At 48.9% G+C, this 114,788-nt stretch overlaps 2 protein-coding genes across 2 annotated transcripts; both read right to left on the bottom strand.

The window, feature by feature from the left end:
• Positions 1-12,008: 12,008 nt before the first annotated feature.
• On the bottom strand, positions 12,009-13,013 carry LOC125945693 (uncharacterized protein K02A2.6-like). Its single transcript, XM_049667935.1, has one exon. It carries the CDS (start codon positions 13,011-13,013, stop codon positions 12,009-12,011), a length of 1,005 nt encoding a protein of 334 aa, XP_049523892.1.
• Positions 13,014-56,491: 43,478 nt separating this feature from the next.
• LOC125945692 (uncharacterized) lies at positions 56,492-111,961 on the bottom strand. Its single transcript, XM_049667934.1, has 7 exons — positions 111,874-111,961; positions 95,720-95,902; positions 91,970-92,094; positions 88,295-88,455; positions 76,533-76,559; positions 71,272-71,366; positions 56,492-56,613 (listed from the first exon to the last, which is right to left on the bottom strand). The coding sequence occupies exons 1-7, from the start codon at positions 111,932-111,934 to the stop codon at positions 56,492-56,494; spliced, it is 774 nt and encodes a 257-aa protein (XP_049523891.1). The 5' UTR covers positions 111,935-111,961.
• Positions 111,962-114,788: the final 2,827 nt, after the last annotated feature.

Raw genomic sequence — 114,788 nt, 5'->3', positions numbered from 1 at the left:
TTCGTACCAGGCGCTCGTGTAGTGCTATATCCGACGGGACGGTCTTATTCATGCCCTCTCATCACTTTGTTACCCGAAAAGCGCTTCCTTTGCCCTTTGCAGCTCTTGACCTCGCCGCCGGTGTCAGCACGATGCCCATTTACAATCATCTTTCGTCGCCGCTATCACTGCTACGCCGTGAATGCCTTGGTTACGTCGAGACGGTTGATTCAACCCGAATTGTCTCCGCCCTCGACGAAATGCCTTCTACTGCCGCTCATGAACTGAGTGCCCTCTCCGTAGCCGACTCAGCATGGACAGATGTGTTCAGCCCATTCATCGCCGACGATCTGACACATTCGCAGCGATCTCAACTTCTCGCACTCCTTCAGCACCTCCACCATTCTTTCGACGTTGCGCAAACATCTCTTGGCCGTGCATCGACAGTCGAGCATCACATCGACACTGGCTCTCACTCACCGCTGCGACAAAGACCATATCGCGTGTCTGCTACGGAACGTCGCGTCATTGCAGAACAGGTCGATGACATGCTTCGTCGGGGCGTCATTCAACCTTCACAGAGCCCATGGGCCTCTCCCGTGGTACTCGTCACGAAGAAAGACGGTTCTATCGGCTTCTGTGTTGATTTTCGACGGTTGAACAAGATCACACTGAAAGACGTCTACCCATTACCACGCATCGATGATGCTCTGGACTGTTTGCAGGGAGCCGAGTTCTTTTCTTCGCTGGATTTGCGGTCAGGCTACTGGCAGGTTCCGATGGCAGAGGCCGATCGCCCGAAAACTGCCTTTGTTACACCAGACGGCTTGTATGAATTCACCGTCATGCCTTTCGGACTTTGCAACGCACCTGCTACGTTCGAAAGAGTGATGGATAATGTTCTGCGTGGCCTCAAATGGAAAATCTGTCTTTGCTATCTTGACGACATTATGGTGTTCGCCCCTGATTTCGCAACGCACCTGCTCCGCCTCCAGCACGTACTCACTTGCTTGACCAACGCCGGGTTGCAACTTAACCTGAAGAAATGTCGATTTGCTGTTCGTCAGCTCACAATTTTAGGCCATGTTGTGTCAAAGGAGGGCGTTCGCCCGGATCCCGAGAAGCTACGTGCTTTTACTGCGTTCCCAAAACCTACCACTATCAAAGATTTAATATTCAGCAGCGCCTGTACTCCGGCAGTGCAGCACAAACGAAACCAGCGCAGTCTCCAGTACGTGCCAGCGAACTCCAGCGACAACCAGCGCGTGTACAGCGCACACCAGTGCGCCCCAGCGTCATAGCAGTGAAACCAGCGTCTCGTCCAGTGTGACCCAGCTCTTATTCAGTGATCTCACCAGTGTCGCAGTGACTCCCAGTGACTCCGAGCGTGCGCCAGCGTCTCCAGTGCCACCCAGTGTCAAAAAACGCACTGGTTTCGCACTGGAAGGCACTGGAAGTCGCTGGTTTTTGCAATAGGGATATGCTATTCGCTACGCTATTTATCTGCTACCCACTGTAAGCCTCGTTATCCTCATCCGCAAATCTTCTCAAGTGTGGAAGGGGCGCAGGTGGGACTGAGCACTGGGAAAGATTTGATTGAATCATGTAAATTAACGTCCTAAGGCAGGACCGGGGCTACGACATATGCCGTAGGGGACAGCTCCAGATTAATTTCGACCACTTTGGGTTCTTTAACGTCCACCCAGAGCGCCCTATACGAACGTTATTGCACTTTTCCCCTATCAAAACTCGGCCTCCGCCGCCGGAGACCAAACCCGCGACCTCGCGCTCAGCAGCAACATGCCACAGCCACTACCCCACCACGGCGGGTCGCTTCGAAAGAGGGGGGGGGGGGGGGGGGGGGTATTTCAAGCCAACTGCATTCCCTTTTGTAGAAAAAAAATTGCCGCAGCTGCACTGGCGATCCGACAAACAATGTTCCTCCAGTTGGTCCCGTGCTTATAACGCTACCACTTTGCATTACGGCAAACCTAGCCCTCCCTCCCCTCCCCCTACCGCTTTATCGCTGTTCAATGTTCGACGAAGAACTGTCGGGCGATAGAGGCCGACTATTAACGGCCCACGCTTCTACGCAGGCATGGGTTACACTTTCGTCGGCTTCCTGGAGACCACCAGCTCACGCTACCTCCAGCGGCTATGGTGTTGTGCCTTCTTCCTGATGATCTTCTTCGTCACATTCGGAAGTGTGGTATGTGAACAGTTCGCGAGTCACCGTTATACTTTCCGATTGGCAGTGCGGCGTGGAAAAATAAAAGTTGTAGTTTCGCCCGAAGGGCGATGTGTTGACAAATATAGCAAAGTATAAGAATATTACATGAAGTAAAAGCTCGCGGTTTAGTGGTCAGTATCAGTTCCAGTAAACAATCGCTTCCTAAATAAACACGCGAGGTCTCACGCGCCCGAAGAGACATCAGAGTTCATTCGCAGACCGCGAGCACTCGCGATGATTATGCTGGCGTTATGAGAAGCACCGGCAGCGACTAGAGCACGTTCCTCGCGAATGTTCCATGGAGCCGCTACCTTTACCATTTGACTGTGCTGTGCCTCTGAAACTCAGCAGATCACGTGACTTCCCACAATGCGCGCACGGGAGACACCGCACATATATATGCACCCCCCTTCTCGGCTAACCATCAGTAGACAGAGCCCGGGGAAGCAAGGCTCGGGCCGAGTTGTGTGTTAACTAGTTTCCGGCTACCCCCTGGTGACCCGGCACCCAGATGAGCCGGTTTCTCGTGGCTCGCGTTCGTGCCTGCCATAGGATGGCGTGAGCTAGATGTGAAATTCCTCTCATGTAGTTCCTATCCCGAACATTTTAATGCTACCTGTAATTTCTGTGGCGGTCGGGCTGACCTGTACCACATGGTTTGGTCTGCCCAAGCAAACAGCAGCATAGAGCAAATTACGCAGCCGACGTGGGAGGGGTGGGAGGAGGCCTTGTCCAGCCAGGCTCTCGAGGCGCTCGAGAACCAGCAGAGCCTCGTGGAGTGGGCGCGGGTGGCAGCCCTGTCCAACGGAGTCCCGGAATAGGGACCCGCCCGACCCTCTCCAGCAATAACTGATACAACATATAACTTTAAATAATTGTTTTATTCATTTATTAGGCTAACCGTCAGATGCTCGCTCTTGCATCAGCAACAGATGACGTGACCTGCGTCACTCGGTACGTGGGTCATGCATGCGCCATGGCACCTGGCGTCACGTGGTATGTCGCGGCTGTTGCGATGACCGGAGCATGGCCTCGAGCAATAAAGCGAACACATAGACAAACGTTGTGCAGCCGTTGCTTTGTAAGACCATTCCTTCGACTGTGGTGTTTAGTGCATGACAATGGTTGCGCAGCGTGTCGGATAGCATGGGCATTCATACGCTTGACGCCCCACAAGTGCACCACAACATCGAAACGCTTTTGCAATGTTGCCACTGCTTGGCAGGGGTGCATGTCAGGACGACAACAATAACTACAAATACAACGACGACGACGTGGCTGTCCTCAGCGTGGGCACACAAATCTCACTCCACGGTGCGTTGTTCTTGCAAAGTTTTCTTTCGATCGACTATCTTGTTTCTATCTCTGTTGACCTGGTGATTTGACGTTCGTTGAATGACAAGTGAGTTCTCACACTTTTGCCAGTCTGCTTCTCAAGATGCCGAGCCCTTATCTTATGTTTAAGCACTGTAGAAACTGTTTCAGACATGCGAAAGCTCATTGTATTTCATATAGGGTGTTTTTTTTTAGCTGCACCAATTAAAAAAATTATAGCAAAGAGCGCAATTCTAACCCTTGAACTAGATAAGTTCAATAGGAGGTCATTACTTCTACGAGAAATCACAATGCATAATTGAAAAAATTAACATGAGTGCACTTATTAACCTTTTGATTATTTACTTTCCGACACATATTTCAATCTACGAACTGTAGCTGGTGAGTATGCAACGCAAATCGACTGGGAACAAATTCTGAGGTTGACACTGGTTTCGATCTATGTGCCGTCGAACTTGCTGTAAAGATGCAGTGTTGTTCCGCTTACTGTTTAAAAAAACGCTCTTTTAAGCATTGAAACATACGTATAACTGTAACGCCAATGCATTTCGTCGGACCCTTTGAAAATAATAGCTAGAAACTGATGTAGTTCCGAGAATTCTTTCCAAGCGGATAAGCCTTGTTAGCTCACTGGCTACAGCTCGTTAATATAGATATGTGCCGTAAATAATTGTTCAAACAATTAATTCGTGTGTAAAGGCGTTTATTGCACGCTAGCGTTAGGGCCGACCAGTTGGATCAGTTCAGGGAACCACTAGCGCGAGCGGCGTAGTCCGAGCAATGCGCTGGAGAGACTAACCCACTAGACAGCGCTGGTGAGGATGCCCCATGCGCCACTGTATCGTCCCTCTTCTTCGCTGCAATTACCCCGGGGATCAAAATGGAGCCGTCCGGTGACCTAGCAGCTCGTCACTATTAGTGGATCATAATACGGCTTGAGGCGCTCGATGTTGACAATGTCTCGTCCACGACGGCGCATGTCCGAAGACGGTTCAGCGGGCTGAATCACATACTGGACGGGTGATTCACGTTCGACGATGTGGTAGGTACCTTCATATCTGAGCAGTAACTTGCAAGGCAGACCAGGTGCAGCGGAAGAAACCGAGAGTCACTCAAGCGCCCCAGGAAGAAAGGTGGGCGCAGAAGTGGTGTCTCCGCGAGTGCTCTTCTGGCGCTCTTGGCCATTGGAGGTAAAGGGCCGGGCGAGGTCGCTGCACTCTTCGGCATGTCTCACCGTATCAGAAATGGGCGCACATCAAGATGCATCCGGCTGGTATGGTAACGTTGTGTCGATGGTGTGCAATGGGTGCCGATTGTGCAATAAGAAATATGGCGAAAAGCCAGTATTACTCTTAGCAGCGGTATTGTACGCGTAGGTTACGAAGGGCAGAATGGCGTCCCAGTTTGTGTGGTCGGAGGCGACGTATATAGCAAGCATGTCGCCGAGCGTACGGTTGAAGCGTTCCGTGAGTCCATTGCTTGAGGATGATACGCCGTTGTTGCGCGATGAACAACGTGGCACTCTTTGAGAATAGATTTAACTACTTCGGAGAGGAAGCCACGTCCGCGGTCACTGAGCAGCTCCTGGGGTGGCCCGAGACGTATGATGACTCGACGTAGCAGGAAGGACGCAGCATCGCGCGCTGTAGCTGCCGGAACCGCCCCAGTTACAACGTATCGCGTGAGTTGGCAAACTGCCACAATGGCCAAGTGGTTTCCAGCCAATGTCATTCGAAGGGGTCCGTAGAAATCGATGCCGACGTGCCCAAAGGGCCGGGTAGGGCAACGTAAAGGTTGCATACTGGCTGGCGAGAGGTGGGGTGAAGATTTCCGGCGCTGTCAATCGGGGCAAGAGCGTACAATCTTCTGAACGTAGCTGTCCATTTCTCGCCAGAAGTACCGCTGTTGAAGGCGCTGGTAAATCTTGAAAACGCCAGAGTGTGCGCACTGTGGATCGGCGTGGAAAGCTGCGCATATTTCGGAACGCAGGCTGCGAGGCACACTAACAACCATTGGCGGCCGTCGGCGCTGTAATTCCGTTGGTGAAGCCGGTCGCCGCGAATGGCGAGATGGTGAGCTTGACGGCCCAACGCGCGTGTGGTTGATCTAGTCGATGGATCAGCGAGCAAGCCTATTATCGAGGCAATCCAGCGGTCCTTGCGCTGCTTGGAAGCGATTGTGCGCAGCTCTATAGCAGACACAGTAAACAGAGATATAGTGCAACGGACATTGTTGTCGGGGCGTCTCCGTCCGAGGGCGTCTCCGTCCGAGTGCTGTCGTCCGCTGCGGTAGAGCACGCGGATATCGTAGTCTTGCAGGCGTAGTGACCAACGTGCAAGACAGCCGGACGGATCTTTCTATGACGACCGCCAACATAGTGCGTGGTCGTCCGTGACGACATCAAATGGTTGCCCATACAAATATGGCCGGAACTTCGTAAGAGCCCAGATGATCGCGAGACATTCTTTTTCTGACATGGTGTAATTACTTTCGGCTTTCGTAAGCGTTCGGCTTGCTTAAGCGACGACATACTCAAGGAACCCTTGTTTGCGCGGCGCGAGGAAAGCGCCGAGGCCAATACCGCTGGCATCTGTGTGTACCTCTGTAGGGGCCGTCGGGTCGTAGTGGCGCAAAATTGGCGGAGACGTAAGCAGATGACGAAGCTTTGTGAAGGCCTCGTCGCACTGGACGACCACGAAGTGAGGGGCTCGTTGCGTGACAGCAGTTTCGTCAGTGGGGAGATGATGGTGGCGAAAATGCGAGTGAAGCGTCGGATGTAAAAACACAGACCAACGAAACTGAGCAATTCTTTAACGGGCGACGACAGCCCGAAGTTTCTCTGGATCGGGGGGTATCTCATCCTTGGATACGACGTAATTGAGGATTGTCAGCTGCCGAGATGCAAATCAGCACTTCTTAAGGTTTAGTTGTAGGCCAGCATTCGATAAACACGTCAAAACACGCAGCGAGAACTACAACGTCGTCAAGATAGCACAAACACGTGTGCCATTTTAAGTCTCGCAGAACTATGTCCATTATACGCTCAAATGTCGCGGGCGCATTAGTCCAAAAGGCATGACGTTAAACTCGTGCAAGCCGTCGGGCGTGATAAAGGCTGTTTTCGGTTGATCGACTTCTTCCATAGGCACTTGCCAATACCCGGAGCGCAAATCCAGAGATGCAAAGAACTCGGCTCCTTGCAGGCAGTCAATTGCCTCGTCTATGCGTGGCAGGGAATAGACGTCCTAGCGAGTGATTTTGTTGAGCCGGCGATAATCGCCGTAATCTTTGTAACAAGTACGACAGGAGAAGCCCATGGACTTTTCGAGGGCCGAATTACTTCGCGCCGAAGCATGTCGTCGACTTGCTCGTTAATCACACGACGTTCACTAGTAGAAACGCGATACGGGCGTTGTCGCAATGGTGGGTGAAAGCCAGTGTCGATGTGGTGCGTTACAGTTGAAGTCCGACCCAGGGAAACTTGCCCCACGTCGAAAGACGAACGAAATTCTTCCAAGAGGGACAGCAGCTGGGAACGCTGGGCCGGTGTAAGGGTTCCAGCGATAGAAGAACCAAATACATCTCTGGACAATGCGTCAGATGTAGAAACAGCACTGAGCGTACGGTAGGTGGCGCAATTCGGGTAGTCGAGCGCGTCGATAGCTTGCACGTCGTCGATGGCTTCCACGGTACCAACACATTCTCCTCGGAGCAGCATGACAGGGTATGGGCACGGGTTGCAAACGAAACTTGTGCTAGTGCCCTTGATGATGTCCACGCTCGCAAAAGATAGCAACAGGCCCGTCCGTGCGAGGAAACGGCCAGACGGCGAAAGTAATGCAATGGCGTCCGAGAGGCCACTGCAGTGCATGGACACGATCATTGAGGCGTTGGGAGCAACCTGAGTGTCAGCTTCGACGATCAGTTTCCTGGAAAGCGGCGGAGTGTCAGTGGGCGTCAAATCTAGCAGCGGCGACAGTTCTATTTCGGACCGTGCGCAATCGATAACGGCATTGTTGCGCGAGAGAACATCCCACCCGAGGATGACATCGTGAGAGCAGGAGGCAATAAGGATGAATTCTATGGCGTATACAACGTCTTGAATGCCAACAGGAGCAGTGCAACACGCCAAGGGTCGAATATGCTGAGCACTGGCTTTGCGAAGGGATAGTCCGGAAAGGGGCGTCGTGACTTTCCGAAGTAAGCGGCAAAGTTTGGCGTCCATAGCACATACGGCTGCTTCTGTGTCCCCGAGTGCTGACGCGCGGACACCGTCGACAAACACTTCGATCACATTGGGCGGACTGCGATGAGGACTTGTGCACTTCGACGTTGTCGCAGCCCTTACCTCTTGGACTGCAACTGTTAGTTTTCCTCTTCTCGGGTGACGGGATGAGGCCGCATCGGCGATAACGAGAGATGGCGTGGAGATGGTAAACGGCGGGTGTTCGGCGGCGGGCGATATATCGGTGACACACCAGAAGGTGGGTCGCAATATGGACGGGTCGAACGGTTTGTCATGGATGGTGCTGTGCTGAGCAGCTGCACACGGTTACAGAAACGGGCCACGTCACCGACGTAGCCACATGCAAAGCATATAGGCCGGTTGTCAGATGTACGCCACCGGTTCGCTGTGGCTGGTTCCGTCCACGTGGGAGGACGCGCTGCATGGAGCGCCTGGTGATAGGACTGTGTGGGCGGCAGCACTTGTGGTCTAGCCACGACGTCGGCATAAGTGAGAGGCACACCTGGAGAGATTGGCTGGGGCCTCGTGACGACTTCAGCGTAGCTGAGCAGTGCTGGTGCCGGGGCCTGTTGGGGTGGTGCCATGACCTCGGCGTAGCTCAGTGGCGTAGGCGCATGACCATATTGGCATTGGTCTGGCAAGACCTCGGCGATTTTTTCTCGTTCGTGTGGCGGAGCGGAGGCATGAAAGTCGAATCGGCCTGTTGTACATGCAGCGGCTGAGCAAATGGTACCAAGGAGAGTTGGCGTGCTATTTCCTCCCGAATGACGCTTTCATTTCCGCAAGCAGTGCGGCCTGGTCGCAGGTGGTAGCCATGCCAGCAGTGTGTTCGTCACGGGATGAAGACCGATGAGTCAGCGAGCGATGCCTGCGTAGCTCCTCGTAACTTTGGCATAAAGTGACGATTGCTGTTACGAGTTGCGGATTCTTAACGAGCAGCATGTTGAAAGCGGCATCCTCTATTCATTTCATAACATTTCTGATTCTGTATGATTCCGACGTCGTCGCGTCTACTCGCTTACACAAGTCCACGACATCTTTGATGTAGCTAGTGAAGGACTCTCCCGGCTGTTGTGCTCGTTCCCGCAAGCGTGAATTATGCTCGTAACTTGCGCGCAGCAGGACGACCAAACACAGCTACTAATGATGTCTTGAACATGGACCATGCGGGAATTTCTGTCTCGTGGTTGTTGTACCAAACGCTTGCCACGCCAGCGAGGCAAAAGAGCACGTTACTCAGTTTCACGGCATCGTTCCATTTGTTGATAAGACTTACTCTCTCGTACGTGAACAACCAGTCCTCGACGTCATTGTCGTCTGTGCCGATGAAAACAAGAGGATCCTTGTGGCTAGGTAGACTAGAGCATGCGACGGAGGGTGCAGGAGGAGTATGCAGAGTCGTCTGCTGAGATGCGTCTTAAGACATTGTTAAAGGGAGGGTACGGGATTGAAGCTCCAGGATTCTTTAGAGCTTAGCATTATCCACCACTTGTAAAGGCGTTTATTGCACGCTAGCGTTAGGGCCGACCGTTGGATCAGTTCAGGGAACTCAGAGTGCGAGTGGCGTAGTCCGAGCAATGCGCCGGAAAGACTGACCCACTAGACAGCGCTGGTGAGGATGCCCCACTGTATCGCCCCTCTTCTTCGCTACATGTGTAATTATGTTAAATTCAGCATTTTCATTTCGCGTTGAAGCAATGGTCGCCTCATCGAGTAAGTTAGGTCGATGGCTAGAATTTCGCTGTCTGCTATAGACATTTTTTTTTATTTGATGAAGCTAAAAAAACACGTGCCATATCTAGTTGTTACAATGAAACAATGGCGTTTATTGACTCTGTACAGATCGCCAACCATGGTGGCTTCTTCCTGCCACGTCCCAACGCCGAATGCCTGGCTTCCGGCTCCGTGCGCCCCCGTGGGGATCCAACTGGTCTTTCAGTGGTGGCGCTAGCTTCCGTCACAACACTCCTTCCGTCCGAAGCTTGAGTTACGGTGAATACCGTTACACGGGTCGGCGCGTTCTGACAGACCGCCGAAGCACCGGTGTCTGGGAAACAGCTGGCGTGCCAGCAGAACTGGCACTTGCGTGGTCACTCGTTTCTGCTTGCCAAGGTAGCACGCTTGTCCGTGCGTCGCCTTCCAGAGTGGCAGAACGCCCTGTCATACCACGCACCGGAGTCTGGAAAACAGCTTCAGCGTCAGCAGGACTGGTCATTGCGTGGTCACTCGGTTCCACCGGCCTAGGTAGCATGCTCGTTTGTGCCTCACCCCCCAGAGTGGCATCACGCACTGGCGTCGTTGCTTCTCTTTCGTCTAAAAATGGCTGCAAAATTGGCACTTGTATTTGCTGCCCATTGTCGCTGCCTCTTCCCGATGTGGGCGACACCTCTGTGCCTTCGAGGTGGCGCCGCAGGTGGTCTGCATGTCGGTTCCACACTGTGTCATCTGCCAGCTGCACCTCAGTTGATGATGAGCTGGTGGCTCCTCCGACGACTGCTGGCACCCATCTGGGTCCTGGCCTGAAATTTCTTGCCCAGACAGTGTCGCCAACCAGGGGAACTGGTTCTCTTCTGGCTGCAGAATCGCTGCGCACCTTTTGCTGTAACTAGTCGCAATTGTACCTTGCTGGGCAAGTCTGGCTTCAGCAAATCTAACGCTGTCTTGAGCCGTCGACCCATCAATAGTTCTGCCGGGGAACGACCAGTGAGGGCATGGGGTGTGCTTCTGTACGCTAACAAAATTCTAGCAACTCGACACTCAAAATTTCCAGGCTGCGTCTTCTTAAGCTTGTCTTTTACAGTTTGTACCACCCTCTCAGCGGCCCCATTGGATGCGGGATGGTATGGTGGGATCAAAATAGAACGCACCCCATTACGAGCCAAGAACGACTTGTAGGTTGCACTTGTGAAGGCAGGTCCATTGTCACTCACTATGATGTCTGGTAATCCATGGCAAGCAAAGAGGTTGCGGAGGCATGCAATTGTCGACTCCGCCGACGGTGACGCCACTCGGACCACTTCCACCCATTTGGAGAATGCATCCACGAGTACTAAGAAGTACACACCTTGAAACGGCCCACCAAAATCAACGTGTAAACGAGACCACGCTCGCTCAGGGAACGGCCATGGCGCCTGCTGTATTGGCTTGGGAGCATTCCGATACACCTGGCAGACCTTGCACCTGCCCACCATCATAGCAATGTCCTCATCAATGCCTGGCCACCACACGTGACTACAGGCCACTAACTTCATTTTCTCAACTCCTGGATGGCTCTCATGCAAAAGGTCCAACACTGCCGCTCTTAGTGATACTGGGACAACCACCCGGCTCCCTCTTAGTACACAGCCCTCCATCACCGAGAATTCCTCTATTTGGTTTGCAAAAGGCCGCAACTCTTGCCCTGGTGGCAAGTGTTCTCCCGACCACATCGCCACACGCAAGGGAGCTAACACTGGGTCCTGATCGGTTGCAGACTCCACTACAGCTGCTGAGAAGGACACCTGGGTATGCCCCTTCCAACATGAACACATCCTGAATTCTGGAATCCTCCAGTGGAGCCCTAGCAAGCGGCAGTCGACTCAAAGCGTCTGCACTTCCCAATTTCGCTCCTGGCCTGTAGCATAATCTGTAGTTGTATCCAGTTCAATGTCAGAGCCCACAGCACTCTTGGCGAACTTTGAAGTGGTATGCGGCTCTCATGGCCGCACAGTCCCAGTAACGGTTTAGTGATCGGTGAAAATGTCAAAGGGTCTTCCCCACACAAATTGGTGGAACTTCAGCACACCGAACACCACTGCCAGCGGTTCCTTATCCAATTGGCTGTAGTTCTTTTCAGCTGCCGTTAATCGCCTTGATGCAAACGCCACAGGCTTCTCCTCTCCAGACGGCATCCGATGTGCCAGTACCGCTCCAATGCCATAGGGTTATGCGTCACAAGATAGTAATAGAGGTAACTTGGTGTTATAATAAACTAACACCTCTGCAGATGTCAGTAAATGCTTGCTTTGCGTAAATGCTTCTTCCTGTCTGGCTCCCCAGTGCCATGACATGTCTTTTTTGAGCAACACGTGCAATGCTTGCAGCACCGTTGATAAGTTCGGCAGAAATATTCGGTAAAAATTGAGGAGACCGAGGTAGCTCTGCAATTCCCGTGTGTCAGATGGGGCCGGTGCTCGTACGATGGCCTCGATCTTCTCAGGTGCTGGGTGCAGGCCGTGCTTATCGATGACATATCCCAGGTACTCCACGCTTGTTGTCTCGAACACACATTTTTGAAGCTTCAACCTTAACCCTGCGCCACTCAGTTCGCCTCAGCACTTCTCCCAAGTTGTTACGGTGGTCCTCTTCGGAGACCCCAGACACAAGTACGTCGTCGAAATACACGACAGTCCGGCGACAACCGCGAAGCAGACACTCCATTTCCCGCTGGAAAATTGCCGGTGCCGATGCCACTCCGAATGGCAGTCGGTTGTACTGAAAAAGTCCCTGCTGTGTGTTGATAGTCACCAATTTCTTCGACTCCTCATCCAACTCCACTTGCTGGTATGCATCCCGCAGATCCAACTTGGAGAACATCACGCCTCCCGCCAGCTGTGCCCAGATTTCTTCGACCCGTGGCACCGGGTACGTCTCGATATCTGCTTCCCGGTTTACCGTGACCTTGAAGTCCCCGCACAATCGAATTTTTCCGTCCTTCTTCAAAACTGGAACCAACGGTGCTGCCCATTCCGCGGTCCGCACTGGCCTGAGGATACCTTCTCGCTGCAACCGCTGTAGTTCCTGCGCCACCATGTCCTGCAGAGCAAATGGTACTGGTCTCGGCCTGAAGAAACGTGGTTTCACGTCCTCTGGCACTCTTATCTTGGCCATCACTCCTGCAAAGTTACCGAGACCTTCTGAAAACACATCAGGAAATCGGCTTATCAGGTCCTTCACGTTATCGACCGAGTGCACGTTCAGCAGACTGTCGAGCGGCATACCAAAAGCTTTCGCCCAGTTCCTTCCTGGCAGGGCTCGCGTACCGCTCTTGACGACGAACAATGGTAGTCGAGCGTGCTTTCCTCCGAATTTGGCCAGCACTGTCGCTTTCCCCACGACCGCGGATTGATGGCCGAAGTAACCTCTCAGCTTGAGATCTGAATTTTCTAGTACCATCCCTGGAAACAGCCTCGTGAACTCCGATTCGCCAATCACCGAGTAGACGGCCCCCGTATCAACTTCCATACGTAGCGACTAACCTTCCACGAGTACCGTGGCACAAATAGGGGGCACCTTCGGCTCCAGAATATTCACAGCGTCAGCCTGTGGGACAACGGTATTCGACGAACCGCCCTCTAGCGACCACAAATTGCCAACGTCTGACTCTTCAATTTCTTCATCGGATGCCGCGTCTACCGGTTCCACGACCTTCACCGCACGCCTAGGTTGATATCTGGCCGGTCCGACTCCTTGCCGTCCAACTTTATGTTCCGTGCCCTGCAGATTTGCTCCAGCTTCTCGTCCACTTGTGCATTTCTTTGCTGCATGGCCTCTCCTTTGACAACAAAAACACCGCAGATTCCGGAACCTGCACGACCGCTCGTGGTGCCGGCCGCCGCATCGATAACAATCACCGCCAACCTCGCCAGTTCTTGACACTTGGTTAATGGCCACTCCATCCACCTGGCCTGTCATTATTTTGGCACCCGAAACGGCGGCTTCCATGCTGGTCTTGATCGTGACAGCGCTGGTCATGATCTTGACAGCGCGTTCCAGTGTTAGCTCAGACTCTTCTAGCAGGCGGCATCTCATTGCATCATCCCGGATACCATGTACGATTCGGTCTCTCAGGTTGTTTTCCAATTCCCCGCCGAACGCACAACGGTCTGCAAACTTACGCAGCTCCGCAACGAAGTCCTGACCGCTTCGCCCTCCCTTTGTGTCCAGCTATGAAAATGGTACCGCTGTACTATCACAGACGGTTTCGGTGCGTGATGATTGGTAAGCAGCTGCAGACTTTCCGTGAGCGGAACATCACTTGGTCGTCGAGGTGCCAGTAATTGTTGCAGCAACGAGTACGTCGGTCTTCCACATGAACTCAAAAACACCGCACGCTGCTTGTCCTCCGAGACGCTGTTGGCGATGAAGTGTTGCTCCAGAACTTCCACGTACTCTTCCCATTCGTGTCCTTCCCCTGTAAATGGCTCCAACTTCGCCATCACGACCGGTCGCCTCTCACCGTCCGGGTCCAAACTAGAGCACTGCACGGGCTCGGGCTTACCCGAAAGCCCGAGCCCGCCCCGGCCCGTGGGCCGGGCCGGGCCGGGTAGAACAGTTTTTGCACGGGCTCGGGCCGGGCTCGGGCACGGCGTGTGCTTTTTGACCCGGGCCCGGGCCGGGCTCGGGTTTTTTGACGCGGGCCCGGGCCGGGCTCGGGCTTTCTGGTGGTGTGCATGTAACGTGCAGCGAGTTATTCTCGGGCGTCTCAACTCTGAAAAACATTATTTTTCGGTCTCGGGCCGGGTTCGGGCCGGTTTCGAGTCGGGCTCGGGCCGGGCTCGGGCCTAAGGTAAGGGGGTGGCGGGCCGGGCCGGGCGGGTAACGTAGATTATTTCCGGGCCTGGGCCGGGCCCGGGTCTCGCCATAAAAGTTTTGATCGGGTTCGGGCGGGCCGCCCAACGTAAAAACGAGCCCGCGCCGGGCCCGGGCTGAAAAATTCGGCCCGTGCAGTGCTCTAGTCCAAACTAGGTTATTCCTCGTCGCTAGTTGTTACAATGAAACAATGGCGTTTGTTGACTCGGTGCAGATCGCCAACCATGGCGGCTTCTTCCTGCCACGTCCCAACGCCGAATGCCGGCTTCCGGCTCTGTGCGCCCCCTGGGGATCCAACTGGTCTTTCAGTGGTGGCGCTAGCTTCTGTCACAACACTAATTTTGCTGAGAAAGCAAATTCAATTCCGGAGAACTCTCTAATTCGGCAAGAGCAGCATGACAAGCTTAAACAATTAGTACTGTATATGCTAGTACCACAACGCTCAACAAAGCGTGTGTTGCGAAATGTTTACGGTAGAAATTGACAAGAGACCATCCTTAACAAAATTATTTTCCAGGACTCGAGGAACCATGCTCGCAAGAGGCTTATCGATCTTCTTATACGCTATTTTACCTTTAAACGCATCCTTATGTTTTGTTTTGGGCAAAAAATAGTATCTACGGCTGGTAAACTTACATAACACAGGCAGGTACAGGCCTTTCTTTTACTTTGCCATGTGTTTGTACCGCTATGAAGCCTTTACCGATAACTATCTCTAGCATATTGAAAGACAATATGAATTACACGAACCCCTATAAATTCACTTGCTGTCTTTGCTTTTCAAAAATATCCCGTATGGGCTGCTTGTTTATTTATGAAATGTTTATTTACATACCAAACAAGTGGATTTGAAGTAAGCATGCAGGATGTGGGGAGGGGGGGGGGGGGGGGGGGGCTAGGCCAGCAGACACTACCGGGATCAGCAGACGGAGGATTTTCCTTTCATGAAACCGCCTTCTTTTAGCAGATTCCTGCGCACCACATTTTGTTTAATCCTTACGGTTTCGCACACTCACGGCGCTCTATTTCCGACGACCGCAGGCCTGCCTGGTCGGGGGTTTTCTCGGAAGCCTGGAGGACAACTACCCAGCACTGCGCAGGCGCGCAACACTGACTGCAGTGGTTGCGTGCGCGGGCTGCTTCGTTCTCGCGGTGCCCTTGACTTTTCAGGTACTAAACTCACGCGAGCTGCGTATCACAACATCCCGATTTATCACCCACCCTATCAGCGCGAGTGGTTTGCCGAAAAACAGGCGTGTGGGAGATGTCTGCTTGGGCATAAGCAAAAAAAAAACGCAGTTTCGCCCGAACGGAGCACCATCAATTGCGATAGCATATTATTAGACAGCTATACGCAATAAGAATACTATGATCTGAAGTGAAGGCCCGAAAACGACGACGGCCGAAGAGAGCACACAGACACATGGGGCGCCGGAGCGGCTTCGCGGCAAACTGTGGCCCTAGAGCGAGACAGTTTTTGACGTCCTCCGGTAGCGTGACGTTTCTTTCGGTGAATACAGTGCTCCCTGGGCCTTGTTTTTTCTTCTTTGGATGAGGATGGCCACGTAGGTTGGACAGGGTGCTCTGCCAGAGGAATTCGGCCTTCTGGTTAGCGAGACGGTTGAAATCCCAGAAGGCCCGCTTCGCTCTATTTTCTCGCAAGAAGCTGTGCAGTTGGACTTCTAGGTGAATTCGGTAGAGGCGAGCCTGCCTCGACCATTCGGACTTGAGGATTTTGCAAATGCGGCTTCCTAGACCGACGGAGGGGTTAAAACCTCCGAAAAGAAGCCTCACATCTTCAAGAAGGAGCTTACGCCGAATGCAGTAGGAGAGCGCGCGTGCTTTGCAAGTCGCGACGGCGATCAAAGAAACTGTGGCGCTTGGTTCAGAAGAGGCACATAGTGAAGAGCCCGATCTACAAGAAATATATGACGTTACGATGGATAGTTGGGCATGTTGGTTAGCATGATCTGAAGTGAAGGCGCGAAAACGATGACGGACACACACACAGGACGCACGTCGCCCGTCGTCCCTCTTCGCCCGTCGTCGTTTTCGCGCCTTCACTTCAGATCATGCTTAACCAACACGCCCAACTATTCATCCTAAGAATACTAGTTTTATCGGCTTTATAAACTTGTAAACATTCGCTTACTAATTAAATTAACAAGCATGGTTTGACGCGCGCACAAGAAGACATGAACACATCTCACTTGATGTTCGCGGACACTGGTTGTCAAAACGCTGGCGCGAGAAAGAGCGGCACAAGCAGTCACCGAATGGACCTTCCTGCCATCTCTCGCTTCAACGCGAACTAAGCGGCGAGAACACAGCGCAAGCAAAGCTATAAGCCCTCGGCGCGCCTAGAAACTGTAGCCATTGCAGATCGCTTCAAATATGGGGCCCGTGCGACCGCGCTCAGCCGCACCATACGCAGACGCCGCCAGAGTAGAGCCACTCCACTCTGCCCCCGGTGCCTTGCACGCGATGGAAGATTCCTGCCCGCCTTGCTCCTTTGCGCGCTAGAGACCGAGCCGCCATCCTTAACTCACCTTCGCACGCTTTCACTCGATGCCACAGCATACGGCGCGCGACCACGATGTTATCGCATTTTGGACTTTACGGAGCATCAAGGCGACGGTGACGGCGGAAATGTTCCTGGAAGTGTTCATATAAAAAATAAAATGTAGCAGTTTCGCCCGAAGGAAAAGCACACATACGGATAATGAAGTTCAGCCTTGCGCTCTAGCTCCTCACATGGTGTTCTATGGGCTGTTTTATCGGTGAGGAACGTATATAGCCTCGAACCACCCCACCGCGCCGCTCTCTTTCTCGCACTGGTACGTGCGGACGGCCGTTTTCCCAGCAGAAGCTTTGAACGCTAGAGGAACGAATCGGAGCTATGAAAACGCGCATGCCAACGTAGACGAGCAAGAGCATAGACCATTAAAAAATAAAGTGAAAGCTTTATATGACGTGCTCGGTTCAGCTGTGGCATACGTTTCAGTAAATCGGGACTTGCACAGCTTTTGAGCGATTGGCGATTCACTTGTTGTACTTTGTGAAATCACTTTATTGCCAAAAAGGGGTGATGGGGAGGCGGCGGGGGTATCATTGAAGGGCGTGACAGTTAGTCGATGAACAGTTCATCGTGATGTCACCGTATCATTTGGCTCCGCCACTATACAGTAGTACTGGGTCCCAACGAGTGTTTTGCTCAACGAGTTAAGCATTCAGTTATAGTCGGTTGCATTCATTTGTAAGCTCAATGCCTGCGGAATGTGCGCAAAGCTATATACAGGTTGCGCAAGACACTTCTTTTGTTGACAGGTAATCACAACACAGGTGAAATCAAGTGACAGTTTGCAGAAACTTCATTGTGCAAAACAACCGCCTCCTCGTGTATTCATACCCCCCCCCTCCCCATTAGATTTGCACTCATACATCTCTTCGCCCCGCCAGCTTTGAGGGACATTAGAAGGTAGATAATCTCAAGATAAAAACTTGTCGCTTAGGGATTTTACGGGACATATATACGCAGGTATATATATATATATATATATATATATATATATATATATATATATATATATATATATATATATATATATATATATATATATATATATATATATATACGGGACTTATATCGACACATATGGTTTGTTACAATTTGATTGGCATTGGTTTATGACTCTAATAAATATAATTGTGAGGATACTCATATGTTGATTTGTTGCGACAACATTATATGGTCACTCTAAGCGCATTTCTGCCGTGGTCGTCGCCGTGATGTTCCGTATAAAGTCCAAACAAGATAAAATTGTCGCCGCGCGCCGTATCCTGTATGTGCGAGCGAAAGCGTGATAGGGTTAACCCACGGTCACGGCTCAACCTCGCGCGTGCAAGGGAAGAAAGCGGGAAGGAAGCGCGCCGTCTTCCGTCGCGCGCAACGCTCCAGGGGGAGGGTAGGGAGGGAGGGGAGCATTCTACTCCGGGTGGCCCTGGTGGCCGCCCCGGCCGCTCTATCCTGAAAGCCATCTGCGATGGGGACACCGCCCGCAGTGCGGTCTGTTTTCGCTGATGCGAGACGCAGCAGGAGGGTCAATTCGCTCACTGCTCCTGCCTTGCTTTCTCACTCCAGCGTTTTGATAGCGAGTTTCCGCGGTCATCTAATTATATTTATTCATGCTTGCTTTCGAGCGCGTGACACAATGCTTGTTAACTTATTATGCTGTGTTTACAAATTTATGCTGCTGATAAAACTACTTTCTTTACTTCGTACAGCTGTCCGCTAACTTGGTATTGCAATCTATGCCTCGCCTTTCGGGCGAAACGGCTATCGAAACGACTATCTCGAATCCAGATTCGAGATAGTCATTCCCAAAGTGGGCGACTGAATACATGGCGTTTCAGTTACTTTTGTGCTTCAATTAATGCATAAAAAAACACTTTGCTAAAACTGTAGGGAAACAACAGTCCATTTTTGCCGCGAGTTTGACGGCGCACATCTCGAGAACCGCGCCATTCTCAAATTTGTTCGAAGCGTATAAGCCTTGCAAGGTCACCAGCTACAATTCGTGAACAGCAATAAGTGCCGCACACTAATTATTCAAGAAGTTACTTACTAGTGCATTTTCGGGTCAATTAGGATGTTTGTGTGTTTTGGTTTATTCTACACGTAATCTACGCCTCTTTGGACAATTCAGGTGAAGGACAATAATTACGCTATCTGTCGAAGGTAATCTTAAAAATTATGTAAAACTTCCAGATGATCCCCCGCTACAAGCACACTAGCGTTCTTGCTTAGCTGTTATGTGTTTGCAATGGTCTGAGCGTAATGGACATCAAACGTCGAGATAACGTTGTGTAATATTATTGCGATAGCAATGATATGGACACTCCAGGTTCATTTCTGCCGTCGCCGTTGCCGTGATGTTCTGTGTAAAGTGCAAGGGTGATAACATGGTCACCGCAAGCCGTATGCTGTATGTGCTAGTGAAAGCGTGCGAGGGTGAGCCGTCGATGGCGGCTCAATCTCACGCGCGCAAGGGAGGAAAGCCAGGAGAAAGCGTACCGTCTTCCGTCGCGCGCAAGGCACTGGGGGCAGGGAAGGGAGAGGGGGTGTTCTTCTTCCGCGGCTGCTACGTCTAGCGCAGCAGCGCGCGGGCCCTATCTTTAATGAAAGCAATCGGCGAGGAGTACAGAGTCTAGGTCCGCCGAGGGCTCGCGTTGTTAGGGAAGCAGCACGAAAGTTAATTCGCTCCCTGCTCCTGCCGCGCTTCCTCGCTCCAGCGTTTTGACTGCAAGTTTCCGCTGTCGCATTGAGCCGCCATCGACGGCTCACCCTCGCACGCTTTCACTAGCACATACAGCCTACGGCTTGCGGTGACCATGTTATCACCCTTGCACTTTACACAGAACATCACGGCGACGGCGACGACAGAAATGAACCTGGAGTGTCCATATAATTGTTTTCTTGTGAGGGCGTTACACCATGCTTGTTAAAGCTAATATTTACAAGTTTATACGGCCGATAATACTACTATCCTTACTTCGTATAGCCGTCTACTAATTTGCTATCTTAATTGATGCTTCGCCTTTCGGGTGAAACGCGACTTTTTTCACCGGATGCCGAATAACGCCGATAGTTTACCGTTGCTGTCATCTCTTGCACCATTGAGGTGCGATACCTCCAATGCCACTGGCTGCGCTCCCCATCACACCTGCGTTGTGACGCGCCTCGTAGCTTCAGGGCAACATGGGTGGCATTGGTAACTGCCCGGTTGCTGTTCCTTCTGCTCCGTGGATTAGTTTTGAAGAAAGACTCATGAACATGGATGAAAATAAATGAGCGGCTAAATTGCACAAGTATCTGGACCTGAAAACTTGGACGCATAATGGAGCAAGAGGTCAAGAAAGTTGGCAACCAAGTACAGGATAATCGAAACTGTAAATAGGCAACCAGGAATCATCAGAAAGAAAGTGAGAGAAATAGAGACAGCGAATGAGATGCGAAGAATGGAAACAAAAAGGACCATGGAGATTTGCAAGAATCAGAAGAAAGAAACTAGAAGGGAAAATCTGTTCGATAACACAAAGGGCAGTGCCTGGCTATTTGAGGTTCGAGCTGGTTGCCTAAGGACCAAAACATACCGCAGTAAATATTCGGAACTTACGCTTCCGCGTAAATGCGTATTAGTGGAAAAGGGTCTCAACAAGGTCGTTTGTGTTTAATCACAAAGCATTCGTGTTGGTTACGGAATGGTTGAGGTATCACGTTGCGGACATTGAGGCAACAGTCCAATTTGGTTGGAAAACAAGACATCAGGGGTTTCAGAACATGTTGTAGGGCTTCAATGGAATAGCATCGTCTTCTCACCGTACGCGCGAAATGCAAAATCTGTTTGGTGTTTGGCATCACATACATTAGTTTGTGCGTAGAACGGGCGCATCTTCCATCCTCATTTTTCACCCAAAGTAGATTTGTTATTAAAGTCGTAGTTTCGCTCGAAAGGCGGAACGTTGATAGCAATAGCAGATTATTAGACAATACAGAATCGACTGTATGAATTGCAGTAAACATTCGCTTGCTAATGAATCATCAAGCATGATGCCATGGGCACACAGGCAAACTTGACCAGGGGGGGGGGGCATTCTGTTAGAGTCTACCTAGTGCACTGTCCATTTCGGCCACTATCAATTGGCTGGAGCTGCATGAATGAAGAGGAGACAGGTACTCCCAGCCAATCTCCTTCTCGCTCGTACAGCTGCAGCCAATCAGCGCCAGCTGAAATGGACAGTCCACTAGGTAGACTCTTACGGAATGCCCCCACAGATCTCACTCCATTACCACGAGCACTCGCTTTCACAAACGCTTCCTCTCCCTTCAACGCGTGTCCGATACTTGAGATATTACGCGAACTCAGACACTAGGCGCGCGGGAAGACAGTGCAAGTAAAGCTACCAACCATCTCGGTTCGTGCAATTTTTGCACCCGCCGCACATTACCTCCAAGGTACGGCACGCGGCCCGTGTATGTATGTGCTCAGCTATGCGGAAAGCCATGTGCAGCCACGACCGGGGTAGAGGAGAAGACGCGCGCCCACCTGCGTGATTCACGTCTGTGCATCCCTAGCTGCTCGCTAAACTTTCTCACTATGTAGTCACTCGCTTATGTAGTCACTCACTTTCAGTCACTATGTAGTCACTCGCCTATATAGTCACTCACTTTCAGTCGATATGTAGTTGTCTATGTAATCACTCAATTTCAGTCCCTGTGTAGTCACTCACCTAAGTAGTCACTCAATTTTAGTCACTATGCAGTCACTCGCCTATGTAGTCATACGATGTCAGTCCCTATGTAGTCCCTCGCCTATGTAGTCACTCACTGTCATCACTATGTCATAGTCACTCGCCTATGTACACTCCGTTTCCTACATCAGGTACAACGCTGTGGTTGGCTAGAGATACTTCTTTCAGTGGCTGCGTTCGCACTTAGAAATAGTTTGGTGTTTTTTGACCGATATTTGTGAAAATGTTCTTGATATAAGCTCAGTACTGAATAAAAAGAATAATTAACCCTTAGATACCAACAAACCATGAACTCATACTGCTGCTAACACGTTGTTTTATATCACTTTGCTTTTGGTTGTTGTTTTTTTTTTATTTGCAGTCGGTCGCGGCAGCCTCACATGCATGCTAACGCGAGCAAACGCCACTGATGCGCAGCGAAGCATAGGCGGAACGCGCGGAGTGATAAATTTTGGTGACCGTACTTTTTGCGTAGCTTCCACAGCGTTGCACCTTATGTATGAAACGGAGTATAGTCACTCACTTTCAGTCCCTATGTAGACACTCACCTACGTAGTCACTCGCCTATGTAGTGACTCACTTTTTGTCACTACGTAGTCACAATGTCTCACCAATCCGCCACCAGTTCGCGAGCTATACGTGCAGCTTCCTCGTCTGCAGGGAGGCCTCTATTTGGTGGAGCTGTTGGATGGCATCATGTACGGAGACCTGATGCCATGGATGGGCATCGCCGAGCTTCTTGCCATTGCCTATGGATACGGTGAGGGCCTCGCACACAACGGTGAACGAGGTGTCCCTGTGACGTATGTAGTGACCTGGCGCTTTTTTGTTATTTTTAGACAGTCTTTTCTATAATGAAATCATACGAGACTGCAAAGCGATAGCGCTGAGTAGGAGGATGAAAAAAGCAAATGTTATTAACTTATGCTCCATGTGTCGTACTACAATTGTATTATGTTACATTCTTTATCAAGAAGCCTATTTTCATTTCACTAAAGGTCGAGGGCTCTCAAGGAAGAAGGTTATCTTTGTCCTTAACTGTTGAGGGTTGTCAAGGAGGAAGTTATTTTTATGTCACTAACTGTCGAGGGTTGTCAAGGAAGAAGGTTATTTTTAGGTCACTAACTGTCGACGGCTGTCAAAGTGCTCTGCTGTCAATTCTTACGTATAATGATCTCGGATCTTCGTCAAGTTATTCCCACATCCTTTAGTCCAGTGTCCTCCTTTTATCTGATGAAAGGAGATAACGTGAAATTTGAGCGTGAAATAAATGCTTTGGGACTCTTGCAAGAAAATGCGCTAAGAGGAATTTCCAACTTACCGAGTGCAGTGCGGGCGGCAACAGCGTCTGCCGCGACTACCGAACGCGGGTCAACGTTTGCGTGCGGAAAAAAAAGGTGCCGGAGACCGGTGGCCGACGGTCACATTCATAGGTCACTTACCAGGCAGTCATCCAAACAGGAGATTTGTTCGCTGGAAGATGGAGGCTTGAAGTGATTAGGAGTGGTTGAACAAGGAATGTCGCTGAAGCCAACTTTCCGTAAAGGCGATATGTTATCCTTGGCAGCGTTTATGTACGTGTAGCTCATTCTCCCCATCCTCAAAAGGGAAAGAGGAGGAGAATAACCTGGTGGCGCTGGGTACACGGTACAAGAGAGAAGTTCGCAGGAAGATGAAGTGACTAGCAGTGGTCGAACAAGGAATGCCGCTGCGAGAGAGAGAGAGTTGCAGAGACGAAAGGCAGGGAAGTTAACCAGACGCACATCCGGTTGGTTACCCTGCACTAGAGGCGAGAATAAAAACAGACGAAAAGTGAAAAAGAAAGCGGGGAGAGAGGGAGCCCAAGCAACTGCTTTCCTTAGCCGCGCTTGTGTATAAGCGTAATCACTCGGGGAGTAAGGCGGTCACTTTCACGGCGCTCCTCTGCTCTTCAGGCTGTGACCGGCTGCGCAACGACATAAGCTTCATGTTTGAGAAGCCTCCGCCACGCTTCCTCCCGTTCTGCTGGCGCTACTTGTGCCCACTCGTCCTCGCAGTGAGTGCCACAACGATGACTCGCGTTTCATCTCTACTCGTGTGTGTGTGTGTGTGTGTGTGTGTGTGTGTGTGTGTGTGGTGTGTGTGGTGTGTGTGTGTGTGTGTGTGTGTGTGTGTGTGTGTGTGTGTGTGTGTGTGTGTGTGTGTGTGTGTGCATGTGTTAGTTTTTTAAAGCCATGAAGCGTTTGTACCGCTATCTTGATCACTGCAAGCGTGAGCATTGCACTGTCGATCTTCGCCCTCGAGGCAACTAGTTCGCTGAAACGCGCGAAGCTCTACGCAAGAACTCGTCCCGCCGGGCCCCGTCATATGCGAACGAATGAAAATTAAATTCTCAAGTTTTACGGGCCAGAACGACAATCTGGCTGTGAGGCATGCCGTAATGGGGGCGTCAGATTAGTTTTTGACCACCCTAGTTCTTTAAGGCGCACCTAACTCTAACCGCAGACAGCGCACTTGATTTCTTGAACAAGTTATAGACTATGTTGCTGGGCTAGTTGGTTCATCGAATTATGAGTGCAAACATTACAGCGCCTTTCCCTTGTCTGTCTCACTGCCCGGTCTAAAGTTCGTGCTTATTATTCCGCGCGATAAAGTCTACCCCTTCGAGTAAACCATCTCAATGAGTACATTCGGGCTATGTGCCGCAAGATATTCTGTTAACATTAAACAGAAATACCCGGTTTAGCATATTGCACATATCCAGAACGGCTTATCAAATAAGACAGAAATTCAGCGGGAGATGCCGGCTCGAAGTGACTGCGGAGATCTAATTTACTCGGTTTTAGCTCTGTAAGTTATCTACTACCTCGCTACTGTGTTCCTGGGTTTGGATTGTAGTGCCGTAAACGGGGAGTTGCAGTGGTTAAGCGTACAGATTCGTTTTGGAGCAGGGTCTGTGGCCCGTTTTAACGTGCGTTAAGGGCTCCGTGTCGCAGAAAATCCGGTGTCGACTTCAGCGTCGGAGTGTTGCCCGGTAAAGAAAATCCCGAACCACCCCGACCGCGCAGTCCCTCCACAGACGCAAGGCGTTAGTGAACAAAATAGAATTTCTCAAAGTAATATCCGTCGGAATATCGTGAAGTACGACTTAACCACAAGCTGCAGACATGATAGCGTCGTATTGTAATTTGAACGTACGAAAAACAATTCTGTTACGAGGAAACTCAAACACAAACCCCTTTTACAGCATTTCTACCATACAACAGCGGCGCACCCGGGTAGATTACTTATAAAACACCATCCAGATGGCGCTCCCCTCCTCGGCAGGTCAAACTGGGACTTAGCCTTCCTAATGCGTTTTGAACACGCGCGTGCCTCGAGGCAACAGCAAAGAATTAATAAACAATAAAAAATTATATATCAAAATAATAAATTTTGATATAGGACGGCTTATATTACCCCTGGAAAAATGTCTTCCCAACTATGCATTTGTATTTAAAAGTAAAGCCGACTTTAAAGGGATCGGTGTAAGCTTGGTCTTTTTAAGCTGACTTTCCCACGTTGGTTGTTGTATCGAAGCTTGCTCATAAAGAAAAATGCGATGGGCATGGGGCCTGATAACACTATCGCGTTCCACTCTTAAAGGCGAAGCTTAAGCGTGCTCCAATTTTTCTTTTACGTTAATTCTAGTTGCACTTACTGCTCTGAAAAATAATAGACGTAACATACAAAGACAGGAAGATAAAGGCGCGAATTGGAGAATGAACGGGAGTACCTTGGAGATGAGCAGGCCACATAATGCATAGGGCATATAATATGTAAAACCATTAGTGTATTAAAGTTACAGGATGGTGCCAAGAGCCGGGAAGCGCAGTCGAGGCCGGCAGGTGGTCTGGTGAAATTAGGAAATCCGCAGACATAATATGGGATCGCCTGGAGCAAGACAGGGGTTAATGGTGGACGTTAGGGGGGATCTTCGTCCCGCAGTGGACATAAATATGATGATAGTAATCATAGAATGATTTGTCATGACAAAGGCAATCAAGTCACCTTGTCGAAGCTTTGCCTCCGGAGACACCTCCGCAGTGACCTATATAAGCTACCCTGAAAAAATTATACAGTGGAACCCTATTATATCGAATCTGAAGGGTATCTCGAAAAAGTTTGATATATAGGTAATTCGATATATAAAATAAAAATTTTATACAATTTTTCAAAGGTATTTTACTGCTGTTCGTTATACACAACAATTCTTTATATGCGGGGTTTGATATATGCGGGTTCGACGGTATAGCTGTCTTCGAGAAACTGAGTTCTGATCGTCTTGGACTGCTTCCGTATTTCTTGCTGACCAGGTGATCGGCCTCAACACGTTCACGCTGGGAGAGAGTCGCGACTTCCGCTACCAGCGTATGTTCCCGGAGTGGACCGGAATTGGACAGCTGATCATCTTGGCCGCCGTGATGGTAATCGTCGGATCGTTCGTCATCAGCACGCTGGCAAAGAACAAATACGTAAGCTTCCCTCTCTCCTCTCGACCGAGAGCGCGCGGGGGAGGGGGGGGGGCTTTTCGCGCGGGCGTCTATGGAAGATCTCACGAAAGCATGCGGTCTATACTGTGCGTAGATATGTGGTGGCGTATTAAAAATACAAGTGCGTGCTAAGCCTATTGATTTCTCACAGGTGACTATGGGCGCGATCTTGTACGCGTTCCAAAGTGGAACGGAGGCGGTCCGTTCCATCGAGCCGCACACGATTGGTCAAATTGAACCATGAGCCGCACACGATTGGTCAATTTGAACCATGACGATCAAATTGACCAATCGTGTGCGGCTCGATGGAACGGACCGCCTCCGTTCCATTTTGGAACGCGTACAATATCGCACCCTATGACTCAGTATAGATACATTCTCTTTCTACGTAATTGACATATTGTAGGCAAAGGATTGTTTTATTGCTTTGTTGAATTACTAAGTGTAATACATAAATGAAGATACAGACGTTAAAGCTGTTCTTGACTTACATATTGCATTTAGGCGGCACATGTAGTTTTGTGGGCGGTTATGAGGTTCATATAATGTGTACAGGTGGATGCAACTTGAAAGAACTTGGCTAGTTGGTTCATAGTTAACAATCACACGACTTTAATACGGGTGAAAAGACGCCAGACACTAGACAAAAAGAGCTGCATGTTATTTTGGTTGTTATGATGGTTTGCAAGTTGACTGCGATGTTTCTTGCCAGTTATGCGTGGTGCGGTTTGCGTATCTTCCTTGCTTGTTTACATGCACGCTGTCTGCTCCGGACAGGAAGAGAGCGGTGTGGATTAGAGAACAAACGGGGATAGACGATGTTCTAGTTGACATTAAGCGGAAGAAATTGAGCTGGGCAGGCCATGTAATGCGTAGGATGGATAACCGGTGGACCATTAGGGTTACAGAATGGATACCAAGAGAAGGGAAGCGCAGTCGAGGGCGGCAGAAAACCAGGTGGGATGATGAAGTTAGGAAATTCGCAGGCACAAGTTGGAGTACACTAGCGCAAGACAGGCGTAATTGGAGATCGCAGGGAGAGGCCTTCGTCCTGCAGTGAACATAAATATAGGCTGATGATGACGACGACAATGATGATGATGATTATGATGATGATGATGATGATGATGATGATGTCTGCTCCGACCGAACTCCAGTTGGCGCTTGTCCCGTGTCTGCCTTCTTGTGCACCGTGTTAAAGTGTGCTCTCGTGAAACCTCCAAGCCTCAAATAAATAGACTTCATCAAATCCTACGGGCCATACATGAAGAGTTGACACAAATATTCGTAAGTTCACGTGACGGTGTCCTATGCCACTGCTTCTGTGGAAATTCTGATGCTTCAAAGCTGCGCAGGGGAGACTGACGAAGCAAAACAACAACGTTCCGTTTCATTCGCCAGAGCAACGTGGCTTGAACAGACTCGCAGTGATCCTCCCATCGCGCACGACACAGCAACTGATTCGAGGTCGAACACCCAGCGTTTTTCGTTTGCTCTAGAAATTCTGTACAGGGGCGCTATGCAGGATGCCCCGAGTTTGGCGAAACTCGGGATCTTCACGAGCTCTGGCGACGCCCCAAGATGAAAGAACTAATGGTAACAAGACAAAGTTTGTCCGTCGGCACACCTCCAGTTTCATTGGTTTATCTAAATTCACTCTGGGTAGCCATCATCCCTTGGGCGTTGCCTTATGGGCGGTCGACAAACTGGGGCTCACGTGATCATACGGTCGGTGCATGGTCGTGCATTCTTTCACTTGTTTGTCGTTCCACCGAGTGCATTAGAGGCACAAGCAAGTTATCAAATGAATGCATTTAGTACAATGATATTAGTCACATTACCGTAGGGTATAGGTGTTTTAAAGTTTACAAATTGTACACTGAATGTGTATTAGACTAATTTGTAGTTTAATCGTTTCACGTTATACCACGAGGGCACGCTCGGCCTCCTCTTTTTTCCTCTGGATTGGATTGGCGCGGCTCGCTACGTGCTTGCGCTAGCATTTCCGAGCACAGATTGGTGTGCGCTCGGTTTTCGCACTGGGCTTTGAACAGATCGCTCGTTGCTCTTTCTCTTTCCTCTAGATTTAATTGGTGCGGCTCCCTACGTGCTTGCGCTCCCATTTCCGAGCACAGATTGGTGTGCGCCTGATCTTTACACTGGGCTTTCAACAGATCGCTCGTTGCTCGCGCTAAAGTAAGGCTTCGAGACGAAGGGAGCGTCTGCTAGCGCAGAAGTGGTTTGCCGCGCGCTTACCGTGTAAGCACTCAGGAATGTCGGAAAACACTCATGCAAGGATAAAAAAACTACGCTTTATTTTCTTTTACATTGTGGCGCACCTTCATACTGGCTAGCGCCGAGCGATGGCTTCTAACAATCGCAGGAAAGAGTCTTTATACTGGGTAGCCACAGCGATCCGTGGCTTCTAACAAACGCAAGAAAGGGTCTTTGCAGCGCACGTGGCCGTTGAGTGCCACCACAATCATCCCAGGTGGGACTCCAGCATCAGTGCAGTTACTCCGTACCCACTGCTGACGAGGTGGCGTTTCACTTTTTGACAATAACTTTCTATTTTTCGCATGTGAACGCCCGTGTTGGTTTCCACAAAGTGCACGCTGTGGTTAACTGTCTCCCAATGCAGATTGAGGCATAGCCCCGTTAGCATCTACTGAATTTGGGATACAGTTGTATGCGGCCAATTCGTCACTACGAATTATGGTCCCCGGTTGAACATTGGCTGCAATAATGGCGCCTGGCGTCGCCGCCTTTCGTCGGTCGACCTTGAAAAGTAGCAGCACCCCTCAGGTCGCGCAGACCATGCCGAAGACCTATGGGCCACCATCTTTAACACCACCATAGTTTTGGCGGCTCGGCGGAACGTTGTCGCCCGTCATTAGGCGGCCTCGATTGCACTTTTGCTCACCGCGAAGAAGGCACTCGTCAATTTTCGCTATCTTCCCGGGGCCACCGAGTGGAACTCGCGCCAGCAGCTCGTCCCTCGCGAACTTACGGGGATAGCTCCTCCAGTCGGCGATGGCGTGCTCCGATAGAGGAAACAAGTCTACGGTCTCTTTCAACATCCATATGTCTACGCTTTTGCTCCCGCAGTACGTGAGCCAAATCATTTGCCGCCTGGAGAGGTGGTCATTCGGACGGCCGAGGCGGTCCGTGTTGGCGCAGTAACTTCCTTCGCCTCTCTGCCCGTGCCGTGCAGCGGTACCGTGTACCTTCCAAAACTGATTTCGGCACCTGTGGCACCGGAAGGCAGCCCGGCGTCCATTCTGAGTCTTCCAATATAATGTGACTACTTCGCCTGCGCAGGTTGGCTGGTCCGGGTTGAACCCCAGGTTCTCGCAGGTGCTCCAGTACTCCGATGACGACGCCGGACATGGCCTGGGGCTGGGGCGCGGTGGACGAGCTTGCTTGAAACAGGAGAGAGCCGAAGCGATCACACGAACTATTCCTCCGCAGCCTAGTCACACCAGTCTACGCTGGGAAAGCATAATTTGCCCGCCACCCTATCTCCGCAGACGACGGCCTTCGCCTAACTCGTCACACAGCCAGCGCACTCACGTTTTGGAAAGGCAAAATTGACGCTGAAACTCTACGTCGGACATTTAGGTGAACGGGTCCAGATGGTCATATTGACGCTTACTGCCGCTGGATGCGATTACACAGGCTGCCGCCACCATGTTCCCGAGTTCAACTCGAGGGGGGTTTCGCGATGTACGAGTTTGGCCCGAGTTCGCGTGTCAATCAAAACCATACATCACGCCCCGCGCGAGGCATGTAACTCTTGTGCGCGCGCCCGCCACGGTTGGGCCACGCCCAACTTATTTTCCGGCAACAGCGACGGGGTGCGGAACTGAGAGGCATCAACAATCTTGACCGCCGACAGAAAATACGCACAGCGCACTGTCATCGGTGATGCACTGTAACTGAGAACCACTATCAAAAACAAAGCGGCGACTTTCGCTGGCTTATGCATCTATCTTCTTAGGCTGTGATGTCCCCACAACATGGTTCATTTTCTGCATTGTAGCGACGTAGCGCATAGCAAATAATTATCGGAATGACACTGTAGCTGCTTGCAAGGCGTCGATGCGCCGTGGTGGATGACGATGCTGAGCAGTGCGTAGTGTTTTCCAACGTAAAGGTATCGCAGCTGTTGTTTGAGATGGCTGCTTTGTCATCGGTGGTGTATCGGATCTGCAGTGTCGCAAACACGGTCAGCGCCGAGAAACGCTCGCTTTTTTAAACCCAGTGCGATGGCATTTCTTCATCACAAGCATGGCACACTAAATAGTTGCAACCCCTTCCTGCGTTCGAAGTTTAATTTCCTAACGGCACACAGGAGCCATCACCCGCCAAAATGCGATCGCTGCGCTGTCGTTACTATATCCATCTGCGATTGCTGTTAGCTCAGCAGCAGAGACAATCGGCAAGCACATTGGAGAGAACAACACACTCAAACTCTGCGTATACATGCGAACGGAGGCGCCTTCACTGGGCAAGCGATGGCAAGCGATGAATTGTGTCACTGGGCAGCGCGCTCTTCTTTGCAGTGCATCGCGGAGGCTTCCCGCTCGCAGATAAACGGGCGCATTTTCACTGTGCTGCGTCACTACGGACCCTAGAATACCGCACAGCCATTTTGCAGTGACAACCGTTGCTCCCGTCGTTTCTGTTGGTAAAGCGGCGGCCTTAATAGCCGCCTAAGTGAAGCACCTGCGGTGAACAACCATGCCGTAGCGCTGCGTTGCCATTCCCCTAATAGTCAGGAAATGGAAAGATCACTGTCATGACCGACTTTATCAATGATTAGAGTGCCTCGATGCGCGCGGGCATCAAGACACCCTATCAAGGATAGCACTGCAGTGCCCCTGGCGAGTGCTCATCGTATGAACTCCCTCGTGCGTGCGACCCTCTAAAATGTATCCGCTTGTAAGCTTTCGCCTCACTTTCGCCACTCGCGGCCAAAAAGAGCAAAATTTAATAATTCGCTCGATCTCTGTTTGTCATCAAACATTTATGGCATTCCAAACGAAAAACACATACTTCAAGAAATAAAGTGTTTCATATTTTATTTGTTGTATTTGAACGTAATCGATTGAGGGAAAGTGTAGGTGCAACAATGCACCACATGTGCCCTGTTCGCATTCGACGGAGGATAGAAAGATAATGCTCGAAAGAGGAGGCACGCCCTTTACGCGCCCTAGAAAGGCGTGGCAAGTGGCTCACGGTAAGTGTGCAGATAGACAGCGGTACAGTCACGGTATTGCTAAATGGTGATAATACGTTGATAACAATACGCGGCGCTGGCGCGTTTTGCTGCGCAGTCTTCTGTGCTTGAAGCACGGAATCACTGTGCCGCGCAGGGTGCGTTCATGTTGTCATACGCGGCTTTATCTCGACATTTCTTTTTGCCTGCTGTTCTTGCACGTTCCTTGCTATCTCCGTTCACTGACTGCCATCGCGCAAACTCGGGTGAAACTCGTGCGAACGAGAAACTCGGCGCATCCTGCATAGCACCCCAGGTCACTTTTGTAATGCTATCACTTGCGCGCGAACTCGAACTCAACAGGACGACTGTCTCACGGCACCAATGGCCTGTCACACGGTGATTCGACAAAACCTCGGCACCACAAATGCCTTACGTGGCAAGCGCTCGTGTCGACAAGACGCGCCGTATCGGCTGCAAAACCGATCGATCATCTCAGAAATGAAGTCTGAGAACAAAGGCCGCCTAGATAGCTGAGCTACGTTCACCTACAGTCACCGTTATTCGTGAAACGAGTTTCTGCCATCAGCAGCGAGTTTCGGCTACACTTTGCCAACGTTTCCATTCGCCCACCTCGCCTGCTTTATACCGCACCAAACCATCAGCGGCGAGCTCTGCGTCGATGGCTCCGAAGGAAGAACGAAGACTGCGTTAGGCGAGGAAGTTCTGCTTTCGCGCCGCCCTGCAGACTCGCTTAGCCGGCACTTTCAGGGCCGCAAGGAATTTGTTGTGCGCCTTCAAATCACTACAAAGGCTGCAGTAGTTCGCATTGCTGTTTGAAGCCCAAACATCAAATATAATCGGTAAATACGTGTCACGGGCAGCGTGTAGCTCTCACCAGCACTTCGATACAGCGAATCGTCGCAGTTTTCGGACACCGAGTCTCCAAACGGTACCAGACCTGCGTCCATGCTCCTGCAGAATTTTCCGAGCTTATGCTATCAGATATATGCAGTTCATGTGCAGTTAATTCGAGCTTACGCTATCGGTGCTGGCGTCATGCGAACCCGTGCTACTGAGGACGGTGTCGCTTGTTCGATTAGCTGGCCGCGGCTGCCACAGCTCGTGTACGGTATACACACGACCGCTCGCAAACAACTCTGCCCCTGTACGAATTTATTTTGTCTATAAGCAACCGGGAATCCTGTAGGCTGACTGACTGGCCTTTGGATACAAGGCGAATAATTCCAGGTGATCAAAATTTATCCTGCGTGAGCCATCCGCTGCGGTGTCTTTCACAAACCTCTTTCTTTCTTTCTTTTTTGTACGACAGCACTCCTCTTCTCCGGGCGCCCTCTCCTTTGGTGAAGGCTGTGGGTTCCGGCGGCGGTGACAGAGGATAGCAGTCGCCGTCTAGTAATGTTAAATTTTGAGAACTTTTGAAGCTGTGCAAAAAATACATATAAACAAGCAAGTTTGTGGGGTTTTTTTTTTCTTCATTTTATTTATTTGTTGTTGTTTTTTTTTTTTTTTTTGCTGCACAGAACTGCCAACCTCTCGGCTCACTACATTGCATTTTACACTAGGTTAAAGCAACACTGAAGCACTGACAGGAAATTTCTTGTGCCAATTTTAGTGCTTTTTTAGATAGTTGTCGAGTTACGGTACGAAGCTTTGATTAGTCAAAAGGGGAACGAATAATAATTACTAAACATTTCATGTGACCCGGTTCAAACCACGCACCAGGTACAGCGTGGCTTTGGAAGTCAAAATGAGCCCATTCTTGTAACCGAAAGTGGAAGTGGCGATCACGTGGTAGTGGTATCACAAAAAACTAGTTAGGGCTCCAGTCAGCCCAGTGCGGTGGTTGAAGGCTCTACAATTGCCATGTCGCCGAAAAGTTGCCATATTTTCAATTCCAATTGTGCGATTTTGTTGGAAAGGAAAGAGAAACCGTTTTCCCCCCTTGTCCAATCGAGTGCTGGTGGACTCAACTTTCGGCAGCACGCTCATAGTGTGTGCGTACGCTTCAGTGGTGCATTGTGCCATGACGCCACTGCCTCAGGTTTCGGTGACCTGAATAGTTTGCTTTTACACGTCCAAAGCCGGGCCGATGGAGATGCAACCACAGCGTTACTGTAAAAAATGTTACACAAAACGGATGAAAACGTTTTGTCACGTCAATTTTTATACTCAAAAAGTGATACTAATGTACCTTACACACAATATACATCAATGTACTCCGTTTTACTAGGTTCATTCGGACCCTTTGTTTATTTTCAGATTTTTGTACACAGGGAAAAAAACGTGGAAAGAACTCTTTTCTCCGAACTTTCTCTGTTCTTTAGTTTTTCTGCACCCTGAAATCTCTAGGCCTTAATTCCACGACGGCGTTTGCGCCGCTGGAGACAACCACGCACGCCGCATTAGATGCAGTTTCCCGGCTGTTCCCTCCTGGAATGCGAGTCCGGTTGCCACAGTATACCCGTACCAGCCAGAGATGGCTGCCAGGCACAGTGACGGCAACTAGTGGAGGACGTATGGATATAGTGAATATGCGGAACTTTGGAGACGGTGCCGCTGTGAATGCAGAACGCTACAGCAGCCACACCCTTTCCCTCGCTTAGTTTCCCGCGCGCCTTGAACGCCTTCTTGCGGCTGCTAGGAATCCATGGTGAATGCTTCCCCCTCTTTCGAAGCCTGCTTTCTGCGCGTCATCAAGCAGCGCTGTGCCAGGATTCCGCTAATATTGCGGTCCAGCAGCATGCGGTTCATTGTGCTGCCACAGTTGCAGCTTTCGGCAAGTCTCCCGAGGTCGGCGTTGTAGTCTCGGACGCTCTCCCTTCTCCTTGCTTGCGTGGAAAAAAAAATTCCAATATCTTGCTGCTATTTCATTAGCCTATACAGGCTGTAGTTATCCGCCAAATATCTAACGACATCGTCGCAAGTTAGACTGTTAACCCTCCGTGGTTACGTAGTGTCTTTGGTGGCGTAAGCCCGAGGTCGGCAATAATTACGCGCCCTTATGGTGTGCGTCATCATCATATCGCGGTTTTGGCACGTGAAACCCCCAAATTCATTTTTTAATTAGACTGTTAACCATGGCAGTTGGATGACATCCTTGCAGCACGCGTACGACAGGCACGCGCCCAACAGATACCAGGAAGCGGCAGCGTTTTGAGGCATCCGTTACTTATTTACCTCAAAGTAAATAAGCGGTACGTACTCGAACTCACCCCAATTCCGTCCAAATCTGGTGGGCGAGACGCCATGCCTTGGTGTAGTCAGCAAATGGCTACGCCCGAACTACACCCAGCCTAGACCCAGTAGTGCACCGCCATGACGCACTCGAGGAGCGCCGGTAGTAAAAGAACGTTTATTGTAGCTAAGTCACATGCTTTCGTTCCCTGAGGATTCTTGGACGCATATTGTGCAGTGCTTGCCGTGAAGCATGCCGCATTAGACGCGATACGGCAACACATACGACGAATGGGCTTATACGCATAGCCACCTATATTATACCGCTAGAGATGTGCTGGTTAACCGCTCTGTTCTGTACAGAATCACACAACGAAACGACTAACGATACCTAAATGTCCTGACTGAAACTAATATAGGCCTTCAAGAGAATCATTCATTCTTATAAAGCGAATAGCTTTCTAGAATCCTTTGGCTATACGCTTACGTTAACAATCATCGCCGGTGGTTACTACACATTCGCATTTATTGCTCTTTTTTTTTTGTCGACACTCTTTTGCTCTCGCTTGTCCAGGACCTGTACGCTGCTCTCGAACCCGAAGCCACGTACGGTCCACGGGGCCGCGCAGAGTTCATGCGCTACCAGATGTACCTGGCCGACCGGAACGCGCTGCCGTGCTCCGTGTCGCCCGAGAGTCGCCGTGACGTGCTGGACGTCGGCACCTCGCCCGCGCCCAGCTCCAGGCGGCGAGCGTCTCCACGCGGCGCTAACGGGGCTGCGTCGACGACCGTGGTCTCAGACAAGCCCAAGATCGTGGTCGTCAGCTCGACGGGCATCGTCGAAGCCACCGGTAGCTCGGTGCTCGGAGCTGGCGCCGTCGTGGTAGAGAGCGGCGCGAGTGACGCCGGCAGCCCGGTGCGAAAGGACAAGGCCAAGCGCCGGTCGCGCAAATAGCGGCGCATCTCGCCACTAAGATGGCCGCTTCTTAATGTGCGAGTAGCCGGTGTGTGTTTCGTCTGTATGTGACTGATCGCGCAGCGAGAATCCAAACTGCCATGACAGTTTTGCGTTTCTACGCATTTTTATGTCTTTCTTTTGCCGTATAATATGCGTGCCCCTATCGTGTCCTGCAGTTTGACTAAGCTATAGAAGTTAAAGAATGTGGGAGTTTGTATGCGACAGCCAGTGTGTCACAGCTGTTGGTTGGCTTTGCAATCCTGTGGTAGATAGCAGCTCTTGTTCTGCTTTTATTTTCTTGCTTTTCTAACGGTGTTTTTGTAAATTGAAATTCGTACATATTTAGCCACTAGTGGAATAACGCATGCGTGGAGTAATTGTGGGCCTATTTGACCTTTTACCTAACTAGACAGCGCAAAACATTTATGCCGGCGACAGGACGGCCCTTCTCCGCTTTCCCAGAAGCGAGAGACACGTACACGGAGAAAGCAAAACGATATAGCACACACTTTGTATGTAAGGGGACTTGAGCTGTACTACAGACACTGAACGGTAATAAGAGAGAGCATACGAGATTTGATTGCGTTGTAGAATGACGCGATAATTTATTTCTACGTGTAGCTGTACAGCTTCAAGGCAAATGTGTATTTCCCTTTGTTCTTGTGTGCTTTTACAATCGTGTATCTTTATCATTGACGGAGCGAAGTAAGTGGACATGACAGATCGCAATAGCCTCTTTTTCAGTTGTATTGCTCAGTGCTCTTGGTAATCACCTGTCTTTGGAGCTCATCGTCGCAAAGCACCTGTCATTGTTCTACAAATTACTTCGGTACACGCGGATTTGAACATTTTCCGTGAACCGCCGCTATCGCAGTTTCCTAACCGGCACGCCACGCCCCTAAGCCAGGAACGCTCAGCCAGAAACGCCTGAACGAAAGCAAGGACTCCTTGAGGCATATTACCTCGAGGCAGCGTCCACTTGCCACAACATGCGGGTGGCGCTGCTGAACTTTCCTGTTTATTGGACGTGTGTCTGCGCATCTTGTAGACCTATACTGCGTCTATGCTGCGGGCTTGCGAGGTCCCTCTTTCACGAGTCCTCACCCATGCAGCGGCTTCAGTAGGCGATAAACACGACAGTGCGCATTTGCCGCATACTTTCGGCGACGACTTCGGAGCGTCCGTTTTGGATCGGGCGATAACCTGCACGGTTATGCACGGCAAACTGCGCGCTTCTAAGCCGCAGCATAGGCAAAATAAAAGACGACAATGCGTTCACACTTTTCTTTTTCGCCGTTCGTCGCCTTAATTGGTGTCTCTGAAAATAAAACAAAAATGAAGTGTTCACATTATCATGGAGACTTAGAAGTTGTTGACCTGGCGATGTTGAGATTTTGACTGTGCCTAATTTTTTGTCAAATGAGGTGCCGCGGATGCTATGCACAACGAGTCCTTCATTGGCATGTTTATCTAGGTATACACCGCAAAAACTAGCAGTCACAACCGTGGCCCGGCATCGTGAATTCGGTGCCGCGACCACAGCGTCTCTGCCGTCACTTTGACAATCAATTTATTGACAGATTCTTTTGAGAGTGTAGCTGCCAAGATAAAGCTTCCACTTAAGTGCCTGTGGTACGTACACGTACACGGAGAAAGCAAAAACGCTGTACTACAGACACTGAACGGTAATAAGAGAGAGCATACGAGATTTGATTGCGTTGTAGAATGACGCGATAATTTATTTCTACGTGTAGCTGTACAACTTCAAGCAAATGTGTATTTCCCTTTGTTCTTGTGTGCTTTTGCAATCGTGTATCTTTATCATTGACGGAGCGAAGTAAGTGGACATGACAGATCGCAATACGTGGCCTAGGATGTCGGCGTATCTTTTCGGGACACCATCGTGTTGATCTACCGGGGCTCGTGAACCCAGTGGGATAGCCTGGAGAATGTGATCTCGGGCAGCGGCGTGAGCCACTACATTAGCCTCCAGGTAATCCTGCCCCGGCGCCCAGACAATGCATATTTCTTGAAAATTGTCTAGTTTCTAGAGGATCCTCTGGGCTTGTTTGGGACTGCGACCTTTGTGGTAAATTCGACATGCTGTTTGGGAATCCGGGAAGACTGTGATGTGATTTTTCTCTCGCTTGCCCGTAGTGGCCGCCAGGGCTATCGCCGTTTCTTCCGCGCAGTCGATGTCTGGAGTGCTCAACGAGGCCGCTCCTACCTCTTCTTCTTGGCCGTTGATCACGCTGATAGCGTGGGTAGCTTGTTCTTGTACATTGCCGGGTCAGTGTACCTGACTTCTTCTTTTCTTGGTCCTTCGTGGGCCTTATGTGAAGCTTGTACTCTCGCTTGCCTCCTTCCTCGGTTGTATTAAGGGTGCATGTTTCTCGGGATGCTGGTCACCGTGATCTTCGCCCTCAGGGGTAGAGAGACCCACTGTTTCCTGGATTCATATTCGACGGGGTAGCCCAGTCTTAGCGTGTCCCTGCCCGTGCAGGGGAGCTTAAGTAGCTCTTTTTGGCTCGTCCTGCGTGCTCCCGGTAGTTCCTCCCAAGTATTGTGGATGCCCAAGCTGAGTAGCTTCTCCGTCGACGTCATCGGTGGAAGCCCCAGTGCCAGCTTGTAGGTCTTTCGTATGAGAGTGTTTAGTTTGTCTCTCTCGCTGTTCTTGAGACTCAGGTGCGGGGTGCCGTAAGTGATTCTGCTGATTAGCAGGGCTTGCATTGATTTGATCGCGTCCGGCTCTTTCAGGCCGTGCTTTCTGTTCGTCATTCTTCGCACCAAGTGTACGACTTGGGTAACTGTCGCTTGCAGCTTTTTAACGGTGGCGAGACCGGGACCTTCCTTCCGGAAAGTGAGGCCCAGGATACGGAGTACGTCCACTATGAGTATGGTGATTCCGTGCAGCGTCAAGGTTGGGTCCGGTGTCTCCTGGGGAGGCCGCCCTCCCGTCCCCTTTTTTGTGGATTAGGAGCTCCGAATTCGTGGGCGCATGAGAGACCGAGGCGGTGTAGATAATGCTCGGTCCTCTCGATGGCTTCATGCAGGGCATCTTGCAGGGCATCTGCAGGGCATCTGCAGGGCATCTGCAGGGCATCTGCAGGGGAATGCCGTGCATGTCCACACGGTCAGGTCGTCCGCGTACATTGCATGACGGATAGCCCTGGTATTCTGCAAGATGTTCGGCAATCCCCTCATCGCTATATTGAACAGAAGCGCGCAGATCACCGACCCCTAGGGGGTGCCTGTCTGCGGTATTTGGATCTTGTCGTACCTGAGGTTCTCCTGACCTATGGTCGCCGTTCGACCCGTCAGGAAGTCCCGGACGTAGTTGTACGTCTGCCCTCCGCAGTTAGTGTTGTAGGCTCTTTAGCACTGCTTCGTGGGAGACGTTGTCGAAGGCTCCCTTCACGTGGAGTGCCAGGACGGCCCTCTTGTGGCGTGTGATGAGGCCGCCGATGACTTAATCCTTTAGCTCAAGTAGAACGTCCTGGGTGGCGAGGTTAGGCCGGAAACCGAACATAGTGTTCGGAAGGTGCTTCCCTTCTTCCAAGTAGGCGAGAGTTGATTGTGGACCATGTGCTCGAAGAGATTCCCCCACGCACGACGTGAGAGTGATCGGGCGCAAGTTCTGTAGCTTGATTCGGCTTGCCGGGTTTCGGGATCATCGTTACGTCCGCATGCTTCCAGTAAGCCGGTATACTGCCCGTCTCCCAGCTTTCATTGATATACTTCAGTAAGAGCTTCATTGCCCCGTCGTCTAGGTTAAGGAGAGCCTTGTTAATTTTGTCCCGCCCTGGCGTCGTGTTTCTCATGAGGTTTCTTAAGGCTCCCACGACCTCCCACTTGGGGAAAGGTTGGTCTAGATCCAGATTTGGTTCCCCCTCTTACTGCGGGTGGATGACAGGGACAGGCTGCGCCTTGCGTTGTTGCTCGTCGCTGAGGTATTTGTCGGTAATGACTTCGAGCACCTCTTCCTCGGTGCATTGGAATTTGTGTTTAAGTTTTTTTATGTGTTGCCCGGTGACAGTTTTTGATTCTGTCTTGACCAGGAGAATCTTTAGAATGGCTCACGTCTTTCGGTTGCTTAGGGTTTTCTGTAATTGGTCGCTGACTTGATTCCAGTTCTGGCGTCCGAGTTTTATTGCGATAGCAATTATATGAACACTCTAGGCGCATTTCCCCCGTCGCCGCCGTCGTCACCGTGAGGTTCCCTATAAGTCCACGGGCGATAAAAGCTCCGCCGCGCGCCATACGTTGGATATGCGAGTGAAAGCATGCGATGGAGGGCCCACAATCGCGGCTCACGCACGCAAGGGCGGGAAGCGGAAAGGAAGAGCGCAGTCTTCCAGTCCATCACAACGTTCTGGAGGGAGGGTAGAGAGGTGGAGCGACCGCGCTTTACTGCGGCCGCGCGCTCCCGCCGGACCGGAAGGCTCCTGGGGGCGGGTTCCGCGCCGCGAGCGCCCACCCGCGCGGCTGTATATTGAAAGTCATCTACAGCGGAGGCTGAGTCTGCCCTCCCTGTGTTTTCGCTGCTGAGATCGCGGTTAAGAGCGCGTTGGTACGAGCGCCGGCACGAAGCTCCATTCGCTCGATGCCGCGGTGACTCACTCCAGCGTTTTGTTGACCCCTATCGCAAATCAAGTGTTGAGAAATAAGAAGCAGCCTGTAAGTAATCAATGACATCATCGATTCGTGGTAGCGGATAGGCATCCTTCTACGTCACTACGTTTAGAGGTCTGTCATCCACGCGGAATTTCCAGGAGCCATCTTTTTTTCAGACCAGGATTACTGGGGCTGCCCATGGGCTAGACGACTCTTGAAGGAAACTTTTTTCATCATCTCATTCACTTGTTCTGCAATAATCTTGCGCTCGGAGGATGATACTCGGTAAGGCTTCTGGCGAATGGTGTGTGCTGAGCCAGTATCTATTCTTCGGAGAACGCAGGACTATGGTAAATAAGGTGGTGCATTTTTATGTGTGACGTCGAATGCAGAAACATGTCTGGAAAGTACCTGTAGCAGTACTTACCGTTACGATGTACAGAGAACCTTGCTGATCATACCGAGCATTTGCTCTTCAGAATGACAATGATTGCAAGGACGGCAAGCTGTAGTGAGGTCAACACATGAAGATGTCTGAACTGGCGTGGCGGAACAGTTCAGCGCCCACAATGTGGCGACTCCTTTCGTATGAACGCGACAAAGCAGGGCACAAGTGTATCTTTAGCACACTTTATGCTGAGAGGCCTAACTACAAAGTCGGCACAAGCAGCGTCAAAAGCAGTTGAAGAAACACGAACGCCCGTCAGGCACCATGATAGTGCAATCGCTTCAAGAACACTGAGTGTGTCCCTGTCTTCGCCACGCTTGATTTGTTTGGAAAGTTCTGGCATAAATAACTTGTTAAGTGATATTTCGCCACTACCACCGTTCACAGAAACGCCACATTGTTAATGAAAATCGATACCAAGAATTACATCGTCCAAACAACGCGAAAAAACAAGGAATTCCGACACAAACACTTTCCCAGTCAACAAAACACTCGTAGTACAAACACCAAAGGGATGAAGCCACTCGCCACCTATTCCACTATAGGTAATAACGCTTTTCCATGAAAACATAACTTTGTGGCCCAGAGGGCTTCTGAAAGCGAGGCTCACTGCCGACGCAGTCGCCCCAGTATCAACTAACGCCATGGCCGACAGTCCGGCATTCAACACATTCACTTTGGTTTAAGCGGGGAGCTGTTTAAGGTCGAAGTTGAGCGCGACGGAGCGATGGTGTTTGCAGTTTCGAGCGAAGTGGAGAGACTGTGATTAAGAGAGGAGGTGCAGAGAAAAAAAAAGCCGGCAGATCCGACACCCTGTGGGAATCAATGTTATGCGAAGCAGTGTGCACGCAGGGAGCCTACCAAGTTAACAAACAACCATGAGAGCACCAAGACCTAGGCGGCTCTTTCATGACCTATACATAACACGCATGTCATGACATTCATGTCATTAGTCCTCAGGAGTCCATTTAGCTACACCTAAGAGACCTCACGGTGACAGCCTTAGTCATGCTCATGACTATGACTTCGACCGTCAACCTTTAGCCTTTTGCTTCACTTACTGCCCACGTCCAAAACCATTTCGGTGGTTCAGACGCGGAACGCAAACATCACGTTCATTGCGCTAGATTGGGCGCGTTGCAATGAGAGCGAAAGTGACAGCCGTAGTTGCATTGTCGTCTGCTTGGCTGGGCGGAACGGCGCTAGCCATCGGCGATGGAATGCGTCGGCTTGCACGCGCGACGGCGTTCCAAGCGCGTTCCTAACGTTTTCGATGCACGCGGCAGGCCACACCTTTCTTTTTATCCAGTGGCCGTGGTAGAGCAGAGCGCCGCGCGGAAAGCTAGCACCGCGCGGAAAGAGACGCGGACGCAGTGCAGTCTGGGTAACGTCGTCGGCGCAAAAATACTGGCTGCGTATATTGTAGCGTTAGCTACACTGGCCTAGCCAAGCCCGTTTCGCGCGGCACATCAAGAGCCGTGCTGCGCATGCGCAAGCATCAGTGATGTCACACGGCTTGCGCACCGGAGCCACCGGAGCCGGCACCTCTCGCGCACTCCGCCCCCGCCGCGCGCGACTCACCGCCGCCGGTCTGCGCATTCCAGAGGAGTGACGTCGTAGCCGTGGTAGACGCACTGGCGCCGGCGCGCGCTCGCTGTGCAATCGCCGTCTGACACTGCGCTGGAGCCGCTGCGCTTCTGACTGGCGTTTGCCAGTGTGGTATAGCCATGGAGAAGGAGAGCGCAAATGCTGCTCAACAGCGCAGAAGAACGGAGAGCAACGTGACGTTGAGCAAAAATAAATATACATGTGCCACATAATACGTATACCGCGTGTGTGTCATTGGAGCAGCAGTAAGCATGACAATCAAGCTAATCCTTGACAATCTAGACAACCAGGAAAGCTAAGAATAATCAGCTGAACCTTTGCTAACGCTACGTATATCCTGGCATAGCCGAGCTAAGCCACTGCAACATTTTGCTTTCCCGCGCACCGGCTGCCACCGGGCCGCGCCGACGGACGCTGGTCGCGTCGGTCGCGCCTCGCGTCATACAGTGCTCGCGTTTTGCTAGCGTAGCGTCGCTGTGCCCAGCGTGCGCGCACGTCGACGTTACGTCGGAGTATATCGAGCCCTTAATAACCACTAGGTTGTACACCCACGTTTACAAAACATGCATTTATAAGAACCATATGATTGCGTTCCACCGACGATTGTAAAACAACTTGCTATGGACGAGAGAAAGAGAAAATGAGAGCGAGAGAGAGACACACATAGAGAAAAATACAGAGAGAGAGGGAGAGAGAAGAAAGAAACACAGATAGAGAGAAAAAAGCGGGATTTGAACCCGGGTACTCACGATCCGAAACCGAGCGTCCCGCCACTACGCTATACAGACGCGCTTGCAGAGCTCCACTTGTTTCATCACATTTCACACGCGTGAAACTGGTTTAATTTTTCTTCTCGTTTTTTTTAGCTTGACTAACAGAAAGCACGGCCTGAAAGAGCAGGACACGATCATATTAATACAAGCCCTGATAATCAGCAGAGTCACGGTACCCCGTACCAGGGTCTCAATAACAGCGAGAGACAAATTCAACACAGTAATACGAAAGACCTACAAGCTGGCAATGGGGCTTCCACCAACGACTTCGACGGAGAAGCTACTCAGCCTGGGCATCCACAATACCTTAGAGGAACTAGCAGAGGCCCACAAAACTAGCCAGATAGAACACGTCAAGCTCACCAGCACGGGCAGGGACACGCTATGAAGACTGGGCTACCCAGTCGAATATGAGTCCAGAAAACAGCAGGTTCTTCTACCCCTGAGGGAGAAGATCACGGCGGCCAGCATCCCGAGAAACATGCACCCTGAATACAACAGAGAAAGGCGGCGAGCCAGAGTGCCAGCTCTACCTAAGGCCTACGAAGGACCAAAACAAGAACAAGTCAGGTACACCGATGCGGCAAAGTACAATAACAGAGCGGCCCACGCTATCAGCATGATCGACGGTCAAGGACAAGAGGTAGCAGCGGCCTCGGTAAACACTCCAGACATCGACTGAGAGGAAGAAACGGCGATAGCTCTGGCGGCAACTACGGGCAAGCGAGGGGAAGATAACATCACAGTCATCACGGACTCACAAACAGCACGTAGAAATTAGCAAAAGGGCCGCATTTCCAAATAAGCCCTGACCATCCTCGAAAAACTAAACAATTTTCAAGAACTGTACATTGTCTGGGCCCCGGGACACGAGTCCCTGGTGGGTAATGTAGCGGCTAACGCCGCTGCCCGAGATCACATTCTCCGGGCTATCCCACCGAGTTCACGAGCCCCGATAGACCAACATGATAGCGTCCCGAAAAGATGCGCCGATATCCTGAGTCATTACAGACTGGGTAGGAGGATCTACCCACTCCCGCATCCCAAGCTGACAAGAGAAGAGGCGGTGATGTTCCGCAAACTACAGACCAGCACATTCCCGCATGGCACCCTGCTACACGCCATGTAACCTACAAGCTACACTCACAAGTGCGCCTTCTGCTCTGCGCCCAATACCCTCCACCACATGGTATGGGAATGTGGGCAAAATCCATCGACACTACCCATCACCGGACCAACCGTGGAGCAGTGGGAGGCCCAAATGACAAGCCCGAACCCTGAAGACCAGCATCGCCTGGTGAGCAGGGCCAAGCTATCGGCTCAGGCCCATGGCATCCTGGTCTAGGGACGCCGCCCACCTAGGACTATTTTACCGCCTGCTCCTTTCTGTACATAAAGTTTAGTCATCCTCCTCCTCACAACAGACAGAGGTATTTCTTGCAAAACCGCCCGGCGACCTCACGTTCATTGGCCGCAGATGCTAGTTTCCCGGCGGTGGTGAGGAAGAATGGCACCAAGGGGACGGAGAGCGACGGGAATGGTCAGTTGGTGGTGTCAAACTCCGCTCAGATGCTGGCGAATCACTGCGTCTGGTTTCCTGCGAGAAACGGTCCCCCTTGAAAGCAAATCGGTCGTCCTCAAGTCATATGAAGTACAGGTTCCGGGTGGCGAGAATATCGGTGGTGTCCTTCATGATTGACGGCCTTGGCGACAATACCGAGCTATATCTCCTGTGGAACCACAGTAGTAGCATAAGGGAGAGTCGCGGTTCGCAACATATTCTTCGAAACGAATGCTAGGCCGCTGGGGGCGGCGAGAAAGTTCGTTGGTATGTAGGTAACGTGTCTCTGCTGCTCGCTGAAATCCATTGTGTCGGTCATAAGTCATGTCGTGGTGGTAGGTCAGTGCTGTTCTTGTCGCGGCCTGACATCATAAGTCACAGGGTCTTGTAGGTAAAAACGCTGCTGTTCTCATTGTGGCCGAGCGTCATAAGTAGGGCCTCTGTCGTAGAGACGTGGCTGGTGTCGAGGCACGAGTTCATAATCCTCAATGCCCTCGCCGCAGGATACGAAGAGAAGGATGCAACGTTTGGCTCCAAGTCTGGTGGCAGGCGGGAGCTATGAGTGCCTTGGTGTGTCACTTGCGCGCGCAGGCTGAGCTCTGCCCAGACTATTTGTCGGGTCGTTGATTCAATATCGAGCGACTGGTTGCTATATATCTATGCTTGCAACTTTCGTCACATTGCTTAGCCTGCCAAACTTCGACGTCATGCGCCTCGTTTTAAGTTCGAAAGTGCGACAGTACCGAATAATGTCGGTGACGGAAGCCAGGGTTTGTTTTGCCATGAGTAAACTGTAAAGATCCTCGGCGAATCCTTTTAGGATGTGTCCGACTTTGTATTCCAGTGTCCGACTCAGACATTCCAGTGACCACCATCCTACACAGTTTTATTACTGCCTCAATATAGGTCGTGCAGGTTTCGCCTGGCAATTACGCCCGTTGCAGTAGCGACTGTTCTGACGTTTTCTCTTTCATTGCAGAGTCGCCGAATAGCTCTTTGATTTAGGGAAACAAATCTGCCCATGTTGTTAACGTGTCTTCGTCATTGTCGAACCACACTAACGCAGTAACCGTCAAAACGAACACGACGCTTGAAAGCTGAGAAGCGCTATTCCACTTGTTGGCGACGCCCACCCGTTGATAATGAATGAGCCATTCCTCGACGTCTTCGTCCGGTATTCCGGCGAAAGGACGCGCATCTCTCAGTTGTTAAGCGGAACTGGTCGGCACTGCAGTTGTAATGGGCCATTGTTCGTCTGAATCGTGGGACATGTTCAACTCCGGTGGATTCGGTGGAAGTACAGCAAGTCGATGGCTCCATCGTAGAAGTTGTGGTTCAACCTCCGTCTTCGGGTGTCGATTACCCCGCACTTCCACCACAACTGTTGCGAAGAGTTGTGACGAAATGGTTTTATTCACAGGAGATGGACGATGGTGGTAGCGCAGTCCGGCCTCCGAAGCTCTTCCTTTTCTTCGTCCTCTCATCTTGCTCACCGCCTTTCGTACTTTCGTATTTCCGTTACAATATTATGAAAGAGAGGTTTGGCGTTGTTCGGGTAGATGTCATCATTGATTATTAATGGACTCTCTCAGACATCACAAATAGGTGGCACCACCCATGTCCGTACACTTAAGGGACGAATCAGTGTTTGTACGAAGACCACCTGTGGGGTATGACACCGAGGCCAGTGTACGCCGAAAAATAATGCAGGCTGGAAAATTAATATGTTTTTCAATGTTCTAGTTTTTGATTCGTACATACTTATAAATGTTTGCTCCGTCAGTAAACGAAATCTACACACTACTGAGGGTAACCTGACTTGTTGATGTAGTACGTTATTGGCAACACATTTCGATAATCCGCAGCATAATCGCAGGGCTTCCTGCTCAAGCAGAACAAGGGGGGGACGTAATTTATAAGCTGGCGCACCAGAAAACAGCACTCATCAAAATTCTTAAATGGGCTGCACATACATTTTGTATATCGTTAGAAGTGGGTTTCTCCGCATCCTCGACCGACTGTTGCGTAGCTTACATTGCATGCCAACTATTCTCACTCCTTTTTTAACTGTATGGTCAATATGGCCAAGCCAGCTGAGGGAACCATCATATACTACACTGTAAACTGAAATAAGCCGAAAAGGGTACTCTAAGGGCTGCAACCTCCCTTGGGACTACGTGCCTGAAAACCGTGCTCCCTTACAGTGGTGTAGAAATGGTTAGCGTCCTCCATGTTGCTCCCTCGCAAAATGGGGAGGAAATAAGGAGGGAGAGCCTCAATTTTACATCGTTTTTAAAAGGGAGTTTCCAAGAGACAAACCTCCCTTTAGCATAAACGGAGTTCTATTTCTTATTCGCTGTATTATTTTATTTTATTTTACACATGCGTTGGAAGTAAACGAGCAATAAGAGATGCATTGTTCAAAATTTTCCCTTTTTACTGCGAAATTATACATTTCTAGAGTGCCAATTAAGTTCTTCAAAGTGATATAATAGTCGATTTGTTCGTCTCGCCGACTAAAATGCCCTGTCGCGCTGCAAGATCGGCCCCGACATCTGAATTTGGAAGCAGACCATGCAGGACTTCGATGGCTTCGGCCCAGAGTGTCCTCGCGTCTGTTCGTATCAACTAAAAGTGAAACTGAAGCCAAAGTCCGCGAAGCGCCACCAGTTGGTTCTTTATTCTATGGCGCCACTGTCGTCGGCGTTGCTGATGACGCCCGTACATCTTGCTCTTCGTAGTTGCGCGTGCGTCGGTATGTGTGTTTACGAGTAGCATTTGGGCGGCCATCGGCCTTTATACCACACAAAAGAATTACGTGCACCGGTGCGCAGAACGGCGGTGATCGGCCGCCGCGAAGCCATCGCCTTTTCGTTATCTGTGGTTCTCCGCACGGACGCGTGCTCGGGGCCTTCCCCGCTGTGCCACGATATGCTAGCGGCTAGCTAGTGAATCCTCGCCCACAGTCGTGCCGAAGTCGCACTCGTACGGCGTCGACTGAACGGATTACCACTTGTCTTCTGTTTTACGCGGCTTTTTTAGCTGCGGTGGTGAGTGTTCGCGGACGGCGCGGAGCCAATGGGCGCTACGCGCGTAATGCTCAAGCTTTTCTTTTCTCAGGCAGATTCTAAGAAAAAGAACTAGCTGCCGCGCAGATGTAAGAAGTGCAGCTATTTGTGGTGTCAGCTAGCTTCTTAATAAGTGAGTGAATGAATGAGTGAGCGAGTGTGTGTGTGTGTGTGTGTGTGTGTGTGTGTGTGTGTGTGTGTGTGTGTGTGTGTGTGTGTGTGTGTGTGTGTGTGTGTGTGTGTGTGTGTGTGTGTGTGTGTGTGTGTGTGTGTGTGTGTGTGTGTGTGTGTGTGTGTGTGTGTGTGTGTGTGTGTGTGTGTGTGTGTGTGTGTGTGTGTGTGTGTGTGTGTGCGCGCGCGCGCATGTGTGTCAGGCTTCGAAGTATTTTAGTGACATGTTCATGTGTACATGTCTTGTGAATGCGTACTCGGACATCAGTTAGGTTTAACTGCATTAAAAGAAACCACCTAACTAATGTCAATTTGTTTATTGTTTCTAGTCCTTAGTGCTATCAGTCGGCAAGTTATACCTGGAACTAGAAATGAACCACATGCCATTTGATTCACTCAGTTTCGATCCAAATAATACACACTGGTGGAAGGCATGCATGATTAATGCATATATTCAACATTGTGTTGCATGCAGAGGTACATGTGAATGTACATTAATACACTATGCAGTAACTTGTTCTAAATTGCACTTTTAAAAATAAATAGAAATTTCAATGAACGACCACATGTGTTCTTGTTTCTTTTTTTTCTCTTTAACTCAATGAGCTGTGCCCTACCTTAGGAGATTTTTTGCTTCCACATGGTCGAGGGGTGTGGCTTTCATTGTATTACTTTGAAGCTTCTACATTCGGTGTGCTTGTGACACTTGGGACAATTTCTAAAAACGAGTATGTGTCAGTGTCATATGTAAGTGCCGCGAGGTGCCGCTGGAGGATCGGAGCGGCCACCCAAGCTCTGGGAAGAAGAAGTGAACGGGTGCGCGAGCACGGCGGCACGAGACGAGCTCGCAGTGTTCGAGCCAGGCGGGCAGCAGTTCGGAGTTCCTGGGGCGAACGAGGCGAGAGGACCTGCCTGGCGAGACGTCCGTGGCAAGGTGCAGAGCATCGCGGAGCCGGGCGTGGACGAGGGCGTCCGAGGAAACAGGGCTCCTGCTGCCAGTGCTCGAGGCGCTGGCTGACCCGAGTGCCGCCGGTCCCTGAGCTGCTGCACCTGAGCTGTGCCCAGCAGCGTTCGTCTGGCACAGATGTTGCTGTGCTAGACGCGGTCCTCACGTGCGACCGCCGCACGTGGATTGCGAGCGGCGTACGAGCTGGCCACCGAGGTCGTGCTGTACAAGGCGTTCCCTGCCTGCTGCCGTTGCTGCTCCTGAGCGTGCCGAGCCCGAGAACCGTGCTGGACGGGGCCTGAACGCGTCGTCGTCGCAGTCGGGTCGAGCACGGGTGAATCTGCAGCGCCTTGGACGACGGAAGCGTGAGCCTCAAAACACGGGACTGTCACAGCCCGCTTATACTCGTGTGCTGTGCGTGTGTGGACACACTGACTGCCGTTACGCAGACCATCAGCTACCTCTGTATATATATTTTTAAGGTTCTTTTCCATTTTGATAAATGCTCCAAAACGACTCTCTGTCTTTCTTCCGCATCACTGCGCACTAGCGAAAGTGCCGAATAGTCCCAAACATCACAATTTCTGGCGTCCGCGACAAGGACTAAGCTCGATTTCCATCCGTGAGAGCCGCACTTCGCTTGTGTGCAGTGTTCGGAAATGGACTGGGAGAAGTTTATCCCGATAGGCAAGGAGCTTGGCTTGTCAGGCAAAGAACTAAAAGAGTGGATTGACGAGCAGCATAACCGAGAGCGAGATAAACGAGCCGAGGACAGGGAAGCAGCGCGAGTCGCGCATGAACAGGAGATCGCTCGACTGACGGCGGAACGAACTCTGCTAGAGACTAGAGGCCGTCTTGCAGAGCACGCGGCTGGAACGGTCGAAACCGTTAGAGAACGCGGGGACAACAGCGGTGAAGCATTTAGAAGTCCCCACAAGCTTATTCCACCCTACAACGAGGGCCGCGACGAACTCGATGCGTACATACAGCGCTTCGAGCGGGTAGCCACCAGCCAGGGATGGCCAAGCGACAAGTGGGCGCTATCATTAAGCTTGTGCCTGTCAGGCGAAGCTTTGAGCGTGGTCGGACGCATGTCTGCGGAGGATGCCACAGACTACCAAAAGCTGAAGCAAACTTTATTGCAAAGGTTTCGATATACCGAAGAAGGATACCGCCAAAAGTTTCGCGAGGTTAAACCAGAGAATTCTGAGACCGGCCGGCAGTTTGCTGGTCGACTGCTCGGCTACTTTGATCATTGGCAGCAGATGGCGAAAACAGAGAAAACTTATGAAGCCTTAAGAGATAAGATTGTATCAGAACAGTTTTTGCTACGTTGCGATGAGAGGCTCGCCATCTTCCTGAAAGAGCGAGGATGCCGTGACCTCGACAAGCTAGCCGAAGCCGCTGACCATTATTTGGAAGCGCAAGGCTTATCAAACCTAGCCAGAGGAAAAGAAGCAAGAGAAGCTAGTAAAGCAGCCTTGCCGAGCAAGAACTGTGAAAGAGAGGCCGAAAAAGAAAAAGTTCGGTGCTTTCTATGTGGCAAGCAAGGACACCGTGCGGCAGATTGTTGGACGCGGTCAAAAGGACCGAAGTCGTCCTCGTCTTGCTGGAAATGCAGGAAGCATGGCCATAAAGCTGACGAGTGCCCAAACACAAAGAGCAGAAACAAGGAGGCGGCAAGTGCTATTGCTGACTGCGACCGGATGCCTGCCACCAAGAATGACGAATACCCGGCTTCTACCATCAAAACAGAAGAGAAATCAAGCCCATCTGATGGAAAATATATTTGTCTTGGTCTTATGACGCAAGAGATGCCGACGGCAACCGGATATCTCGATGGACATCCGGTGACGCTGCTGAGAGATTCCGGTTGCAATACTGTGGTCGTCAGGCGTTCACTGGTACCGGAAAAGAATTTCACCGGTAACATGCGTACTGTTTACCTTCTGGACGGTTCGTCTAAGCAGCTTCCAGAAGCGAAGGTCTACGTAGACTCTCCTTTCTTCCGAGGAACGACGCTGGCACTCTGCATGGAAAGGCCACTCTATGACGTTGTTCTTAGGAACATCAATGGGGTGCTCCACGCCACTGGTTCTGACATGTCACATGACCCGTCGGGTGTTTCAAGAGAGCACAAAGAGTCGGCACCAGCAGAGGAGCCTGTTCGACACCACAGCGTGTCCCAAGATAGGGCGACCTGGAGCGCAGCTACAACAAGGAGAATCAAGGAAACGAAGTTACCTGCTGCTTCGAACGCACTAGATGTGAGTCCACAAGTTCTGGAAGAGTTGCAGCGAGCCGACCATACCTTGGAGGGTTGTTTTTCGTTGATCGGGAAGGCAACGATAAAGCGATCAGAAAACGTAGAATTTGTTTTGACCAACGGGATTTTTTACCGACGCTACAGATCTCTTACGAGAAAGAAAGTAGACCAACTGGTTATTCCCCAAAGCCTGCGCCAGTTCGTCCTTAAGATGGCGCACGAAGGAGTTTTGGCCGGCCACCAAGGTATCAAACGCACCACTGACAGAATACTAGAAGAGTTCTATTGGCCAGGCGTTCAGGCTGAGGTGACACGATTTGTGCGCTCATGTGACATCTGTCAGCATACTGTTCCGAAGCACCTAGTCGGACGCGTCCCCCTAGGGAACATGCCGGTGATTGACACGCCGTTCCAACGTGTGGCGATTGATGTAATCGGGCCACTCTCACCAACATCGGCAAAAGGAAATCGCTATATACTAACAGTGGTGGACTGCGCAACACGCTATCCTGACGCCGTTGCATTACCAAGCATTGAAACGGAGAGGATAGCAGAAGCGCTGGTGGAAATGTTCTCGCGTGTGGGAATTCCACGGGAAATCGTGAGCGACCGAGGTCGACCGTTCACTTCAAGTTTGATGCAAGAACTGGGCAGGCTATTGTCCTTCCGGCATTTGCCTACAATACTAAAGCACCCTTTGGCAAATGGCCGTGTTGAGCACTTTATAGGCCCGTTAAAGCAAATGATACGGCGCATGTGCCAGGAAAGTCCAAAGAATTGGGACAGTTACTTGGCGCCATTATTATTTGCTTTAGAGAGGTGCCTCAGTCCAGTCTCGGCTTTTCTGCTTTCGACCCACTGTATGGTCGATACATTAATAGACCAATGGCGTTACTAAAGTAATTATGGACACGAGCAACTCTTGATGAAGAAACAAAGACAAACTATGGTTATGTTATGGAACTTCGCGAACGTTTACCAGAAACGTGCAGAATTGCTCACGAGGAGCTGCAGAAAGTCAAGCTGCCACAGAAGAAATGTTACGATCGCAAAGCCAAGTCACGTCAGTTCTGCGCCGGAGACAAGGTTTTATTACTGCAACCCTCGGAAAACAAGCTAACTCTAACGTGGCAAGGCCCATTCCCTGTATTAGCGAAACATAGTGCAATAGACTATGTTGTTGATCTTGGAACCCACACCAGTCTGTTCCACATCAACCTCCTGAAAACGTATCAGGAGACACAACCTTCGACGGACACAGTGGGACGCGCAGCTGTCACCTTGAAGACAGAACAACAGGAAGAGGAACCGGAACAACCGTTCCTCTCACTTAATCAGCGCGATACCTACCATGACCTTCGACTATGGACACCTTGGACTATGGAGCGAGAGGTCTGTGGAACGAGAAGCCCTTGTCCTCTTGTGCGCTCTCCAGAAATGCCCCGCAACCAGTTTGTACTTCAGAGGGGTGACCTACCACTCGCCTACAAGAATTGGTAGAATATACAACGGGCAGCGAATGTGTAGGCACGGACTAAATGAGCAGAGTGTCAATTTACAGAGTGAAGTGCGCCTACTGCATTTACTGCGTTTGTGACCACTTCATCAACTACTTATGTACGTGTGGAAAAACTGTTACATGTGAACACTTTGTGCCTTACGGACTGCGAACTTTACCCATGCACGTGCTTTGAAAAGTTGTTTAAATGAAACAACTTTCTAAAGTGGGGGGTAAATTGTCATATGTAAGTGCCGCGAGGTGCCGCTAAAAGATCGGAGCGGCCACCCAAGCTCCGGGAAGAAGAAGCGAACGGGTGCACGAGCACGGCGGCACGAGACGAGCTCGCAGTGTTCGAGCCAGGCGGGCAGCAGTTCGGAGCTCCTGGGGCGAACGAGGCGAGAGGACCTGCCTGGCGAGACGTCCGTGGCAAGGTGCAGAGGATCGCGGAGCCGGGCGTGGACGAGGGCGTCCGAAGAAACAGGGCTCCTGCTGCCAGTGCTCGAGGCGCTGGCTGACCCGAGTGCCGCCGGTCCCTGAGCGGCTGCACCTGAGCTGTGCCCAGCAGCGTTCGTCTGGCACAGATGTTGCTGTGCTAGACGCGGTCCTCACGTGCGACCGCCACACGTGGATTGCGAGCGGCGTACGAGCTGGCCGCCGAGGTCGTGCTGGACAAGGCGTTCCCTGACTGCTGACGTTGCTGCTCCTGAGCGTGCCGAGCCCGAGAACCGTGCTGGACGGGGCCTGAACGTGTCGTCGTCGCAGTCGGCTCGAGCACGGGTGAATCCGCAGCGCCTTTGGACGACGGAAGCGTGAGCCTCGAAACACGGGACTGTCACAGCCCGTTTATAATCGTGTGCTGTGCGTGTGTGGACACACTGACTGCCGTTACGCAGATCATCATCTATCTCTGTATATATAATTTTAGGGTTCTTTTCCATTTTGATAAATGCTCCAAAACGACTCTCTGTCTTTCTTCCGCATCACTGCGCACTAGCGAAAGTGCCGAATAGTCCCAAACCTCACACTCCTATATATATGCTGGCTCATCGGTTGTCTAAGTGCTAAATGTTGCCACGATACACTGTTGTCAATGCTTTTTTAAAACTAACGAACGAGGTAGCAGCATCGTCGCGGCCTGCTTAGAATATGATATATTGCTGGAGGAAAGTCAGCTGTTTAAAATTTAGCTATGCCTTCAGGACGGACTGGCTGATATTTGAATAGTTCACTTGATATTGAATAGTTGATATTTGAATAGTTCACTCCTTGGGCTGATATTTGAATAGTTCACTGGTGCCGTCAACATGAATAAGTCATATGGTATTCCAGTGTATTACCTCCATTGTCATGGTAATACTAATTAAAATTTGTTCTGTATGTGAGGGACAAATTCGAATTTTTGTTCAGGGGTCCTTGCCTGGACATATTGCTACACGCGTGTTGTATTTGGTCGTTTGAACGAGGCGCGCGGGCGCCATCACTCGAGCAAAGAGGAGGAAGAACGAACTGGGCTCACGCTGTGAATCCAACCGGTCAGCGCTGCAACCGCTGCTGTAAATATAATATGTAAATAGTTTTTCATTTATTTGACCCGCGACCACTTGACGGTACCTACGATCAAGCGCCTCCAACCATTTCTGTTATTCAAGCAGCTGTGCGGCAAGAAATTACAAACCTTGGCATCCCTAGCGCCTGCTCTGTCTCCCGACCTGATTCGGGGCCCATTCCAATGGCCACAACCTGCAATGACCAGTATTTTGCTCCCAGACTACGCAATCCTGCTGAATGGCAAACCCCAGATGACAAACCGATATTCTTCCGCTGCCACCGAGTTGGTCATGTATCCCGCCACTGCCGCAAGTCCTGAATGCCGCCATACTGGTGCGGATTCCATGCTCCTCACCCATACGTCGACGCTCGCCGTTATTCACGTCGCCGTCTGTACCCTACTTCTGATGCCCCTGACAGCCGCTCCTCCGTGCGATCGCCGTCTCCTCAACGCCGTTGCTCGCCGTCACCCCAACCAAGCCGCTTTTCCTTGCCAACAAGCCGGATGGAAAACTAGAACATGCAGCTCTTTGAGGTAGTGCTGCATCACGTTCGTCCTGTCCAAATCCTCCGTTGACGCTCCTCACGAACACGAACGTAATTGAAGTAGACGTAGATGGTGTTCCGTTGGCAGCATTGGTTGATACTGGAGTCCAAGTGTCCATACTGAGCCCTAACTGATGCTGTGGCCACAAGAAATGTTCTTACGCCTTCCACCACTCGAGCCGTACGCATCGCCGATGGCGCCACTGTTGCCCACATGACCTAATCTTCGGGCTAGACTTGCTGACGATGTATTCTGCCCTCATCGACTGTTCCGCCGGTACTCTGTGCCTCGAGCTTCCTCTTCTTTCTGACATTCGCCCCGAACAGCCGAACACCTACACTACAGCGTTTATCCGCTTACCTCCAAAAGCCTTAACCTTCGTTAAATTGGCCTCAACGACAACCGTACCTGATGGCGACTATGTCGTCGCACCTATTTTTGATGTCCAGCTGGCGCGCGACATCTCTGTGCCACACTCCGTCGTAACCCTTGCCGCTAATCGGATGTGCCTCCCTATTGTCAATCTTGGCTTGACGAAGCAAGTGTTCCCTGAAAACATAGCGGTGACCACGCTCCGGTCAGTGACAGATGACCACGTCACTGCTTTTGCAGCCGACGCGTCTTCAGATCCTCCAGATTACCCGCAGGATGCCATGAACCTCCACGGCACATTACGTCCCATGGTCGCTCAGGACCTCACAGCTGCTCAAGCAGCCGCCCTATATCGCCTGTTGCTTTCCTAACGCGACATATTTGACACTGGCAATCGACCACTGGGTCAGACGTCCCTTGTTAAGCATCGGATAAACACTGGTGATGCTGGTCCCATTCACCGCCGACGTATTGCGTGTTCACGACAGAGCGGCAAATCATTCCGCAGGAAGTGCCAAAGGCATTGTTGAGCCCTCGTCGAGCCCTTGGGCGTCGCCGGTCGTGCTCGTTCAAAAGAAAGATGGCACCTGGCGTTTCTGCGTTGATTACCGCCACTTAAACCGATCTCTGAAAAAATACGTTTACTCTTTACCACGAATCGACGAAGTTCTTGATTGTCTTCACGGTGCCAAATACTTTTGGTTTATAGACCTTCGATCTGGTTATTGGAAGATTTCCGTAGATGAGCAAAACCAAGAAAAAACCGCTTTCGTCCCTCCAGATGGCCTCAGCCAATTAAAGGTTATGCCGTTAGGTCTATGCAATGCCCCCACCACGCTCGAACGGATGATTGAGTCTCTGCTTCAAGGTTTGAAATGGTCAACTTGCCTTTGTTACCCTGACGACGTCCTTGTGTGTTCTCCTACATTTAACACGCACCATGAGCGCGTCACAGCTATCCTTGACGGCTTCTGCAAGGCTGTGCTCCAATTAAACTAATCGAAATGCCACTTCGGGCGCCAAGAGATTACAGTGTACGGCTATTTTGTCGATGCTTCCTGCGTACAACCCAACCCGGAGAAGGTTCTGAAGTAACGGCTTTTCCTGTACCTGAGTCTGCCACAGACGTCCGGAGTTCTGTGGGGCTGTGTTCTTATTTGAGACGGTTCGTGAAAGATTTCGCAGAAACCGCTCGACCACTCACTGAACTTCTGAAGAAAGACGTGCCTTTTACGTGGGGTTCCCGCCAGGCTGCCGCGTTTTCACGCCTTACCACGATTCTCACCAATCCACTAGTCTTGGCCAACTTTGACCCATCAGCACCTACAGAGGTCCGAACCGATGCCAACGGTACACATTGGCGCACCACGAATGCGATATTCCGAATTTTTATTTTGCCTTCAGAAGAGGCATTATAATGAATGCCGTGGGGGAAGCAACGATTAGTGTAGTAAAGCTTTAATGAAATTACCGAAACACTTAGTTCCCCCTCAGATATGTTTAAAGTGCCTACTCACGTTTACCCCAGCTTCCGTAATTTAAAAGTAAACAGGTGTTTGTAACATCAAAAACAAAGAATCTTTCTCGTAAGTCATATTCACCATATTCACCATCTTCTGCTGCAGAGTTATCTGGAACATTAAGCAACAAAACGGCTTGTTAAAAAAATATTTCAGTTTCACTCAAATTTCTAGCATTAAGAGCGATAGCAAGGTACAGCGTTGCACTGAATGCATTTCATAATACTGGCGTGACGAGATGCACCGCCAGCAGAGTTACAGAGAGAAAGAGAGAGAAAAGTCATAAGGGAAAGGCAGGGAGGTTAACCAGCAGACTTACAGGCGTCGCACTACGCTGGTGAGATGAAAGCGAAGGAAAAACGTCGGCGTTAATCGGTGCCAAAAAAAAGTTTTCAGTCACCTAAGTATCCTTACGTGATTTGAAGGCGAAAGCATTTGAACTTGTCCAAATTATCACCTTAAAATAAAACTCCACCATAATCTACCGTAATCCACCTTGCTCTAATTTATACAAACCTTATACCTCTGTCACACGAGCACGCAAAAACTCTTTTACGCAAGCGGTCTTTCACCAAGTTGAAAAACCTTTGAATGAAGAGGTGTTGCGCAGCATACACACGGCGCCGACAATCTCCTTTTAGTGTTTCCTTCTGTACACGCTACCGAAAGCGTGGCGCGAGCGTTCGAAACAATATCGGCCAAAAATAACTTATGTATCTCGAAATATAAAGTGAAAAATTATTGTTTACACGTTTTTCAAATAAATTTAACATAAGAAACGTTAAGATAAAGATTAATTGTAGTAGTTTAAAGAGCGTCATCACGTGACATCCCCAGCCCGCTCGACCTGCTTACGAGAGTACAGAAGAAAATGAGCATTACTGGGTTTACTACACCTTCTGCGAGACATAAAATTATTTTTATGATGAGCCTAAGCGACAGAAAATTACGCATTTGCTTAGTTTCTTTAATATATAATTACTAGTGCCTACTGGTTTCGAGGCTACTCCTTTTCGGCCGTAAAGGAGATCGGCGAACTCCTCTTCCAGAAAAGACCGCTTCTGAAAAAGAGATCGCTCCCTGTCGTGTGTCTGCGGGCGCAATTCTTTTTCGGGAGAAGTCTTTTCGCTCAAAAGACTTTCGAGTGCACGTGCGACAGGGGTATTAATAAACTTTAATCCGATTTCAATAACTTTAACCAACATTATACCACTTGATGCCGCCTTGCTGTAATGTTTACCATCCTAATCAAACTTATCCACTTTATTTCACCTTAATCTACCGTAATGCGCTTTAATCTACCTTAATACAATTTTGGGAGTTCGGTAGGTCAGTTTCTTGGGTTCGGGCCACGGCGTCCATCCGAAACCGTGGCTGTTCACTGTGCTTTTTCGCCGTGCGAGCCCCAGCAGGTCATAGTCGATCCAAATAGGTCGCGAAGCTCCGAGAAGAAATGAGGTTCAGAACGAATTGTCACCGACATCAGCAAGGGTGGTTATAGTAGCAGCGATGTAAGCGCGAATATGTTTGGAGGGAACAAACATTGGGAAACAAAAGAGCGTTTTTAAAGACGATAGTCTTTCTTGGGGAACTTAAACGCTGAAAATTTGGTCTGTCTGTCTGTCTGTCTGTCTGTCTGTCTGTCTGTCTGTTTGTCTGTCTGTCACCCGATTCAGCCACCCGGCCAAAATTGGACCACTTGCTTACCGCCCACACTACTTAAACTGGTACAGCTGTTCATACTTGTGAACGTTATCGATCACAAAGTAAATATTACGCATATCTGAGGCGCAACATCACTAGGTAAGTATTAGGAGGTGTGTTCCTTTAATAGAAAATACATAGATACGTAACTCTAAAGACCCTAGTTTCTTAAGCTGCGCTGAAAACGCCATGCTATGCGCGTTTTATTTGCAGCCCGTCGCTGCAGCCTCACGTGCAAGCTCGCGCGAGCAAACGCCGCTGGCGCGCAGCGAAGCATAGACCGCTGCATAGACGGAACGCGCGGAGTAATACATTTTAATGGCCGTACTTCTTTCGCAGCTTTTACAGCGTTGCACCTGGCTGATGTATGAAACGGAGTATAGGATGGCTAATTTAGCAGTACAGAGTTTTGAGGCACATAACCGTAATCCGTAGCGTTCATTTAATTAGGAATACATATTGTACTGGTTTTTGCGTTAGTAAATGAAAAATCAATGCGTTAGAAATGCCGTCGAATGCGTTAGAAATGGTGTAGGAAACGCTACGCGTTAAAAGAAGCCGACTGAAGCCGCGGCTCTGCAGCCGGCTTTAAGTCAACGGTAATAAAAGGTCCCAACAGATGGCACGAGAGCAGGGCGAACGCGGTAAATTTGAACTGAATTCAGCAAAATCTTCATTGCATCCATCATGGGAGGAGTGAGAGGGGAGGGGAAGAGCGTGAGGGTTGGGAGGGTGGACAAGAGAGGGTGTTACTTATCAGGGGTGGCAGAAGACTATCGTCTTTCGATGTCATTTGCAGCGAAGCAAGCAGATATGCGGCCAACTTTTTTAATTAAAGCGAGACACGGTTAGATTCAGTCAACAACAAAATATATATTTCTAATCAATTTTACATTCGCGTGATGCAAAAGAAAAGTCAACTCTGTAATGTCATTATCAAGAAATACTGTTTTGAAGACGCCGCGATCACTTGCAATACAATGCAGCTTTTGAAGAGTGCAGAAAAGCGCGCACGTAAAATTCATCTGTTACAATATGCCCCCTCACAGGTTGTGTTATTTTGCTTGTCGATGTTATCCTGAATTTCGTGACGCAGGTATAGTTTCATAGTTTCTTAAACTGTTCAGGCAAAAGTGGTGAGTCACGACCGCCAGGTAATACTTTACTTTAGTTCTTTTCATGCGGCTGCGCTGGCCGATGGGCTTGGTGTCGGACGATAGGACGAGCACTCTACACCTAAAGCGTTCGTCGGCCTCAAAAAAAAAAAAAGTTGTCGCAGTTTCACCTGAAAGGTGAAGCATCAATTGCGATAGCAAATTTGTAGAGAGATATACGGAGTAATGATATTAGCTTTATCAGCTGTATAAACTTGGACATGCAGCAGCACCGGCAACGCGCCGAACTGTTGTCGACGCCGTCGGCATTTTGCCCGCGTTCGCTCAAAATGCGTGCGGCGTTGGTGACTGTTGCCGGAGCCTCTGATATAAATAGGCACTTGGTGCCGCAGCTAAACGTCGCCTCCCTTCCCTCCCCCTTCCCCCCCTCCCCCACGGCCTCTCGCGCATCGGAAGAAGGCGCGTTTGCTCTACATATATGGTGATTGTAAAGGAGGAAAGAGACGCCTACTTCTGCAGCCCTTAAGGAAGCAGGAAAGAGACGCCTACTTCTGCAGCCCTTAAGGAAGCACGGCGCAGAACGCGCGTTTGTTCTCCGCCGTGCGTTCACTCCCCGTGAAAGAGCGCGTCCCTCGCGCCCTTTCACTCGCACATACAGCGTTCGGCGGCGCGCGGCCACGATTTCATCTCCATTGACGTCATACGGAACCTCACGGCGACGGCGACGGCGACGCCGACGGCGACGGCGACGCCGACGGCAGAAATCTGCTTTTGAGTGTCCATATAATTGCTATCGCAATAAAAAAGCACGGCCTGTGCAAGGGTGCGGTTTCGACACCCGTACGGCTGACCTTTTCTGTCATCTCTTTCCGCGCTGCAAGCTCGACACGCCCATCAAGCGGAATGGCGGGCATTTGAAGGGACAGCTCTAATGGCAGGCCACCAAAACAAATTTCGCGCCTTTAAGAACGAAATGGCATTACTTCTGTTTTTAGGGGATATGGCGTCTCATTATTTTTCATTCCACCGGAACTGCTGCTCTCCTCACATAGATGGCGCCAAGTTCCGTGAACCGCCGATGAACCGCCATGTTTTGAACGCATGGGTTTCTATGGAAGCTTCACTACCGGGTATATTTACCTTGACACTGGCACCACGCGCATGTCTTTAACGATAGCGGATAGCATAGTCGGCGATTGCCGAGCGTTAAGGGTCATTGGTGGCGGACGCGTGCGAAGCTGTCGAGACCTCGCCAATCGACACAGCCAAAGAGTGCGAATTTCTATTGTCGAATATCCGACACGACATGCGGGATGCTGCATCGAATAGCATTATTTAGGCGTTCGCGTAGTCGTTACTAATCATTTTTTTTTGCCGTTTTCCAGGAGTGAAGCTTATTTGTTTGGTAGTCTAAGCAGTAGATTCGTGAAAACGATTATACCGATTCCAAAAATGCATCCGAGAAGCGAAATACAATATACTTGATTACTGAAATATTAGCTCTGTGTCACGGCCACCGAGGTTGCGCTTTTCGAGGTTTTGCTGAGCCTTCCCATTACCGCGGAGAGAGCACAATTACAGTTTTGGGCATAGCTGGCTTCTTCTCTGCACCGCGGTGCTCTTAAACGAGGGGTTTTCATGCGTCGGGGAGACTTTCGGGTGCTCCGGTACTATTGCTGCAGCTTGTATGAGGCGAGGAAAAAAAAGCATTTTCCTTGCTGTTTGAGCATTTACTGATTGAGATATGGCAGCTGGCTGTCTACGACGGGCAAAGTGGATACTGACTCCGCATTCTAAAAAGCGTTTGTTTTCCGCACACGCACTTAACTACAATCACGTTGGTATATTAAAGTGGAATGCAATCAAAGGTATCTATATCGAAGGGTGGGGACCTCGAAAATTCTTCGTTATACAGACCACATTTTCGTAAAGGTCCTGCACTCTACGGCTCTCAATAGAGCCAGGCTATACACGTTAGACAAAATTAAAGCTTTTTGTGTCACGGATTCACGAGAGACTTGGTGAAATGCAGTGGTACATTTTTTTGCGCATGTCATCTGAGATAGTGTGTGACTGCAGCCAAACTTATAGCATCGAGGTTCACAGCGTTCTCAGCAGTAAAACTCGAGATCTTCGCAAAGTACGGTTGCGGCTTGTCGATTGCTGCTATCAGCTTCCTTGCCATGGAAATTTTTTCTTTGTTTGCAGGGCCATCATCACCGTAGCCACCGTTGAGATTCGTGTTCTTTCTACCCTGGATGGCTCAAAACACATCGTCGGTCGTCAAGTACAATTACATCACCACGTCATCAACTGCAACTTATTGGTCAGCCGACGCACCCGCTGGTGCGTTATGACAAGCAGCGTACGAGCTGTGTGATTCCTGGAGCAGTGCAGCAGGACTACTTCTCTTATTGGCCCATTCGTCAACAGCGTAGTTAGCGCTGCCGTTAACTCTAGCGCAATGTGGACCTCGGTAACGTCCGTGAAGAGCAGGGGCGGCGCCGCTGCTTCAAATCAGTCGACGGGGAAACTATAATTTCTTTGTTTTACAGACAACTTTATTGTAGTTGTATTTGTTGTAGGGGTATTAACTTACACATGAAAGATAATAATTAAGCCGGGATGTAATCAATCCTTTGTTATACAGGTAATTTTGCTGCAGAGGCGCTCGTTCTAAAGGCATTCGGCTCGTCATGTACCTGAAACACACTATACTTCACAATTTTCCCTATTAGATGTGTGTCGCCTGCTGGTGTCGGTGCTTGCTTTCGTCGGGGAATGTCGGCGTTGTGCTAGGGCTTATAGCAAGACGTAGCGTGATTTCGCATACGCATGGTGTAGTTTATTCATTTGATTTATCGTAGTTGAACACACGGACTTCGATGGGAGTCGAACCCTCAACCTTTGGTGCGAGTTCAACTCATCCCCTTTGGTGGTAATGAGGGCGAAGTTAATTAAGGCAGAGGTAATTAAAATAGAGGTAATTGAAGCATTCGAATCCACGACCATAGGTGGGAGTCGAACCCACAACCTTTGGTGTTAATGAAGGCGAACCTAATTAAGGTTAAGGTAATTAAGATAAAGTTAATTAATGCATCCGAACCCACGACGTCGGTTGGGAGTCGAACACTGAACCTTTGGAGCTAAGAGTTTGGAGTTTAATGCATCTGCATTTGGGCTTTCGCCTTCAAGTCGTCTGAGGGATAAGAAACCCTGTGAATTTTGTATGTATCTTATACTTACCGCGCCTGTCGGCTTTACAGGAGGGCGGTGGGGAGGAGGACTTAAAGACAAGAAATTAAAACAGGTAAACAGGACGTGGGGTTTACGTACATAAGTTTTTATAGTGCACTCATTTAGTGGCGTACACAGAGCTCACACAGATCGCTCGTTTACTAAGATGTGGGTGCACGTTAGAGAACCCCATTTAGCTAAAATTATTCTCCGGCCATGTAAAAGTCAATAGAGTTTCCCAAGTGAGTCGGTGCTGTAGCGAATGTGGAAAAATCCATAAGGTCCGGGAAGCATGTCCCGCAAAAGGACGCACATGCGTAAAATGCGACAAAAAATCATTGCTGCAGCCGCAGGCAAAACCAGGAGCGTAACTCTTGCAGCGAAAAAGCAATAAGTGGCATCACTGGAAGCCAATGCAGACAAACAGGCAGGCGACTTCCGGTTAGAGACATTATCACAAAGGAGCAAGAAAGATGACCGCTGGACTACAATCGTGAAAATTGAAGAAACGTCCGTTGTCTGGAAGCTCGACACACACGCGAAATGCTCAGTCATATCACGCAGTCATCTGAAAGTCACAATCTGCGCTGTCGCTCTAAAAACCTTTTCTGCCTTTCAAAGAAAGCTACAAAATGTATTTGCCTTTATGTGATCGGCCCTGAGGGAACGTTTGAAACGAAATTCTTCGTAGTGGAATGCAACTTATCCGTGACACTAAACGGCTCAGTCACAGAGAAGCTGGGCTGGGTTCGTCGAATTGATTCGTTGAAGCAACAAGACTCCTATGACGTAGTGAAGCCTTATGAAGACGTTTTCACCGGCTGTGAGAAGGTCCAAGAGTACCTCTTTGGACAGCAAGATGTCGTTGTGGAGTAAGATTACAAGACGCTCCAAATGATTTTCAAAAACCCGCTATGTCAGTGCCGTCTCGGCTTGCAGCGTATGCACCTGAACCTACAGAAATGCCATATAACTGCTAAGTGCACACCAAGAAAACAACTCTTCATTGCTGACGCGCTATCACGTTTTCCGAATAAAGCACAGCTCTACGAAGAGTGCGCTCATTTCCATGTTAACGCTATCGCGTGTCTTGAAGTTCCCGACAGGCGCCTGGGTCATGTCCTGCAGGAGACGAACCATGACCCAAGCATGGTACAACATCGCCAGTATGCAAGCACAGCATTGCGCAACGACAAGACTGACGTCACTCCCGAGCAACGGAGCTCCTACTGGAGCTTGCGCGACGAGCTGCATACGCAAGATGGCATCGTGTTCCGGAACAATCGCCTCATTATCCCTGCACGACTGTGCAGCGAGGTACTTGGTTGTCTTCATGCTCCGCACACAAGAGCAGAAACAAATGAAGGCACTTGCTGGTACCGCAACATTATGGCCGAGTACAAACTGCGACATTGAGGATGTAGCTCGACGCTGTCAAACTTGCCAAAGGTACAAATTAAGAAATGCGCGACTGCCGCTACTAAGTCATGAGGTTCCAAGTCTACCTTGGGAGTCTGTAGGAGCTGATATTTGCCATCATGACAGTGCCGTATACATGGTTGTCGACGATTTCTATTCTTTTTTGAAATCAGACCCGAGCAGACGCCACCAGCGAACAAGGTGACTTCAGAATTGAATGACATCTTTGCAACATACGGCTTCCCAGGGTGACTTTGCAATGACAACGGGCCACCATTCAGCAGTCAGCAGTTCAAGGTAAGATTGGTCTGCAACATGTCGGTTCTAGTCCATGTAACCCTCGCTAGAATGGAATGGCGGAACGAGCACTACATGAAGCTAACAAGCTCTTAAGAAGTTGTCATTTAGGCACAATAGAATTTTGGGCTGCTTTGCTTGAGTAGAGGAACTCTCGTCGTGACTCCTCACTGAATTCTTCGGTGCAGAGGATAATGGGCCGACAGACAAGGGGCGCGATCTTGTGCGCGTTCCAAAATTGAACGGAGGCGTTCCGTTCCATCGAGCCGCGCACGATTGGTCAATTTGAACGTCGCGGTTGAAATTGGCCAATCGTGTGCGGCTCGATGGAACGGAACGCCTCCGTTCCATTTTGGAACGCGTACAAGATCGCACCCAAGAACGCTAGCTGCTTCCGGTGCCCACCAGCCGCCTACAGCGACATACGGAGCCACTCAAGACTGTGCAGTGACGGCTCCAAGATATCAGGCGTAAACAACGCCACTTCTACAACAGAGGTACAAAGTCTCTTCCAGAGCTCCCCACTGGCTTGACGTGACAATGTACAGCGCGCCCTCAGGAACGTGGCCCCCTGTCACGGTCGTACAACCGGCTGAGACACCTCGAGCGTACATCGGTGCAACAGAAGGGCGACAGTTTCAGCGTACACGACAGCACCTCCGGCCGATTCCTACTTCTTTGTCTGAACACCACGTAACACCAACATCACTGCCTCTTGAGCGAGCCGAAGGCACCTCCGACTCATCCGAATCTACAGAGCTCCACAGAAGCCAACGCAAGCAGGGAGATTCCCGGCACCATAGTTCTAAAACACTACCTGTTCCAGCAAAAAATATGGTGGGGGATGTGATGTAGGGCACAGTCATGCACACGCGCTTATCCGCCGGGAGCCGGCGCCTTCGTGTTGTGTATATAACCACTTCCCTTCTGGAATAAAGCCTTTTTCTAATGCACCATGCTCTGACGCATCTACAATTTTAGTGCATCATTTTTGTGGCCGGTTTGCATAGACTCAGTTCGTCTTTATAATGCGTTAAAAAAGAAGAAACGTCGTCTTATTTCCCTGGAAATTGAGAGGCCAGGAGAGGACTAGGTTGAAATGCTCACACTAAACTCGTTGATATTGTGCGCGGCAAGCGCCGCCCGGGCAGGCGGCGCTTGCCAAGGCCATCCAAGAAAACTCTTGTGTCAGCCACGTTTCACCACCGCGAAAAGAGGACAGTCGTTCATCGCTCGTTGGATTGAACAAATACTCCACGGTAAGTGATGTCTAACTTACGTGGCACATTCTGCGTATATGACATGCTATCGCCAGGCAGTGATAGCGAAGTTAAGCCTGGTAAGCCGCCGCGATTGCCAACGGACTAGGTATGTGTGCAGCGTCATTCGATGTCAATAGAAAAAGCCAGTCGTCGCGATGACTGCATGCGATTTTGTCGCTTGCCGCTATCCGTAAGAGCTTTCAAAATCGCAAACGCTGAGTTAAACACGGTGTGTTCAATAATGAGTGAGGCGCGGCGTCGCATAAAAAGGTTTCTTCACCAGCCCATGATTCCGTGCCAATGCGGAGCGTGCTTAGCGTGTGTTTTATGTGTTTCAATTTATTCAATTATGCCGTCCACGTTGTGCGGAGCGCTGTTTAACTTACGAGTTACATAACAAAAGGCGTCAGCTTGTTGGCGGAATGCTTCCGTTATATTAAGGGGCGCGCTAACAGTGTGGTTCGCCCATGGGTAATCTGCGGCCAGTGAAGTTACGTGCAGCGCTAGCGCCAGTTAGAAACTTGCCGCAGGCATAAGCTGCACGCTGCGTTAGGTCAGTTTGGCGCGTAATATTTAACTGCCTGAATACGCATTGGGAATTCTTGTTTTGGGCTGAATAAGACTCACCTTTTTTTGCCAATCATTGGCAAAATTGATGTGAACTTATGTCTGATTTTTTGTCTCGTGTTGCGGTTTCCGAGCACGGTGCGAATGTGAACAGGCGCTTTATGTATGGACTCGGTGACTGGTCGAGTGGCGAGTTATGCACCGGAATCGAATATAATGGCTACTGTTGTAGGATTACAGTGGCAGGGACGTTCTACATTGTTGCTATTGGTTTGGTCTCCACGTTTAGTGTTTTTGATATGCCTGTGCGTTTGCTAGTATCAGTTGGCACTTAAGAATTATGTCGTATAAACAGCTAAATCAACCCTCCTCTGTGGGATCCAAGCGTAAGCTGTGCATATTTGCTATTGTAGGGCAGATGGAAATGTATTTACCATCTTGGTATTTTTCGTGGAAAAATACAGTATCAAATTAAAATGTTGCCTTGTAGTTTACCAGTCGTTTGTCATGCAGAAACTATGAGTTGGTCTAATAAACTAATAACGTTATTCTAACTGAAGCTTTTACATGCCTTCAAGAATGTAAAATGCTCGATTTCAAACTGCAGCAAGACCCAAGTCCGTCTAAAATGAACCCCACTGCATACCTCATAAACGAAAATAAGTTCATGCTTTTAGAAAGCTTAGATGCAGGCCGCAGTGAACTGTTTCTTGTCATTCATGAAATGTGGGTAAGCTTGCCATAACAGGCCTTGCTACCCCTTCTTATAATCCCACCCAGTAATATCCATTGAACTAGATGACCATATTGTCATGCCTTGCAAATATGATCCTCAAATTATGGCTTGAACAGTGTCATAACCAGAAGGGGAGGCACAGTGGGCACGTGCCTAGGATGTGTCAAAGGTGGTGTTTGTGACACATCTGAATTCGTCATACAGCTTTGCGCTCTTTGATTTTTTGTAAGTTACAGAAAAACTACATGCTTCACTTTTCAGTTAAAAGATTGCAGATTTGAGGACTTCATATTGTAATCAGCTTAAAGTGCAGCATAAGCAGAGCGTACAGAATTGGGTCTCATAAATTTGGCGGGTTTCTTTAAAGGTGGTTTAGCTCCTTTTCATGTCATGTCCCCTCATTCTTCTAGCACCACATTTGCGTTATTCTTGGCCACTTGTGTACGCCGAGTGTAGTCTTTATACTTGTCTTAACTCCACTAGCTATGTTCCCTTTACTTTGGCGGCTGATTTCTTGTGTTTTAGACAAGCCAAAGAGGCCGAATTCTCTTCAGGAGTTATATTTGTCTATAACGTCAAAAATGAGATGCAGACAACACCACCACTGCTCCCTAGAGGAGGGGATGCGTTTACGAAGTGTGCCAACAATCACCAATATTTAATTTTTCAGATGTTTTGTAACACTGATGCTGGACTGAGGCCTAACGGCCAGTTTTCTTTTTTTCTTTATTTAAGTCTAAAAATTGAAATTGATATGGAAGTTGACTATTATAGTCATTTACATGTTTCACATGCATTACAGCAGAAATACTTAGTGCTAAGGCTTCTCAGGGCCATGACCTTTTCCCTTGACAGTCTTTAAATGGTTTCACAATATTTCCTCGTGTTGATTCCCGCGCACAACATTTTTCAGGCGCCCGCTACGTGCTGACGCGCGTTCCGACGGACAATAACAAAGTTTTACCATACCATACCCGTTTTATATAACTGAAGAAGGCAGCTGCGAGGACAAAATGGTGTCAAGGAGCCAGCTCAGCACGACTCCACATGGTGCAGAGGAGCGCATTCCAAAGCATCAAAATGCGTTGCCATGCAATTTGGACGAGAATATTAAATGTGGGTATACTGGGTGCACCATGTAACTAAATGGCATGAAAACTTTCAAAAACAGTATGTCAGACAAACATGAAAGTTCTGACATGCTCTTGGCAATCACCTTGACTTGGTAGTTTTTGTAACATCCCTGATGGGCAAGTCAAGTATGCTCTCTGGAGACATGCACATAGGAGCAAGTGTCATTGAAAAGTTGGAAATATAGTTTGAAAAACAGCTGATTAGTTTTGCGACAATCAGACCATTACAATATGTATCTGTACGAAATAAACAAACTATCACGTGATGTCTTATGAGAAAAACATTTATACAATAGACAACAAGAATACCACAGCAGTTGTGAAATGTGGCAGTGCGCTGTGGCAATAGCTGTCTACGAAATACAGTGCGTGAGAAAGCACGATGGCATGATCCCGACAGCACCAGGAAATTACGGTCATGGGGGCGCCAACAGTGAAGTCGAACTTCCTGCCAAAAGACTATCAGCTTTGCATCCAACGGCACAGGAGCTATGATAGGCCACTGTACCGCGTTAACACCGAGCGGAGATAGTGCTGGACAACCAAGGCAAGTTGCGCGTTTAGAAAAAATGGGGTGCAGCCCATAACTATGAAAAACTATGTGAAATATACCCAACACTAGCCGTGCGGCTTTACATGAAAATATAGAACACATTTCTAAATATACTGTACTCTCAGTCAGGAGCATCCATACGCTGCATAGGACGTTATCAAACTAGCTGCTGTGTTATAGTATAGATGAAAAAATCTTTCTTGCACAAATTACTTTGCCAGCCTCATGCTTTTCAGCTTATCTGGTTACCTACGGCATATAAGTACACAAGTTTTGTGCTCAAAATGCGTTTTCTGGCCAGTAATGTGTTGCATCTTTTTCTTCAATAGTAGTGCCAATACTTTGCGAGTTCGCGCATGTTCTTTGTCCGATTTTCCATTGTATACTTTCATTTTTTTAAACGTTGCAATTGAAAATAAAGAATACTTCTGACTGCATTAGCGATGAAATATTGAAGAAAATGTATGTATTATTGCAAGATGTGTTGTAAAGTTCATGAAAATATTTGTAATCGGATTTTATGTGTGTATCAGTATGTTTCTCGAAATTTTACTCAGTTTGTTTTGTGACTGTTTTATCATTAAAAAGTTGACCTTTTAAGAAAAAGATGTTTCATTCGAGTGACTCGGCGAGTAAACATCAAATCCAATTCACCAAGCATAATTGCAGGAGCTGCTTATGAAGGAATCAAATATCCCCGACATGTAAGTGTTGTGAATCGCCTCTGATGTGACCATGGCACTACATAGCGAGTGCTTTCCACAACTGGGAGGAGTACCAGCACTCTGCCTGAAGGAGTACAAATACTCTGTTAGGAGTACAAGCACTCTGTTTGGGGAGTAGAAGCACTCGGTTCGAGGGAGTACTAGTACTCTTGTGGAGTGGAGTACAAGCACTGTTGGAGGGAGTAGAAGCACTAAGTTCGAGGGAGTACTAAACTCTAAGAACAGTTGCACCCTTTGGGTGCAACTGTTTTTACAGTTCAATAATCGTCATCTGACTTGCGTGGCTTTCCTTTCTCTAAAGCTGTGCGCCCGTCATTTCTCGGTCACGAACGACAAGAGCGTTATCAGCGTGACACCGCGTTCTCGACAGGAAAGAAGCAAGTGCAGAGTTTTCAAGATAGGAAACGCAAGCAAGACAGATGACGATTATTGTTGTGTGGCAAAAATGCACGCCAAAGGGTGCAACTGTTTTTAGAGTGTAATACTCTTGTGGGGTGGAGTATTAGTACTCTGGAAGGAGTTCTAGCACTTTGTTTAGGAGGAGTACTAATACTCTGTCCGGGGGAGTTGCTGTACTCTCTCTGAGATGGAGGCGTTTTACTCCTGAAGAGGGAGTGAAATATGGGACAAGCAGATACTCCCTCAAAGAGAGTTTCCGGAACTCTCTTTGTTTTCAGAGTGTATGAGGCGCTTACTGAAGTGGGATTCCTCTTTTACACATCCCTAACAGCACTCAGCGCCATCTAGCGCCGCCGCCGCGAAGCCTGCGGGTCGCCTCCGAAATACATGTCGCATCGGTGCGTACGAACGCTGAAGAACGCATCATGCGGCAACCAGGCTTCTCTCCCGCGCTTGTTTTTGGACATGCTGCGCCATCTTGTGGTACTGCTGTGAGGTTTGTGCGTGGCCTCCGAGACTATATGCGTGTTGCGGCGGTGACTGGGAAGGCTCAGAATACATCCCTCGCTTGCCGTACACTCAGTCGCAGACATTCAGTGACCCAAGTTGGCAAAAGGTCGTGAAGAGTGGCACAGACCCAGTGAATTTGTGGCGAAGCCTCCTGATGCTCCTGGTTGCTGTACTTGAGCAACCATTATGACTTAGATTCAATTCCGTTTAGCATCGGATAAATATAAGGGATCTATTTCGTCATTATAGAGCGGCACAGCCCACCCAACACATACTGTAACGTAGGTTGAAGACGGAGGCTGCCAAGACAGACGCTTCACTTTGATGGCGGGCCAGAAGAAGAGCGTGCAGCCAACGCACTTCTTCGTCTTTTATGGCGTCGACCTTTGCGCATGCCTGCCTGCGGTGTGGAAGCCCTACTTCATTGTGTGAATGCCTACTTTCCCAAGTTGGTTTCAAAGACGTTAATTTAAGAGCGGCACAAAATTACTGGCACCTACCCAATGACCCAAGTTGGCATCAAAGAGGTTCACTGAAGACCAGCGCAGCCGAGTGGGACTTACCCAGTACTCAAAGTTGGCATCAAAGAGTATTTTAGAAACGCGGTACCTGCCCAGTGCCGCATCTGAAGTGACCCATGTCTGCGTGAAAGAGATTCATTGGGCGTATGGACACTTTCTCATATACTCAGTGAATCCAAGTTGTTTAGATGGTCGGTTTCCATCCTTTTACTTCGACAAAGGAGCCTGATGTGCTAGTGATTCGTGAATAGGCTAACCAGTGATGGAGGTATTTGGGAGAACGGTTATATACATACATACATAGCTAGATACATGAATATAGGCCCCGGTAAGTGCGTGAAGTGCCCTTAGAATGTTAGCGCATTAAAATATTTCGGGATGAAAAAAGGTTGTAGGTGCTTCAGTGCTCTCTCAGGTGTACATATGAAGGATTGAGGGCTGTTCCCGAATTAGTTCTATTCGTGGTGAACAAATGTCTATAGCATTGGTGGTACGTATTCCTGCTCTCCCACACAGCACTCATAAAGATACAATTCAGGAACTGAGGTCATGCGTATTGTCGTTGGTGTACTAAATGTTCTGAATTCTTACCACGTTGATTGAGGCTGAGAGCGATAGTCACTTGATACTTATCACGAAGGACATCAAACTCTACCTCGCCGTACTGATCAGGTCGAACGGATGTGCTGGTAAATAAAGAAGAATACATTCTTAGACAATTCACTGCGATATTTTCGAAGTGAAACTGAGCTGGCAAGAACCCAGCAAATAAGAGTAGTATTTCAAGAATAATCACGCCATAAACACACCTCACAAGGCACAGCGAGAGGTTACTGACTAGAACAAATTCCACATCCATACACGTTCGCACACCCGCTCAAGGTGCATTGCGCTGTTTAAATACAGTTTCACTTACAGTTTATACCTATCGTCAAATGCTGTTATTTTCCCCCTATGCCGTTATTTCTAAAGGCCCCGATAAGCACGAAAAAAATGGTCCTCACTAGCATGCAGTCTGAATATATTCTAGATATATTTTCGAGAAAATTGCGCGAGTACCTGCATCTTGACGTGCAGATCAAATTGTCTATTCAACGTATACAGCCTCTATTACTGAAGTAACCTTACCACATTAGCCTCAGAAAGTATTATACAAGAATGCTATAATTTTCAATGTACTTGTTTTCAAGGTATACAGGAACTTTCTCAGGGTATTATTGGAGTCTTCCAATTCTTTCCAGAAAACTGTACATTAGCGGAAATCAATAAATCCACTACCCTAATAATTTAGAGGCAGCTGTAGGCTGTAAAACAAATAATACCTGGGGTGCTATGCAGGATGCCCCGAGTTTGGCGAAACTCGGGATCTTCACGAGCTCTGGCGACGCCCCAAGATCAAAGAACAAATGATAACAAGACGAAGTTTGTCCATCGGCATGCCTCCAGTTTCATTGGTTAATCTAGATTCACTCTGGGTGGCTATTATCCCTTGGGCGTTGCCATATGGGCGGTCGACAAACTGGGGCTCACGTGATCATACGGTCGGTGCATGGTCGTGCCTTCTTTCACTTGTTTGCCGTTCCACCGAGTGCAATACAGGCACAAGCAAGTTGTAAAATAAATTCATTTAGTACAATAGTATTAGTCACATTAACGTGGGTTGTAAGCATTTTAATGTTTCCACGATGTACACGGAATGTGTATTAGACTAATTTGTATTTAAATACGTTTCGCGTTATGCCATGAGGGGACGCTCGCCCCCCTCTTTTTTTTCTGGATTCGATTGGCACGGCTCGATACGTGCTTGCTCTAGCATTTCCGAGCACCGATTGGTGTGCGCTTGCTTTTCTCACTGGGTTTCCAACAGATCGCTCGTTGCTCCTTTGCTCTAGATTGGATTGGTGCGGATCGCTACGTGCTTGCGCTCCCATTTCCGAGCAGATATTGGTGTGCGCCTGGTTTTCACACTGGGCTTTTAACAGATCGCTCGTTGCTCGTGCTAAAGAAAAGCTGCGAGTAGCGCGCGCATCCAGCTACAAGACGAAGTGAGCGTCGGCTAGCGCATAAGTGGTTTGCCGCGCGCTTACCGTGTAAGCACACAGGAATGCCGGAAAGCACACATACAAGGGTCAGAAAACTACGCTTTATTTTCTTTTACTTTGCGATACACCTCCATACTGGCAAGCGTCGAGCGATGGCTTCTAACAACCGCAGGAAAGAGTCTTTGTAGTGGCTAGCCCGAGCGATCCGTGGCTTCTAACAAACGCACGAAAGGGTCTTTGCAGCGCACGTGGATGTTGACTGCCACCACATGCATCCCAGGTGGGACTCCAGCATCGGTGCAGTTACCCTGTACCCATCGCTGACGAGGGAGCGCTTCACGTTTTGACAATAACTTTCTTTTTTTTTGCGTGTGAACGCCCGTGATGGGGTCCACAAAGTTCATGCTTTTGTTGACTGTCTACCAATGCGGATTGAGGCATAGCCCCTTTAGCATCCACTAAATTTGGGATACATTTGTATGCGGCCAATTCGTCACTATGAATAATGGTCCCCGGTTGAACATTGGCTGCAATAATGGCGCCTAGCGTCGCCGCCTTTCGTCGGTCGACTTTGAAAGTCGCAGCACCCCTCTGGTCGCGCAGAACATGCCGAAGACCCATGGGCCCCCAACTTTTACACCACCGTAATTTTGGCGGCTGGCAGGAAGTTGTCGCCCGTCATTAGGCGGCCTCGATTGTATACTTTTGCTCGCCGCGAAGAAGGCACTCATCAATTTGCGCTATCTACCCGGGGTACCAAGTGGAGGTCGCGCCAGCAGCTCGTCCTTCGTGACCTTACGGGGGTAGTTCGTCCTGTCGGCGATGGTGTGCTCCTATAGAGGAAACAAGTCGCCGGTCATCTCCTTCAACAGCCATATGTCTACGCTTTTGCTCACGCAGTACGTGAGCCAAATCATTTGCCGCCTGGAGAGGTGGTCGTTCGGACGGCCGAGGCGGTCCGTGTTGGCGAAGTAACGTCCTTCGCCTCTCTGACCGTGCAGTGCAGCTTTACTGTGTAACTGCGAAAACTGATTTCGGCACCTGTTGCATCGGAAGGCAGCCCGGCTTCCATTCTGAGTCTTCCAATATAATGTGACCACTTCGCCTACGCAGGTTGGTTGGCCCGGGTTGAACCCCAGGTGCTCGCAGGTGCCCCAGTACTCCGATGACGACGCCGGACCTGGCCTGGGGCTAGGGCGCGGTGGACGAGCAGCGCTTGAAACCGGAGAGAGCCGAAGCGATCGCACGAACTTTTCCTCCGCAGCCTAGGGCGCGATCTTGTACGCGTTCCAAAATGGAACGAAGGCGTTCCGTTCCATCGAGCCGCACACGATTGGTCAATTTGAACGTCGCGGTTGAAATTGACCAATCGTGTGCGGCTCGATGGAACGGAACGCCTCCGTTCCATTTTGGAACGCGTACAAGATCGTGCCCCTAGTCACATCAGTCTGTGCTCGGAAAGCATAATATGCCCGCCACGCAGTCTCCGCAGACAAGGGCGTAACTCGTCACACAGCCAGCGCACTCACGTTTTGGAAAGGCAAAAACGACGCTGAAACTCTACGTCGCTCATGTAGCTGAACGGGTCCAGATGGTAATACTAACGCTTGCCGCCGCTGGATGCGATGACACAGGCTGCTGCTGCCGCCGCCATGATCCCGAGTTTAACTCGAGAGGGGTTTCGCGATGTACGAGTTTGGCCCGAGTTCGCGTGTCAATCAAAACCATACGTCACGCCCAGAGCGAGGCATGTAACTCTTGTGCGCGCCCACCACGGTTGGGCCACGCCCAACTTATTTTTCGACAACAGCGACGTGGTGCGGAACTGAGAGGCATTAACAATCTTGACCGGCGAAATAAAACACGCACAACGCACTGTCATCGGTGATGTACTCAGCACCACTATATAAAAAAAAAGCGTCGACTTTCGCTGCCTTATGCATATGTCTTCTTGGGCTGTGATGACCCCACAACACGGTTCATTGCCTGCGTTGCGGCTACGTAGCGCACAGCAAATAATTATCCGCACGTCACTGTAGCTGCTTGCAAGGCGTCGATGCGCCGTGGTGGACGACGATCTTGAGCAGTGCGTAGTGTTTTCCAACGACAACGTATCGCAGCTGTCATTTGAGATGGCTGCTCTGTCAATGATATAGTGCAGCAAACACGGTCAGCGGTCAGCGCAAACACACTCAGTGCAATGGCATTTTGTCATCACAAGCACGGCACACTAAACAATTGCAACAGCTTCCTGCGTTCGAAGTCTAATTTCTTAACTGCACACAAGAGCCCTCACCCACCAAAATGCGATTGCTGTGCTGTCGTTACGATATCCATCTGCGATCGCTGTTAGCTCAGCAGTACAGGCAATCGGCAAGCACATTGGAGTGAACAACACACTCAAATTCTGCGCACATGCGCACGGAGGCACCTTCAATGGGCAAGCGGTGACAAGCGACGAACTGTGTCGCTGGGCAGCACGCTCGTGTTCGCAATGCATCGCGGAGACTTCGCGCACGCAGATAAACTGGTGCATTTTCATTGTGCTGCGTCACTACGGACCCAGAATACCGCACAGCCATTTTGCAGCGACAGCCGTTGCTCCCGTCTCTATGGCTAAAGTGTCGTTTCAGTTGGCAAAGCGGCGGCCTTAATAGCCGCCGCGGTGAAGCACCTGCGGTGAACAGCCATGCCGCAGCGCTGCGTTGCCATTCCCCTATTAGACAGGGAATGGGCAGCTCGTTGTCATGACTGACTTTATCGAACATAGCACTGCAGCGCCCCTGGCGACTGCTCACCGCATCAACTCCCTCGTGCGTGTGACCCTCTAGAATGTATCCGCTTGTAAGCTTTCGCCTCACTGTCGCCACTCGCGGCAAAAAAGTACGAACTTTAATAATTCATTATATGTCCGTTTGTCATCACAAATTTACAGCATTCAAAACAAAAAAACCGATACTTTAAGAAGTAAAACGTTGGTTATTTTATTTGTTGTATTTCAAAGTATTCGATTGAGGGAAAGTATAGGTGCAAGAATGCACCGCATGTGCCCTGTTCGCATTCGACGGAGGATAGAAAGATAATGCGCGAAAAAGGAGGCACGCCCTTGACGCGCCCGAGAAAGGCGTGGCAAGCGGCTCACGGCAAGTGTGCAGATAGACAGCGGGGCAGTGACGGTATTCCGAAATTGCGATAGTACGTTGATAACGATACGCGGCGCTGGCGCGTTTTGTTGCACAGTCCTCAGTGCTTGAAGCGCGAAAGCACTGTGCCGCGCAGGGTGCGCTCATGTTGTCATACGCGGATTTATCTCGACATTTCTTTTTGCCTGCTGTTATTGCACGTTCCTTGCTATCTTTGTTCACTGACTGCCATCGAGCAAACTCGGGTAAAACTCGGGTGAACGAGAAACTCGGCGCATCCTGCGTAGCACCCCTGTTCTTGTTTGTTTTTACTACAATTGCTCTTTGCTGCAGAAAAAGCCCGCAAACGACGCGGGATGATGATGATGATGATAACGTTAGCATAGTTTTCACACAGCTACAAATCTTTCAGCTTTCTATATTTGGTGAAGAACAACAAAATGCGGTTTTCTAAGTGTCCCTGCGAATAAGCGCTGTCAGAAATAAACTCCTGAACTATTGTAACCTACGATTACATTAATTGAGATACATATTCATGAGCATGCAGATACATTTGTGAATGTTAATTGTACGTATAAAAGACGCTGCGCATATATGCATTGTCTTCCATATTATTCAGCAACGTAAATCAGTCTATTGTATAAGAAAGAAGTCAAAATTTCCATACCCGTTGGCAACCGAGGAAGGAGCCGTTCTGAAATCGAAAAGAAAACAAAAAATACACAATGGTAATGTGTGTTACAGCTCAATAATAAAAAAACTTATAGGCCAAATATAGAGCGAGGCCTTGGAAACAAAGGCAACGTTGGCATTGTATTGCAAGCATTTACACTGACCGCAGTTTCCTCGTATAAAATAAAATTTCCAGGAGCTGTACCCCAGTTAAACAATTTAGGTAGCATGGCTGCTCTTAACGGACATGATATTGGGCTTATTATAGGTGTTGCAGTGCTGCGAAAAACACCTCATAATCAAAAAATACACAACAGCAGGGAAAAGGGAAGCTAAGGGAAGCACTGATGGCGTTCCCTGGCCGAATGAACCTAGGACGGTGAGATGCAGGAGGATGCGAGGCCTTCGCAGCACGGTGCTTAAGGCTGGAGCGCCTTAAGACCGGGCGTTCGTCGACTGCGCCATTGTAATGAGGAGAAGCAGACAGACAATCGGCCTTCCGCCAGAACACCTGGTTTACTTCTGCTTCCTCTTTACAATATATATATATATATATATATATATATATATTATATATATATATATATATTGTGAGACGTCGACTGATGCGATGCCTTTATTTCCGAGCAGCCGCCCGAAGCAGAGACGAAGCACCGCACAATACAAACGATGATGATGAGTCGTATGTACCGATGACGACGACGATATGCACAAATAGCGCTCACACAAGATGAGTCGTTTGCACAGATGACGACGACGATATGCCCAAAATTCCCTCACACTAACTTCCCCCCTTCAGGAAAGCGGTCAGCAAGACCGCAAGCTAGAAAGGGGAGGTACGGCGAATGTAGGGCTTCAGGCAAGATACGTGAACGATTTCCGTAGTGCGGCGGCGGTGGTCAATAGCTGAGCTGACAGGGGTGACGCGGTAGTGAACGGCCGAAGTTCTTTGCAAAACGGTGTAGGGGCCGAGATATGTGTGGAGAAATTTTTCACAGAGCCCCTGTGTGCGAACAGGTGTCCACAAAACAACTTCGTCGCCTGGGCGGAACAAAGCAACGCAACGCGTCGCATCATAGCGAATTTTCCTTTTGTCCTGAATGGTAGTGGTGTTGGCACGATCAATTTCACGGCAGCGGGCGATGCGAGCAGCAAATTCTTCAGGAAGAGGCGTGGATGGAGCAGCAGGTGCTTAAAGGAGCGTAGTGTCCAAGACGAAAGACGGCGCACGACCGTCCACAAGGAAAAAGGGACTGTAATTGGTTGTACGTTGGACGGCAGTATTATACCCAAACGTCACGAAACGTAGGATGGTGTCCCAGTTGGTGTGATCGCGTCGAACATACATTGACATCATGTCGGACAAAGTTCGATGAAAACGCTCTGTAAGACCATTTGTTTGCGGATGGTAAGCTGATGTGGTCTTATGGGTGGTGTCAGAGGCCTGGAGGACTTCACGAAGGACATGCGATAGGAACGTCTTGCCACGGTCACTCAGGAGGACACGAGGTGCGCCGTGGCGCAAAACGATACCGCGCACGAAAAACTCGGCGACTTCGGAGGCAGTACCAGAGCGAAGAGCAGCTGTCTCAGCGTACCGCGTTAGTTGATCCACTGTGGTAACGATCCAGCGGTGACCAGCGGGCGTGAGTGGAGGGGTCCGTACAAGTCTATGCCCACAATTTCGAAGGGGGTGGACGGGCATGGTAGAGGCTGCAGAGGACCGGCTGGAAGGGATGTCGAGCGTTTTCTGTGTTGGCATGACGCGCAGGAGCCAACGTATTTGGCGACAGAGGTTGAAAGGTCCGGCCAGAAACAACGCGTTTTGATGCGGTCGTAGGTCTTATGACAGCCCAAGTGGCCGGCCGTCACGTCGTCATGAAATGCCTCTAATACTTGGAGTCGAAGTGAGCGAGGTATTACTGGTACCCATCGGTTACCGGAAGGATGGCAGATTGATCGAAATAACGCTCCACCTTGAAGCTTAAAACGTGAAAGTTGTCGTCTTAAGCGACTGTTAGGGGGTCGTGCCAAGCCAGTAAGGCGGGCGATCAGCATACGGCATTATGGGTCAGTACGTTGGAGTGAGACGAGGTCAGTAGACGGATGAAAGTCAACTGAGGCAACCGACTGTCCTGGGCTACTGGGCGTGTGCTGAGACGTGTGGCTAGATGGTGACGTGGGGACCGAAGGTGAAGAATGGGCGTTTGGGGACAGCGGGCAGCGAGACAAAGCGTCGGCGTCTTGGTGTTGTTTGCCGGACCTATATGTGACAGTGAAGTCATATTCCTGCAAACGCAGTACCCAACGGCCGAGGCGTCCAGACAATTTTTTCAGGGACGACAACCAACAAAGAGCATGATGGTCGGTCACAACTGTGAAATGGGGGCTGTAGAGATAGGGTCGAAATTTTTGTATTGACCACACGATGGCGAGACATTCCTGTTGTGTAATCGTGTAGTTGCACTCAGCAGGAGAAAGAGCACGATTTGCATAAGCCATGACTTGCTCTTCAGACTTCTGATTCCGCAGAAGCAGGACAGCGCCAATTCCATGCCCACTGGCATCAGTGTGTGCAATAGTAGGGGCGGTTGCATCGAAATGACGGAGCACGGGCCCTGACGTGAGAAGTCGTTTGAGGGTCTGGAAGGCGGCTTCACAGTCGTCCGAACACCCAAAGGACGCTCTCGAGGTCGGAAGTCTGCGTAGAGGAGCAGCAATGGTGGCAAAGTCACGGACAAAGCGACGGAAATAGGACGCTAGTCCTAGAAAGCTGCGGAGTTCTTTAAGTGTGGTTGGTGGCGAAAATTGCAGCACTGCAGCGATTGTATCGGGATCAGGCTGGATGCCATGCTTACTGATGACGTGGCCCAATACTTTAATGTTTCGGTTTGCAAAGCGACACTTTTTAGTATTGAGTTGGAGACCAGCCTTTGCTAGACACGCGAGAACTTGGTCTAGACGTTGTAGGTGCTGGGAGAAACTCGATGAAAAGATGACAATGACGCCCAAGTAACAAAGGCAGGTCTTCCATTTTAAGCCACGCAGTACTGTATCTATCATACGTTCAAACGTAGGTGGTGCATTGCACAGTCCAAAAGGCATCACGTTGAACTCGAAAAGGCCATCAGGTGTAGCAAACATAGTCTTTTCTTTATCCGGCTCATGCATTGGAATCTGCCAATATCCGAGGCGCAAGTCAAGGCTCGAGAAATACTTGGCACCTTGTAAGATATCCAAAGCATCGTCTATACGAGGCATTGGATAAACATCCTTACGGGTAATTTTGTTTAGCACCCTGTAATCGATGCAATATATATATATATATATATATATATATATATATATATATATCAGACCTACGGACTACGAGGGACAAGGCTCGGCCCTAAGGTGCTTCGCCCCTAAAAAAGAATGCAGAAATTCCATTGTAGTTATCTAAGTAGCCGTAAGCATACCCCCAAATTCAGTTGGCCCACCCTCAAACTAATGTGGGCCCAACCCCAAATTTCAAGTTGGCCCACCTTCAAATATCAAATTGGCCCATTCCCCAAATTTGTGATGGCCCACCCCCAATTTCAATTTAACACACCCCCAAATTTAAGTTTGCCCACTTGCAATTTAAATTTAACACACCCCGAAATTTAAGTTTGCCCATTTGCAATTTCAATATAACACACCCCCAAATTTAAGTAGGCCCACTTACAAATTTCGAGTTGTCCATCCCCTAAATTAAGTTGCCACCCAAATTTTATTAGGCCCACCCCTAAATTTAGGTTGACCACCCCCAAATTTCAAGTTGACTAATAACCAAATTTAGGATGGCCCACCCCCAAATTTTAAGTTAGCGCACCACGAAATTTAAGTTGGCCCACGCCCACTTTCAAGTTGACCCACCTCAAGATTATCTTGAGCTGGTCAACCCCTACCATAAGCCCATGTATTCCTTTAGGAATTCTCTGTGATCAGTTCTTCTTTTAGCATGAAAGTGTTTTACGCCGGAGTCCACCATCAACTTCCTGTAGTGGTTGTAACGTCGGCACGAATGCATAAAATATGCTGTCTCTTAGCCGGGATGGCGCTGCCATCTAGGGGCCGTGAAGCAAAGTACTCCATCATGGCACTAAGGAGCGCCGACAGTGAGTGCTTCGGTAGTCTCAGTGAAGCGGAGGCTCCAACGCAGGTTAGCTTGGTGTAGGCCTTCTGCTTAGGGGACGATTCAGTTTCCACACATGATTTTCCTTTCGCGTCCGATTAGCCTGTGACGCCTCCTCGCCTATGGAGTACAGCTTCAACATGCATCAAGAATGCTTACACGTCGCCTACTGCTTAGCTTGCGATGTCACCAACTAAGAAAAAACGGGGATGCTGAGAACTTTCTAAGATGTGACGGCGAAAGCCTAGCTGGACCTTCCCAGAACACCTGCATTGCATCAGGGCTGCATGCAGCTCGTGTGAGGCCGCTGCCCCAGCTTTATGCATAGCCACTTCCTCCCCAGGCAGCACATTAGATGGGGCTAACTAGGGCCGATGGTGGTTTTCAGCCGGCACTAGCGGGGCCGCGAAGGCCCGCCGTTGCCTCCGTAATGCCAGTGCTGGCAGAGCCACTGTAACAGACATCCAGCTCTGGCCCTGCCTTGCCGGTGAATGCACGGTAATGGCTAGGCCGGGTGACGCAACTGGCTATCCCGGGCCTGCTTTGCCGTTGGAGTGCCGTCATTGGCTGCACATCTCTAAACATTGGTTAATAGCATCCGTTCAAAGCTATATGCATAGCCACATTGTTTAGCAGTTTTGATAGACCCGTAAATATTGGCCCGTCAAACTGAACGACATTTCAATATTATTTTTCACACATAATTCGCTGGCTATTCCAAATTATATATATTTGCAGCACGCAATATTTATTAGAATTTTTCAATGCGGACACCAACTGCAACAAGATCACTCTGGTAATTTTTTTTATTTCTTACTAAATTATTATGTGTGTTCTGCACATTTTTTTCGTTTTATTACAAAGGCTGTTAACTTTCGCGTAATTGTATTTATTGTGTTTAATCATTCGATCGGAGATTGTTTACAAGTGGCACAAGGGCACTCCATTATAACGCAGCAATGCGCGCTTGCCGTGTGCATCCTCGGTAGGCGCAATAACAAATTCAAGGGGGTATATAATTAAAAAGCATGTGCGCTTACATGTGCGTCGTTTAAATAGTGTTGCGGGTAGTGAATTTGAAAATACTGCACAACTTTATGGTGCAATTATCTGTACCACTTGCCAGTAATGCCGTCGCTAGCTGAACTTCTGTAGCGGCTGTAAATTTTATTGCTAGTACAATGCAAGTCATTTTGGATGACTGCTCCCTGTATTATTTTTCTGCATAAAGAGCCTATCGAACCGTGTAGTAGTGTCTCCTGCGGCCCGCTTCATTATAATCTTAGGTGCCTCTCCCGGAAAGCTCTGTCGTGCGTGTTTTTTTTTGTTTTGTTTTTTTATTGATGCCAGATGATTTTTTCTGACCAACGGGCACAGCAGGCGTAAATTCCTCCCCGCAGAAAGAATCGGGGAAAAAGAGAAGTGGTGCCATGTTGAAGAAGAGGTTTCTGCTGGGCTATTGGTGCATATTTATAAAACAAAAGACAGCAAATAGAAGGGACAAGAATGTGAAACAAGCCCAACGCTAACTTACAATGAAATGCTTATGTTGCACGACGCCAAATATATTTGCACTGAAGAGAAGGGGGAAGGCGGAGAATAGAGACAACGCCACAACAGATAGACGGGGGTGGAAGGGGGGGGAGTGAAGAGAAAAGGTTTGGTCAGACGACCAAGACGACTATACACAAGGCGCTCTCCGTTGGAAGGGAACAGAAAATAAACAAAAATTAAAAAAAGAACAGGAATGTTCGCGGCCCGCCGTGCCATTCCGAACCTTGACGGATGGCTGAAAGAGTTGACGTTACCGACCAAGGACTGAGAACGTAGAGCGAGGCTAAGATTCAGGTGAATACACGAAAATTGAATGAAAAAAAGAAAATGAATGCTACTGCATAAGAATGTAAGCTACTGAATAAAATTTCTGATTACAAAGTTAAACAAGTATAAAGAAAAAAACTACTCAAATATATATATATACATTTTCAAGTAGGCGAACTCTTTTTGCGAGAGCAACACAGATTTGAATAAATTGTTCGCTGACGTTTGCATCTTACATCAGCTAATCAATAAAAACATCGTTGTTTTGACTTTGCAAAGAGGCATACATAAGCTTCCTTATTTCTTATTAAATTCAGACTCACACTTATACCCTCAACGACACACCTCTGGTAACTTCTTCCTCTTGTATATATGTCGGGATACACATCACACGCAACATTTTTGGAATATGTATGTTGAGTTTTCAATTTACCAATGCCAACCACATGTTTGGTTTTTTGCCCCAAAATTTTCTTCATGGGAAGCTTTTATTTTATAAATACATGGTGGGGTCAATCTTCGAGTGCACCAGTTCTGTCTGGAATCCAGCAACAGCTATACCTTATCGCAAGCTCTCGAAAGTGTCCAAAACCTTGCCGTCCGTGTTTTGATACATACAATTAATTACTCACGTGTAGACAGTGCGTCTGCTATAAAATCATCGCTTGGTTTACGTTGTCGCCGTATGCGATCTGGCTTGAGTTTGTTTATTAGGATTTTTTTTTATTACTCCCGCTGCTTAAAGGACATATTTTTCTACCTCCGACCTACGTTTCTTCTCGCAGCGGCCAAGTTCGAAGTTTTCTTGCTTATAAAAAGAAGAAAAAACTGCCCGCTATTTTTATGTAATGCCATCGGGCTTTTACACTTTACCAACATAATTAAGTAAATTAATATGGCGAACTTGAACGAGATCCTTGTACTCATTTTTGGGCTTCACTTATATGTTATGCGCCGCGTAAGGTATTGTCGCGAGGTTTCTTAGATACGGCTGCCACTGCTTTGTGTCTATTCATTTTTTTTCGAAGAGGGAGGTTGTATTATTTAACTAGAAGCAAGAAATGCATGGGGGCATGTTAGCAAGTGATGTTGTGTGCCGGACTACCCCTTGCGCACACGCTGTCTTGCTGTACTGTTCTCCTGGGATAATCAGCGCAAAAAATAGTAAAAAAACACTAATTGATCACTTTGAGTTGTTCTACAGGCCCATTTGTAATGTTTTACATTTCCGCTATAATATATAATAAAATCAGCACAAGTGCTACTGCTCGTTAAGCCACAGCAGCTTCTGAAAAAGGAAAAAAAATTAAAAAAACGTGTGCGTGTCATTCTTCACTACTATCAGGCGAAGTGACGTCAAAAGACCAAGAAAGCGTTTCACTCTCACTACGTTTTCCCTGCGTCCCCTCGCTTTGCAGTGTCGAAGGTGTGCACGGTCTATTATGCGCACAGTCGAGCCTGCGCTGCTACTTAGAACAGGATGGGTGCACAAAGAAGCGTGACTGATGCCCTGTCAAATTTGTTGCTCCCTCCACAGACCTCGCTCGCTTCCGAAAAAAGAAAAAAAAAAAAAACGTGGTGACTCTCGTTCTCTCGGAGGACGAGGGACCGGTACACACTCTGCTTCTGTCTGTGAGCTGTCGTCACCCACATTGCTTGCACCATGTTTTGCTTCCGAAGCATGCATCAACTTGACCAGCAACGTGTTCAGCACCAGCGGCTTGACCTTCGCCACTACAAGCTTGGTTCCACACTGCTATCGGGTGAAACATCAACAACTAGCCAAACGTCGGAAAACTGCATTTACTGCGAAATAAACTCGATTATGGCAAGGTAAGTAAAATTGTCTTATTTTTATTCTCAAGTATAGTGCTTGAGCTAAGTGCATTGCCTAATACGTCTATTTTCTTTTTTTGCAGAGATAATGTACGGCCACTCTTTACTACGTACGTAGACGGTGCTGCACCGCTTCAGCGTCAGCTGAAACGCACTGTCTGTTTGAAAACACGCAGCACGGCACATTTCGGCTGGTACACTCAAGAAGACCAAAGTTGGATTGTCGAAGACCAAAGTTGGAAGACCAAAGTTGGAGTCTGCTTCCTTACTCAGGAAGTACATTCTGCGAGCTGACTGGCGTTCATAACTTCCTGCAAAACTATAATCTGCTGTGTTGTAGCATCCTTAGGTGTTTATTATTAAATAATGCACCCTTTCTTTGCTACTTCTGTTCTAAAAGCTTACGCATTGCCAAAGGCTAAGTACAGCTACCCACAAGCACTAACGAGAAGTCTTGTGAATGATGTTGACGCCAGGTCACGTGGGACTGGAGAAAAACGAAAGGGCCAACGCCTTAGCTCGAGCGCTAATCAACTGAGCGGGGCAAAACCAATTGCCCCATCAATCCCCACCCTTTATCTTGGTGCTCCTGCCATCCATTTACGGCGACCACCTAGAGATCCAGTGGCTGAACCGCAGAATTTCTCCTGCCCCTCACAGAAAGCTCAGTACTGAAGAGGCAGTAGCTGAGTCTTATCCAAACAAAAACATTCCCAAACGTACGCAGGTAGGTAGGTTGTAAACTTTATTGACGTCCTGAAGTAGTCACTCCTCGTTTTCATGGAGGGAGGACCGCGGGCCGCTCCCACGTCGGGACGAGAAGGCCAAGCCTCACCGCCGCATCGTGGGCCTTCTGGACTGCCTTGAGTTGACCAAACCAGTCATGACTCTCAGTAAATAAAATGTGTCTTGCGGGATCCCTTGATCCGTGTGGTGCTGTAAAGAGGGGCACTCCCAGAGCATATGGTGAAAATCGCTGTATCCGCCGCAGTCGGGACACGAAGGAGAGACCACCGCAAAACGAGTATAGATCGAGAGGCTGGGATACGAGTGCGTTTGTAATAACCTAAGCGTAACCGATTGAGGCCGTGATGGATTTCGGTGGGGCAGCGGAATGCCCTACGAGCAAGTTGATAATGCTTTGTGACTTCGTTAAAGGTGGAGAGTATGTCCCTAAAGCGGGGGGGGTCCGTCTCCGCCACGATCAGACCAGACCCGTCGCGGTCCCCGCCCGGTGCACCGGCCCCAGGTAGCCCGGCGCGGCAAGCAAGATCTCGCGCCTGAGCATGGGCCAATTCGTTGGCGTTAACAAGCCCCCCTACTTTCGACTCTACAACAGCCGGGAACCAGGTGATGGTGTGATGAACAAGTACTTTTCCTTCGAGTATCTTGGCGGCTTCCTTACAGACGGCCCCAGATGCGAATGCTCTTGCTGCCGATCTCGAGTCTGTGTAGACTTCCGTTTTGCTTGGATCTAACAGCACTAATGCTAGGGCTAGCTGTTCTGCCTTACCGGGCGACGAGGTAATGATTGATGCGGCCGAAAGTACCCGGCCCTTGGTGTCAACGGAGACGGCCGCAAAACGGGAGGTGCTGCTAGGGGAACGCTCGTATTGAGCGGCATCGACGAAACATGCATCCGACACGTGTGCGTGTGTCAGGAGTGCAGAGGCCCTAGCCAACCTTCTGCCTGTATTGTGTGGTGGATGTACGTTCCTCGGCAGTGGAGAAACCTTAATGTAAGATCTCGTGTGATTTGACAGCTGCGTGTTGCGTTCCATCGAAAAATGGGATTGATGTTGACGCCTTCAAGGATTTTTCGCCCCGCGATGGCGGACGAAAGTCTAGCAAGCTGCGCCGTCTGCTGCGCTTCAATGACTTCCTCTAGTGTGTTGTGAACACCTATTTTCATGAGGCTCTTGGTGTTAGTACGCATCGGGAGGCCAAGGACCCTCTTTATACTCTTGCGAATGAGCGTGTTTAGTTTGGTTGTCTCGTGAACTTGCCATTTGTGGATAGGTGCAACGTAGTTTACATGACTCATTAGGAACACGTGCTAAATCCTCAGAAGGTTGTCTTCTTTAAGCCCTCCTCTATTGTTGTACACCCTGGAAATTAGTCTAATTACTCCCTCCGCTGGCGAGGTTAGTCTGTTGATTGTGCGACCGTTGTGCCCATTGGCCTCGATAGTCATGCCTAAAACCCGGATAGAGTCAACTCTTGGGATCGTTTGCCCAGTTGCCGTGTGTACTCTGATATTGATCTCGTCTAAGGGCTTCCAATTTTTCGGTTTTGGACCACTTTTAGTTGGGCGATACAGGAGAAGTTCAGATTCTGACCTTGAGAGTTTGAGTCCCATTTTCTGTATGTGACTAACAACGCAGTCGACTGACACCTGTAGAGGTCGTCCGACTTGTCCATCCGAACCGCCGCTGCACCAGACGGTGATGTGGTCAGCGCAAATGGCGCTTCCGATACCGCCTAGATGTTCTAGCTCGGTCGCGAGCTCGCACATGGCAATATTGAAAAGAAGCGGTGAAACAACCGACCCCTGTGGCGTGCCAACGGTACCAAGCTCGCAAAGCTCTGATTTGAGATCGCCGAGTTTGATGGTGGCCTTCCTATCTTTAAGGAAGGAGCTAACAAAGCTGTGAAACTCTCTCCGAGGTTGAGGCGTGAGATGGAGTCTAGAATGTGATGGTGGGTTACGTTGTCAAAGGCTTTTTCGAGGTCAAGCCCAAGACGGCCTTGATGTCTCTAGTATCCCGTTCTAATACGGTGCGCCTAATGAGCAGCATGACGTCCTGCGTAGACAGGTGTGGTCTAAAGCCGAACATGTTATTCGGGAACAACCCCTCGTCCTCGATGTGTTTAGAGATACTGTCATTGATCACGTGCTCAACTGCTTTCCCTAGACAGGATGTGAGGGATACGGGCCGTAAGTTTTCTATCCCTGGGCTGCGGCCTGGTTTCGGGATGAGAATTACTGAGGCTATCTTCCATTTATCAGGGAAGACCCCAGACTCCCAAATGCGGTTCACCGCCTCAGTGATAATCTTTATCGAATTATCATCGAGATTGCGAATTATCATGGAGGTCAACTCCAGGACCAGACGGAATAACGAACAAAATACCTACACAGGTGCACTAAATTTTCCCGGTAACATATCGCCGCCTCTTCCGCTGGTGCGGTTACACACGCCCTACACTCATCTATATCTTGTGGGGGTGCGGGGCCGAACCTCAACACTTAGCGACGCCTGGCAGGCCATTTTAGCGATAGGAGGTACAGCTGACCGGCGATACCCTAGCGGGCCAAGAAGCACACGTCCAGCAAGTTCATCGAGCAGCCATGGCCACTCGAGCCCTTTAATGAGGACACCACCCACTCGACCTGAAGAACAGTGACCTCGAGGGTTAAAATAAATGTTTTCTCTCTGGCTCTCTCTCCCGCACCGAGAACCCTGCATTGGGAAGGGCACTTGCTGTGCATCCAGTTGGCCTCCCTAATTTCTTTTTATTTCTAATCCCTCACTTTCGAGCATAATCAATAAATAAATTATTCAGGCAACTGTAACAGAATATCCGAATATGATGGTTAACATACATGGGTTGATAATTTTCATGTACAGCCAACATACGGATAAAAGATTCGGCTATGGATAAGAATAAGGGGTATAGATAAGGATAGGGGGTAGGGATATGAATAAGGGGTAATTTCAGATCGCAGGGAAAGGCCTTCGCCCTGCAGTGGACATAAATATAGGCTGGTGATTGTGATGAGGATGTATAAGGAAAACAAAATTCATGAACTTCATATGAAGAATGCGATCACGAGAACAAGCCTAGTCAATAGTGCCTAAAAGATGAAAATTGGGAGGTCAACTGTCGGGACAAATACACCTTCACCTGCTCGAATACAAAATAAATGAAATCACACTTACTTCCTTGGCACTTCCTTGAAACACTCCAATAAGCGCAGAGCTCCGCTGCTAGTTTTGGTAATATATTCAGATTTCAAGCATTTTCCCGCGTTTTTGAATGTACGGGGCAAATCATCATTTGTCATCATTACGGCATAAAGAGTTTCATTTTGCTGAACAAACTGCCACAAGGGAAGAAAATAATTGTTAGAGCAGCAATATAAAAATATATTATTCCTAAACGTTGAGCATTTCATTATTTCAAGTAGTAGCCATAGAGTGATTCATTTCGACGTTAGGGGTGCTTGTGTAAAGATTTCTTCATATCTGCAGGAGGGTTTGCATTGAACTTCGGGCAACTGATTATCAACTGCAGCACTGGAGCAGAGCTCCGGTCGCTTTACTGAATCATTTCTTGCTCAGTTGCAGGAAAAACAACTTCCTTTATTGGAATGTTGAACATGTGAAAAATGAGGTGATGCATTTATTTGCCCAAATGGTACGTCTCCATTTACGGTGAAACTTTGGCTTATGGCATTATTCTAGGTGGTTTTTAAAACTGCAGGAAAAAAACGAGGACACACGAAAGAAACACACACGACACCAAGAGCGCAGTAGATGGTGTGATCAGTATTCAGGAATCACGCTTTGACTCACCGCTGCCGAACTTTCGAAAACGAAGTATCGCGGGCTGTTTCAGGACATTTTGAGGGCGTATCCAAATCATCACTAGATCATTATTACAATATTTTATCTGGTTTTCAAAACGACCTGATAAGTTCTGATTTATAACACTAGCTTGCATATTTTTTTTCATTATAATTATTTTCATCTTCTCTAAACTATCTAACCCCTTCGCCGGAGTTCAGTAAAGAAAAATTTCATCTCCGAAAGGATGAAATTATTCTTTACTGAACTCCGGCGAAGAGGGTAGATAGTTTGGAGAATATTAAAACAAATATAATGAAAAAAATATGGTATGGTGCCGAAGATGCCGCCCGAGTCCAAGGACTTCGAGTCGGCACCCGAGGCCACTAAAAGCAATGTGCCGGCACATTAAATAAAGTTAATCTCTTCTTCTTCTCCGAAAGGATAGCTTTTGTCTTCAGCTAAACACTGGTTAAACGCAAACTTCACACTGCCTCTTTAAAAGTGAAATGTCGAAGTGAAACCGTTTAGCATTCAAGCAATTTAGCGACACACCGTATTGCCACAATCGAAACGCTTCGTGAATAAGGCGTGACCCGTAGCTGAGTTTATTACTCTCGCGCTTCTTTTTCGACACCCTGTACCACCTGGTGACGCTGCCGCAATGTTCGCGCGTGGCCTACTAGGCGCGTGTGGAGCCGGGGCACGCCAACCTGGAGACGCGCGCTACGTACGAGGCATGGGCGGCAGCCGGCCTATGGTGGCTAAAGGGGATGTCGAATTATCGGCGGCCACTGAATATTGCAGTAGATCATGCAAGTAGCGGCGGCGCTGCTGTCATACTTAGATCGCCCTACTCGGGCGGCCAGCTGAGCGAGGACGGTGCGAAGCCGATATCGTATGCGAAATCGTCATCGCAAGTTCGCTAATTGTGTTAAACGCTTGCCCGTAAGATGAGGCAGCGGCTTTTGACGACCAGATGCGAATAATAAATTCAGGTATATAATGAGGTTCACCATTATGCCGCGATTCCGCGGCTAGCTGCTAATAGCAGTTCAAGGAGTGGCATTTCATGTGCTGCTCAACAGCTGTCAATATAGGAGATCCATCTGTGTGTGAAACTAGCTGTGGGACGCTTTATACGGAGATAGCAGCAAATGTACCGAGATGAAAACGATCAGCTATCGCTCGAAGCATGCAACTTAGTAGGTAAAATCAAGGAACGGTGTACTACGCCGAGGGAGGCCTTGTGCTGTGCGACGCGGATGCAGTTCTTGCCTCGGTAACTGCGGCGACTAGTTTTCTTGCTGTTCGGTAGGATTGGGACGACGGCGCATTGGGGAAAGCTCATGGCTTCATGGTGATGGCGAGCGGCGATCATGCGCAGAAGCAGTGGCGGAGCGTGGAGAAGTCGGCTGTGATTCGGGAGGTGACGAGAAGAACGGAACTAACGGAACTGGAGAGGGGGGGGGGGGGTGTAGGAGTGCGCATGTAGGTCGATACCCAGCAGCTCCACCAAACATGTAACGCACTTTAATTAGAGAGACAGAAGGATAAATAGGTACGTCTGTTGGTCGGGCGTCAGGCATCCCGCGCGCGAGCTGCATCCTCGAGCGAGGCGTTGACGATGCGGCCGAAGCACATGCCTTGTCTTCTTGCTACAAGTTGCTTTTTGAAGAAAGCCTCCTTGGCATTACTTGAGTATTATCGTATAACTACTACTGCTCACTTTTTGCTGCGATCAAAAAGTTTGCATCATCTGCATACAGAACACAATCACGCTTTAGATATGCTGGCCGATCGGTAATGAAAACTGAAATCAAAAGTGAGTCTAAAACGGAACCTTGGTGAACTCCGGTTCAGCGGTACATCCCGCACAGTCTAAGAATCAAGGGTAATACAAGTAGTTCATGATCCAATAAATGAAATGCTTTTGTAAGGTTTACAGTGATTACCATACTGAGGAGATTGCTTTCGATGTTGCTACGTGTTTCCTGGGTAATGTAAAGGAGACCTGACTGTGTAGACCTGACTTAGACTTAGAAAGCGCACTGTGAATCATTATTAATGCTCTTTCTAATGAAAAGGTTTTTAAACTATAATGCAATAGTTTTTCATTAACCTTAGATAGTGGGCAAAAGAGGAATAAGACGATAGCTTTTGACATTTAGTTTATTTCATTTTTAAATACTAACAATATTTTGCAACTTTTAAAGGACCCCAGGTGGTCAAAATTAATCCGAAGCCCTCCACTAGGGCGTGCCTCATAATCAGGACTGGTTTTGGAACGTAAAACCATAGAAAGTAGTATTTTCCGACTTTATTTTATTTACATGGTTTCTGCTGGCCTTAGGATAAGGTAGTAAGCAGGAGTGGGCTGAGACAATGTGTCGCTGATTGAACAAAAAAAACATTATAACATATTGTAATATTATACAAAAGTGTTGCACAAAAAACACTCCAAAACGCAAAGGATAACATTCTTAATAAAATTCATGTATACAAATAAAATTGCACAACGCATACTGTATATTGAAACAGGCGGTAACGTAGGAAGAACAAAAAAAAAGGATAAGGACGAATACAGAGCCAAAACATTGTTACAGTTTTTTCAGCTGCGCGAAAAAGGAAGGCACTGCTGCTGCATCCTCTCGGGAGATGAATCCACACACGTACAGTTCACTCGAAAAAATAACCCTGGTAGGTGTTAGTCCTACAAGAAAATTCTTTAATTTTTTTAGAACAAGAAGAATCCAGATGCTCCAAATAATTGCGGCGCTTCCACTACGGCGTGCCTCATAATAATATGATGGTTTTCGCACCTAAAACCCCATAATTACAGAAACATGGCCACATGGTAGAGTTTTGATATAAAGTGCCACATGTTCTACGCTACATTACACACTTCGATGGGTGGATTTTGAAGTATTTGCACTAGCATATAACCTCAGTTTTTTGTGTTGTCTAACTATAACAGAACTTTAACATTTGGGTCTTACAGATTATAATATCTAACGTGAGGCGTAGCCGTAAGTCAAACTATTTTACCTCTAAAACCGTTCTGTAGACTTCTAATGGTGATCCCCGTAGCTCCTCCGGTATTTCATAGGAATCTCCTTGCTGCTCTGGAGGCCGCTTGTGACGTTTTGGGCCACCTTGTCCTGACGTGTCATCTGCGAGACCAACTTGTTTATTAAGTTATTATCAAGGCTAAAACTACGATCCTTCCTTATGATGAGGTACTTACCTACAGCAAAGTAAACATCATAGTAAAGAGATAGAAGAGAGCGGTGTGGATCAGAGAGCAAACGGGGATTGCTGGTGTTCTAGTTAACATAAATGCATCCCTGAAACGGCTCCGACAAATTTTGTATACGCGTATGGTACAGCTGCAGCAAAACAGTCGCGTCATAATTAAATTGAAGCGCCTCATATGAAGACAACTACAGACGATTACAAGTTACCCTCCTTCCCATAGCCATGCTTTTTCCCCTCAACTCGTTTGCCAAGTGATCGGGTTAAACCCCACTGTCACTGGATCTGCGTCATGATGTGACGTCGCGTCATCTACTTACAGTTGTCGTGGAGTCAGTGCACGAATCCTCTCCATCCTCCCCGGTAGCCGCCTGGCCGTCGATCTGCCGCGAGAGCCATCCAAGCAGCTTGCGTTGCGAGCCTTCAGTCGCAGCGCCGAGTGTTTCCGGCACTCCGGTAGCGGCAGGCGAGCTGGGCGTGCTGTCGAATGGGCGGAGGCGTAAACTAAAGCCCCCCCCCCACGGACACACATAACTACCGCCGTGATGAAGGGGCTGAGCGTAAACGTCAGCAGCCTGAGCGGCCTGCACGGTGCAGCCACATGGTGGCTCAGAGCATAAACAGCCAAAGACAGAGCTACTATTGCTGTCCCCAAGTGTAAAGCACCCTACACATTTGAGACGAGTATGTGTTCAAGATTACGCTCTTGCCCCAAATTTACGCCATAAGCAAAGTAGAATACACTTGGTTACTGCTATATTAGCTCTGTGTTTGTCTGGTCCAGCACTGTGCCACCAGGTGGCTGGGCATCGTGCAGGGCGCTCCCGTTTGCGCCTCCACTCACCCGCTAAAATGCCCAAACCCAGTACGCTTGCGCATGCGTTTACCCGAATACCGGACACACTAAAACTCTCTATTAGATAGTGATCCTCTGGCGTGAAGTGACGACCGCCAATGCGTAGATACTGGTGCCGATCGGATGCCTCCATCCCAAAGCTCTGCTGCCACACCACTCACACGTTGCCTTGAACACAGGCACATTGTCGCTGCTTGACATGTTACCGATGGCTGAATATGCAGCCCCAATGTTAGAAGGGCGAAAAGAAAGTTTCAGGAAAATCTGTGAACCTAAATCCAACCCGGAAGTCAGGAGGATATATGTATTGTCTCGTGACACTGAAGAAAACAGTCGCAAAACTGTGAATGACGAAACGGACTTTATTGGGTGAACCTGTGCCCCCAAAGTAAGTTGCACTCAAAGCACAACGATAGCGGCGAACACAGTCGGCGATCGTCGAAATCTGATCAGTGGCGAAACGCGTGGGCTTTTATACATGAGTCATCCAAGGTTCTAGACTAGTCCCTGGTGCCCGCGTGTCTTCCAGAAAGTACTAGGCAATTCGCGTCGCTCATACAATCAGATTACATAAGCGTCGGTGACAACCGACAACGGATAGAAGCATCGATAACGTTCGAGAAACTTCCAATAGATGCAGGCACGGCTAACATTTGTCTGCCGGAGCAAAGCGGTCACCGGTGCAAGATAAACATGTACACGTGTCAATATCTCTCTCTCTCTCTCTCTCTCTATATATATATATATATATATATATATATGGACGTTACTTTACCGTAGTGACTGATCAGCACGTGGCACGTGCTATGCTGGTTGTCATCGCTGAAACATTGGTCTGGTCGCGTTGGGCGTTGGGTTCTCCGGTTGCAGGAATTCGGCGCGACCTACAAGTGCGGCAAGAAACATCAAGATGCCGGCGCTCTTTCCCACTGCCCGCTGCCACTCTCATTTACGAGCATAGCTCGGCATTACACTTCACAGGCCCAGAGATTACGTCTTCACTGACGTTATGATCAATACTAGCGCCTATTAATACGCTGGACACCAACCGCTACACTGAGTTCGCGTCTTATCAACGTGCTGACCCATACTGCCACCGAATCATACAACGTCTATGCGAAACTTGACTTCTGCCTATTGCCAGGCTTCGTCGCCAACTGACGCAGTTTAAGCTCTAGAATCATGTGCTGCACCATTACATTTATCATTCTGATGGAAATCGTTGGGTTCCGGTTCGTCCTCGTTCGCTGTGCACACAGGTCCTCGAAGCCTTCCACGACAACCCCTCTGCTAGTCAGTAAGGTTTTCAGGAACCTACAACCGAATCAAGAGCCATTTCTTGTGGCCTGACCTTTCTGCCTTTGTGGCTAAGTGCATCGCTTCTTGCACGTTTCGCCAACTGCGGAAGCGACCAACAACGCCTCCTGATGGCATGCTGCAACAAATTTCATGTCCGGAGACACCTTTTGACATCATTGGCATACACATCTTCGTATCTCTTCTTATCCCGCCGACAGGACATCGATGGATTGTGACTGCTGTCGACCACCTAACACGCTACGCGGAGACAGCTCCTTTACGCTCTGGTTCTGCTTCAGACGTCGCCACCTTCTTTCTGGAAGCCATCGTGTTACGTCATGGAGCACCTCGCGTCCAGTTAAGTGACCGAGGCAAGACTTTTTAACAGCGGAGTTGTTTAAGGTGAAGGTCCCACACCGGCGGCACGAGCCCCCCGTTTTCAGTACTGTTGGTGCTACCATGGCGCATCTTCTACTTAGGATAGAAAGTTGTCGTATATACCATAAAAAAGCCTAATTTTGTAGATTACAACTATACATAATATAAAGAAATTGATTGATATGATTTAGAAATAAATGTTCAAGAACAAGCATGATATACATGGTTTTTGCAAACTGTGTCTCAGTTGTGACCATATTTAGAGGAAACTACCGCATTTAATGCATTGTGGCTTGCTTTGTAGCTTCAGGACATAGTCATGTAATAACTAGACGCAGCAAAATAATGTTGAATTATTACTGTTTGGATAATTTGCTCTTGAAGATTGCCAAATATTGCAATCTTCTGTTGTAAACAGCCCGGCCTATAAATGCTAAGCAAAATTTTGGATGAATTAGAGTTTAAGGAATTTCTACTTAGGACGGAAAATTTCATTGATGTACCTTTATTAGTTTTTAACCGCAGATTCTTAGCCTTAGCACCTTCGGGAAAAGCCAAACAGCCACCATTTAGAATTGTTATGAGAAATATAATGATTGGAAGTACCTTATTGGTACATAATTCATGATATTAATTGCCGCAACCAGCATAAAATCTTATCTCAAAGATTTTAATTGCGACTACATCATTCGCAAGCGTTAGATGTCAACTGTCGGCGTCATCTAGCAAGGAATAACAGCACATGTAAACCACATCTATAATGCATAAGTAAATGCCTCTCCGAAGCATTTGTAAGACAAACAACTTACGCGCTCTTGGGTCTAACCACGTCGGTGTAAAAGCAGCATGACGGAGTTAACATACTTTATAATAAGCCGGATGCATGTGGCAATAGGACCGGCATATGCTCTTGACTCAAGCTTCAATATTACTGTGCGAAAATTTTCAAGCGTGCATCTTTGACCCTGGTAACGTTTCAAAATTAGAATGGAGACCCGGATCTTGCTTACCACATTGTTCTTCGCTAACGCATTTCCCATCATTTCGTCTGAATAGAGTAGATTTGCACGCACATCTTCCATAACTTGACTTTCTGCACCACCACTTATGTTGTAGATTGACGCCGGTGCAATATTTTTGCGGAACATTAGTACTGCTCCAGCAAAAAACTGGTTCCTCATTATCTGGACAGGCTGAAAGAAAGCAAGAGACAATATTACTTTTAAAAAATCACTCACCATTCCACTGCGGGGAAGGTGGATTACTAGCGAAGCAATTTAGTGCACGACATAAGGTGACATAATTTAGATCAAAAGTATGAGCAACTGATATTTCTCTAGAGTGGTGACGGCGGTCATCCCGAACAATGAAACACGCATACACAATTTTATTTTGATCGGCTGTCTTGATCGACGGCATACATTGGCGTGGAAGACTACCGCCACCTTGAGGAGCCGGAGGAAAGTAGACATGCGCGATGGGAATGCCACGCCGGGAATATGGATGGAAGCTGGGAGCGACGACAAAGAGACGGCGGTGCGAGCGTAGAGATGGCCGTCACGGGTCGCACAGCGGCTAATTTTTGAGAAACCTTTATCATCACCTGACAGTCTACTAAGTTTGTAAATGGTGCCTATTAAAAACTAATGTACTGAAAATGCGCATATCCAAGTGGTGAGACGTATAAGCTTTTGTACAGCATGAATTGATTTTTCATCAAATTGGGGAGCTGAGTTATTGCATACACAGATCTGTTGACGGACACGAAAAATCAATAGAAGCCTAGCTATAGACAGCTTGCTATTAACACTGCATTTTTTCAACACTGCAGAGAGGTAGGAAGATAAGTCCATAGATGGAAAGTATTCGCTACAGAGATAACTTTTTCCGGAGTTAGCTTTAGATGAGCGTAGGTGTCTTTTAGTCGCTGACAGATAAAAATGAACGTAAGCCTTTGCTTAGAGCTTTGTCGTAGCAATACGTTCTTGTGTGCTGTTTCGTCGCGATAGTTACCATCATGCTGAAGAAGCCTATAATCTATGTGTTAGCATGCATGAGCATACACATTGTACAGCTCGACCAGTAAGGCAAGTAGATGTTTACTGCATTTCAAGTTGAACTTCGTTATGTTCTTGCTAGAGGCATATGTTCCAGTTTTGTTGCTGTCTACGTGTTCATTGCTTGAGCAGAATTTTATCACTGACCACGAAACGTAAAGATACAGTGTTTTGTGAGTAACTGATGAAGCACCTGGATATGCTGGGAAGAAGACGAAGAAGCTGGTCAACGAACATCTAAAAGGCAAGTACCGAAATGAAAGAAAGCAGACAAAATTGACGTCATTGGAGTAGAAAGCCCGTTAGTCGCGAGGAAAAAGAAAGAAGACGAAGCAGGGCAAGGCAAGAAACTGCCAAAGGGATGTTTGCTCAGCCGTGGAGGAATTTATAGACGTTTTAAGATTTTCTTTCATTTTTTATGTTATTTTTGTTCATTTCCTCCTGGCAACTTTACGAATTTCTGCATTAACAGACCTTTCCTAGTACCATCGAAATTGTGGTCAATCCCCCGCAGTAGGTGTGAGCCACCAAAGAAGGCATACCACACCGCACTATACCACTGACTGAAAGCAAACAAAGAAACAACAAACACATGAGCTGGCAGTGGTGACGTGGGAATGAACCGGTTACTACGCGTCCGACGCGACGCAACTGAGCAGAATCGGGGACCCGGGCCGGAGAGCGGATGTCTGATAGATGTCCTACAATAGCACCGTGCCGTGACAGTGCTCCACGGCCCCGGTGCAGCCCCGTGAAGTTATCGCCTGCCCCATCCCAGTTTCACTAAGGTAACCACTTGGCCACGTAAGCGGCCCAGCACACTACCTACCACGTCCTATGCCATGTGGATTACGATTTCGCTTAGCCGCTAGCAGCCCTGTCAGCCAACAGTGAAGGAGGCGAACGTCTGTGTCACATCGGAGTCACAACGGTCGCGTCTTTCGCCACGTTAGACCGGCTCCCGCCACATTGGGATCGTATCCACTCAATGGCTAACTATTGATTCAATGCTTTTAGATACTCTACCATGATTAACCCCCCGCATCCTGGCTTGCAGTAGGAAGCCAATCACACAGACTCATCATTAGAGGGTCAATGCCTGTGCTCAGTAGCTTGACTAGAATTTACCTGTATTCCTTCAAATGAGTTACCATTATAAATCAAAGAGCCCAATGAACCTTTGTCTAAGCAGTGTACATCATCGACTTTGCTTCCTTCCTTCGCGTTAGTTCTATTCAATTCAAGAAATGCAAGTCTTTGATAACTCATTACCACATCGAGTTATCCACAAACACGGTGCGTTGTATTTTAAATGCATACGACGCACAATGGCTCTAACACCGTTCTGGGGACGTGCTTGGGGAGTGGAGATGAAGTTGCTGCCGAGGTCACTATAGACGGTCAAGTTTATGACTGACATCAGCGAGTACAGCGGCAATACATGCCTCTATGAGCTGCCACTATATCGCTTCACCTACTGATGTCTAGCATGAAAACTATTTGTGGCGCGCCCAAGCATGCGTAGGCCAGCGAGCGGGTGCTCGCTGGCTTACGCTCCCCATGTAATGTGAATGCATGCGCTGCCCTTCCCCGCGCACTTATTTTGTAACTCTAACGAACAACCAGTTATTTGCCCTACCAATTACATGGCCTTCCCCGTGTGCAGTATCAACTAGAACTTCGGCTAGACCCATTTTCTCACTGATTCACGCCGCTTTCTTCCGGTCTGTCAACTTTAGAACTAACAGTGTTCGTCCTAGCGCTCATTGCGCGGTAATACACTTGTTTTCAAGGTTTTTGGTTAACCTCCAAGTTTATGCACCCTATGTTAGTACCGCTAATAAAATGATTGCAAGCTTTTATTTTGAAGGATTGCGGTGAGCTCCCTGTCATGACTTGGTAATGCCAATCGTATGCCCCTTATTTCTTCTGTAAATTTTCTTCTCATGATCAGTGTCCCATCTTAGTAATTGAGTAATATAAATAGACTCCTTCCTGCACCAATTTTGGCTGACTGCAAATCCTCAGTTTTAGTATTTTTACAGGCTACTGAAATCTGTATGTGTGTGCTGTGTACGGCTTTGAAAAGGACGAGTTGAACAGCTGGTGGCTCCTACAGGCGGGCGACACGCGTGGAAGTCTCGCCGACAAGAGATGATCTGGAGAAAAGATAACTGGAAGTATCTGAAATGGACAGTAGAGTTTGCTTTGTTCCGAAACTGCTTCTCATGGCTTCCCAGTCGACAGAATCAAAGTTTAGCCACTTAGTGAAGACGATCATGGCCCACTGGATGATGGGCATGAGAAGGTCCGCGAGACCTAGTTTTGCTCTTGCCAACCCAGTATTGGTGGTATTTCTCCGCGAGAGTGGTGCAATGGTAGCTTTTGTGTTATCATTGTTATCGTGCTTCAGACATTTTCCTTACGCCAAGTATCTGTCTACCTATCTACGGATGTTTCTACCTATCTATGACTGTTGCTAACCGTTCTCCCGACTACCTGGTTCACTGTGCAGTTTATGTTGGAATGAGTAGCGTATCCGAACCGAACCCTTGGAACAACTTGGCTAATTCATTATGTGGCAATGTGTACGCGGATGTCAGTTTTCAATGAACGTCTATCATGACGACACGGTGCGGTGGTTGGAGACGACAAGAAGCAGACAAGTAGTACGCGCGCCGAGGCGAATTCCGTGGTGGATGCAAAACGACAACGTCGAACAGCGTCCGGCACGTGAACTCGCGGCGCAAGAACTAAAAACAAAAGAAAAAAGCACCGCATATCCACGGGGTGAATGATGATGAGTGGGCGAAGCTCCGGAGGGAATCATCGGTAAACCGTGAATCTTCCGTTGTAATTCGCCCAGTCTCGCCGCACTAAATCGAACGATTGACTTCCACCAATGACACGCGGCATATGTGACGTCATTCCTATTTTATAACAGCGCCCTTCATTATAATTGCACCATCTCCCGCTTAAGGGGACGCTAGCACAAACGCGTTAGAAACGTGCAGTACTCTAAGGGGAAGAGGCCACAGCGTCTTACGCAGCCATTTACACATGCCGGAACGTGCACCGCGTTTGCCGATGCCATCAGCGTTTATGAATACGGGGGTAAGGCGGAGAGGCCACAGCGTCTTACACCAGCTTCTTGCACAGGCCGTAACGCGCTAGCACAAACGCGTTAGAAACGCGCAGTCTTTCGTTAATGTTGGGTATTTATTGCCATCGTGGTGCGTCTGTCCATGTGCGCTTCGTGGCGTAGTGGTTAGCGCCACGCGTTCAGAAGCGAGGGGTCCCTGGTTCGATTCCGCTACGGCCATAACTCTCGAAATTTTTTTTTCTCATAAAAGTAGACGTGGCTACCTACTACGACGACTACTACTACTACTACAGAGGAGGGACTGACCCACACCCTAAGGAGCTTCGCCCCTAAAAGGCATCCAATCGCAAGAGACCACGAAGCTTCGAGCGACCAATGAGCAAACGCCGAATCGGCCAGAGCGGCAGAAAAGCAAGGCGCTGACAGAAGAGAGGGAGTTCCAGGAAGCGACGCAAGGAGAAGGTCGACCAGCAGACCGGGAGTTGAAGACGGGCCGTCGGGTTGTAGACCAGAGCCACCAGGACTTCACCCAACAGGGACCTCCTGCCAAACCGTTCCTGGTGTCGCCACTCCACCCGATCATGAACTGCTGCCCGAGGCCGATGGACTTCTGCGCCCGTGGCCAGAACGTGAGCAGTCGGGCTACGGGCCAGAGTTCCACGCGCAGCCGCACGGCCAGAACGCCGCCGCCATTTGCCCGTGCCGCCAAGCCGCCTGCTTTCCCTCTCCAAGCCAGAGCCACAGAGAAAGAAATTCAACAAGAGGGGACACTCGGCAAAAACTGGCAACAGGAAACACGTCACCATACGTCACGCTATACTTTTGACACCGAACGTTAGCTGCCGCGAGCATCGAAGAAAAAAGAAAGTGAACTTAAGTTAACAGGCATTGATTTTTTTTTAATTCTTTGCCGCGAAAACTAAAACGTTTTGCGTATAAATGAACTGAAGCTTTGCGACTTATTTTCCGTGCCTTACCTAGCCACGGGCCAATGACGCGCCAGATACATGCGTCATCCGCCAGACACTCCCCCGAAGCCAGCGAGGATGGCTGCGCGCGCGTTTGAGCGCTCGCGCGCGGCGACCCGTCTGTCTCCATCTTTTTTTTTTTTATGTAACCTGGGGCGCGATCTTGTACGCGTTCCAAAATGGAACGGAGGCGTTCCGTTCCATCGAGCCGCACACGATTGGTCAATTTCAACCGCGACGTTCAAATTGACCAATCGTGTGCGGCTCGATGGAACGGAACGCCTCCGTTCCATTTTGGAACGCGTACAACATCGCGCCCCTGGTTTATTCGGCTCTCGGCGTATTCTTGCATTCCTTCTGCACTGGGTCAAGACACCACTGCACTATTGGACTACGGCAAGATGAGGAATCTTGTTTCACAGTCTACGCATAGAGAAAGGAATTCAACAAGAGTGGACACTCCCATAGCGCCCAGCGGCCGAATTGACTGCTGCGTGCCAAGCGGTAGGTGTCGATCACTTGCATCACTTCCGGTTTCAGTTTTGGCGCGCGTATTTTGAACGCAAGCTAGCACGCCGGCTGCGCCCCCCCCCCTCACCTTTTTTTTTTTTTTGCTCTTGGTGCAGAATCGGTTTATTATTTAGTAGAAACGATTGCGAACGATCTCGTAAAATCCCATCGAATCTGTGCCACGTGCAATTTCACAAAGTAGACGCAAGACCTTTTGTGCAATGAGGAAATATTTATTTTGCTCTATATAAAAGCTCGTTCCGCGCTTTTTGTGCGTTCATCCAACGTTGTGACACCAGCAGGTAAGGCAGTAGTTCCTGTACGAAGCTCCACCGGACGGTACGAGCTGAAAAAAAAAGTAAATTACAAGCATGTTACATTTGCAAGCACGTAACAGCATGTTACAAGCATGAGTCATTTTGCTATTTAGACATAGGAATACTGCGAGGCGAAACGTGCAAAAGCGGTGAATGGGCGGCATTACAAACAAAAGCAATTCGCTTTTACATACATGGCGTAGAAAATACCGACTCGTCCCAAACATATATGAAAACATCTGATTTCCAAGCGTTCCCCAATTTCCGGGCATTATTTCCTGCACTTAGGCAGCACAAATACACGAGCGACTTCGCGTTTCCAAAACTTGGCCTCGGGCGACGCGACGGTACGCGACATACACAGAGACGGACGTAACAGGCACTCAAGACAAATGCGTGGGTGCAATGCCTTTTTTTCAGTTCTTTAGAAGACGTAATTTTCGAATTACAAGTTTCTGATATGTTCGTCGTTCGCGCGTTCTGCCGGCGCCAGCAGCACACCCCATGTTATCACTCTTGGCAATCGCCTATCGCGTTTTCAACAGGCGTGAGTACCGAAAGAAAATATATGTTGTTGTGGAGCCACAAAAAACGTCACAGACTTGTCCCTCTAAGATTCATTACACGCCAAACTAACTTTATCACCACGGCCGAGCTGCTTATCGCTAACTGCGTCACAGCGCGCTGTGCGGCCAGCGTGCCTCAAAAGAACCCCAGAAAGTAACGAAATTACTTTTCAGTAATGTCTGGCGTCACAGAAAGCGGCACAAACTTCTCCTAGCAAGATGCACTAGACTACACACCACGGCTGAGTTCTCGCTAACTGCGACACGGTGCCCTGTGCGGCCAGTGTGGCTCAAAAACCGAAATAAGTTACAATAGTCCCCTAGGAAGCGTCGGAAACATGTCTCAGCACGATTCATTTACTCAAATTAACTGCGCCAGGATGGCCGAGCTGTTTTTCGCTAACTGCGTCTTAAGTCTCGGTCCCGTGCCGTAAGCCTAATTGCGTCGTAGACTGTGAAACAAGATTTCTCACCTTGCCGTAGTCCAATAGTGCAGTGGTGTCTTGTCCCAGTGCAGAATGAACGCAAGAATACGCCGAGAGCCCAATAAACCAGGTTACATTTAAAAAAGAAAAAAAGAATGAGACAGACGGGTCGCCGCGCGCGAGCGCTCAAACGCGCGCGCAGCCATCCTCGCTGGCTTCGGGGGAGTGTCTGGCGGATGACGCATGTAACTGGCGCGTCATCGACCTGTGGCTAGGTAAGGCCAGGAAAATAAGTCGCAAAGCTTAAGTTCGTTTATACGCAAAACGTTTTATTTTTCGCGGCAAAGAATTTTAAAAATAAATCAATGCCTTAAGTTCATTTTCTTTTTTTTTTTTTTTTCGATGTTCGCGGCAGCTAACGTTCGGTGTCAAAAGTATAGCGTGACGTATGGCGACGTGTTTCCTGTTGCCAGTTTTTGCCGAGTGTCCCCTCTTGTTGAATTTCTTTCTCTATGGTCTACGACGCAATAAGGCTTACGGCACGGGACCGAGACTTAAGACGCAGTTAGCGAAAAACAGCTCGGTCATCCTGGCGCAATTAATTTGACTTAATGAATAGTGCTGAGACATGTTTCCGACGCTTCCAAGGGGATTATGGTAACCTATTTCGGTTTTTGAGCCACACTGGCCGCACAGGGCGCCGTGTCGCAGTTAGGGAGAACTAACTCGGCCGTGGTGCGTAGTCTAGTGCATCTTGCTAGGAGAAGTTTGTGCCGCTTTCTCTGACGCCAGACATTACTGAAAAGTAATTTCGTTACTTTCTGGGGTACTTTTGACGCACGCTGGCCGCACAGCGCGCTGTGACGCAGTTAGCGATAAGCAGCTCAGCCCTGGTGATAAAGTTAGTTTGGCGTGAAGTGAATCTTAGAGGGACAAGTCTGTGATGCTTTTTTTGTGGCTGCGCAACAACATATACCTTCTTTCGGTACTCACGCCTGTTGAAAACGCGATGGGCGATTGCCAAGAGTGATAACATGGGAGCGTGCTGCTGGCGCCGGCAGAACGCACGATAGATAACGCCGACGAACATATCAGAAACTTTTCATGTGAAAATTTCGTCTTCTAAAGGACTTAAAAAGGGCATTGCACCCATGCAGTTGTCTTGAGTGCCTGTTGCGTTCCTCTCTATGTGTGTAGCGTACCGTCGCGTCGCCCGAGGCCAAGTTTTGGAAACGCGAAGTCGCCCGTGTATTTGTGCTGCCTAAGTGCAGGAAATAATGCCCGGAAATGGGGGAACGCTTGGAAATCAGATGTTTTCATATTTTGTGGTATTGTTTGGGATGAGTCCGGTATTTTCTACGCCATGTGTGTAAAAGCGAATTGCTTTTGTTTGTAATGCCGCCCATTCACCGCTTTCGCACGTTTCGCCTCTACACGCAGTATTCCTATGTCTAAATACCAAAATGACACATGCTTGTAACATGCTGTTACGTGCTTGTAAATGTAACATGCTTGTAATGCTTGTAACTTTTTTTGAGCTGGTGCCGTCCGGTGGAGCTTCATACAGGAACTACTGCCTTACCTGCTGGGGTCACAACGTTGGATGAACGCACAAAAAGCGCGGACCGAGCTTTTATATAGAGCAAAATAATTATTTCCTCATTGCACAAAAGGTCTTGCGTCTACTTTGTGAAATTGCACGTGGCACAGATTCGATTGGACTGTACGAGATCGTTCGCAATCATTTTTACTAAATCATAAACCGATTCTGCACGGAAAGCAAAAAAAAAAGGGGGGGGGGCGCAGCCGGCGTGCTATAGCTTGCGTTCAAAATACGCTCGCCCAAAAACCGAAACCGGAAGTGATTGACGCCGACCGCTTGGCACGCTGCAGTCAATTTGGCCGCTGGGCCCTATGGGAGTGTCCCCTCTTGTTGAATTCCTTTCTCTATGCCAGAGCTGCCGCGCTCTGGTTGCCCGTCCAACGGGCCAATACACTGACCTTTGGTGAGACCAACACCGCTTCGCTCGTCGTCTTATCTCCGCGTCGAGACTATTATGCGCTGTCACAGTCGTGCACAGCACGGATGGCGTACTGTTAATAACATACCAGCCTTAAGTGCGTTCCTTGCCGTAATATTTCTTTGAGTGTTTATTTTATGGCTTTGTTTGCGTTCTAGTTTTATTAAAATTTGAGTGTGTTTTACAGCGTAAGCTGTTATGGGCTCATTCCAATAGCCGTTTCGGGTCGCGATGATGCCGTCGTGGGCGGCCGCGTAACCGCTATCGCCGCAAACGTGAAAAAAGTACCCGATTCCCGCAGGGATGAAACCCACGCCCGCTGCGTGGGAGCCGGATATTCTACCACTGAGCCACGCAAGCGCTTGCTATCGGCCCGCGGAAAATACGGTAAGGTAAACGCAGGGTGAGACGACTCGAGCCTCCGCCAGCATGGTGGCGCCGTCTAGGTAAGATGCCTGCAAACGCGGCGCGCCCAACATGTAAGTTGTAGTTTTAACAGGGGGGTGAATCTTCCTATACCTCCCATTGGGGCTCATATAGCAGACGCTCAGTCGACGCTAGCGCCACGGCGCACTTCAGTTAGGCCCTAGCGGGTGGATGATGGTACTACGGCGGCGAAAAAAAGAAAAAAAACGGCGTGATTTTTTTACCCTCCCCCTTTCTCTATAGCACTTTCTTCTTGCTTTTTTATGATAAAGTTGTTCCACTCGTTTCTCCTTTCCCTCTAGACTTTCATATCCCTCTCTCATGCCTCGCCTCACCCTCCCCTCATGCCTCGCGCAATGCTCTTTTTTATATCTTTAGCTGTCCGGGTCACGCTCTTTTTTTTTTATCGCGGGCGTTATCAGACGCACCGCCGGACCGAAGCGCGCGCATAGAGTAACATACAAGGATAAGAGAGGACACTTCCATAGGCCGTTGCGGCCAAGTTTGGTTCGCAGCGCACCTAGCGGGTGTGTGGAATCTACGAAGACTCTGAGAGTGGGACCACAGGAAAACCAATCTCGAAGGCTATCGTCTGGTGATTAGAAAAATTACACGGCCTCCAAGATCACTTCCGTGCGAGTGCTCGTCCCGGAGGCTATATTTCGATTTTTTTAACGCTTTGCTTGCATGCATCGAGTAGCTTCGGGTAAGCTGTACCGCCAGAGCAGCAAGCACACGATGCCACTGTGTGTTTATGCAGACATTTTAAATAAACATGACAAGTGTTGGAAGTGACGAAACAATTTATTTTCAAGTCATATTCTCAGTAAGCACATGCACACTTTTTTTTCGCAACGTTCGATGAACGCATTTTTTTCGCAACGTTCGATGAACGCAAGAACAGAAAGATGGTTGCACTGCAAAGTGGAAGACATGCCAATACAGGTGCCATATGTTGAGAATAAATTTCACAAAAGGAATAAACAGGCGATATTATGAAAAACCCCATAGAACAGTAAAACTGCAGAAGACAGCATTAGCATTAAAGAGGAAAACAGCGCTCGTCCTTTGAAGCCTAATCTTTCTTATTAAGTGGTAGTTTCGGGCTGTATAGCAAACAAGGAATGAAGGCTGCTCACAGCAGTTGTCAGCCAACTACGCTCTCTCCCTGTCCTGCCGTTGTTACTGCACCTCGCAACACAGAAATCCCGTAGTACATTACTATGGTCGGCATGACCTGAAAAAGAAAATAGTATTGGTTATGTCTTCTCTCCCGCCTTCGCACAAATTTTCACCTACGCACTTCAGATCGCCCTTTCGCGAAAAGCGTCACGTGCAATTGTCGCAGCTAAAAAAAAAAAAGAAAGAAACCTTCGGTGCCATGCATGCGCTACTGAGACAGGAGTGTTTATTCACAATACATTGTAGCCACAGCTTACAAATATTCTTCTCAATTCGCAAGTTCTCTCTAATTGCGCTCGTAAAAAAGGCTTCAATCAATCTGCGCACGCCACGAATAACGATCCTAAGCATCACTGCATTCTTTCACACAATTGCACACACGTGCATTGAATTCAGACTACGTATACCGGTGTGTGCAGACTCACTTTCTCGTGCCAATGAACGATTTTCTCGCAAACGTGCTGCGCAGCATTCCAAATTGCTGTTTCTTACATAATGTGAAGCAATACACGAACATCTTGCGCGAAGTGAAGAATACAAAAAGCTCTCTGCGCTGAACAGCACAATGTGACAAATGTCAACTTACGGCTGAAGTTACAAATACATAAGCAATTTGCAAAGTAATGAAGGGAAAAAGAACGTAATAAAGGTCTTCTTACCAAGCAGCAGCCAAGCAGACAGACGTTCTGGCAGACGAATCCAGCAAAGACCACGCAGACGTTATCGCACATCTTTTGTAGCGTCACCTTGCCTGATCACACCATGGCCGATATTTTGTAGCGATGCGTTGTGGTAGTCTTATCCTCCACCGCTCACGGCCGGCTGATCCCGTTGATAACGTCTACGTCTACAGCCACATAGACAAGTAGACGTATAGTGCACTATAGAAAAGTTACTACAGTCGATAACTAGTACGCGCGTTCCTTCAGAGACAGGGAGTGATGTGTTGCCCTCTAGCGGGCGGCATGAAGCTGCTTAGCTCGGCCGCTTTTAGGCTGGAGTGGCCACTCTTGTAATCCGTATGTTACTCTATGGCGCGCGCTTCGCGCTCCTCTCCTGTCCGGCCGTGCCATTCATGCATTCGTGCTGCGTGCTTGTGCGCAGTGGATTCTTTTTGCATTTTCACGCATGGATCAGGTTCATTATTACAATCAAGCAAGCATGTGCCCAAATTGTATTAAACAATTATTCCACTTACAACCCCACAGTTCTTTCGACTGACTTTATTGTGTTCGTTTGAGAAAACCAGAATTGGAGCAGACAGTGCAACACGCTATAGAATGGAACAAAACGCGGATGGTGTTTCATGCACGCACATGTAAAAAGCATTTATTGTAATTGCTCTAATGGCCAATGCGCAGAATAGCTTCTCATGGCCTGCTTCTCGCTCGTCATAAAATTCACCTCCGTGAAGTGCGCCGAGCATATTCTGCGGTTGTTGACCTTGTCTCTGGGCAAACCCATTAGGTCCATCCTTTCAGCGTAGGTTAAAAACGCTTCCTTCCTGAAGAACAGTCAAGACCATAAATTATAACATCGCAGTTGCAACATACAAAACTGAGCTCGTTTCGCGTCGCGGCAGAGTACTAGTTGTGATATGTCAACCTTAATTCTCAGAAACGCATTTTTAAACGATGACGACCAATTAGCTAGAAATAAGTAAAAAGCGCACACCTACACACGTGTTCCTTGTGATACGCACAGGTGGTACTATATTTATCAGAAGCTTTTTGTTCGCTGCTTGTTGACATAACGATTTACTGCATCGTTGTGGTGTTTTTAAATCAGCTAGGTGCTGCCTCACCACCAGACATCCATGTACGACTGCGCACAATTACTATCAAAAATAAAAACCGGGAAGTAAACTGCCCAGTGCTCACCTGTTGCCTTTAGGGATGCGGTAGAATTTCACGACGCATGGCTCACTTCGTCTTGATGTGTTCGCACACCATTGAACCACACGAACAGCGACAGCTGCGAGACATTGCGGGGAAAAGCCGACAAACGTGCAACGGTAAGATACTACACGGACCACACTGCTAGCGCGGAAGGCGAAAACCGCAAAACTGACCGCATAATGCCAGAAAAAAATTGCTGCCGTTTTGGCCGTTATCTGCACGGCCGACGACGAGTGCGGGCCGCGCCAGCCGCGCCGCCGATAGTTGAAGGCGAGAGAGAAACGACAAATTTGAGATAGGGTTGACAAGTAAAGAAAGGAAAAGCGAGAGCATTACCCATCCGCAGCTCGCCGTCGACGCCGGACGGACAGTTCAGATCGTTCTCGTCAAAACGAGGCGAACAGACTGCCGCGAATACCCTGATGTGCGTGGTGCCCAAATTGGAGCTACTAGTGAGCCACTTCACCAGCTTGCGCTGTGGCTCTGCTTCGCATGCCGCGCAGGTCTGTGACTTTTTTTCACAAACGGCTTTGTCCTCGATCGGGTTCTCTGAGGCGGAGCCTCCGAGAACCCGATTGAGGACAAAGCCCATTAGACCCATCAGACCCATTAAAGAAAGGAACCTGCATCACACATGGGTTACAGTGTATGCGGGGCGGCGGAGGGTTGCAGTACTGGTTATGTGCCACACGGTCTATCTTGGTCTTCAATAAACATATTTGATGCCAACTTGGGTTACTGGTTATGTGCCAGTAGGCGTGTGTCGCTCTTCAATGAATGTATTTGATGCGAACTAGCCAGTGGGACACTATGCTGCTCAGCAGTGACCCGAAGGATCAGCTCTGGGTTATCTGGACGGCCGCGAACGCCGCTAGACTACAAGGACTGGCCGCCGTCTAAGGGAGGGCGTGGGAGGGTGTGTCTCCATCCTTCTGGCCTCCTTTTACCCCATCAAGGGCACAATACACCTTGTTTCTCTAAAGGACAGCAGCCCAACGCTTGAGCAGGTTGCGCCACAGAAACACCGGGTATGTGCCACATTTGAGTGAACGTGTTTCAGGCCAACGCTTTAGCGAGGTTTGCCATCAGGATAAGTGGCACTCTTCAATGAACCTCTCACCAACTTGCGTCACTGAGTATGTGCCGCAGATTGTACGGCAAGCGATGGAACATTTCTCAGCGTTCGCGGCACCAGAGCGCTACGCTTCCCAGATCAGAGGCCACGAGCGGACTTACTGGCATCGCTACGACACGGTACGTATGTAAAGAAAGAGGCATCAAAGAGAAGCTTGTCAGCCTCATGGCACGTTTCTAAGCGTTCACACGCAGCGGTGGGCCACGCATTTCGGAGGCCACGTGCAGGCTTCGCGGCAGTGGTGCAAGATGGTGCTATTGTTCTTAGGTAAGTGCGATCGAGGAGTCCCGGTACAGTACACGCTTCATACATAACTAGTTTCGACGGAGGAAATAAGATGTGTTGCTATATTTATTGAATGCTAAACAGGGACAATCCCTGAGGGTAACCTCAGGGATTGTCCGTTGAAAAGTCTGCGCCACATTCATAAAACTAGAACGATTTGTGATGTACATAAAGAGACTGAACGGTGCAGTAAAGGCTGTCATTGGAACGTCAGCTGGCTCAATAGAGAACTGATGGAATGCTATAATGAGGTCGATCTTCTAAAAAAGATATGGTGTCAGCAGAGAAAGTAAGGTTTGGGTCCTGGTTATGCGGAATAGAATATCCGTCGTTGAGGGTCCTTGCGTTTAGTGTTCTATAGTCGCCGCAGAACCAGCAGTCATCAAAATCGTCCATTTGAACTTTATGATGAGGTGATGCAAATTGCACTACGATGGATCTAACTTGGAAGGTGGTGGCGTGGAGGAGAAGAACAACACCGGGCCTCTAATCTCAAGGTCGTAAGTTCGAATCATCTTCCAGTCTACCACATTTTCAAGGCATGGAGTGGTGCCTGACACCGGCAAAAAGAAAAAAAATTGCCGAGAGCTAGTGGGTCTATACTAGTCCAGGTGCAACCAAATTACGAAGGCCCACTAAACTTCAACAAAGGCACTCCCCCACCAGAACAGGAATTGGCATCCTGGTGCAGTATTCGCCCACTACCTCCCTCATGACTCCTGTAATTATTCCATGGCCCTCAGTCCCCAGCGGCTGTGGAGCATCTCACCAAGGTGACGGTGAGACCTGCGACGTGGCAGAGCGTCCTACGAATTTCTTGTTCTAGACAGGCCGCCACTGTAATCCGAAAAAGGCAACGTTAAACACGCGCACGCTGTCGAGTGAGGCTAGCTTAGCAGGGCTGTTTGAGGAATTATCGGGCATTGCCTGGATGGGATATTACTATACTTAGCGAGGTTAGAAGAACTGGTGAGGCTTATACAGTGCTGACTAACGACCACGTCCTCTGCTACACAGGTCTTCTTGGTAAGAGGGAATACAGAGTAGGAATTCTAATTTATAAGGACATAGCGGGTAACATTGATGAATTCTACAGCATTAATGAGAGAGTAACAGTCATCGTAATCAAGCTGAATAGGAGGTATAGAATGAAGGTAGTACAAGCCTACGCTCCAACCTCCATTCACGATGAGGAAGGAATAGATCAGATTTACGAAGGTGTTGAATTAGCAATGAGAAAGGCGCAAACTCAGTACACTGTATACTCATGGGCGACTTCAATGCAAAATGCTGGAGAGTAGCAGGCTGGTGAACAAGCAATTGGCAACTACGACATCGACTGTAGGACCGCTAAAGGAGAGATGTTGGTAGATAGAGAGAGAAAGCACTTTTTCTGCACATGTCAGAGAGTATGGGTGATCAGGGTGAGACGCAGCTCCCCTTTTCGCCATTTACCTCCCCCTAGACTTCGTACTGCTTTATGTTGGAGAGATAAAAAATATTACAATGAAATATACATATGTCTATTGATAGATATTGGCCCAACCAGAAATGTCCCTGATCCTAAGTTTCGACACGTGAACTTGCCTTGCAGATAAAGTGAAGGCACCTTTACATGACGTGGCTTTTAGAAACGTCCGTTGTTCAGCTCCGGTTGATCTCGTTGTTTTAGATGTTTACTTGCTTATTTCTAATAATCGTTAAAGCTGCTCGTATGTAGTATTAAAACAAAACTCAAATATAAGTTGTACTAACTTAGTGCGTGATAAAAGGCATAATTATTTGATTACGAAACAAATGGTTGTGAAGCCTATATTAAAGAAATAAAAAATAAGAAAATGCATGATCCCTAAATAAAAATTTGCGGCATGTTTTTCTCTGCACTGCATCTTTGAAATGTATTATACGTTACTCATCATCACATTTCTTTCTTTACATGCCTACTTTGCCTTGGCACGAGTTATGAAGTAATTTAAGCGTAAAAGCTTTTTCTTTTGCTTTCTCAGATGGCTGCGGCCAACAACGTTAACGCCTACATTCGTTCATACAAAGTTCAGTACTATAATTAATAGCCAGTAATTGGCGAACGACATTTAGTATCCTCAAGAATTTACTTACAAAAGCAACAGTGCGAAGTGAGGTAATTTAAAGTAGACGGCGCATATGAAAATCCCACATTATCTCATTTCGGCTTTAGGTTATTGGCACGTGTTAAGAAAATATTTATTAGAGCGTCCTTATCTCTATTGTATACAAGAATAGATCACTTACATGCTGTGATAAGTCTGATCTTCCAAGTAGAAAACACGATCAGCAGCATCAGCAGTGTCATATTAAATCTGCCCAAGGTTGAGCACCGTAATCTGAGGAGAATAAGACACAGCCATGAAAGTGTGCATCAGTGTGGTGCTGAAGAAATACTACAAAATTTTATTCTTTCGGCGTTTATATTGCAGAGACAACTAGACAACCGACAGTTTTAGCCTAACCTTACCTTCTTACCTTTAAAGAGAGAGAGAGAGAGAAAATGATTTAATGAAAGGCAGGGAGGTTAACCAGGACTGAGCCCGGTTGGCTACCCTACACTGGGGGAAGGAAAAAGGGGAGAGAGAGATTAAGAGAAGAATAGAAAGTTCACTCTTGATATCGCCGACGTAGCAACAGATCTCTGTTCTATCACTGATTATCACTCAGTCCGGGTCATAGACGGTCACTCAGTCCTGTCGTTTTTAAAAATCGCAGCAGCGCTTTTGTGGCCTTTTGCAGCTGTGATATTCGAGGCCATGGTCCCAAGATCTTGCTCAAAGTGAACGGTCTTCTATCTAGCCTATTGAGAACGTTGCAGAGGTTATGTCTTTCGCTTTGAAAAGATGGACAGTAGCATAGTAGGTGTTCTATAGTCTCATCGACACCACAGGCATTACACTCGGCGCTATCAGCCATTCCAATCAAACACGTGTAAGCATTGGTGAATGCAACACCCAAGCGTAAGCGGCACAGCATTGTCTCCTCATTTCGCGGAAATCCAGGCAACAGCCGCAGCTGCATAGATGGGTCGAGAGAATGCAACCAATGTTGGGCGAATTCAGTTGTATGCCACTTCTCCAATGTCATAGTTTGCGCTAGCTTGCTTAGATGTTGGGCTGCGTCAGTCCTCGACAAAGGTACAGAAACAATATTTGCTCCTTCGTGTGCTTTCCTAGCAGCTTCGTCGGCGATGTCGTTGCCGGTGATGCCGCAATGACTCGGCAGCCACTGAAACACGACGTCGTGTCCTTTTGCGATCGTATGGTGGTGCATTTCTCGTATCTCCGAGACGAGTTGTTCGCAGGACCCGCGACGGAGAGCTGACAAAAGACATTGTAGGGCCGCCTTTGAATCGCATAATATTACCCACCGATTAGCCGGTTGGTTGTTAATATAATCAATGGCACCTCGGAGGGCAACAAGCTCCGAAGCGGTCGATGATGTCACGTGAGAAGTCTTGTATGTGATGCTCATTGATCGTGATGGTATAACCACTGCGCCGGTGGAGCTGGTCTGAGTGGAAGAGCCATCCGTATATATGTGGATTCGGTCAGAGTAGAAAGAGTGCAAGCAATCGAGAGCTGCTTGCTTCAAGGCCAAAGTGGGCATTCCTGGAACGTAAAGGCGCACTTCAGGTTGTTTTAAACACCACAACGCTGATGGTGAACGTGTCGAGGGTGTGAACCCCGATGGTAGGGAGGCACTATGAATGTTGACCACGTTGGAAAATGACGCCTGTGGTCGTCGTTCTGGCAGGGAGGCAAGAGAGCTTGATTGCACCCGTGAAACGTGGCGAATATGGGCCCTAAGCGTGTCGATGGTCATGTAAGTCGTGATCGGATGGTCTTGAGCCGTGATAACTGTTCCTGCTGTTGAGGCGCTCCGCGGAAGGCCGAGGCAAACACGTAATGCCTGTGCTTGCACGCTCTGAAGGGCTCGAAGATTTGATCTGCATGTTTTAGCAAGCACGGGAGAGCTATAGCGTAGGAAGCCGATAAAAAGCGCTCGGTACAACTGTAGCATAGAGCTCACTGATGATCCCCACGCTTTACCGGCGATGAATTTGAAAACGTGAACCATAGATGTGAGCTTCTTCTTCAAGTGGGCAACCTGAGGGCTCCAGGAGAGGTCTCGGTCAACAAAGACACCCAAAAACCGATGATTTCTCTTGTAGGAGATACGCTGGCCATTGATGCACACTGGATAACCAGACATCGCTTTTCGCGTAAAAGCGACTAACGCACATTTTTCTGTCGAGATGGTTAGGCCTTGTGTGCAAAGATAGCCAGTTGCCTGCGTTGCTGCCTTCTGTAACCTTGCCCGAACCTGCGGGCGAGTCACCGCTGATGCCCAGATGCAGATGTCGTCGGCGTAGATCGAAACACTCACTGTTTCCGGAAGGGAATCGGCCAGCCAAGAAGTGTGAGGTTAAAAAGAATAGGGCTTAGAACACCGCCTTGAGGAACGCCACGGCATGTGTAGTGGTCAGTAGTCGGACCATCTTCTGTGCGTACATACAAGGACCTTTGTGTCAAGTAGCTTTGGATCCATCGAAATACTCGCCCTCCTAGTTCCAATGTCACAAGTGCGTCTAGGATGGCTTGATGGGAAACGTTGTCGTAGGCACCTTTCACGTCAAGAAAGAGTGCTACTGATAAGCGTTTCCAAGACTTTTGCTGCTCAACAGATGACCTTTAAGATGACCTTTCTTACCTTTAAAGGTACTTGCTGCGCCTAGCGGCTGATGCCCGGAGATTACGGGGCTCTGATATGTTTAACAAAACGCTTTGGGGAGATAGTTGGTGATGAATTGTTTCTTACGAAAGTAATCCAGTGCTACTTTTTAAGACGAGGACACAGAAAGACATGAGAGGACGGGTGCTGACTGCAACGATGTGTAATGAAAGAGACACACGTTACATTTATAAACAGTGAAAGCACTGAACGCATGCGCATCATGACTGCAGGAGAAACTTTGTATATTGTAGTGGGGAAGAGAGTCCGCATACCATTGAGAGAGGTTGACGAAGCCCAGCCGCCCGGAGAGCGCGAGACAGTGACCGACGCTCTTGGGCCAAGGCTGTTACGTAGCCCCTGCTTGTAAATAAACCCCCTTACAGTTTGGCGGAAAGGTGCTGGGTATCTCCTAGTCTCCCAAC

The sequence above is a fragment of the Dermacentor silvarum genome, chromosome 5 (assembly GCF_013339745.2).
Source record: "Dermacentor silvarum isolate Dsil-2018 chromosome 5, BIME_Dsil_1.4, whole genome shotgun sequence".
NCBI classification, from domain to species: Eukaryota; Metazoa; Arthropoda; class Arachnida; order Ixodida; family Ixodidae; genus Dermacentor; species Dermacentor silvarum.
This window is presented reverse-complemented; position numbering and strand designations above follow the sequence as displayed.

Coding starts and splice junctions, on each gene's coding strand:
- LOC125945693 (XM_049667935.1), bottom strand. CDS start 13,013: ATGGAAGTTGATACGGGGGCCGTCTACTCGGTGATTGGCGAATCGGAG.
- LOC125945692 (XM_049667934.1), bottom strand. CDS start 111,934: ATGACACTGCTGATGCTGCTGATCGTGTTTTCTACTTGGAAGATCAGA. Junction 92,095..95,719: donor CGTTAGCGAAGAACAATGTG/GTAAGCAAGATC, acceptor TTGGTCTCGCAG/ATGACACGTCAGGACAAGGT. Junction 56,614..71,271: donor TCTCAGCCTCAATCAACGTG/GTAAGAATTCAG, acceptor TTAATGTTCCAG/ATAACTCTGCAGCAGAAGAT.